This window comes from Dipodomys merriami, unplaced genomic scaffold (genome assembly GCF_024711535.1).
Source record: "Dipodomys merriami isolate MVZ:Mamm:240054 unplaced genomic scaffold, mDipMer1.0.p SCAF_1, whole genome shotgun sequence".
Taxonomy (NCBI): Eukaryota; Metazoa; Chordata; class Mammalia; order Rodentia; family Heteromyidae; genus Dipodomys; species Dipodomys merriami.
In genome coordinates this window covers 140639144-140783322 of record NW_027202270.1, presented here as the reverse complement: position 1 = coordinate 140783322, position 144179 = coordinate 140639144, and the positions used below count along the sequence as shown (strand labels likewise).

The window sequence follows — 144179 nt, the reverse complement described above, 5'->3', positions numbered from 1 at the left end:
CTTTACTACAGCCTAGAGGCATCGGATCAATGACTGAAATGGAAAAGGAAGTTTAGCATTCCTGCCTTGGTACTACGTACAGGTCCCCTTCCTGGCCGCAGCCTTTGAGATGCACTCTACTCAGTACTGCTTATTGACATGTTGATATTTTGAGAAAGTCCTTCAGCTCTATCAGAAAGCCAGAATATTTATGCAAATTGATGGTGCCCACCATAACTCAGTAGTTTCTGAGCAGAATTGGCACCCATTAGCCCACCACAGATAAACACCAGGATGCTTCTGAATAAGAAAAAAAAACATCTTTTGAAACAGTGCCTGTGACCAATGCACCATAACCATCCCCCAGAAAAAAAATCAATAAAAACTTGCTGCTCTCTTCTGTAAAGCGAACAGCAACCTGATCTCACCCTTGGTGACTGTTGGATGTCTGCAGCTCTAGCTGAAGTCAGCCAGCTGAAATTCTAATAAGAGATTCCTTGACTATCTTGTTCATAGGTTGGGTTTGCTTCTGCTGTTTGTCTGCCCCACCAGATAATATCTGCTGGGACTCTTGAGGGTTCCATGTGTGGAGAGGAAGTGATCTGAGCTGTGAATACACTTGGATTTTAGACCAGCAGAAAGGTCTTGGCTGGTTGGTCAGAAGTTAGAAAGGAGCAGTAAAGAAAGATGAGAATCATGAAATCCCAGAGCAAAGGCATGTGGAATATACAGATGTGTGTGTGTCTTATATTAATACTGTCAGAAAGTGCTTTCTTGAGGAGACCTGTTCCATTCTGGCAAGAATAAAAGTTCTTTGTGGGCTTGCTGTGGTTTGAATGTGATTTGTCCCCCAAAGTGTATGTGCTAGAAGCTGGGTCCCTAGTACGGCAGTACTGACATAATGGGGCCTTTAGGAGATGTGTCCCAGTGAAGGATACCCTTGAGAATTAATTAATGCTCACAAGAGCAGGGACTTCCTCTGAGTCTCCCTGGCTTCCTGAATAACCATGTGATCTCTTCTACATGTCCACCTACCATTTTAATGCCATCTACCAAAGCCAAGCAGACATTGATATCATACTCTAGAATCTCCAGAATTATGAGCTTTGCATCTTTCTTTATAGAGTATCTGGCATCCAGTGGTTTGGTATAGCTATGCAAAACAGACTAAACCAGGTCGCTTTCCTCATGAGGGCTGATACAGACATTTTCCTATTGAAAGTCAGTTAATAAGCCAGGCACCAGTGGCTCATGCCTATTATCCTAGCTACTTAGGGGGCTGAGATCTGAGGATCATGGTTCAAATCCAATCCAAGAAGAAAAGTCCTCATGAGACTCTTTTCTCAACCATTCAAGAAAACCAGAAGTGGAGCTGTGGCTCAAAGTGATAGAGCACTAGACTTGAGCAAAAGAGCTCAGGGACAGTGCTCAGGTCCTAAGTTTAATAGATCAATCAACAAAGGGTGACATTGTCCAAAAATAATTGTACTCATTACGTTACTTATGAAATGGTAACCCCTCCATACAACACCTTAATAATAACAATAATATTTATATTTTTAAAAAATTCAAAAGCTACTTGGCAAAACTTATCCAGGATAAAAACAGTCGACCAATAACAAAGAAAGAAGAAACAACACTGAGGGTAATTAACCTTGATTCCCAGAAAGAGCCAGGGATGTCTAGGTACTTAGCCAAGAGGAGGGCAGACTCTTGTCTGCCTCACCTTCCTAGGGCAGACCTTACAGGTACATACAGTAAGAGCATGGAGTATTCCCAGACCTAGTGGATTCCTAGGGCCATCTATTTTTATTAACTGTAATGCTGTGAATGAATAATTACCACAACCATGGCTGGGAAAAAGTGTAGTCAGTCAAAAGCTAAATCCCTCAGAGATGAACATCTGGGTCGCCCACCAGGCGAGCAACCTATACCAACTGAAGGCAGCTCCAGGGAGGAAAATCAAAAAGCGATCATCACAGCAGAGGGAACTCCTGGATGGCAATTGTGACCCATGAAATGATTGCAAGAGCAGAGAGCATGGCTGGTTCTACTTCTCCTTCATGTGAAGTTTCTGCAGACATTGTAGCTGGCTAGCACTTTGAAGGCTTCTCTCTGGATAGAGAGAGAGAGATCTGGGGTTGCTGAGAAAAGGAAAGGGAAGAAGATGTGACTGAGCCAAGAAGTAGATGCTAATGGCCGTCACAGGAACTGGTTCCAGACCAGCTTCATAACCAACTTGATGCAGGGACAACCTGGCAGTGCCTTGTCTTGAGCCACAACATTTTTCCCTCTCCTTTCTGGCTACGGTGCTGGAATGTCCAGCAAAATCTAGTCAGCGTGTGTGCCTGCTCATCCCACAAGTGCAAGAAAATTAATCACCCTGTGGCTAACCTCGACCAAATAATGAAGGGGAAGTGAAATAGAAATGAGTCCTGCTTTGTCCCAAGAAACCAGTCCTGAAATGCACTTCCCAGGTTTCCTCAGAAATACCTTGGGGATTGAGCTGAAGTTGCCAGCGGTCAAATCTTCATTATACCTTTCTATTGGCTGTGCTGGAGGCAGCCCATGCGGATGCATGAGAATGGGGTGAACACTTCTCTCCCCAGCTCCCTATTCAGTCACACTGAAGTCAGCCATGCTTGGAGAATGTATACCATGGCGAATGGTAAGCATCACAAATCAGTTATTGTTTGCTCCAGAGAACTAGCTGACAAACTACCAGCATACCAGAGCTCCCTCTCCTTCCTTTCTCATTCCATTTCTCCCCCCAAAATGGGATTTGAGCTCAGAGCATTGAAGTTGCTTGGCTCACTTGTCTGACATTCTACCACTTGAGCCACAGCGCATAGACTTTTCTGCCCAGGCTGGTTTTGAACTGGAATCCTTTGTATCTACTTCAAGGCATGAGCCACTGGCTCCTGGCTCCCTCTTGCTTAGAGCTGCTTTCTTCAATTCTATTACTAAATATAAACTACCATTACTCGTTCGTTTGAGTCTCTGCTTCCATGACAGTCCAGGCTAACCCAAATATCTACCTCCTAGTGTTTATTATTAGGTTTTAATAATGTAATCATTGTACTTTGACTGTGGCCAAGACTAAACAGTATAAAACTTTTTTAAAAAAACAAAATTCATTTACCTTATGTTGTTTTAATTTTCTTGCTGTCTTTTGAGGACTATGAGATGGAGACACTTGGAATTTCATCTGTCAGCCATCCTGAAGTAGGAAATATGGGGTTGGGATACAGGCAATGGAGACCTCCCCCAATCATGGTGCCTAGACAGGAAGACTTAGAGAGAAACGACCTCGTGGTATGTCACTCTTGAGAGGCAGCTGGGTGTGCAGCCCCTCTGGGCTGTGGTCTGTCTTCCTTGCTCCTCTGTCAGGCATGTGAGGAAGCCTGGGATCCAGCCCCAGCAAGGAGTAGAAGGAGTAGCACAAAGAACCTGAGATGATTCTTAGGTCTTGGTGGAGAGCTGATTTAAGTCGGAGCATGGGGCTAGCTTGGAAACCCCTTCTGCCTTTTCTATCTAGTGGGTTTATGCCTCAGAAAGAAATGACTAGGGTGTGGGGATGGGGAGGGACAGGACTTGGCAATCCTTAAATATCATGCAACATATTACATTGTGTTTGCTTACTCTTCTCAAAATACAGACACTGCAGATAACAAACACAACATCAGGCAAGAAAAGATGTCCCTGGACTTCCCTCTAAAAGGGAGGTACACCAAGAGAGTTTGAAGCCGGGTGGCAGTGGCTCATGCTGCAATCCTAGCTATTTAGGAGACTGAGATCTGACGATTGTTATCAGCCCGGGCAGAAAAGTCCCCATTAGTTAAACGATTTGTTTTTTTTACAGATGGACCCATTGCAACAATGAGATGTACAAGTCATTATGTCGAAAAACGAACTTTACAACTTTGGTGGGGGGTGGGGAGAAGGATCGGGTGGGGGGGAGGGGAGCAGTATGGGAAGGGATGGGAAGGGGAAATAAAGAGGAGGCAACAATGCTTGATAAGAAATGTACTCATTATCTTGCCCATGTAATTGTAACTCCTCTGTATGGTATTCTCACAATTAAATTTTTTTTTAAAAAGTCCCCATGAGCTTCTTATCTCCAATTAATCACTCAAAAACTGGAAGTGGAGCTGTGACTCAAAGTGGTAGAGTACTAAACTTGAGCAAAAGAGCTCAGGGATAGAGCCCAGGCCCTGAGCACAAGCTCTACAACTGACACGAGAGAGAGACAGAGAGAGAGAGAGAGAGAGAGAGAGAGAGAGAGAGAGAGAGAGAGAGAGAGAGAGAGAGAGAGAGAGAGAGAGTTTGAAGCACTCTGGCTTCATTAATACTATATAGTTCACATCTTTATTGCCTAGGTATATATCAAAATATTATTTATCTGTCACCTATTTTACTTGTGTTCAGTGGTCTCTTGTCATAATTATAGAAAGGCCTCCTGGATGAGGAGATAGGATGTCTTGTATACATACACATTGGATGGACAGTCAAGTAGTAACAACAGTGCCTGTATGTGTCTAAAAGTGTTAAAGCTGCCCTGTCCACAGTGGTAGCCACTAGATACTTTGGATACTTGTGGTTGTTTCAGTTTCGGTTTGTGTTTCGTGAAAGGGTCTCACTACAAAGCCAAGTTTGGCTTTGTATTTGTTATGGGGTCCAGGCTATCCGCACAGTGATCCTCCTTCCTCAGCTTTCTGAGTGCTAGGATTGATGGCATGTGCCACCACACCTGGCTTGCTTTAAATTAGAAAAGAAAGTCTGATATTCAGTTCCACAGTCAGCCAAACCATGTTTCAAGTGCTTAATAACCACAGGTGACTGGCTATGGCTACCCTATTGGACTACTTTTAACAGGAACTTCTTTTGAACAGTTCTTTGAAAGAGCTGTGCCATTTGTATCCCAGGCCTGACTTGGTATGGATCAACCACAGCTGAATGAGAAGGATTTTCCTGTGTTCTTTATACCTGGAAGGCTGCTGCCCAACTTCTGAGCCCCCTGCCTCCTCCTAGACAGACAGACAGACAGACAGATAGACAGACAGACAGACAGACAGACAGACAGACACACACACACACACACACACACACACACACACACACCTGCACTGAAGCCAAGTACAGCACTAGCCCTTGGAAGCACCAGCGACACCTTGTGGCAGAAGAAGCAACAACAATTTTAAAGAGTCCCATCTCTTGACACCTGAGCCCCATAGTTCTTGAGGACTGCAGTAGTCACTCCCTAAGCAACATGGAATTTTGCCACTTTTCATAAGGGTCATGTAATTTCTCATAAAATCAGACCACCTTTTATGAGGTAGATGCTATTACTATCCCCATTTCAGAGATGAAGAAAGTGAGGCTCAGGAAGACTAGTCTGAGCTCATTATTGGTGAGGCTAGGGAATGGGCTGCTCTTGTCTTAGTAAATAGGATTCCAAAGCCATAAAGCTGGGCTATTAAAAGGAATATGAGCTGAGAGCTGATGGCTCACGCCTGTAACCCTAGCTACTCAGGATGCTGAGATCTGAGGATTACAGTTGGAAGTCCACCCAGGCAGAAAAGTCTGTGAGACTCTTATCTCCAATAAACCTGCAAAAAAAGCAACAAGTAAAAGCATGACTTCAATAGTAGGATGCCAGCTGTAAGCAAGCAAACCAAACAGGTACAAGACCCTGAGTTCAAGCCCCAGTACTAGCACAAAATAATTTTTTTCAAAAGGAATATGACCACATCTTAAGTCAAAATAGTAAGAAATATGCTAGGATTTTCTAGCACATGAAAGCCTTATTTGTTCATTTTCTTTCTCCATTCCTTCACCTGTTGGGGGAAGGGGACTACCTTCCTACCTTGCCATCAAACTTTGATCGCCACCACTCCCCCCATCAGTAAATAAGACTTTCCTCTTCACAGATTCCTAACTCAAAGGAACACATACAAAGGCTGCATTTCAGCAAGATGGGGCGCTATAGAGAATTAATCCCATTAGAAGTAATAAATTTGCAACCAACTTAGAGCCTATGTATGAGAGGCAAAGAAAGTCAACTCTGAATGCATTGGTGGCCATTTGCGATCCTTTTTATAAATGCTTAGGAACAAAATTATAGTATTACCTGCCAAGACTTTTCAAGGTCTCCAATTGCCAATATTTTTTCCTTTTGCAACACGGGTGCTGACTTCTGCAGCTTGTCAAATGTGCTTGCTTGAGCTTCCCCCACCTATCAATCATTCCAGGTCCTTAATTAGGACTCTCCAAGGAGCCTGTGACACCCCAGAGAGTGATGCTTCCACGCGGCTCCTCACCCTCATTCCCAGATCAAAACCCATGGAAGCAGACATGGTCATACTTCTTGGGGAGATATTTCAATGACAGGGTTTTACAGTGTGAGTAGGGTGAGACGCATGTGCTTTGGGAGTGCTGAGTCGTCAGAAGTCAGAGCAGTTGAACTTGCTGTGTCTGACAAAATGGCTTCCAAGAGCCCCCACGCAACCAACAACGCTAAACGTTGTTGAAAGGTTTGGATGGCTTAAAAAGTTATAGGTAATGCCTCCTGAAAGTACATACTCATCAGAAGCAGAGCTGGACAGTGCCTGAGGGCTCCCAGGCCCCAGCTGTGTCCACAGCTGCTCAGCTTCCCGACTTCCCTGATGAAGCAGCATTCCTGTGATGGGCAGGGATTGTTCTTCATTTCCTCTGACTCAGAAGAGCCGGTGAGAGCCAAGGAGAGCAATGCAAGCAGCAGTGGGAAGTGAAGGCAGAGGAGAGAGCCAGCTTGTGAGAGATCACAGTTTGTAGTGGGAAGCAGGTGGTGTGGTAAGTCTCAGAGACAGACGCAAAGGTCCTACTGGGTCACTAACCCACCTTCACCGGCTATCTTATTTGAATGATACCTTTGTTTTCTGGAGGTCCTGCTGGCTACTGGAAAAGTCAAAGCATTGTATGGTTCACAGAATGGTATGTTCCTCACCCTGAACCAGTCAAATAAAACCAGTTGCTAACTAAACGAGTTAACCCTTTGTCCTCATTCGCAGGAAGTAAGTGGATGTCCACTCCTCAGGCCCCTGCTGCTGGGCTGTCAGTGACTCTGTGTGGCTGTGACTCTGCCCCAAACACCGGATCTTCCAGGTGCTCAGGCTCTGCTCCCCCAAGCAGGTAGGGAGGGACAGCTAGACTTCTGTCTAAGCATGGCCATGGTTTTCTCTGCAACTACCTCTGAACCGCCAGCTCACAGATATTCCTACTCCACACAGACTTCTCCACAATCTTAGCTGGCCCAGTGTCATATTAGGGTCCTCAAAATGTTGAGGGAACATACTATTTCTGCTTTTGAGAGTGAGGAGGCACTATTAATAAGTACCTGGAGTCAAAAGGCATAAACTGGGACTGTCTTGGGCAAACCAGACATAATATTCGTTTTCTCAATAAAAGCTCAGCACTCTGAGCGTTAAGATTTATAAACCTCTCTGGGATTGATGGGAACCATTTGGAGGTGTGGGCATGCCAGTAAGGTAGGGTGGCATTTCACAAGAGATAATTTTCAAAGCACCAGTAACTACTTTGTGAATCCCTGATCATTTGTAAAGATATGGAAAGACCTGGACAAAAAATATATTAACTGAAGTAAGTCAGGCCCAGGGAGACAAAAGTTGCATGTATTCCCCGATACGTGGAAATTAGAGTTAGCTTATAAACTTATCAGTAAACACATTGTGTGATATGCAAGTGTATACAAATGTTTTAACTGAAATACAGTAGGTTCAAGGGAGAACTGAATGAGCGTACTTCCTTATAAAGGCAGCATCAAAGTTGAGCAAAATGAACACTAGAAAGGGTGGAATGGGGGTCAAAAGGGAGAGGGTTAGACAGATGAAGAGGATAAAGGAGAAGAATGCAGTCAAGAATGCAATGTATATCCTACAGAATTAAGGAAAGTAAGGGAAGGGGTAGGTAGGAGCAGGATGAATGAGAGTATTGAAAGGGGTGACATTGATCAAGGTGCACTGTGTTCATAAACTACTTTGCTAAATGGGAATGCCTTGGTACTTAAAGATAATTTTTTAAAACTAGAATAAAAAAGGAAAGAAAAACAACCCCTTGAAACATCTTCAATTTGTCTCCAGCCCCCAGTATACCAGCAAGATCTACAGCAGAACTGACAGGTCTTGGCTGGAGCCAATCATCTGCTCTCTAAAATAAGGCTGGCCTACAAAACTGGAATAGAGGTCTTACACATTTTTCTTAATGTGGAAATTGAATAATTGACAGTGTTACTTCCCAAGCTTAACAAAGTAAAAACTTGAAATGGAATCTCTGCCATGGTTTAACCATATAAAAAGACCATGTCTGGAGCTGAGGGCATGACTTAAGTAGTAGAGCATCTGCCTAGCATTTGTGAGCCCTTAGTTCAATCCCCAGTACCACCGAAAAAGAAAAAAAAAAATGTCTGATCATCTTAGCAAAGGCAAAAAAGGAACAAGAAAAAGAGTGAAATATTCATGTTCTAGTAGTAAAGTGTTAAAAATACATTTCTGCATTTCTTCTTTTCTTATTACAGAAGCTATAACATTAAGACTTGCTCAACTGAACAAAGCACAATTTAGAAACACTAGGCACTTGAAATGAATTCCATCTGTCTGATGGATGGGGGGGACAGCCGGTTCTCAGAGTGCCTCCCAGGCCAGGGCTCAGCCACAAAAATGACATCTTTCCTGTCCTAGAAAGAGTCTGTGAAAGTAGAATTGCGTCTCAAGCTGCCACATGTAGAGTTGTAATTAATCACAGCCCATCATCCCTAAGGTGTGACCAGATGCAGACCCCAGGCCAGTCCTGCTCCCTAGAGCTGTCCTTCATGACCATCATGCCAGACAAAAGGCTTCAGCTCACCCGGGGCCTTTTCTCCCAGGAAGGGTGGCACAAATTTGCTTCTTCTTACTTCAGGTGATTCCTTTAATCCATCACAACCTCTTCTGGCTAAATCATATCAATCATGACCAATATATTTCTTTGGTTTGTGGATCTCTTTTGTTGTGGTCCTAGGGCTTGAACTCAAGGCCTGAGCACTGTCCCTGAGCTTTGTGCTCAAGGTTAACAAGATTCTACCACGTGAGCCACAGGACTACTTCTGGCTTTCTTTGATGGTTAATTGCAGATAAGAGTCGCAAAGACTTTCTTGCTGGGCTGTCTTCAAACCTTGATCCTCAGGTCTCAGCCTCCCAAATAACTAAGATTACAGGTGTGAGCCAAGTGCCAAATTCATAAGTATAATTCTTGATTCCGCTACATTTTAAGTCAAATTGTAGTCATTCTCTGAACTCTGGTCTTGACTCTATTCGGAGCAAATAAAAGAAGTTGAAGGTCACCCCAAGAAGAGGCTTTATACACTCCATAAATATCTATGGATTTAATACTTTTTTTGAAATTGGTATTTTTGCTAAATGTAGATAATACCTGGGTGTGGTGACTGATTCCTGCAATTCTAGCACCTGGAGACAGTAGGTTCTCAAGTTCAAGGCCATCCTAGGCTACCTAGTGAGACTTTGTTTCAAAGGTAGATAAATAGATCAATCAATCGATAGATAGATAGCTGGGTAAATAAATAGATAGATAGGTAGACAGATAGATAGATAGATAGATAGATAGATAGATAGATAGATAGATAGATAGATAGATAGATAGATAGATAGATAGATAGATAGATAGATAGGTAGGTAGGTAGGTAGGTAGGTAGATTAGATAGATAGATAGATAGATAGATAGATAGATAGATAGATAGATAGATAGATAGATAGATAGATAGATAGATAGATAGATAGATAGATAGATAGATAGATAGATAGATAGATAGATAGGTAGGTAGATAGATAGGTAGATAGATAGATAGGTAGATAGATAGGTAGATAGATAGGTAGATAGATAGGTAGGTAGATAGATAGATAGATAGATAGATAGATAGATAGATAGATAGATAGATAGATAGATAGATAGATAGATAGATAGATAGATAGATAGATAGATAGATAGATAGATAGATTAGATAGATAGATAGATAGATAGATTCAATGCCAGCTAGCATGCCTAAGTGCCTACTCTGTACTGGGCCTACATTAACAAATTCCGTACATGGCCATATTTAATCTCCTCACATCCCTATCATCCCACTCCACCTACTCCAGCTCCTACACAATTGCCAACTGCTGAGTCCTGGGAGGGAGAGGAACAATCATTACTCACACTTTGAAGGATACAGAAAGGAAAGCTTAGAAGAAGAAACATGTCCAGGGTAGCATTAAGTAACAAGGCAGGACTGGAATCCAGGCCTTTAGACTCCAGAGCCTACTCATTTAATCTGTGTTTATACTGCTTTGGTGCCATAAGTGTGGCTGATATATAAGCTAAAGATTTGTTATTTAATTGCTGGATTCCCTCAATTTCAAAGGAACCAAGAGATCATTTTATACATATAATTACTCCAAAGAAGGACCTATTATCTCTGGGTCCCTGTACCAAGTTCAGGTCCAAGAAACCATGACTTCAATGATTGGCCAGGTCAGGTGAGAGGCCCGCCCTGGGGACTGTGTGGCTGAGTAGACGTCTTCCCCTCGGAAGCTCCAAGCCATTGATATCTGAAGCTATGGCTTTGATCAGTCCTAGACTCCCAGTGAGCATATCCATTTGCCATTCCCTAAGGAAGGAAAGTGATTGACTATTTTCATCTCTGTAGAAACAGCTCACTTCAGAGCACTGGAATCCATAAATAAATCTGGTTGTCTCCATCAGACAGGCTAAGTGTCCCTCTGTCATAACATACTGCATACTAACCCCACTAAGCACAAGAGTGGAGAAGAGAGACAGACACCACCACCTCCTCTGAGTCAGAGTATTACTCACCAGCCGTGACTAGGAGTCGGCAAGCACCACCAGACAGACATCTAATTGGATTATTGTGCCAAAAAAAAAAAAATTGACTTCTTGGCCAACAAGGTAGAACACGCTCTGCCTGTAGGCATCCTACATTGCCACAAAAGAACTGAGCCCTTCCCACAGCCCACATGGTCACTTTTTTATTTTGGTAGATTGTGTGGCTTGAACTCTGGGCCTGGGTACTGCCCCTCAGCTCTTCACCTCAAGGTGAGCGCTCTACCTTTTGAGCCACAACACCACTTCTGGTTTTCTGGTGATTTATTGGAGAGAAGAGTCTTCTGGATTTTCCTGCCCAGGCTGGTTTTGAACCATGATCCTCAGATCTCAACCTTCTGAGTAGTTAGGATTACAGGCATGAGCCTCCACCGCCTGGCCCACATGGTCACCTTTAATGTAATAATAACAGTGAACCACAAGGAACATGAACCCTGGACCAGATGCTACAGGAATGCGCTGTCCCACCTTCATCTCATTTAATACAACAGTTCTAGGAAGCATATGTCTTTACTAGGAGCATTCCCATTATTCGGATGATGACGCGATGGCTTATTGAAGCTTGGCTGGTAATGCTGTTTGATCTCTTTTCAGTGCTGTTTTATATCCCTAAAGGCTGTCCTCAGAAACTGCATCAATAGGGTCATCACCATCACCTTTACCTTCCTACACCTCTGAAAATATTCCCTTTTGTGACACTCTCTTCAGTTAAGTTATTGAATGTGTATTCTCTTTCCCATTGGGCTGCTGGCTGTGTTGGACTTGAACTCGAGACCCCTGAGTGACCGCCCCTCCCCCCCCCCAGACCATGACCAATGCAAACAGCAAAAGAGTCATTTATTTGCAAGCTCGAGCCTGGACTCACAATGGTCACTGACACAGCGGGTCAGAGGTGTGAGCCCCCACCACATGTTCAGCAGGGCTCTTATAGGGTTTCCAGCAAATCGGAGGGGGTTTAAGGTTCGAGGGCTTCTACGTAATTGGTCAGCATTTCACGGACAAGTTTCAGGTCACCCTGACCCTGCAGCTGCTTCCACCAGCTGACCATCCCGTCCATTTTCCAGTAACTGGGGTTGTATTTCTCAACCCTTATCTAACTGGGGCTGCTAGGGGTATAATTGCAGTTTCGATTGCAGGCTTTCTGAGAACCTTCCAAGAACTGATTTTTCCAATAACTGTTTTGTCCCTTAAGTTTAACCTGAGGTCAGTTTTACAGGAGAGGATGGCTTGCTTTTAGAATGGAATTAGCTTAGTCCTTCAGCTGAGGCAGAAACTAAAATGTTGGTTCAAGTCATTACAGGTAAATATGGTAAAACTGGGATTAGGGGTCTTGGCAGTCCAACTGAAGAACCCATATTAAAACACTACATTGGTTAAGCCACCAATTATTGGAGTGGGAGGAGTCTAGCTCCTGATTTCAAGCAGTTTCCTCTCTCAGCTGCACTCTAGGCAAATTCAGTCTTGGGCATCGTGTTCTCTCTCTGCAGCCAAGGTCATTCCCCACCTCACAAGAAGAATCGGGGCTACTGAGAGGGCGACTGGTTCAGAAGCCTAAGAGTGTGGCAAGTGGGGGAGGGTCTCTCTAGCCTGGGCCACATCTACTCTCTCATCTATCATCCAGTAGTTGGTTGAACACCATTCTCCTCACCATGGGTTCTGCCAAGATCATTGCACACCACCTGGCCCTGCTCCTCTGTGGCCTTCCACCATTCTCCTCCACCTATGGAAGTCCCCAAGGTAGGAGTCACATTGCCTCCCTAGCTCGGACTGTTGTTCAGTCCAAAAGAACGCAATGCTTCAATCCCCATCCCACATCCCAGCTAGAATTCTGGGTCACATTAACCTATGTTTGATGGTACAGTTTCTCACTAAAGTGGAACCTGAGATGGGGCCCAAGCTGGTATGATTCCATTTTGAGTTTTGCCTTTGTTTTAGGGATTTTAGACTTGATGGACCTAGTGCCCAGAATGGAAAAAAAATGCATCTGCCCCCCCTTCCCCTGAACAACCTAACCCACCCTTGATTGTTGAGTTAAAGACTGACCCATATAACAGATAGGTTGTGATCTGGCTCAAACTGGCAACACCAAGTGCTTACGGTAAACCCTGCCTTTTGCCCACCAAAAGGTAGACCTTGCCTTACCCACTAAATTTTCATGCCATTCTAAACCAAGGTGATAGGCTGGTTTAAACAGCCATGACAGACAAACTGTAACCTCATTGGCCACCTGTGTGTGGTCTGGTATGACTGTACAATCCTTTGTGTGTGTTACGATCCCATTGGTCACCTGTGCGTGGCCAGGCTCAACCTCATGGATTTTACCAAAGAATGGGGGCTGCTAGGGGTCGCAGAATCAGCTCCTGACCTGTGCTGTGGCCCTGACCAGTCAGTGTAGGAACCTTCTCAATAAAGTTGCTTCTCTATTAACAACTTTGTTGAGGTGGGCTCTGTCACTCCCGATGACTAGTTGGGCTTGCCTGCCTGAGTAGGGGTCTTCCTACTACACTCACTGGTACCTGCATGCTTAGTAGACCATGTAGAAGAAGAGCTGAGTTTTTCACTGTTCTGTCATTCACAAACAACATCAACTGGACATTAAACATCCCTATGAACTCTGGGTTCTCAGATACCATGGGTTCATTACTGGTTCCTTCTTCACACACAGGCCTCAACTTGCATGGATTTAGCCTCTGGCTACTTTTTCCTCTTTACAAAAATTAAAAGAGGCAATATTGTCTCCTTGCTGTCCTGAAGAAAATTTTAGTTTTGTTATTACCTTGGTTTCTATACCTTTGGCCACACAAAGCAGGTTTTTTATTTAAATGCATTTTCTTTAAGAAAAATTCTGGGAGCAGAATCCGTAGTCACTATGTTACTCATCAGAGTACTCAGTCTGTTCCATAATGCATTTGGAAATCATTCCCCTGTGTTGCGCAGACTCGAAGTCTAGAGAAAGATGTATATGATTTGACTGAGAGCAGAGATGATGAACTGGATAGCATCCCCAAGGTACAGACACCATGGAGCCTGACAGAAAGCAAAGAGCCCAAAGACTCAGCCAGAAGACTTGGTGTGAGGGGGAGAAAAGGGAAGGGCTATCTTCCTCCAAGTGGCTGTGGAATTCAGGCGAATGATGGCATCTTTCTGAGCTTTCATTTCTGCACCTACAAAATCAGTGGTTCTCAAAATAAGACTCCCACACCAGAAGCACCAACATAATGAAGTAAGGAGGTCAGGTCTGGCCAGCGCCATATTGACCACATGGTGGATGGTAGGGTCTGGCATCTTGTCTTCATGGTGGGGGGAAGGATCCCTGACTCCATCACCTGCCTCTCAGGTAATAGGCATGCCTGGACCCCTGGAGGCAGGGGCAGGCATTTGGCTGATAGGTTACTGAATCTGTCAGTCTAGTGCCTGGGACTGGGAATTTCCTGAGGATCTGCCCCCTGTGCCGACCTATTTAGGCCCGAACCAGCCTAGCACCAGGACTTCATGCTACGTGTGTCTCTGTTATTGTGTCCTGTGTCCTGTCTCCCATGGAGTCCCAATTCAGCTCTCCATTGGAGCTGAATTGGCTTGTTGGTATTGTTTTTGTTATTTCTTTCCTCTTTAGCATGTTTCCTAGCTGTGTTATGTGTATTTGCGTGCTATGGACCTTTGTAAAAACTGGCGGCCTGCAGCCTGTTAACTGTATAATAAAGACTCCAATATTCTATATCTTCAAATGTGGCTTCTGGGATGATTTACCTTACAACAATAACCCAGGAACTTGTTAGAAATGCAGACTCTCAGGTTTTTTGTTTTTTTTGTTGTTTTTTTTTTGTCGGTCGTGGGGCTTGAACTCTGGGCCTGGGCGCTGTCCCTCAGCTCTTACAGCTCAAGGCGAGCGCTCTACCACTTGAGCTACAGCGCCACTTCCAGTTTTCTGGTGGTTTATTGGAGATAGGAGTCTCATGGTCTTTCCTGCCCGGGCTGGCTTTGAACCGCGATCCTCAGATCTCAGCCTCCCGAGTAGCTAGGATTACAGGCGTGAGCCACCAGCGCCCGGCAGACTCTCAGGTTTTGCTCAGCTCTCCTGAATAAGAAATCCTGAGAGTGACACCTGCTCTCTGTTTTCAGAGTGTAGGGCTAGTTCAGATACATGCTCCAGTTTGAGAATTATTGTCTTTAATCAACTTTGTACCATCTGCCCATCCACTGAGAGCAGATGCAAAAACATTTTCTAGGGCATGGATACCTAGCTCTAGATGCTTTTAGTGTTTTTAAAAAAAATACTAATGTATGGCATCTAATCCCAACCAAGAACCTATCAGGAAGGAATTTGGACACATTAGTAATACAAGCTCCTCGGTGAGTGCATTAACCAGCCACATATGGAGTCAGAATGCTAAACTGCAGGCAGCCATACAAATGTGAATTACTGTCATTGTGATGCTGTTTTCCTCAACAGCCTGTAGTGAAGCAGTTAGTGGCCTTTCCTTCTCATCAGGAAAGGAAATGAGGGAAGAAGGGGCAAGTCATCTTTTAAAAGCAAAGGGATACTTTGAAACTGATTGATGGCCACTGCTAACTAAGCATGTTGCTTTCAGGATGCAGTAGCAGCACAGGAGACATTTTCTATATGCAAATTCTAATGGAACTTAAGAGATTTAAGCATATATTTACTTCACTATCTAGTGTGCCCTTGATTAATAAATCTGGACTCAAAGAAGCAGCACTGGGGGTGGGGGAGGGAAGTTATAGTAAAATAAACAAAATATCCTTATGAATCACACAAAGGTGAGTTCCTACGTGCCCGTATTAGAACCACATTGAAAGTTTCTCAGCCTGGGCTGATGGTGTGGTTCAAGTGTTAGAAAGAGCCCTTGTCCAGCAAGCATGAAGCCCTGAGATCAAACCCCAGTACCACCCAAAAGAAAAAGATGTTCCTCAGTGTCCAACTCTCAGTGAAGGCAAGCAAGATATATGTTATAGTTTGAATATGAAATGTCCCTAACAGGCTTATGTGCTAAAAGCCTGGTGCCCAGCTGGTAGTGCTATTTGGGAAGATGGTGGGAACTTTAGGATGGGCCTTGCTGGAGGAAGTGGGTCTTTGAAGGACATACCTTGCCCCGCCCTTTCCTGTCTCTCTCAGCTTCCTGTCTGCCACAAGGTGAATAACTCCCTCTAGCATATGCTCACCACTGCCATGCTGTCTGCACAAGCATATGAGGCCAACAATACATGGAAACCATCTGAAACCATGAGCCCAAATCTTTGCTCTTTTAAGTCATTCACCCTAGGCATCTTGCCACAACAACAACAACAACAAAAAAGTAACTAATATATGAGAACTATCTCAAACTTTCCATTGCCTTGCTTTCTTCTCTCTTCCCATTTCTGTCTTTTCTGTCTCTTCCACTAAGTAGCAAGGGATGACATCTCTCTGATCTCTCATTTTTTCATGTCCTAATCTGTGGTTCTCAAAGTATAGTCTCCAGTAGCATCAACAGCACCCAGAGTATATGCTAGAAATGCAGATTCTCAGGGCCAGCCAGACCGATAACTCAGAGATCTGTGGAAAGAGCTCAGCAATCTGTGTGAGTAGTCCTCTGGGTGGTTTTAACTCACACTAAGTTCAGGAAGTACTGTTCTCAAATATCATTATGAAGTTTTCTCTCACCCACTTCCTCATAGGTCATCCTTTCATGGCCAGTCTCCTCCCCTGGCACCCAAAGCTCTTTTTGACTCCCCTTTCCTGGACTATGGAAAGCTTTTAAAAGACTTTTATTCCTGTTATTTTCTGCTTTCATGCTTTTCCCAATGCTATTTTCATGTATTTCAGGTGATTTAAATGCATAAAGCCGGTGTCTTCTAATGTTCTTTACCCTATCATAATATAAATGCATACTGTACATACATTGTATATTTAATATATTCATTATACTACTTACCCTCCATTGTCATTTTACTTATTTGTATTTTTGTTGCCCCCCTCAAAACCTACTTACTGTATCCAGCATGGCCAGGACATTCCAACAGCATTTTCTGTAATAACGAAAATGTTCTCTATCCACTTTGTCCAATATGGTATCTACAGGCCATATGTGGTGCCTATTTGGGCACTTGAAATGAGGCTAGTATGACTAAGAAACTAAATTTTAATTCATTTAAATTTAAATAGCCATGTGTGGCTACTTCCTACTGTACCGAGACACCCCACTATCACTTAAAAAAATGTATTGAATAAATGAATGAATCACTTATCAAAAATACTAAGAATATGAGTGAAAGCTTGGAGTGATGGTACATGCCTATAACGTTAGCTCTAGACAAGGGATCACAAGTTCAAAGTCAGTCTGGGTACATAGTGGGATCCTCTCAAAGGAAAGAAAGAAAGAAGGAAGGAAGGAAAGAAAGAGAAAGAAAGAAAGAAAGAAAGAGAGAGAGAGAGAGAGAAGGAAGGAAGGGAGGGAGGGAAGGAGGGAGGGAAGGGAAAGAGGGAAGAAGAGGGAGGGAGGGAGGGAAGGAGGAAGGAAGGAAGGAAGGAAAGAAGGAAGGGAGGGAGGGAGGGAGTGAGGGAGGGAGGAAGGAAACTAGAAATGAAAGGGAGGGAGGAAGAAAGAAAGAAAAGGAATGAAGGAAGGAAGGAAGGAAGGAAGGAAAGGAGGGAAGGAGGGAGGGAAGGAAAAAATGAAAAGAGAAACAAAATTTGACATTGTTTGACAAATAAGACTTTTATTTACCCCCTCCCACACACATACACATATATAACTACTAGCCTAATAAAAATATAGATTTTTTTTACTCTGGATAGGAACTTCTCCTTTTCATGAAATTATCTTAAGTTACTACTTGAAATTTTCAAATGGGCAATGGGAAGGAAAAGGTAGAAACAGGGCATGTTGAATTGGCATTGAGGGTAACATTGCGTTATTCCTTTTATACAAGGATGGGTATAGAGGGACCAATGAACACTCTGTGGTCTCTCCCTACTTCTAGTGTTCTTACAGCCCTGGAAAAGCTGTCAAGAACTCTGGACCTGCTGGGAATTGGGGGTGGGGGAGAGCAGGAGGGGGAGGAATTTGTTTATTTCCTCTTTGGCAGAGCAAATATGGTGAAGTGGATAGGAAGAATACAACAAACTGCTTGGATTACAAGTTATCTTCAACACTGGCTTAAATTCTCAGAACTTCAACTTTTTCATCTACAAAATAAGACTCCAGTGTTGAGCTCACCTGGCTAAAATATGCAGTGTTTGGCAGATGGAATGTGTTAGCTCCCTTCTGTGGGTTTAATGTTAACAAATCCCAGGAGAACTCTATCTGCTGCAGAGTTTCTCGGTCTAAAGCATGCCCATTTCTTGGCTGAGGTATAACTAAGTAGTAGTGTTTGCCTAGCATGTGTAAAGCCTTGAGTTTGATGCCAGCAGTATAAAAAGAATAAAAATATCCCACCCCTTGTGCCTTTTGGACACAAGTGGATCTTCATTTAACCTTAGTTGAACCATGCTTTGCCTTTCTAGTCTTCAAGACTCTTACATGTGTAATGATTTCACACAATAGTTATTAGTTTGGTGCATCTTTGAAACACTGTAAAACCTTTTCTCAGATATGCCAGAATTTATTCAACTGCTCAAATTTTCTTTTTTTTTTTAACATAAAAGATAGGCTAAAAATGAGATCCAAAGATCCTTCCAGTTCTAAAATTGCTATATCCTGTAGTTAAAGAGTTCCTAACAAGGAAGCATGTGACCTAAATGTGTCATTTTCATTATTAGAAATACCATAGTACTAAATTAGGCTCTGATATCCCAAAATATTCTCACAGTTTAATAGCACATCCGTTTCTTGCCTTGATTTGTACCCTCAATCTCAACTTGCCCTCAATCTCTCTCTCTCTCTCTCTCTCTCTCTCTCTCTCTCTCTCTCTCTCTCTGAATTCTTCTCCAGACAGAACTCCCAAAGAAGGCTTAAACATAGTAGATACTGAAAAATGTGGTCCCAGTGATAGTTTAGAATTGAAGCAAGAACAGGGCAGGAGGGAGAGTACTGTCAAGAATACATTATTGGGTTGGCCACTGTTACAAGTGGCTTGCTCCCACTGGATTGCTAAGAGAGTCTTATAAATTGCTTCTCAAAACCATCTGCCTAGTAGAAAAAAAAAGGGAAAAACTAGTGATCCACCAACTCTCAGCCTCAGTGGTCAAGAGTGGCTTCACAGATGTCAGCTCTCCCATACCTCTCAGTTGTGCATGCTTGAGCATTGTGAGTACTGATCTGCCTCACAAATAGGACATCTAACCCTGCCTCATCACAGAAGGGAGAAAGCACAGTACAAGGCTAGAGTCTGCCAGGCTGCATGAATGCAAACTCGTTGGGCACTCAGAGAGATTTGGTGACCACAGAATTGGCAGGAGCAAGAGCATTTGAAGGGGTGCGTGGAAGATACAATGCATTTCTTTTTCTTTCTATTATTTTTTACAATTCTTTTCTTGAACCTCCTTCATTCAGTCTGCAATCCTCCTTAAATTCAGTCTATCTCAGAATCCCTTTCAAGATGATAGTCATCCATCATATCTGCAGACTTAGTTCAAGTCCCAATTACTGCTATTGGAGCTGACCCCAAGGCCACAATAATGTATTTCATCTTCCTCTTTGACCTCTCACTTTAGACATCTCTCACCCTTGACCAGTATCTTGACTAGTGTAGGTTCTTTGCTCGGAACATGACCTAGAAATCAGAATTCCATCGCTATCTGTCAGTGAGAGCCTCTTAAAGCACTTCATTAAAGCATTTTCCAATTCACAACATTTCTTTGGGTAATAATCGACTCAACTCCATCATTTTCTTCATTTTCTTTCTTTTTTTTCTTTTTTCTGTTTTTTTTTTTTTGCCAGTCCTTGAGCCCCTAGTAAATAGTGCATCCCTGTGCTCAACTCTTTATATACACCAGAAGATGTTGTTATTCACATTTCTTACTCTCTCACACACACACCACACATGTTGAGAAGCCTACACACAAAAACTATTTCCAATAGAACAGTAGTTTTTCCTCATAGTTGTTTTTCTTTTTTTTTCCCCTCCCAGTTTTTCCACTGCCTAGTTAGAAATGTGTCTGATTAGCATGTACTTTGTCTTACTTTAGGTAAATGGAGACAGAATCCAAAACAACAACAGCCCCCCCCCCCAAATATCACCATCTATTACGTATTAAGCCAAGAAACAAGTCTTTTGTGTCCCATGCTTTAGAGCCTGGGCATTGTCTCTGAGCTTCTTTTGCTCAAAGCTAGCACTCTGCCACTTCAGCCACAGTGCCACTTCCAGCTTTTTCTGTTTATGTGGTACTGAGGAATCATACCCAAGACTTCATGCATGCTAGGCAAGCACTCTCCCACTAAGCCACATTCTCAGCCCTTCTTTTTTTTTCTAGGTCTCCAACACAATTTAAACATACCAGCCAATTCAATTCTAACAGTCATCACTGCCATACTGTTGAAGGCTCATAGATACCGTACAACCAACACTCTACCACTGCCTCCACTTTATCCCAGTCCTACAAGATAAGAGTCTGAGTAATCACCAGGCTACTCAAGAGGCTGGGATCTGAGGATCAAGGTACAAAGCCAGCCCAGGAAAGAAAATCCATGAGACTTTTTATCTCCAAGTAACCACCAAAAAGCCAGAAGTGGAGCTGTGGCTCAAGTGGTAGAGCACTAGCTTTGATCAAAAACTTTAAAAGCTTAGAAACAGAGCCCAGACCTTGAATTCAAGCCTCAAAACTCTGTGTGTGTGTGTGTGTGTGTGTGTCACACACACACACACACACACACAAATCTGAGTCATCAAGACACTGCTAGTCAGGTATTCCAACTCTACTCCCAAACACATAATCCTTATTATCTTGCCCCAAATTCCAATCTCAATTATTGAAAGAAGCATGTGGCCCAAGACAAAAATCTTACTGCATATAGCAGTGAAATGGGGAGGGAGAGAATTTCAGAACAAGAACAAATGTTCAAGGTCATCTTGCAGCAAACAAGCTGTGCTTGATCCTGTGATATTTTGAGGTTCCTTCATGAAATGCATCTGAGAGGCAGTGCAACAAATACAAGGAGCATTTTTATCCATCAGCTTTCCTCTCCATTGGTGAAGGACCACCAGATTAGCTCTTTTGCAGGGCTAGGCTGTACATGTGTAGTGCCAAAGGAAATATCATAGTGATCCATAGCATGGCAAATTGGTGGAAGCCTGCACAGTACTGATTGCTGATCCTATGGCTATGATGAAAAACAGTATGGAGTGGTGAAAGATGTCTTTACGGTCCCTCTAGGAAACCCTTAGTTTCCATTTGCCCGGATTCATCTTAGTAAATAGTGCATCTCTCTGCTCAACTGTTTCTCTTTATATACCAGAAGTAGATGTTGTTATTCAGGACTCTCTCTCTTTCTCTCTCTCTCTCTCTCTCTCTCTCTCTCTCTCTCTCTCTCTCTCTCTCTCTCTGCCCCCCCACACATGTACACACACATTGAGAAGCACACACAAAAACAATTCCCAATAGAACAGTGGGCTTTTCCCCTCCTAATTGTTTTTCTTCATTCTCCCCTCCCCTTGCCCAGTTTTTCCACTGCCTGCTTAGCAATGTGTCTGAATAGCATGCCTTTGTCTTGTTTTAGGTAAGTGGAAATGGAATCCAAAAACAAAAACAAAAAAAATCACCAACTACTAAGTCTCAAGCCAAGGAACAAATTTTTTGTATCTCACATTTTATTTTACTTAACTGGGTGAAATACTACATTCCACAAGTGCTATCTGGATAATAATTCTCCCCTGGATAGAAAATTTACTTTAAGCAATTCCAAGTGCCACCAACAATATATGAAAATGTTGTGAATCTAGAAAATCAATGGCATATGACCACAGGACATACTCAACTTTTAAAATGTGGCCAGCAAAGTAGGACAGACTCTCCTATAACATAAATATCACATCACCATCTATTGTTTTTGATTTTAGATCACTGAGATATGAATTAATGACTAAGCAACTGCTAACTACTATTCCAATGAGTAACAAAAGCCACCAATGAATGGAATTCTTAATTGCTGGATTGTCTCTTGCATGCTATCTATTAAAGCGGGGTGTTTATGTGGCCATAGGTATTCCCTTCATAACTTCAGGATATCACCCAATATGCAGTATTCTTCCATGTGGCTCCTCTCTTTGGAGCACTTAGATAGATTACCTGCCCAATGTGCAGTATAGCAATAATGAATTTTTTTAATGAATAAAACCATGGTTAAAAAACAGTGCTATATAGTTATATTATGAAAAAATAACCAATCATTTAGTACAGGTCCTGTTTCATGTTTCTAAGGATAACTATTGGTTACAATTGAAATTCCTGTTATTAGTATTGTCATTGATGAATAGTGACTGGGTTTTGGCATTTAAAGAAATGAAGCTTGTACATATAAAGCACTATATTGTGGCTCAGTTACACAGGTTACAGCAAAAGCTTAATGAACATTTGTGATTTATTATTGCTAAATAAAAATTAATTTCAGCTGGGCACAATTCAAACGAAAGATCCTCATTGGCAATTTAAAAAATATATCCTGATGTTTTTGTCATTGGTTTTCTTGCTTCAATGCTGCTTTTTTGTTTGATTAATTAGAGATGGAATCTCCCAGACTTTTCTGCCCCACCTGGCTTTGAACCAAGATCTTCCAGATTTCAGCCTACTGAGTAGCTAGGATTACAGATGTGAGCCACCAATACCTAGCTCTCTAACAGTTTTATTTGAAGCTTTTCTGTAGCTGCTTTTGATTTCTAGACCTTCAACGTGCACAGAAACATGAGGTTGGCCGAGAAGATTCAATCAAGCAGTTTGCTAAACACTCCGTCTCATTTTAGTTTAATAACATTTCATGAAGAATTTGCTTTCACACCCAAAGACAATGTTTTTAGAATAAAGTTTAATGAGCTCTTTTATGTGATTTATCTAATTTCATCTCCTCCTATGCAAGATATTTGGAGGAATGCAAGCTACTGGAGATGCTCACACAGGTCTTACTCAAAAAGCGACAGTGTTTCATTAAATATTCCACACTAAGAAAACAAGTTGTTTAAGGATTCAGGTGGACCTGTTGCAACAATGAGAAGTACAAATTGTCATGTCAAAAATGAGCTTTACAATGTCGGTGGGGGGAGGGGAGGGGGGAAAGGATTGGGGGGGGAGGGGGAAGGCTGGGAAGGATGTGAAGGGTAAACAAAGGAGGAGGCTGCAATGCTTGGTAAGAAATGTATGCAATATCCTGCCCATGTAATTGTAACCCCTCTGTACAGTATGTTCACAAATAAAATAAAATTAAAAAAAAAAAAAAGAAAACATGGGGGAGGGGAGAGGTGCTGCTGAAAAGACCTAGACTTAAATAATAAAGCATTACCTAGTAACATATAAATCCTATTATATCAACTAGAATAAGATCCTTCAGAGCTAAGAGAGAAGTTAGATGAAAAAAATCTAGTGGAGAAAACATAAAAATAGAGCAAAGAAAGCAACAGAGATAACAGTGAACTTTTTTGTTTGCTTAACTTTAGGCATCTGAAAACATGAGCATCCTAAGATAATAATTGAGGCAAAAATAACAATCACATTCAAGAAAATGAAATTGAAAAAACATTTAATCAATTCAGGTCACTCCAGTAAGTATCCTTATTTTTTTTCAATATTTCCCACAATGCTACATATTATCTGCCCTTATGCTCATTTGGTCTCACTGTCTAATTATAACAGTTTACAATCTTTGCTTTGAGGGCAAAGGCAAAAATAAGAATATATTCACTAATCCCTCGGGGCACATGAATATGACATTTTCCATGGTGGTGTATTTGTGGAGCTTTCTCCTTTTAACTAATTTCATCAACATCATTTGGAATAATCTTAAGGGAAGTGGACAGTCATGGAACATCCAATGCCAAATAAACCTTGTTAATGATGAAACACTGTGTTCATTCAAATGCAAGTGCAGAATTTCCAGAATCTCTTTTCTCTCTTTATTCCTTTGTGTTTTCAAAAAAGAAAAATCCTGGGAAATTGCAGCTGTGAAGGGGAGGTAACCAGAGAACATATCAACTATAATCCCAACTTTATATAAAATTAAAAGTGTGCTTATACAACATATCCTAAATACATAGTGAATAACAGACAAGTAAGTGGTTGTCTCTGAGCAGAGGACAGAAGTGTCACTGATTTCTTCCTGTGCTCTTCAATCTCCTCAAGTCAGCATCATTGCCACTGACCCCCTCCAGGATCCAGGCTTGCGTTGATATGGTAACCATGGAAAATTTCCTTCATTTTTATATGCTGAAGAAGATAAGCTACTTGATGCCTGCCCATGACAGCTGTTTAAAGGCCCCAGAAACTACCCAGCACTGGGGTCTGCGGCTTGCATGGCTCATGAGACTCTCTAGGCCACACTTCCAAAGGCTGACATTCTCATCATAGGGCTGGCCCTGAGAGACAGGCTTCTTGGATTTGTTGTCAAGAGACACAAGACACAGAGCTTTGTGTCTCATGTCAAAGAGTAAGAAACTCATATTGGTGTTTACAAATCAAGAGTGTGACTCAGATCTTAATCACTCAGACCTAGAGCGCCACAAAAGGAATGGCAGGTATTTGGAAGAGTTTTCCATGTAAGTTTGATTAAATTTGGTGTTATTTCTTGGACACTACCTTTTGAAAGTCACAGAGTATCACACACATCTTTTGTGGAAAGCTGCCTCTACTTCCATGGTAGATTTGTAGATTATTTTTCTCGGGCGTGGGTACACTAGGGTCATATGCTCAGGGACATGGGATTCTCCAAGGGCAGAACCTCAAAGGGCGCAACCTCCATCAGCTTTAACCATTGTCTTTTCCTTCCTTGACACAATTCCCATATCCTACTGTTTACCACTCACTCCTCAATGCTTCCAGAATCTACACACCCTCCGCACCACTACCTCCTCTTCCTGCCCCACATCATCTTCACCTGGGTCAGAAACAAAGTTTCCCCTTCATTGCTTTGCCAACTTGATTTTGACTGGTATCCCTAACTTCAGATTTCAACCTTCCCAAGTCGGTCTTCCCATGGTTGACCACAACACTTCTCAGCACAATACTCTCCCACGGTTTCTAAGCACTCTAAAAATAGTCTCAACTCCTGCCACGACCTTGAAGACCCTTTCGGGTCAGCCTCGTATTTCACACCTCACATTTCCCCTACCACCTCACCCTTCACTGCCCCTGGCTTCACTACTTGATCTCTACCTTCCCGTGTTCCCCCTGGCTAGAATACAAATCCCACTGCCCCTTTAACCTAACTTACCCATATTATCCTCTACCAGCAACCTGGCCTCAGGTTTGCTGTTACCTGCTCTGGATCTTAAAAGAGCTGGATAGGCCTTTTCTGGATTCTGTAGCAAACTTGGAATCAAATCACCCATTTACCTTCTCTGACCTACAGTTCGTGAGTTCTTCCTGGTAATGCATTTGATACACTCGCTTCCCCAATACTTCCTTCACACAATGCCCAACACATAAAGGCATTCAATGAATACTGATTTGGGTTACCAAAGAGAGACTCACTAGTCATCCTCATTTCTGTTGACACAGACTTTCAGGATCATTTTTCAGAGTAGAGATGGAACTCCGGCCCTCATGCAAGCTAGCTAGGCAAGGGCCTCTCTGCCTGTAACACACCCAGCCCCAGATCTGTGGGATCTAACTGATTACCATTACAAAACTACTTTGGCTTTCTTCGCAGTTCATTTCTTAGGTAAAGGAAGAATAAAGGGAAATGATCAGTGGAGGATTTCATTTTAATTCCCTTTTGGGAGATTGTACTTATACTTTCCTAAGAGTGTCTCTTAGTCTATCAGGTTATGACAAAGTTCAAAATTATACTAATGCTCTAGCGACGCTGCAAGACATAAAGTTGGAGAAATGTTTCAAATGCTATTAGTTCCTTCCTTTAAGATACAGCTACTTTTAAAGAAAATGCTGAGATACACAGGACATTGGTTACAAAAACCCTTGGTTTCCTGACCTGATACTAGATTTATTGAGATCAAAGCAGATAACCTCTACAGCTTTAAGGTAATAAAAAATAACCCAAGTGGGTATCATTTTGTCTTCCATTTGCTAACATTCTCTTTCTGTAACTTTGAACTTCATGAAGAAAGGGTCTTTTTTTTTCCTTCGGTAGATAATTCCTCCCAGTTCATGGTTCCACTCTGATCTCACAAAATGTTTCTCCTCTCCGCGACATTAGTCTTGAACTTCAGATTTGGAGTCTACAATATTAGCTTAAGAACTTACATTCTCCATTACAGATAGTTTATATTCTTCTGTGGTATACTCGTATTACAGTTATTACCTGTCTTACTGCTACTTTGGAGGGGGTAAGTAGGATGTTTTCTCTACCCATTAAAAGATTTCAGAGTTCGCCCAATATTCTTCTGTGCTTATAAACTGGAACAACAGAGGAGATGAGTTGGAATTTTTTTGTACTTCTATTTCCTAGAGGAAATCTCTCTCTTCCTTTTTGTCTCTCCCTCCCTTTCTTTTCTTTCCTTCCTTTTTCCCCTTTCTTTTCTCTTTATCCAAATGCACTTAGTAGAAATTTAATGAGTTAGATAAACTTATTACTCAAAATAAGGTATTTCTAATGCATTTGTTTAATAGTGGCTTATGAGTAAATGTAATCGGGGCTTATAAAGTAAATATTGTAGGGATTTTCTGAAGGCAGAAATTAAACAACAAGATGTTCCCAACCATGTCGATTGCCAAGGTTTATAATTAGCAAAGTAACATAATTAGATGTCTCTCATTAGTCTGTCCTCAGCTTATCAATCTAATAACTATACCAAAAAGGAGGCATGTGTCTTTCAAGAATGCTCATTGTGCAAATATGTGATTTTTATTAAGTCAATACTATTGTTTTGTTTTCAATTTATTTCCTATTCCTGGAAGATTACATTCAGTCCTTTGAAAGACTTCAAACTAAGGAAGGTATTTAACTTGTAACTAAGGAAAATATTTAACCAAACCCAAGCTCACTTAAATTAACCAAGTATCTTTTATCTCTTCATCCATTTTGTACTTCAATTCCTTCTCAACCATATTCATTTCCCACCCAGTATGGGAGGGGAAAAAAAAGACATGTAGCTTTATGGTCTCTTCTTCCCCTGCTAACAATCTTCATCTTTGTATTCTTCTCCTTGCTCATCTTCAGCATTTTCTATGCATCCATCCTTTCAAGACTCTGGCTATCAATAGCAATTGTAACACTTTATGCCAAAAAAGTATTTGTATGATTTTATACATTGGCCTTGTGTTATGGTCTTCCTTCCATCTTCTTCCACTCCTGTTCCTTGCCTTGTTATTATACCTTCACATAGCCTAAAAAGGAGAGATTTCTTTCTTCTGTTATGATCCTGCCTCTTCAGATTTCTCTGTGGTCATAACAAAGCCTGTCTTGCCAAGAGGTCATTCAGCTGGAAGCCCATGCTAAATAATATATCTTGTTTCTAAGAGCTAGTTTCTTGGCAGCTGGTAGGAACACTGATTATTCACATCCACAGAAATCACAATGCCTGTGGATGACTTGATTCTTCTCTCCCTAAGTTATGGATGTGATTCCAAAGAAGGTGTTTCATTTGGACTTCCACAAGAAGAAGATACCAGAAGGAACCAAGAGGGAAGTTCTGAGCCTTAAAGTGCTTTATAGTTTCTATGTTGTCTTCATCCCTGGAACATTTTTTTGCATTTGTACTAGTACTGAGTACTCATGCCCTCACATTCTCTAGTGGGTTTCGTTGTTTTTTTGTTGTTGTTTCTTTTTTTTTTTTTTTTTGCTCTAGGCTGGTCTACCACTTGAGTCACACCTCCACTTCTGGCTTTTGCTGGTTCATTAGAATAAAAAGTCTTATAGACTTTCCTTCCCTGACTGGCTTCCAATCATGATCCTCAATCCTCAGATCTGAGTCTTCTGAATAACTGGGATTATAAGTATGAGCCACCAGTTGCCCAACCTTTATCCTTATAACACTGTAACTTTTTTAGTTATTAATTTACTTTATTGTTATTATAGAGGTGATATAGAGAGTGATTACACTGACATGAGTCAGATAATGAGTATATTTCCTTTCTTCTGTTAACACTCTAACTTTTAAATTTCAGCCCTAAAAAAATAATTAGACAAGGGCTGGAAGTATAGCTTAAGAGTAGAGAACCCATCTAGCATTATGAAGCCCCTAATTAAATCTCCAGCTCCACAAAACGATAATGAAATGAAGAACCAACTCTGAGTAACTGAGTTACAGCCCCCTCTTAGGTTCTGAAACTCTGCTTTACATTTCTTTCTTGCCACATTTTTAAGACGTACAGGTACTTTAAGAAAATGTTTCTGAAAAACTACATTTGAGGGAGTTTATGAGCTACAGCCAGGGCTGAGGCATTGCTAAGGGAATATGTTACCCTGGGATACTAATTAACTCCAAATATTGCATACAAATTAAGCCAGTAGCTGCTAAAAGAAGCAGCTCACAAAGGAGAGGGAGGGAGGAAATAAAATGACTTAAAAGAAAACTATTGTCTTCTGATTATAGGAAAAGGCATCATGGATATGGAAGGAACATTTTTCTCGCCATCCCAACCTTCTATTCTTTTTCTGGGAGCTTCTACCTTTTCTCTTTCCTTTAATCCTCTTGTCTCCATTATGGCATGAGATTTTTGTGGCTAGTGGGACTAGCAAAAGGGTCTCTTCCCACAGGGTCCTTCATCTTGTCTATTTTTCTTTTTTTCTTCTTTTTGGTGCCAGGCCTGGGTCTTGATCTCAGGACCTGGTTGCTGTCCCTGAACTTCAAAACTGGTGTTCTACCACTTCAGCCATAGCTCTACTTCTGGGCTTGCTTTGAACCTTGATCCTCAGATCTTAACCTCCTGAGTAACTAGGATTATAGTCATAAGTGGCCAGTGCCTGGGTTTTGTCTCTTTTTCTTGTGTTAAGAACATACATGGAATCTACTGTTGCAATAAAATTTTAAGTGCCCAGTACTACAGTATTGTTAACTCTGGGTATTACATTCTACAAAAGTTATCTAGAATCTATTCATTTTGCATAATTGAAACTTTATACCTTCCCTCTTCCTCCCTCCTCCCCTACCCCTGCAATCACCATTCTACCTCTGTTTCTGGAATTGGACTACAGTTGGAATCATGCAGTGTTTGCCTTTCTGTGAACAGTTTGTTTTTCTCTGCATAATGTTCTCTTAAGTTCTTCCACATCATCCCAGTGACAGGATTTTTTCTCTCTTTCAAAGGCTGAATAATAATCTTTATTTTCTTTATCCACATGGTTATGTGGGTTTATACTGAAATCTACTAGGATCTAAGTAAGCTCTTTTCCTTTAAACAGCCAGGTGTGCCAAAATGGGATGCAGAGACATGTCTACTTAAGCCTAAATTTATACACATGTTATCTTCAGAGCCCCCTTAAAAAATGAAAGCCCATGTCTGTTGTACTGTGATTTGAACATCAGCCTATTGGATTGACCTAACTGAGCTACAGACTAAGCTAAGCATTACCAGCCACCAATATCATCCATGTGACGCTCAATTACATGAGCCCAATGCATATGTTCAACAAATAGCTTGCCAAGATATACACCTCGTACTAACTTGCTCCTAACCTGAGGATCACATAGTGCCAAGGCTGTTCTTAGATAAGGAAGAACATCCCTTATGCAATACCAGGATAGCTGTATTCACAAAATGCCAAATCACTAATGAGAATATGGGTCTGAGTTCTATTTTTAAAGTGTAGCCTTGAGCTTATTTACCAGTTTTCATTTTTCTTTTTTTCCTTTGTCTATCTACAACTTTTTATTTCTCTTTTTCCATTTTACACATTTTCTTACTCTCTCAGTAAGAAATATTTTTTTTAAATACCTGTTGGAAACATTCTTGTGAGCCAACTATCATTAAAGAATGAATCTGGGAGTTTCTCTCTACTAGTTTCCTAGAGGTGGTACTTTTCACACAGAAGGAATGAAGTTGTATAAGAGAATTTGTGCAAGAAAAACATGATGCTTCACTTAACCAAGAAAGAAATTAATACTAAATGTTCCTTGACCTCTAATTCTTAAGAACCTTGGTTTTAGAGAAGGAACTGAAATGTCACTGCTTCATCTAAAACATGTGGGAAAGGCACTGAATTGAAGGCAGGGCATGTGGTTTTGTGTCCAATACAATTCTCAGGCTGATTCCCCATGGGTACAACTTCTCAGCTTAAGACCCACCTTCAGTCAAACGGGAAAAGAGAAACCTATATGCTCTACCTTACCTTGTAGTTAGGAAGAATAACACAGCTTGCCTTTTTCATAGTAGAACAGGCTGTAATGAATCTGAACAAGTTCTCCATAGTAACGGTATTATTACTAATTTTTATCCGTCCATGGAGATGAACCAAGTCTCTATCCCAGAACACAACAGGTTCCATATGCCCAGAATCAAATAGACTACACAGAAGCTCTACTGAGTATAGTGCAGGGGATTATACTCCACAAGAAATGAGAAAGCATCTAATTCAATCTACCCTCCCCATGGTAGACTGCCCAGAAATAAGCTGATTTCCCACAAGCCCCTCTGTATACAGGGAACTGGCCACTGGGCCTGCTTCTACCACTGAATGTCTGTTTTGCTAGTAAAGCCCAAAAATAACCAATGGTGGCCCCATCATTCCATGGTCACAATCACAGACATGGAAAAGTAGTCCCCTGAATTATTCATGTTTGTGGCTATGCCAGCACAGAACCAAATGGCACAGATAAATTATCTGGGAGTTCATCCATCCCCCCTCCTTCTAGATTGTTCCATATGTTTTGGCAAGGTCATATGGTACACAGAAAGAATATCTTTTAACAACAAACATGTAAGACACTGTTGATAGACCTCTTGGACTTCAAATCACGCTACTTAAGAAAGCAAGCATACATGAAGATTGAGAGTTAATTTAATGTGTTATTTCTGGTGCATTTTTTTTTTCCTTGCCAGCAACGTGAATTTAATAGAGGGTGAAACTAATAAAACTAGGAAGCTAAAGTATTTAATGCAAGATATATATACAAATCTGCTTATAATCCTTCTGTGTTGAGAGAGCTCAACAAAGTAAGTTTCCATGCTAAGTTGATGGTAGTTTGGATGCAAATATAGAATGAACCATAGCTCACAAGCCATAATCCCAAGAAGATAGCATGTGATCACAAGTAGTTATTCTTTGTTAAGATTTCTACTTCAAAGACAAGCATGCCTCAAAGGCAATGGCCAGTAGACCTAATACATATAAGGCAAACCAAGGAAAGGACAATGGAAAAATACAAAGTATTTACTCTACCTAGCCCAGCTACTCCTACTGAACATAGATGTTCTGTTTATAAATTGTAGCCCACGGTGATGGGAAATTCACTACAGAATAACCAAACACTGTGTGTTCACAGTTAGCTTGCAGCATGCCTTTTCTGCTCAGTATAAGAAGAAAAAAAAACTCTACTATCCAGCACATAGTAGGACTGACAGCCTGATAGCATCGACGGAGCAAGAAATTGTTCTTTTTTTTTTCTTCTGCCCCCTCAAATCAAAATAAACTAAGAATGTCATTGACTATCCGAATGACACCGAAGTCCAATTCAAAATTCATCTTCAGAGCTGTCGGCTAAGAGCATAACTCGGTCTTGCATGCTGTTGAATTCTCTCTGCTAGAGAAAGAAAAACAGAAGAGCATTAAACTGTGTCTGCTGCAGAACAAAGTGAAGAAAGCAGGCCCATATTTTAAGAGACAGTAACAAATGAAGCCAAGGCAGAGCAGCTGCAGTAGCTCATCCAAACCACTGGGCACGTCAGCACTCTTCATGCACCATTAAACCCCATGTGCTTTATTAAGCAAATTAGGTAAGCCAAGAATGTTCTGCGACTGATTAGGTTTTGCTCTTCTTGGTTCCATACCTTTCTTTTATGCCTTTTGAAGCCGTTTCTCCTTCGGCGATTCATAACCTTAATGCTGTACAGCGCTCCCAGGATGAACAAGGCTCCAGCTATGCCCACTCCTACGGGCACCAGCATCCCTGACATGTAGCCAGCCTGAAGAAAAGAAGAGACATGAATCAGGACATACAACAGACCACCGGCCCGGGTTCCTCCTTTCTGCTGGAGGGCAGCTTGTCTGCAGACGCTTGCAATCGTCCTGTCTGATTTGATAGAAAACAAAATGGAACCTAGAACACAGTTGCTTTATGAGGAAAAGACAACAGAAAAAGAGATATGACAAATACTTAGGAGTAAAGGTCAAAATATATCAGCTAGAACTACTAGCAGCCCCTCTAGCTACTTGCTTACACATATTTGTCAACATCAGTTTTTAGTGACAGAAATATAATTTGTATTAAAGATGGATGAAGCGAGCTTCTGAGAATGCCAAGACTATTAAGGTGCTATAAATTGAAAATAGCCTGAGTCAAACTTGAAGAGGGTCGAAGTGTTCTCTGGAATACTGTGTTCCTTCGAGAGTAAAAAGAGAGCCATTATTTCCTCCCCCTCTCTCTTTCCCCCCACCTTCCCAGCTCTCTGTCGGTCTCTGTTTCTTGCCTGCATTACGCTAAGCTGGCTCCCTGTCTCTTTGTCTCTGTCTCTCTCTCTGTTTCTCTCTAAAGCTGATTCTCTGTCTCTGTCTCTCTGTGTCTCTGTGTCTGTCTCTGTCTCTGTCTCTCTCTTTCTGTTTCTCTCCTGCATTACAGTAAGCTGGAAGCATAGAGGAAAGGGCCTGCAAAGGAAAGAGGACTCATGTTAGATGCTGGAGCAAAGGCTTTGAAAACATGGGTACAAGGGAGAGTATGCACATAAAGTGGATGAGTTGATTTCCATGAATAAGATAATCTGCCCAGAGAACAAGACCAAAGTTGGAGGTTGCAGTGGAACTGTGCATGGACCCCATCTGAAAGAAAATCAGTGGCAGAAAAGAGCATAAGATCATTGGCAACAACATCAGAATCTCCAGAAGAGCCTGGAGATATCAAACTTGTCTTCATTTCCTCAAAGGTTACTGTGGATATCTCAGTGCTAAGAAAGCAGCAGGATCTCCATATAACCCTGGGCTGAGTAATTAAATCAAGACCCACACAAAGCTGAGAGCAAGGCCATTGTACTAAAGGTGATCCCTGCACCTTGACCAGTAAGACTCCTATGAGCTATAGGGGTATGTGCTAACCTAGACCTGTTTCACAGAACACAGACAAGTGCTTGCGTCTCTAATAGCCTATCCAGATAAAATACATAGCAATGAAAAATGTATAAAAACTGAAATAAGTAGCAAGGCATTGCTAGGCATGAAGACCATAAGTCTGGCCATTTATGTGACCATGTCTTTTTTTCATTTATCTTTTGTCCTTTCTTTTTTTTATTATCTTTAGGTAATTGTTATTTGATTGTTTCTTAAAATTCTAATGTAACACACACTATTCCCTAGTATCTTTCAGAATGATCCAAAGACAAAAGAGACACAGAATAAAAATTTCCAAAATACGCTGAAGTTTGCAGGTTCTGATGCTTTCCCAACATTTTCCCAACATGTCCAGAATTGAATCAAAAGAACAGATGAGACATTACAAAAATACAGCACCCTCTGCCTGTGCTCTCCAGTTCTGCCTCCCAGACTCTTTTCTTTTTGTCAGTCAGGGGCCTGAACTCTGGGCCTGGGCCCTGCCCCTCAGCTATTCAACTCAAGGCTAGCACTCTACCACTTGAGCCACAGCGCCACTTCTGGGTTTTTCTGCTTATGTGGTACTGAGAATCAAATCCAGAGCCTCATGCATGCAAGGCGAGCACTCAACCACGGAACCACTTTTCCAGCCCTGCTCCCAGACTCTTAAAGCAAAAGCTGGAAAAATTTTAGAATAATAGCATTTTCATCAGCATTCTATTTCCCCACCCCACCCCCAAAAAAAGCTCAGTCATTTTTCAACAAATTAATACACTTTGTAGAAGCCTCAGCTTTTTCTAAACTTCTTCCACATCTGCTTATGGTTTCTAAAAACTCCATAGTTTTCCATGTAGGGAAACATTTGATAACAGGAAATCATGGTGCTCTCACCAGGAATGTGGGATTCTTTAAAATCATCATTTCCAATGTATATAAACATGTGTGAATGTATGTGCAAACCATGATGAATGACCACTTTTAAGCCATCTATTAGGCTTTTGAGAGGTGTATATTCAGAAGATCAACTTTTAGAAGATCAACTTGATCAGTCCCTAGGTGGGTCTTGTCTAGCTATACAACTTCATTCCACACCAACAACATGAATCTCCAAAATATGTGACTCTTTTCAGGACACACACACACACACACACACACACACACACACACACACACACACACACACACACACACACACACACACACACACACACACACACACACACACACACACACACACACACACACACACACACACACACACACACACACACACACACCTTTTTCAGTCCTTCCCCACATTGTGTGGTAGCATCTGCCTTGATTTCAAAGCACAAATAAACTGAACACTTGCTTGGCCTTTTCATACACAGCTAGTACTCTACTTCTTAAGCCACACCTCCAGTCCAAAGCTAGTCTTTACTCTACAATTTAAACTTCCATATAACTTCAATGTGGAAACCCAGTTTTGATGCAGAAACATATTAATAAATAGTCCAGAAAAGATTTGCCTATAAAGCATTACCAACTTAGACATTTAACCAGGAATGTTAAAGTTACTAACGGTGATTGCCCTTCAATAGTCATTTTTTCCTTTCTCTATACAACTAGGAAGCTTCCAGTTTATGAATGGAGACATCATATAGATTATTTCTCCTTCCTTACCTTTTAGGAAGGTAAGGAAGTGATAAGTTTCCCCAAGAAGATAATATGTTCGTGACACATGAAAATTTGGGGCATGCTCTTTAAATGGGTACTTTCTTTTTCTTTCTCCCTCTTTAAGAATGACAAAATGCCTTAATCACCATTTAAGAAGGAAGGATTGGAGGTGCTGATCCAAGTGGTAGAGTGCCTACATAGCAAGCATGAGGCACTGAGTTCAAACTCTACTACTGCCAGAGAGACAGAGACGGAAACAGAGGCAAAGGCAGAGACACAGAGAGACAGAGAAAAAAGAACATTGCTAGCCTCTTTTTCTCTCCTCATTTACAGTTATAATCTGAACATACCTGAGGTGGAACTGCCATCCACAACCATAAGATGACCTTGGAAAGGTCACAAATAGTGGACTGAACACCAAATAGAAGCAACTTGAGCCCCTGTCACTACCTCACTCCTCATTAGCCCTTGACTTTTCAACTCTAGATTAATAAATGAAAAACAAACCTCCCTCTTTGGTTAGCTATTGTCATCGAAAGTATCTGTCACTAATAGTTAATCTTAATCTTACTATAGAAAAGATAAACAACAACAAAAGGAATAATTCCGAACTTTTTCTAGAGTCCATGTAGCTGAGACTCAGTATTAGAGCATTTAATGAAACTAAACTGAGATATCCCAAATATGTAGTGTAGTTTTTACTTCCAAGGGATTCTGTAACTATCACCAATAGAGATAATAGTTAACATGGTCAAATAGTTTCCAAAGATGATGACTTATAGATATATATATATATTATATAATTATATATAATACATTATATATAATTATATATAATATATAATATATAATTTTATATATATACATATATATAATTACCTGAAGATACACACACACATATATATAATATAATTATCTAGAGATGCACACACACATACACATATATACTGTAATAAAATTTGCAATATCAAATTCCAAAGCAAGCTACATGCCACCACCTATTATTTAGTTCTTTTTCTCATCCTTTCTCATGACCCAGGATACTTTCCATAGTAAGATGACATTCAGATTTCTACATTAGCATGCCAAAGTTAGTTTAATTTTCATTATATTATCATTATTTCACCATATTATATTTTCTCCTGAACTATAAAAAACCATCATCAACATAAATATATATATTCAGTTCTATGCTTTTGAGCTTTGCTTCGCTCTCAGTGTTTCTCAGTCCATCAAATTATCATGGTACATTTGCAAAACAAATCCATCACATGTACCACAATGGCCTCCGCTGACCTGAACAACTTGAAAGCTCCAATACCACTTTAAACATACATGAACATAGTTTCAGCCTGAAACACTATCTATATGCTATTTCCTGAAAAGCAGAAAAATAAGAGTATTGATATACTTATATAATTTTAATTATAATCCAGTGTTTTCTTTTATACTTTAACATTAAACTAATAAAATACATAGTAATAATTCAAAATGGGTAAACTAACTTTGAATAATAAAGAATATACAGAAAGCTATAAACAAAAAAATATATAGTAGGGGCTGGGAAGGTGGCTCAGTGGTAGAGCACTTGCCTTGCACGCATGAGGCCCTGGGTTCCATTCCTCAGCACCACACAAGCAAAAAGAAAAAAGCCGGAAGTGGCGCTGTGGCTCAAGTGGTAGAACACTAGCGTTGAGCTGAAGAGCTGAGGGACAGCGCCCAGGCCCAGAGTTCAGGCCCCATGACCGGACCCCCCCAAAAAAGGAAAAGATTTCCATTTAACTTAAAGCTCCAGTTAACTCTGAGCCGGGCTATGATAATGGACTCTGACATCACTACCTCAGGAATTCATATTTTTATGAGTAATTCCAGCCTAAAATTGCAACTAACCAAAAGTGAAAACTTAGGATTGAAAGTCAAAAGAAAAAGAAAATATAAACCTGGAAGGGAATTAATATTATCAATCATTATGTAGCCAGAATTAATACAACCATAAGAAAATATTTTTCCACAGTTGGCCATTCAAGTCACCTCATTAATATTATTTAGAAGCAGAACAACAATAAGCTACATATGCAGAATAATTTTTATCTCACACTGGAACAAGTGATACCAGAAAGAGCTGGATAACATTACTGAAATTTCCTAGAATTCCAAGATATTGTCTAATGGAGCATGTCAAACAAAGAAAAATTCTAAGTTTTGTAAGAATAAATAATGCTCCAATGAATAAGGTGTCTCGTATGTTCTACATGAGAATGGAAAGGGAAGATCTTTCTTGTTAGGCCCTGTATCTTTGGACAGATCACCAGGATCAGAATAATAAACTAAGCCCCACCCCTACTTGACATACATTTTGTTTCACAAAACTACATGCCCTTCAAGATAAACCCAAAGAAAAAGACTTTTCTTACCTTGTCCTTTAGTTTTTCCATCCAGCTTCTCACTAAGGAAAATAAGAGAATAAAATTTAAGTAGCCATCTTTTCATTCTATTTCATAGTATTAAGTTCATTTGGCATATTAAATTTTTTTTCTTTTTTTCTTTTTTTTTTTTGGATCCGGTCATGAGACCTGAACTCTGGGCCTGGGCGCTGTCCCTCAGCTCTTCAGCTCAAGACTAGCACTCTACCACTTGAGCCACAGTGTCACTTCTGGCTTTTTTCTTTTTGCTTATGTGGTGCTGAGGAATCGAACCCAGGGCCTCAGGCATGCAAAGCAAGCGCTCTACTACTGAGCCACCTTCCCAGCCCATATTGAATTTTTTTTCTGTATACAGTGAATGCATCAACAGTATTAACATCATGATAGGAAGGGTCTGTTTTATTTCTGTTTGTCTAGAAATTTAACAAAGGGCACAAACATCCCTCTCACTGCCACTAGATCAACAGAGAATACTTTTGTTTATCAAATGGCTTTTCTATTATTCTTGAATGCTTTTGAGAGAGGTCTGGCAAAAGATGCAGAAATCATCTGTAAAGTATCACACTGGTTTTCTCAGATTTTTTTCTTTAGCCCTATTCCTTGTCTTTCATTCTTTTTAAGCTCAGTGAGAATGATGGTCTTGGACCACGGTCAGAGAGTAGAGACTAAGTCAGAGAAAGCACTGGGAAACCCAGGGCACCCCAGCATTGCTCCAAAGAGAAGCATTCACAACCATCTTTGAAGATGAAAGAATGGGAGCAAAGACAAGACTTTCCTGCCTTTGTGAAATTCTGACATAGAATTTTGTTTTGTTTTGTTTTTTGTTTTTTTGCCGGTCGTGGGGCTTGAACTCTGGGCCTGGGCACTGTCCCTCAGCTCTTCAGCTCAAGGCAAGCACTCTACCACTGAGCCACCTTCCCAGCCCCTGACATAGAATTTTTATAGCATAATTGCTATAAATAATAAATAATCAAGTATTGTTTATGAAAACCAATAGGGAAGACTACATCCATCTTGTAATTCTATCCAGATCAGGTTTACAGTGATTTGGAACTATGGATACAAACAGTAGGAGGAAGTATGAGTCAAAAATGGAAGCATGTGGGCTGGGAAGGTGGCTCAGTGGTAGAGCGCTTGCCTTGCATGCATGAGGCCCTGGGTTCGATTCCTCAGCACCACATAAGCAAAAAGAAAAAAGCCGGAAGTGGCTCAAGTGGTAGAGCGCTAGCCTTGAGCTGAAGAGCTGAGGGACAGCACCCAAGCCCAGAGTTCAGGCCCCAAGACCGGACCCAAAAAAAAAAAAAATGGAAGCATGTGTTAGAATAGCCATCTAAAGAGCGGTAGTGAGCATATTACCCTTCACTGCCTTTAAGATGACACTGCTGCTTCAACACTGAAGAAAAATTCATGTTGTAAAATGCCAAAATAAAAGAGAAGTAAACAGAAAAACCTATCCTCCTTTTACTTTTATTATTAAACAAATAACTAAAAAAAATTTAGTAGCATTAAGGGGCTTTCATTTTGAATATCTACGTAAGTATACATTATACCTTGGTCAGAGAATCAAAGAAGATTATGTTTATGGGGGAAAAATAGGGAAAACGATTCATCTTAAGACTTTGCTTGCCATTGCCATATTCTATAGGGGAAACTGAGTATCTACAGGTCTACTATTCCTCCAAAATCACGCAATGAATCAGTGGTGGGCCCACCTACAGAACACTAGTTCTTGCCTCACTGCTGAGATTCCTGGATTTGCTTCTTCTGACCTTCACAAAACCCTGGTCTTTTCCTGATTTGCCATCTGTCTTTGCTTGAGCTCCAGTTGTGACAGCAGGAGATATGAGGCAAGAACAAAGCTGAATGGTCCTGACAAGTTCTTTGCATGAGATAATGAAGCAAAGAACCTGGGAGGTAGATGAGACAACGATACCTCCACCATACCTCCACCGTGGGGAAAACAGTGATAATATAAGGGATCACAGGGAAGTATGACTCCTAGGTTGTCAAATCAGGCTTGAATTCAGTGATTGTTCACTGGATAACCATGAGCAAGTGTCTTAGCTGCTCTGAGTCTCAGTATTGTTAATTTCTCTTTATTTATGACAGTAGTTTTACAGTCTACATTTATCCCAGACATATACATAAATTCCCTTCCACAAAAGTGGGAAAGTATGGTAGCCAGAGATTTGCTACTTTTCTGAGTTAGTAATTAAGACTTCTTGATCAACACACACACACACACACACACACACACACACACACACACACACACACACACACACACACACACACACACACACACACACACACCACACACGCGCGCGTGTGGGCTTGAACTAATTAGGACGTGGGTGCTTGCTGTCCCTGAGTTTTTTGTTCAAAACTAGGATTCTACCATTTGAGCCACGGTTCCACTTCTGGCCTTTGGTGGTTAATTGAAGATATGAGTCTCACAAACTTTCCAGTCTGGGCTGGTTTTGAACTACAACCTTCAGATCTCAGCCTCTTCAGTAGCTAGGATTATAGGCACGAACCACTGGTACCTGGCCTCCAAGGTAGATATTATTATACCCAGTTTATAGATTAAGTTTACAACGAAACCAGCCCATAGCTGAGCCAGAACTGGAATGGTAGCACTGACAGCTCTAGAGCCTATTCAAGGTTTCACTTCTAGAGAGAATGAATATGAGCCAGGGCAACCATATCAGAGTGCACTCAAGGCTTTGTGGGTTTTCTGGCCATAGAAATCTACCCAGAATAAGAGATGTGTATTAGCTCACCTGCTACTCTTCCTCCTGTTTTACTTCTCTTCCCTGGCCCCCCCTTTCTTTGGCAAATGTCTTCTTCCATTTGCTTCAGTGTGTATGACTGAACTCTAGCTCTCATTCTGCCTCTGTATGTCATGTAGTAATTCTTTCCTCCTTTGTTCTCTTTCTCTCAGATTTTGAGTGTGCACACACATGCATACACATGAGCCTGTGAGTCTATTGCTCTCTATATGTATCTTCCTCTTCTCTCTCTATGGTCTTTCTGTGTCTACATGAATGGGATTGGGGTAAAGAGATAGGTAGATGGGTGGGTTCCTGGCTCTCCCAGTTATATATATTATATTTCTTTGTTTCACGCTAGCCCATGAGTTTTCCAGCTTGGTTTCATGGGTCAGGATTGCCACACCCAGGATGCTGCATTGGGCAGCTGAGTAGCAGGCATTCTGAGTTGAAACTGAAGAACAGTGTGAAGGTCAGATACACATTCATCCTATTAAAAAGACACACCAGGTGCTGGGGGCTCACACCTGTAATCCTAGCTACTCAGGAGGCTGAGATCTCAGGACCATGGTTTAAAGCCAGTCTGGGCAGGAAAGCCCATGAGACTCTTATCTCCAAAAAAGTACCCACCCACCCCCACCCCCCGAAAAAGCTGGAAGTGGAGCTCTGGCTCAAATGGTAGAGCATTAGCCTTTAACAAAGAAGAAACTCAGGAACAGCACCTAGGCCCTGAATTCAAACCCCAAGACTGATTAAAAAAAAAAAAAAAGATATGTGAAAATGGAACTAGGTAATTTGAGGAGATGGATGATGAATGGAGTTAGGATCCATGTGGGGGAATATTAGAGGGGAGTGACAATGATCAAGATGCGCTGTACTCATAAATTGACATGTTGAATTGAAAAACTACTGTTCAACTACTTACACATACTAAAAGTTCTTTTTAAAAGACAATAGAAAGACAGAAGCAGATGCTTAGGAAGACTATAATGAAGTTTACTCCAAATATGTGGAATGGAAAGTCAATAGACTCTTGGTAAATGGTTCCAGAAAGACTGCTGCTGAGGAGAACCTGTATGCACAGGTTCAGGAGGCTCCGTGTTCAGTGCCCTTCTGAGAATGCATGATCCATTGTTCCCTTAACACCACCCAACTGCTGCTAACGCCACGTTTCAACAAATCTTAGATTTTCACTTGTTTACTTAAAGTAAGAACAACCACTTTTACCTTTTACTTTATAGGTGTGATTTGCTTTTGGAAAGGCAGATTTTTATAGGACAGGAAGCATTTAGAATATCATGAAATTAATTAAACAAAAGTGACAACAATGTGGAACTGAGAGTTTCTCTGCATCGAGTGAGCTGCATGATTTTGTTCATAAATTTTCTTTTGATTGTTATTTATTTTTAGCATGCTTTATCCTAACAACATGAAACAAGAAGTCGCTGTAACAAATACCACAACTTTAATAGCTTAAAAAACAAAAATGGGTCGGGTGCCAGTGGCTCACACCTGTAATCCTAACCACTCAGGAGGCTGAGATCCGAAGATCGCAGTTCAAAGCCAGCCTGGGAAAGTCTGTGAAACTCATATCTCCGATAACCTACCAGAAAACCGGAAATGGTGCTATGGCTCAAGTGGTAGAGCACTGGTTTTGAGCTGAAGAGCTGAGGGAGAGTGCCCAGGCCCATGGTTCAAGCCCCATGACCGACCAAACAGACAAAACAAAGCAAAATGAAAAAATGTATTATCCTATATTTCTGAAGGAAATAAGTTCAAAAGAAATTTCATGGGCTAAAGCCAAGGTGTCAGTAAAGTTAGTTTTTTCTGGCATAAAATGTGGGTCCTTGCCTTTTCCAGCTTCTAGAATGTATGTACTTTCCACTTGGAGCTCTTTCCCGAAGGTGGGTAGTTTATTAGAGGTGAGTCTCTTTTTCTCTCTGTCTGTCTGTCTCTGTCTGTCTCTGTCTCTTTCTCTGTCTCTGTCTATGTTTCTCTGTCTCTGTCTCTCTGTCTGTCTCTGTCTCTGTCTGTCTCTGTCTCTGACTTTCTCTCTCTCTCTCTCTCTCTCTCTCTCTGTCTCTCTCTCTCTCTCTCTCTCTCTCTCTCTCTCTCTCTCTCTCTCTCTCTCTCTCTCTCTTTCATAAGGACCACTGTGCAATAGTCGTCTATTCTGTAGGTCCTTAATTCAGTCATATCTGCTAGATCTCCTTTGCCCGCTAAGATATCATGAGCTTTAGAAATTAGGAACATTCAATTGGAGGACTATTATTCTGTCTTCCACATATGAAGTTTTTCCTCATCTCTGAAGTGTGTTCTACACAGCTCCTCAAGCATTCTCAGCAGCAAGGAGTCCCCAGTGCAATCCATGCATTACTATCCCCTTTCTTGGTGTTGCATCTGCCCAACCTCACTTCCTTACCTCCTCACCACACTTCCTGGAATCACTTCCCAAGTAAACTCCTTACCAACAAATCCTGTCTCAGGAACTGCTTTTAGGGAGAACCTAAACTAGGGCAGTAGTCTAATATAGGCAAGCTGGCCCTTTGCCATAGTAATTTTACTCATTTTTGTGCCTTAAAATAAACTATTGAGTGAACAGGAGAAAAGACATAAGGAAGGCAGCCATGCTAATCAAGTCTAAAATAGTAGCCATCTCCATTTATCTAAATTAATTCTAACTGAATAATTTCATGCTACCTGGATTTATAAAACAGACACTTTCTATGTAGTATTTTATAAAGTATATTTATTATATAGTTGGTTCACTGAACTTACACTCAGTTTTGAAAGACTTACACAGTCTCTTTAATCAAATATTCAATATCACTTACACCTTTCAATAATGTGGGAACTTGCATTTAGCTTAGTCAAATATATGTTCTGCCTAAATAAAAAATGAAGTATTAGAACATAGTCTGCTGTTCAAAACATTTGCAACAATGTCAATAAAGAATACCAGCTTCTCCTTGTTACTTAACCATAGAAAGTGCCCTTTCTAACCCAAGAAATAAACAAAGCTTTTTTCTAACTTACATAACATACTTAAGAATAATAAAAACCTGCCAGTTTTTAAGTATTGTAGGCATGTTTTTAAAGAACATCGAGTTTTTCTAGCTATGACTTATTCTCTAATGATGCTAAATTTACCTGCTTTTAAAAAAATCACACAGAAACTCTAACTGTAATCACTTGCTCTTCACATAATTACAGCACAGCAAGATTCTGATGAATAGAATGACCTACTTCTTTACATAGGCTAAGTGAGCAGTAATCAGGCACCCAAGAAGCAATTAATTCTGAAGGCTCTGAACTGATATTTACAGAAAATGGTGCAAAGAACCCAGATACCCTAAATCTACTGTCAAGTAATGGTAAGAATGCATTTACAGTGAGCTTAGGAATTGCTACCAGGAAGATTCAAAGGTCTTAAAATTGGCTCCATAACCTCTCACTGTTAGTAACACTACAGATGCCAAAGATATACTATATTGACACAATCTTGTGAACTGGTGGTATGAATTTCAACCGTATGGAAGTAAATAATGCACAAATGAAGGAGGAAAGCGTCTCTCATTGTGTCCTCCTTTCTCTCTTTCAAAAAGAAAGTAGAATATACGAAATTGCTTCCCACCGTTCATTAGAAGAGAAAACAATTTGTCACAGTCCCACTCGACACCAGATAGGAAGATGCATAAGGACTGCTTCTCCTCTAAGCCATCCTGAAAGTTCTACCAAATATTGAGATCTGGAATCACTTTGCCATTTAACAGCATCAAGACCACACTGAAGTTCTAACATTCTCATCCTCATGAAGTGTCTCCTCTCTTGTGTACTGTCTGGTCTTCTATCCTTTAGTGAAAAAGAAAATACTTTATTCTTTTAGATTTGTTATTTTTATAGATAGTTACTATTTTATTATTTACTATTTTAATAGATACATAATTATACATAATTATAGGCACCATTTATTAAGTTGATACATTTATATAGTACTGATCAAATCAAGGTAATTATTTCCCTCTCTTGAAACATTTATCACTTCTTTGTGTTTTCTTTGTAAAGTGCATAATAAAGTCATAAAAATTATTTTAGCATGTACATATTATATTTTAATACATAAAGCTGTAGCCTTCCTGTGCTGGAGAACATTAAAACTTATTTCTCCAATATAACTGTATTTTAATATCTGTTATGCAACCACCCTTTATCTCTTATCCTCCTACCCTTCTCAGTCCCTGGTAATTACCATTCTATTCTCTCCTTCTAGGAGACCTTCTGCAGATTCCATATGTCAGTGAGGCCATGGGGTACTTGTCTTTATGTGCTCAGTTAACATCACTAAACATTGTGACCTCCAGTTCTATCTATGTTGTCTAAAGGACAGGGTTTCTTCTCTTATGGCTGAGTAAACATTCTGTTGCACAAGTGGAACACCTGTTCTCCACACATTCTCCCATCAGTAGACTGCTCAGCTGATTCCATATCGTGACTAGAGTGAACAGTGCTGTAATAGATATCAGAGTTAAGGTTTTTCTTTACTATGTTTCATTTCCTGTTGGATATATATATATATATATATATATATATATATATACGTATATACATGTGTATATATATGTATATACAGTAAACAGAATAGCTGTATCTTTTATTTTTAAAAGACTGTTGGCTGTTTTCTGAAGTTCATTATCATCAAACCCCTATGCAAAGTCAAGTTTATAAGAAAACAGAACAACTGACCTAAACTCTGCCATCCCAAGATACAGGTGAGGCTTTAATCATCATAAAGTCCACCAGCCATATGCACTGTCCCTCTCACCTTCAACTTTACTTTAGATCACTTTAGGTTCAAGACAGGGCCCTCAAACATCCTTTTTCTTTATATGAACTTTGGAACTTCCACTGACTAAAATATCGCCACTTGGTCATAAGGCTGAGTAAAGAAAGCTTTGCCTAGTGACCTCGTTTTCCCGTATCCCTTTTCTAGAGTTTCTACTTACTCACATAAAGTCCCAACATCCCTTGTGCTTTGCCACAGCCAACAGAAGACATCAAATAGAACACTAGATGGGTGCTATAAATTAATTTTCTCAATAGATGTTGTTTTTTCCACAGGGATCTTATGTGCTCTAAATTGCAGAAGAGTCACTACAGATGATCAGTTTCCCGTGTGCTTAAGCTACACACACCAAGAGTTTCACCAGTCTGGAATAGTGTCACATGTTCATTTTTGAGATGGTGAGCTTGGGGCTTCGATTCTTGCATCATGAAGGCAAGGCAAGCCTGGACTAAAGTGTCTCTTCCCCCCTCTCCCTACAAGGAAGAAAGGTACTGCTTTCCTATTTCTCTGGTCTAGAGGAGGGCCTACTTTTCCAGACCTTCCTTCATTGACAGCTTTTCCAGAAGGCCTTCTTTGCTCAAAAGTTGCATGTTTTCTACTACAAGAAGAAGTAGTGTAAACACTAGAACTTATTGGCATAGGCAGGAACTTACTGAGTGGAATTCTAGGAGCCCGGGAACTCTGCATATAAAACAGACAATTAACAAATGTGATTACATCAAGCTAAAAAGCTTTTGCACAGCTATGGGTATAGTTACTAAGCTAAAAAGACATCCTACAGAATGAAAGAAGATCTTTGGCAGCTATATATCGGACAAAGTCCTAACAGCCAGAATATATACATGTGGCTCAACACGAAACCCCAATTAATGTATAGGTAAAGGAACTAAATAGATACTTATCAGAAGAAAAAGTAAAAATAGCCAATAACACATGAGTTAACACTCAACATTGCTGGCCATGAAGGAAGTGCAAATAAAAGTAACAATGAGAGTCCATCTCATTCCAGTTCCAAAGACCATTATCAAAAATATAAACAACAAATGCTTCAGGAAGTGGGGGGAAAGGGATCCTATTATTTTGTTGGTGGGATTGTAAACTAGTGCAATCACTACAAAAGGAAGGATAGAGATTCCTCAAAAAGTAAATTAAGATTAGAATTACCCCAGGATCTAGTGATCCCACTCTTGGACATTTATATTAAAGCTTACTAGTCAGGATACAATAAGGACACCTGCATATCCATGTTCATTGTTGCACCATTCACCATAGCCAAGTTATGAAAACAACCCAGATGCCCTACAACCGATTTATTCTTTCTCTATTATTTTTTTACTCCTTCATATATCAGAATTTCTTCCTTCCATAAGGCTGAATAATGCTCTACTGTATGTATTGCCATATTTGTCTATCCATTCATTCATTGATGGCTACTTCTATGCTTTATCTATTGTAAATAATGCTGCTATAAAAATGTGGGCATTCATGATCTTTCTCTGATTCTTTGGGAAATATATCAAGAAACGGAACTGGTTTATTATTTGATATGTTTCAAGTCAGAAGAATTATTCAACAAAGTAACCAACATTTATTTTGTATCTAAAGGATAACAATTACTAAGCTAAAAACCTTATATATTTATGAATTAAAATGAACTCTGCAGTTACATTTAAAAGAAGATAAACTAAATTATATTGTTCTTAGCAGATATAATTAAATCCCAAAGCTCTGAGCATCAAATAGACTAGAAATAAAATCTAATGGTCTCTAGGCTCATTCCTATACACTTATATGAGTTGTAAAACTATGAAGTAGCCATCAACCAAAATAAATTTGTTTTACAGAGAAACAAACAAACCCTGAATACAACTTTCTTTGTTTTTTGTTTTGTTTGTTTGTTTGTTTTGTTTTTGTCATGGGGTTTGAACTCTGGGCTTGGGCGCTGTCCCTGAGCTCTTCAGCTCAAGGCTAGTACTCTACCTCTTGAGCCACAGCACCACTTCCAGTTTTCTAGTGCCTTATTAGAGATAAGAGTCTCACGGAATTTCCTGCCTGGGCTGGCTTTGAACCACAATCCTCAGATCTCAGCCTCCTGAGTAGGTAGGATTACAGGCATGAGCCACCGACCCCCAGCTTGAATACAACTTTCTTATGATGAAGCAGTTGAAGACATTTCATTTAATTGGCAATATGACCACCTACATTATTAATGGTAAGTTTATTTTGTTTCTTTATGTAGACATCTAAGGACCATTAATGCTGCAGCAAGTTAACGAATGTACACTAAGAGAACCTACCAAATAACAAACACCTTCTCCATCTAACATTTAGAGAAATAATTTTCCAAGATTTGTGTGAGGTTTCATGCTTGCTCAGAGGCCATTTGCAGCAAACTTCAGCAAGAACCAAAGCCACTAGGAGCATCTCTACTCAAAGAAAGATGATTCCAAGATTTTAATGCAAATTATGATAAACTAATACACTGAAAATCAATAGCCAATTATTCACATAGGGAAAAATGAACTCCCAACAGAAATCAGACAGAAGACCTTCAATGCCTAACCATCTCTTTAAAAGCCAACTGATCACATCACTTCTTGCTTAAAACTCTTTCAAAGATTCTTGCTGCCCGTAAGGAAATCTCTAAGCTTCTTCACTTGGCTTACAAGGCCCTGGTGTGATATTAGTTCTTAGGAAGAACAAAGTGTGCTCACTTCCAAACCTTAACACTTAATTCTGTCTCCTATCATTACTTCCAATTTCCCAACTCACTCTCACAACTTATCTCACCCAACTCCTCTGTCTGCCACTACACCTATGCAGTGTCCACATTTCCCCAAGGAATTTCTCCAGGCAATGAGTGAGCATAGAGGGATTCCTGTAAACAGAGGATTCCTCTTGCAGGAAACTTCAGCTCAAGAATTCACCATCAGCTGGGTGCTGGTGGCTCACACCTGTAATCCTACATACTCAGGAGGCTGAGATCTGAGGATCATGGTTTGAAGCTGAAGAACGCAAAAAAATAATCATATATATATATATATATATATATTATATATATATATAATGACAGCACCTAACAGCCATTTTTGCTTCTGTATGAATTGCTTTGTACTGGATGATTGTATGGTTTTTGTATGATTTTAACTGTGACTGGTTTTAGTTACTTAGTAGTGGAATGTCAGCCTGGGAGCCTAGAGTTGCTTAGTAAAAGACTTCAAAGGGTTTACAGCCCTGACCAAGGGGGCAAAGTCCTCAGAATTATCCCCACAGCTGCAACGCCGCTCCTGGAGGCCAAGGCAGTAAGGCCCTAGGGAAGAAATATAATGTTTTAAGAAACCTAAGCAACTCCATTTTTGTTTAACACTCCATCTCAGTTCTGCGACTTGACTCATGATCCACTTTAGCCCCAATGCTAGGAATTTATGACAGAAAGCCATGCACAATTCTTGGAGCCATAGATGGCATTTGCTTAAGGCAGGTGTTAGCCCCCAAGTGGTGTTGCCCCCCCACCCACCTAGGACTAAGAGTTGTTAACCAACCCATTCTTCAGAGCCCGGGGCAAGACATGCCATGCATTCTGTTGGTCCGGGTGTGACTCGTAACCTTTTTCTGTCAAGCTATGGACCAAGGACATTTTTTCTGTAAAGATCGACCAATCATTATTTGCCCAGTTTCGCTTGCTTAAAATGTAAATGTTAACCAATCATGTAATTTCTTATGTAAAAGTTCCTTAAGTTGTTGGTTCAATACTATAAAAACGGCCCTGATTCTATGCTCAGGGCCTCTTAGCGTCACCGGTTACCATGTGCGCGGACCAAGCTCGAGCTTGCAATAAACCGGCTCTTTGTTGCTTACATTGATCGTGGTCTCTGGTGGTCTTCTGGGGGTCCCCGAATTTCGGTATAACAAAGCAAGCAATTCCAGAAAAGGATATTAAATAGATTTTTTTTTGTCAGTTGTGGGGCTTGAACTCCAGGCCCCCACTGCCTTATACAAAAATACAGGCACAACTGCCTAGAAACTGTTTCATACCATGCTGGCTAATTCATTTCGGCCCAAGGACAATTATTTCAAAATTTGCTTCATTTCTTTCTTTTTTGGGGGGGGGGGGCGGTCGTGGGGTTTGAACTCTGGGCCTGGGCGCTGTCCCTCAGCTCTTCAGCTCAAGGCTAGTGCTCTACCACTTGAGCCACAGCGCCACTTCCGGCTTTTTTCTTATGTGGTGCTGAGGAATCAAACCCAGGGCCTCGAGCATGCAAGGCAAGTGCTCTACCACTGAGCCAACTTCCCAGCCCAATTTGCTTCATTTTTATCTTTAAAATTTCTCCCTTGCCTTAGCCTCTCTAAATATGCCCATGGTTTAATGTAATGAGCATGCCCATTGCAATGCTCTGCTATTCCTGTTGCAATGCTCTTCTCAAATACCGTAACTCTGAAGAATCTCAGCTGTTTTTAATTTCAGTTTACTGCCAGTCCTCTTCCCTCTGACCTCTGTTTTCACATTAGTCAGACATGCAGTGCAGTCTGGGAGTCTTCCTGGCCTACTCCTGTCTTTGTCTCTCTTCCAGGTGTTTTGTACACAGAATTGCTTGCACAAGAGCTTCTGAACCACTTTCATTCTACTTCTCAGAGAACTGGACCTAGTGCAATTAATTTTAATTAATGAAAAGAGATGGTGAACAAATGTAGCAGTGGTGCTCACCAGATACTATGTTGAAACTGAGCTATACAATTTGTGGGTAGGGACAGGAGGGAAAAAGTAGAAGAGAATGAGGAAGGGCTGGTAATGTCCAAAAAGAAATGTACTCTTGATTTACATAACTGTAACCCCTTTGTACAAAACCTTTATAATAACAATAAAAATATTTAACTCAAAAAAAAACACATTACCTGAGTTTATTCAACCCTGATCATTCTAAAGCTAGGTAGTTTGTACTGCATTTACAATCTTCCCAAATTTACTACTTGATTTCAGGAAAGGGCTTTATAGAGAATTTTCTATTCCTTTATCCTTTACTTTTTTTTCTCTCTTTTAGTTTCTTTTTTATGATAAGTTTCTCACTGTGCTGCTCAGATCAATCTTAAAGTTGTTAACTCAAGCAAATCCTTCCACCTTTATCTCCTGAGTTGCTAGAACTACAGATGTGAACCATCTTATCTGGTTTCACAAAAAAAGGTTTTTTTTTAAAAGAAAAATCTTTCCCATTAACTTCTTGTCCTCTAATGAAAGGTCCAGAGGGGGTTAAGGCCATGATGAAGCTCCCTGAACAGATAAAAATGGCCTATTGTAGAGAGCTGCGAGAGGCCGCACCTGAAAGATGGTGCCAGCTTCCGCCCTCCACCTTCCCGATGGCGAGTGCTCTCCGTGGTAAACAACTCCTGATATGGCTAAGGCAAAGAATCTGGCTTGCTTCCGCGCACCTGAACCTATTGGTGGTTCCCACGTGGCGTATCAGGGTTGGCTACCCAGCGGGTACTTAAGGCTGTGGGGAATTCTCCCCGGGGTTGGGGTCAGAAGATTACTAAAAGGTCCAGAATAAACTGCAGAGAGAAGAGTCCGGTGTCCTGTCTCCTTGCTGGTCGAGGCGGTAGCGACACGTGGCGGCCCGTACGGGGACTCAGCCATAACCCCAACGAGGACTCAGAACTCTCTGCGGTCAGGGTGGTGCACCGGTAAGTCCCCAGGTAAAAGGGGAATCCGCGACAAAAGCGGGGGTAAGTCCCCAGGTAAAAGGGGAATCCGCCACAAGAGCGGGGAGTAAGTTCCCAGGTAAAAGGGGAATCCGCCACAAGAGCAGGGGGATTTTTGCTCTTCTCGGTAGATAAAGAGAGAGTGAGAACCCGGGGCTAGTCAGTAGAGTAGCCAAAAGTGAAAGTAAAAGTTTGTTTACCAGCTTTAAATGTTTAAAACATGGGCGCTTCTTCTTCGCACCCAATTTTTTTGGCTCTCAATGAGCTACTGCACTCAAAAGAGTTAAAAATAAAAAAGAGTACTTTAGAGAGATTTTTGAATGAATGTGACATCGTTGCCCGGTGGTTCGCTGTCTCCAGAAGCCTCACGGTGGCCTCTTGGGAGAAACTAGGGAGGGACCTAGATTTTGCTTCTGAACAAGGAACGCTTAAGAGCGGAGTGAGACCAATATGGAAACTGATAAGAGGCTGTCTCGAGGACCAGCGTTGCAGTGAGGTGGTAGAGAATGGTCAGGCCGCCTTAGAAATGCTGCAGGAAGAAAGATCGGAAAGGGCAGACAGCGAAAAGGAGGAGAGCAGGGGGGGGTTATACCCCGATTTTGCCGAACTAGAGACCTCTGAGTCTACAGACTCAGAGGAACTACAATCACTCATAGAACAAATAGAAAAAACAAAGATAAGAAAGAGGAGGAAAGGGAAGGAGAGAGAGGACCCAGATAAAGACGAATGCACGCCCTCCATGCACCGCCCCACACCTTCGGCCCCTCTGCTCTATGCAGAGGACCCCGGAAGTGGCAGCCCCGGCTGTTCTTTCAGCCCAGGCGTGTGGAAAGCGGTCAGAACCGAGTTACATCTAGCCTGTCCAATATTTCAGGATCCACAGGGACAGCGGTATCATGAACCCTTAGATTTTAAGGTGATAAAATCTTTAGCTGAATCTGTGCGGACATACGGAATCACGGCCTCCTTTACTGTAGCCCAGGTGGAGGCCCTAAACAGACACTGCATGACACCCGGTGATTGGAGTGGGCTCGCACGAGCTTGTTTGAGCCCAGGTCAGTATTTAGATTGGAAGGCCTTTTTGATTGAATTTGCTAGTGAAGAGGCTGCAGCCAATCAGGCTGCGGGGAACCCAGCTTGGGACAGAGATATGCTGCTTGGACAGGGGAGATTCGCCAATCAGCAGATAGGCTACCCGGTTCAAGTTTATGAACAAATCAATAAAATTGGCATAAAGGCATGGAAGGCCTTACCAAATAAAGGCGAGGTGAGTGGCAATCTCACCAAAATCCTGCAGGGCTCTACGGAGCCGTTTTCGGACTTTGTGGCTCGTATGGTCGAGGCCGCTGGCAGAATTTTTGGTGACCCAGACGCAGCCATGCCATTAATTAAACAGCTTGTTTACGAGCAGTGCACTAAGGAATGCAGAGCCGCCATAACCCCATATAAGAATAGGGGACTAGAAGCATGGATGAAAGTTTGCAGAGAGCTGGGCGGACCACTAACTAATGCTGGATTAGCTGCTGCTGTGGTGCAATTAACCCAGGAGAAGGGGGCTGGGAAGGTGGCTCAGTGGTAGAGCGCTTGCCTTGCATGCCTGAGGCCCTGGGTTCGATTCCTCAGCACCACATAAGCAAAATGAAAAAAGCCGGACGTGACACTGTGACTCAAGTGGTAGAGTGCTGGCCTTGAGCTGAAGAGCTGAGGGACAGCGCCCAGACCCAGAGTTCAGGCCCAGGAAAAAACCTATTCAAAAAACGCTGCAAATTTGTCTAAACAGTTGTTTAGTTATCTTTTAGGTAATTGAACTGGGGAGTTCGACAGCCTGATGGAACAGGTCAGGGTTGCCATCGTCATGGTGAACTCGACCCGAGTGGATGCCAGATTGGCGGAGGGGTTATCTTCATGGATCTCCGCTGCTATGATTCATCTCAAGGAGGGGGCGGGTTTGGGAGCCCTGATAGGCCTCCTGGTGTTAGCCTCCTTGGTATGTCTGTGGTGCATTTGCCAAATTAGAGGTTCTCAGCGTCGCAGTGCAGCCATGATTATCCAAGCCTTTACAGTCATTGGAGCAGGTCAGTCCCCCCAAGCGTGGCTTGCCACCCTAAAACAATGAACACAGATTGCAAAGCCAAAGTACTGCAGTCGAGAGGCATGAGTTTTGCCCTCGAGGAGAGCATGTTTGATTGCACACGGGTTCGATTCGCCTTTTCCCGTCCTTGTGAAAAACGAATCAATGGACAGGCTGAGTCATCCCTAGAGAAGGCGCCCTCTGGGAGAAGGCTTGTATGCAGTCCTTGCAATTGCACAACAGGGATCAGACCTCTGTTCTCATCTGTGTTCTTTAAACAAAAAAGGGGGAACTGTAGAGAGCTGCGAGAGGCCGCACCTGAAAGATGGTGCCAGCTTCCGCCCTCCACCTTCCCGATGGCGAGTGCTCTCCGTGGTAAACAACTCCTGATATGGCTAAGGCAAAGAATCTGGCTTGCTTCCGCGCACCTGAACCTATTGGTGGTTCCCACGTGGCGTATCAGGGTTGGCTACCCAGCGGGTACTTAAGGCTGTGGGGAATTCTCCCCGGGGTTGGGGTCAGAAGATTACTAAAAGGTCCAGAATAAACTGCAGAGAGAAGAGTCCGGTGTCGCGTCTTCCTTGCTGGTCGAGGCGGTAGCCACAGCCTATTAATTATCTTGAGGGGGGAAAAAAGAGCCAGCACAAAAACTGTTTAAACAATATGATCTGAAGAATCCACACAGTTAACCCATCAGAATATCCTACTGCCCATTCTTGAGAGCACCTCAAACTCAATGCCATGGACCACAATTATGCCAGAAAGCACAGAAACTAATCTAGTGGGTAGTAAGAATAGTTTAGCATCACAAAGATGGTGCTGAGAGAATGGAAACTGGGGCAAGTAAAATTTCAGGGGAAGAGGGATGAAAGTTATTCCTAGCACAGAGTAGTTCCCTTCCCTCCTCTCTACTCTTGCCACACAGATGTCAGGTGTGATGGTCAAAACAGAGAGTGACAACAACCAAAGGATATAAATAAGCGAAAAAGAATCAAGAAAGAACTAAATTGGGCATAGTGGTTCAAGCCTGTAATCCTTGCAACTTGGGATGTGGAGATGATAGGGAGGGTGGGGTAGGGTTGATTTCAGACTGAGGCCAACTGAAATGAAAAAGTTCATGACACTCCATCTCTACCAATGGCTGGGTACACAGCTGTCATTCCAGCAATTTCAGGAAAGCACAAATGGGCTGACCCAGGCATAAAGTAAGATCAGTCCATAAAAATAAACAACACAAAATGAATGTGTAGAGTACCTGCCTAGCAAATGTGAGGTTCTGAACTAAAATCCCAATAGCAAAGAAGAGAGAAAGACAGAGAGAGACAGAGAGAGAGAAGGAGAGAATGGGGAGGAAAGGGAAGGGAATGAGAAAGGGAAGGAAGAAAGGTGGGGATGAGAAAAGGGGAGGGGAGGGAAAAGGGATGGAAAGGGGATAAAAGGAGGGGGGAGGGAAAAAGGGATAGGAAGGGGAGGGAAGGGAAGGGAAGATATAAACCAACTGAGTCAGGCAGAGTAGAATATGCTCTTGATCCCAGCACTTGAAAGGTTAAGGTAGGAGGATCATGAATTCAAGGCTAGCTTGAGCTATATAGCAAAACTTTATCAGGGAAGGAAAGGAAAGGTGAGGAGAGGGATGGAGAGGGCAGAAGAGAAAAGGGTAGGAATGAGAGGTCAGGGAAGAAATCTGGTATATTGTGAGCTAAATCAGTTGCTACAGGCTACCATAGAGCTTTCCCATGACATATAACATGATTTCTAATATTTAAATATCCTCTTCACTTTAAATCAGGCTTTGGAAAACAATTCATTCAGAAATGTAAACCACCTTGTCTCCAAGTGAAAACAAGACATATGGTCCTATGGGTTGAACCATGTTTCCTTGAGAGCTATATTAGTGAGCTAACCACCATTACTTCAGAATGTGACTGAATTAGGATGGTTGCAGATATCGTTAAAGTGAGGTCATTCTGGCACAGAATAAGCTCTTAATCCAATATGACTGATGTCCATTAAGAAGGACATAAAGAGGAGAATGTCACATGAAAACAGACACATGCAGTGAAAACAACCATGTAACAATGAAGGCAGAGACGGTTTAAACAATCAAGTTGGGGACCAGAAGGACTAGCAGCAACAGCCAGAAGCTTGGAGGAAGCATGGAATAGACTCTCCTAAAGGACTTGAGACTGAACCAATCCAGCTGACACCTCAATTTTGTCTTCCAGTCACCAGAACTGTGACAGAATAATTTTTTCCTATTTCAAGCCACCTAGGACTGGGATATAGTTCAATGGTAGAGCACTTGTCTAGCAGGACTAAGGTTCTAAGTTTGATCCCCAATACCAAAAATCAATCAACAAATCAATCAGTAAAGTTTTAGACACCTAACTTGTGATACTTTATTGTGGAAGCTCAAGAAAAAGGATAAAATAAGCACAGGACTCCTTTCCATGGAACTCCCTCTGTGTCCAGAATTCTTGCCTCTGCTAACAGGAGGATAATGGATTGTGAATTACATGGCAATATGTCAAGATTTACAGGACTTGACTCCATGCTGGAGACAGACTGACACTTTTAGAAATCAGATTCCTGGTAATAGCAATCAACCTGTTGATGCTCTCTAATGACCTGAAGTCACTATTTTGTTCCTCTGGAACAATCTATATGCTGAGATGGTCTAGCTCCAAACACGTTGCAGAACAAGATGGCATGTGCAGCTCAGCAAAAATTCAAATTCAGGGGCTGGGAAGGTGGCTCAGTGGTAGAGTGTTTGAGTGTTTGTCTTGCATGCATGAGGCCCTGGGTTTGATTCCTCAGCACCACATAAGCAGAAAAAGCTGGAGGTGATGCTCTGGCTCAAGTGGTAGAGCACTAGCCTTGAGCTGAAGAGCTGAGGGACAGCACCCCGGCCCAGAGTTCAGGTATCATGACTGGCCAAAAAAAAAAAAATCAAACTCACAGGCCCTACCTGACAGTTCCAGGATACAACCTATGGTGTTTTGTTTTATTTTGTTTTGTTTTTTACAAATTCTTCTGGAGAATCCTTTATTATGACATACTTAGCACAATTCATAAACTAGGGTTTGGGATTCCCAGCATCATCTCTTTTTTCTTAAGTCTGAGAAAAACAGACGGATTTTTTTTTGCCAGTTCTAGAACTTGACCTCAGGGCCTGGATGCTGTTCCTGCTCATCTACTCAAGGCTAGTGCTATGCTATTTGAGCCACAGCTCCACTTCTGACTTTTTGAGGTTAACTGGAGATAGTCTCATGGACTTTCCTGCCCTGGCTGGCTTTGAACAGTTGATCCTTAGCCCTCAGCCTCCTGAGTAGCTAGCCATGAGCCACTGGAACCTGACTGACAGATCCTTTCTAGAAGACAAAAATTCTCATTGGCTTCTAGTGCTAATTGGTTCATTATAATATTATTTAAATAAATATAACCCTAAGCGTCAATAAAAACAAAACAAAACCACTAATCCTGATGTTTTTCCATATGATAACAAAACCCAAACAAATTCACAAATTAAATAGCATCCAAATAAAATCCAAATTTGTTTCAGTGCTCCACTCACTATGTGGCTGCTATCCTGTCCACACAGAGTCGGCATCTGGCAAGGAAAAAGGCTGCTCTGGGACTGAAAGAAACTTCCTTCCCCTCCACTTCTCCCTCCAAGATTCAAGGCCAGGCCTCAAAGTCATCTTGGCCTTTCTGCTTAAGAGTCTGAAGAATAGCATAATGCAAAGCAGGCTTTCTCCTCACAGGGCTTCAGCTACAAGAAGTCATCCAGAAAATCCAAACCAAGTGTATCCTGATGTGTGTACATTTTCATCCAAATGTCAGCACAAGATTTAAAACTTCTCATGGTAAACTTATGTGATACCTCCTATACTTTGAGAAACAATGATCTAATCCACCTGCTATATTTCTGGTAGAGTTAAAATTCAGGGATCTTGGATATTAATTTTATTTTGGTCAGTCATGGGCTTGAATCTCTGGGCCTGAGAGCTGTCTCTCAGGTCTTCAGCTCAAGGTAGCGCTCTACCACTTGAGCCACAGCACCACTTCCGGTTTTCTGGTGGGTTATTGGAGATAAGAGTCTCATGGACTTTTCTGCATGGACTGGCTCTGAACTGTGACCCTCAGATCTCAACCTCCTGAGTGGCTAGGATTACAGGCATGAGCCACCAGTACCCAGCTTGGATATTAATGTTTTACTGCAGACAGTCCTGTGTAGCAAGCACAAGGTTCTAACCCCTTTACATGGGTGAACTTAATTACTCAGGTCAACCATGGACAGTAGGTATGGCAGTCACTCCAACTTGCAGACAAGACTAATGAGACAAGAAAAGGTAAGCAATTTGTGGAAGATCTCTCAGTCTGTAAGAGAAAGATAAGGGACTGGAACCCAGAGCCTGTGCTCGTTACCCTTAACTACTTTCCAGAAGAGTTAGTTACACTGCAAGATTAATGGCACAGTCTCAAATCTCTCTGTTCCCAACAAGTAGGAATCCGAGGCCAAGGATTCAGGGTAGCACAAATTGCAGTAATGAGTACATGGGTGAAGAGTGGAAGATGCCACTGCATATAAATAGAAAAAAAAAAGTTAGGAATCCATTGTGTCCCCTGAAGGGTTAAAGTAACTCCATTTTTGAGGCAGTGACCATTTGTTGCTTGTTTATCTCAGCTAGCAGAGCAACACGTGGTGGTAATCCAAACACCTGGTTGTTTGCCTTTATAAGCCCTGCAAATCTGTAGCTCAGGGCTCTTCTTCTAGGCTTCGCTGTGTCAGAGTCTAATAAAACCTTGCTTTTGCATTTCGGAACGTCTGACTCTTGGTGGTCTTGGCGGGGTCCTGCGACTTGGGCACAACATATTAGTGGGGGCTCGTTCCCCCAAAGGCCCCTGAGACCTCAGACTCCGAAGGTAAAGCGCTGTCAATTCATCTTTGTTAATTTGTCTTGTCCTATTGTTCGTCTGTCTGTTTTACTTTTGTTTTCCTTTGTGAGGATAGCCGCTCCGATTTGCATTGTGTAAAGGGTTGTCTAAGCGGACACGCTTGCATGACAACACTGGAGGTACTGGGAGACGTCCCAGATCCTCTTGTGAGGGGGGGGTCCTTGGAACCCCGCCATGAGAATTGTGGGGTGTGAGTCAGTTCAGTGTTGGGCTGGAACTGACCAAGAGACCTCTGAACCGAGGCCCAACTCGCCCACTGTGGGTCTGATCCTTCTGCTTCCCCCGTTACAGAAGTCAGCAGACCAATTCGAGAGATCTCCACTTCGTAAGCTTTTTTTTTTTTTTTTAACTGTCAGGCCTGCGTGTGTTTTGTTGGTACTGTTTATTGTTTTTTGGACTGTACAACTCACGGGACTGGAAACCATGGGCAACACTCCATCTAGCCCCCTAGACTTACAAAAAGAAACTAAGAAAGGGAGATAACTTGGAAGAAATGTTTCCTCCCCCAAACTCCCCTTCCCAGGTTCCTTCTGCAGAGCCTGAGAATGATCAAGAGGAGGAGGGAGCTATAGAACCAGCAGCCAAACCCTCAGCACCTGCCCTTAAAGTTTCTGAGGGGCCAGTCACTCAACAACGCCGACAACGCCGTGGAATCAACCCCCCTTCTAATGCAGCTGTTTTTCCCTTACACGCCATAGGTCCTGTAGATGCAGATGGTCAACAGCAACTCCAATATTGGCCATTTTCTACCAGTGATCTATACAATTGGTGCACCCAAAATGCCCCCTTTTCTGAGAAACCCCAGGATTTAATTCGTTTGCTTGACCTATACTCTTTACTCATCAGCCCACTTGGGATGATTGTAGTCAGCTTTTACAGGTCCTTTTTACCACTGAAGAGAGAGACTGTATCCGATAGGCGGCCCGGAAACATATCCCTGGCCCCACAGGAGCGCCCATCATGGATCCTGCCCTGATCGCTGCCTATTTTCCTGAGATCCAGCCAACATGGGACTACAATACAGTTGAAGGTAGGGAGCTCGCCAGGCTCTGTTGGCAGGTCTCAAGGCAGCGGCTCACCGACCTACTAATATGGCCAAAGTTTATGATGTTAGACAGGGAGGAAGTGAAAGTCCAGCAGCATATCTTGAGTGGCTCATGGAAGCTTTTAGTCAATATACCCTGTATGATCTTGAGACCCAGGAGTCGGCTCAGATGATTATGTTTGCCTATATAAATCAAGCTGCACCAGACATAAAGCGAAAGTTGCAGGCTCTAGACAGACTTGGTGAAAAGTCTATTAGGATCTAGTAGCCGTGGCGGAAAAGGTTTACAATAAGAGAGAGACAGAGGAGCAAAGACAGGAAAGGAAGGACAGAGAACGTGAAATTGAGCATTAAAAGAGAGACCGGGCCAAGGCTCCACATGCTCTAGAGGGGGTGCTAAAAAACCACCCAAATGGTGGAAGAGCAATGCCCGCATGGTCCATTACCAGACCTTGTTACTTAACCCCCCTTGGATCAGTTTTTGTGTACCTCTAAATCCAGCTACTCTGCTGCCGGATCTGATCTGGAAGCGCCCCTGCATGACTGTGAGCAGATCCTGGCCCGAGTATATAGTCTCAGGCCAGACTTGTTGGACTTGCCACTATGGCATACCAAGCATACCTGGTTTACAGATGGCAGCAGTTTCATTTGAGATGGAAAAAGGTACGCGGGCGCAGCAGTCACCACCGACACTGAGATAGTGTGGGCAGAAGCACTCCCCCAGGGAATGTCTGCACAAAGAGCAGAACTAGTGACACTAACAAAAGCCCTACAAATGGGAAAAGGGAAGAGACTAAACATATACACAGACAGCCGGTATGCTTTTGCCCTTGTGCATGTCCATGGAGCCATTTACCAAGAGAGGGGGCTGCTGACAGCTGAAGGAAAGACTAATTTTAAGCCTCATCCGGGCCTTATGGGAACCAGTAAATATTATGCACTGTCCTGGCCATCAACCCCAGGGCAGAGAAGAATTGTAAAGCCTGTCAGCTCACTAATGCCAATCAATCAGTTACAAAAGGAGCTCACCTCCGTGGAGATAGGCCAGGTGTGTATTGGGAAGTAGACTTCACAGAAATTAAAACTGGAAAATTTGGATATAAATATTTGCTAGTTTTTGTAGACACCTTTTCAGGATGGGTTGAAGCCTACCCAACAAAGCATGAGACCGAAAATGTTGTAGCTAAGAAGATCCTGGAAGAAATCCTACCCAGGTATGGCTTCCCATTCACCATCGGGTCGTACAATGGACCAGCCTTCGTCTCAAAAGTAAGTCAGGGAATAGCAGCAGCACTGGGGATGGATTGGAAATTGCACTGTGTTTATAGACCCCAGAGTTCAGGGCAGGCAGAAAGAATGAATTGGACTCTAAAAGAGACCTTAACTAAATTGGCCTTGGAGACTGGCGCAGACTGGGTATCGTTCCTTCCTTTTGCCCTGTTTAGAGTAAGAAATTCACCCCATCAGCTTGGCTTTACACCCCCCACCCATTATCCCTAGCCTCCAGACTGAATTGCTTGATGATGCTGAATTTCTGTGTAAGCTTGACTATTTACAGCTGGTGCATAGTATGTGGCCTCAACTAAAAGCATTATATAACTCTGCTTCTGTCTCTACCCCCCATCCACTTAAACCAGGGGACTGGGTGCTTGTTCGAAGGCATAACCTGAGACCTCTGGAACCACGGTGGAAGGGACCTTACATGGTTCTACACCCACTGTCCTTAAGGTGGACAGCATTGCCGCTTGGATCCACTGCTCCCACACCGGACCTGCTGACCCCTTTGCTCTGAACGACCGTGGGAAAACATGGGAAGTCTCCAAGCATCCTACCCAACCACTCCGAGTATGCCTCAAGAAGAGAAAAATGGACTGATTGTTATTGGTATTGTTGCAATTATCATTTGCAGAACTCCTGGGAGCTGCTCGGTACAACAAGGGGAACTTTGTGCTGCCCTAGGAAAAGAGCATTGTTTTTACGTTGACCATTCAGGAATAGCAAAAGACAACATAGCTAAGGTCAGAGAGGGACTAGTCAAGATCAAGAGCTGTTGGAGTTTAGTTTTGGGCCGGAGCCACAAGATTGTGTCTCAGGACCATAAGTCAAGGGGGGGAATGAAGGGTTAAAGTAACTCCATTTTTGAGGCAGTGACCATTTGTTGCTTATCTCAGCTAGTAGAGCAACACGTGGTGGTAATCCAAACACCTGGTTGTTTGCCTTTATAAGCCCTGCAAATCTTTAATTCGGGGCTCTCCTCCTAGGCTCCGCTGTGTCAGAGTATAGGATGAGGCCCGAGCTACAGCCCATCTAAATAAAACCTTGCTTTTGCATTTCGGAACATCTGACTCTCAGTGGTCTTCTTGGTGGGGTCCTGCGACTTGGGCACAACATCCCCCAAGTGGGGGAAAAAAAAGTCAAATAAACCACCAGAAAAGGTCAGCAAAGTGAAAGGGTCTAAGCAAATGTCAGACGAGAAAGCATGGAAACCAGAAAAAAATTCGAAGCACAGTGAGGCAGGCCTTACAAATAGCCTCGACGCAGAAAAGGAAAATTCTTGCAGCCATGAGTGTGAAGAGGAAGAAGATGCTCAAATATACCAATCTTTCACCATTAGAATGCTGCAAGTTAATCCGTGTTGCCCAGGAGGGCCATATTCACCAGAGAGACAAAGAATCTCTGGTGAGCTAAATTCACAAAATCTCAGCACAAAAAAAGACTGTAGGCTGCCTTCTCAGACACAACTGCATCTTGTCATCTGCTAGGTATACAAGTCAACTTTCTCTGCTAACTTATACCTACTTCTTCGAGTCTAAAAATATAAAGCTATAGCTGGTTGATATAGATTCAATCACAGATAAAGCAAGATTAATAGTTGTGTTACTTTGATGAACAGTATTTTTTAAAAAGCTTATTTGAACATAATTAGCTGGAGGCTGTCTAAAAAGAAATGGGTTTTGTGCTGTGATGGTAACAGATGGCCCTGTAATACTGACCAACGTGGCTTTCTTCTGCCCTTCAAATTATTCAACATTCACCTTAGCAGTCAGCAGTTTATGCATGTCTGCTTCTGGAGAGAAGCTGGCACATTTTTTAATAGAAGGGCAAATTTTTGAAGGGAATAACAACCCTCCAAAAAATAGCACAAGAAAAATGTTGGAAATGAGAAGAATGGAAAGAAAAAAAAATAATCATTGTAAGTGACCAGCATCAAGAGAAAAGAGACAGTTCAATTGCAGCTTAAAAATTCTTTGTGCCATAATTAAATCTTTGATTTTATAGATAAGGAAATCAACCCATCAAACTTTTTTTGTAAATCAAAATCAAATAAAACAAAATAGCCTTACTGATGAAAGGAAAAGGAACTTAAAATCAAAGAAACACTATCACAGAGACTAGATGATCTTTCCCTGCTACAAAATGTACTTATTTCTGAACTATAAAAAAAAGTCACAATAGACATTGAATTTCACATTGTTTTAGAGAAAGCTTTCCTCCTCATCTGTGTCAAGTTAACACAGATAGATAGATAGATAGATAGATAGATAGATAGATAGATAGATAGATAGATAGATAGATAGATGATGGTTTTCACACCAAAAGCAGAATACATTTTAGGTTACAAAGTAGAGTGAAGAAGTATACCAGAAGGAGCAAATGTTTTGTTTGAAGTTAGTCTATATAAATTCTCTATGGTGATTCAATTCAACCACTGATTAAGCTTCTTTGGTGAGCAAGCACTTGATGGAAAATGGATACAGAGATGATCAAAAGCTATTCTCTGGCCAGGGATTAAGGTATGTGTTTATAATCCCAGCTACTCAGGCAGTGGAGGCAGGTAGTTTGTGAGTTTGAGGCCAGCTCAGGCAAAGATAGCACTATCTCAAAACCAAGACAAAAATAAAATGACTGGGTGGGCTAGGGAGATCACTAAAGTGGTAGGGTGGAAAGAAAGGAAGAAGGAAAGAAGGAAGCAAGGAAGCAAGGAGAGAAGGAGGGAGGGAGGGAGGAAAAGGAAGGAAGGAAGGAAGAAAGGAAGGAAGCAAGGGAGGGAGGGAGGGAGGGAAGGAGAGAGGGGCAGAGAGAGAGAGAGAGCACCGGGTACCAGTGGCTCCTACCAGTGGCTCCTACCTGTAATCCTAACTATTTATGGCTCAAACCTGTAATCCTAGCTACTCAAAAGGCTGAGATCTGAGGATTAAGGTTCAAAGCCAACTCAGGCAGAAATGTCTCTGTGAAACGTATGTCCAATTAAGCACTCAAAAAACAGAAGTAGAGCTGTGGCTCAAAGTGGTAGAGCACTAGCTTTGAGCAAAAGAGCTCAGGGACAGTGCCCAGGCCCTGAGTTCAAGCCCCACAACCAACAAAAGAGGGAAGGAGAAGGAGGGAAGGGGAGGGGAGGAGAGGAGCGAAGGGAGTGAGAAAAACAGAGAAGGAAGGGAGGGAGGGAGGGAGAGAGGAAGGGAAGCAAACAAGCCTGCCTCTGTTAAAGGAAGCCCTGGTGAGAATTAGCATGTGACAAATAGTTAAGCATCCATAATGACAAAGGTGGCTGTCACATGAACACACAAGAATGAAGACATTAAAGAAACTCAAGCAGAGAACTTAACATTACTCCTCCTATGTTGAACGTTAATAAAGTCCTAGGGACATGACAGTGCCACACAGTAAATGTTCCCTTCTGAGATTTCAGACACCTGCACCGCAGCTCATGTTTCTTTTTATCAAGTCTCAACTGGTGTATCCTGATCCTGAATGCTAGTTTCTTCCCTTTATGATTCAGCACTCCTGTGGCTTGCAGCACAAACGGACTACCCAGGAGCATTTTTTGATCAAGGCTTTTTCTCCATCTAGGTTCTCACATAGAGATAACAATGGAGTCGAACCTGGAGTTCCCAGGAGTTTGTCTCCAGTGCACATCTCACCTCCACAGCAGGACATTCATCTTCAACTGCTGGCTTCAAGTGGGGCACTTTCCAGTGGGCTTTCACCTCTATGCTTTGATCTTCTGGCTAGCAAGATGGCTACTAATGCCACATCCCACAGAAGCATATTGGTGAGTACTAATAAAAAAGGGGATGACAGACCCTTCTCCAAGGTCTTTACAAGCTGTCAATCTTTTGACTTCTTTATTCACACTCAGCTCAACTCAAGCCAGCCCAAGAAGGACCCTATTTCCCAGATCCCTGTCTTTAAACTACTTAAACTCGTCATCCCTTTTCTTTCTCTCTCTCCATGTTGGAGGTGGTCATGGTCAGTAGCAAACAAATTACTCATGTGAGGGAGGGAGTGCATCTTTCTATGGGAGCCATAATCAAGGAAATGATAAGGCCCAGTTCAGACACAGACACCTAGAATTGCACCCACACATAAGCCAAACACAAACCCTCCCAGACATGAATCCTAAGCTCCAGTGAGACCAGGAATTGTAACTTCTGCACTCACACCCTATTCCTCTTTTCTTGGGTCTTCCATCACATCTTTTCACGTTATTGTATTAGCTGACATTCACTGGATGGCTACTACTGAATTTAAGCTCCAGGCCAACCATTTTACATTCATCTCATGCCGTTCTCAAAACAACTCTCCTGTGATCCCCACTTGTCAATATAGGAATGTGAGGAAGTCTTAGATTCATGGGGCATATTCTACAAATTCCTGACTTGAAGTGTCTCCTGGCTTCAAAGCATTTTTTATCCTGTTTGGGTGCGGGGGAGGTTGCCTCTTGTTATATTTCCTCAGTTGACCACACCCTCCACCTCAAAACATGACTTCTGTGAAAACTAAGCTTCCCCTTACCCATTTTGATTCACACTACTTCACCAAGCTCCTCAGGATCCAGTTTCAGATCACTGATCTATTCCTCTTCCTCTAAGTTTGTATACCAGGATTAGGGGCTGTCAATCTAGTCCATGGCCTCATTACCACTCATGCTGCTGACCACAAAATTTATAGCTGAATTTTAAGTTCTAGTGGGCCAAAAAAAAAGCTTGTGAGAGTTAGAATGTTGAGAAACTAAGAGTTGATGCTTTTACTACCTCTCAAAAACCCTCTACAGACTTTATCCATTATTTCCATGATAAAAGTGTGGTACTAAGAGGCAGAAAAGAAAAAGAACTTACACGGTAAGTGGCAGGGGCAGAAATCAAACCTTGATTTGTTGAGCCCAGCCTCATGGTCAGGTAACACCTGAGTCATGACAAAGACAGTCTGTGATGTGGAGGACAGAGACAGGCACATTTCAGATGAATAATCAGCTAAACCATCATTTCAGTTTTGTATAGAAATTGTGGCACATAAATTCTATGGTATCACTAAGACTTATTCCACTACTCTAGGTTGTTGAAAAGATGCTTCTTTTCTTCTCATTCTCCTTTTCCTTTTTGAGATAGAGTTTCACTCCATAGCCCAGACTAGTATTGAACTCCTAAGTTTTCTGACTCAGCCTCCCAAGGGAGGCTTGGATCACCATGCCTGGCATGGTTTTGAAACCATCTGAAATATTTAGTGAAGATCTAGCTACCTGCAGTTATACCTCGGTTTCCTGACTACATAACATCTAAAGACATTCTCCTTCCTAAAGCAATTATGTGAAAATAGCACTTTGCAGTAAAATTACTAGGACTAGTAATATTCCATAGTATTTGTATCTGATAGTTGGAGCACAAAATGCTGAACTGAAAATTTAGATACGAAATATGATTTTCAATGGGACACAATTGAAGTCTTGTTAGTTTCATTTGGGTTTGATCCAAAACAGCCAAAATGTCCATTATCTCCCACCTATCCTGAGTCACACAGTCACCCTTTCCTGTAGACAGACATGAAAAGCTTCAACCATACTGCCGCCGCAAACAGTGGGAAAAGTGATGGAAACTTCCCTGATCTTACTATAAATGACTGCAGTGTCTGCCTGGAGTCCTGAGGACTGTTCAAGCTACATCCTAATGCGTATACCTACAGTCTGCACTGCAGATTGGAAAATAAAGAACCAAGAAAAAAAATCCAATTTGATCCTCTAGAAAACCACATTTCCTCTCAAATATTAATTCTGATAGAAAAAGCAACAAGATATGCCGCAGGCCAGACAGACAAATATGCTCTATCTACCACTTAACAAAACAAACATTGATTTAGAAGCCTTCAATTGTTCACTTAACACATAGTTCTTATGCTTAGGAAATAAAAGTCTGCTAGATTAGTAAAAGAAAGTGAGATGAATAAACAGGGCTTGTTTCTGGATTTCCAGATCTTAAAAGGATCAATTATGCCAATAATTTTTTCATAAAGCAACCTAGTTATCTCATATTTTAATCAGCATATAGAAGAACACATCTGAAGGGTCATATTAATGAGAACTAGCCTCTACATCCTGACTCAAAGCTTGGTCCATGGATCAGTAGCATCAGGGCATCATCTGGGAGCTTGTTAAATGTAAAAAAAATCTCAGTTACCACCCAACACCTACTGAATCAGAATCTGCATTTTAATCAGATGCCCAGATGATTCAAATGCTCAAAAAAGAGAGAGAAGCACTGTTTTACATTATTTGGTACTTAGTCACTGTCCACCAGTAACAAGCTTGATGAATGCCAGCTTCAAAACAGGAACTCAGATTTTTTATAGACTAAATGCTTAATACATTGTTTTTAAAGTGAGTCTCTGAGGGATTTGTTTTAGGATTTAATGTACAAAATATGATTCAAACCCTCAGCAAGGTACGTGGCCCTGCATTTTAATATCCTGTAAGTATCCAGACCCTTAGCTGAAATGATAAAAGGATCTTAAAATATACATCTATTCATAGAAGTGAGAATATTTACTTTTAAATTTTAATATGTATTAAGTTGACCTTGTAGGAAGCCACTGGAGGAGATGGAAACTTTTACCCAGGATTTAACTCGATGATATAAAAACTTATAGAGAGAATGCCACCGGAGGATAGGAAGATGGAAGCCTCCCAACTTAAGAGCTGCTGAGTCACAGAACCATAAAATGTGAGCACAGAAAAGACCTGAGAAGTTATTCTCTCGGCTCTGCTTTGTTCCCAAAGAAAGCCATTCTGCAGGGGTTCATATCTAAAGTACTTTTCTTCCAATGAACTCCAAGTGATTCATATTTATCAAGCAACCCATCCATCAACTATTTAGTCTTCTACCAAGTACTGAGATGTTCTTACTTCGTTACAAAGCCCACCACTGAATAGAATGAAATAGCAGCTCACAGCGAATAGAGTTATCATTAGTGACGGCCTGTAAGATGCACAGCAAAGGGACCCTTTAAGAGGAGAAAGAGACTTTGAACTGAGGTGGTCAGGGAGGGCTGCAGGCTCCTGGGATGAATCGTGGAAATCAGTAATCCCACATATTCCTTCATACTAAGGAAATCGAGGTTCAAGGGACTACATGCTTTGGCCAACTTCATGATGCAAGTCTCCGGCTCAGAAACTAGGCTCCTTTTGCAGGAGGAATACAGTTCCTCATCTGTGTTGGCTTCCAGGGGATGGAGCTCTAAGGGAAGGTCTGCCATTTGTCAACTAAAGCCCCTTCGCCCCTCTTACAGCCACCCGACCATGTCTAGTCATGTGATGCCTGGCTGCACTAGTATGTTTGTCACATGCAGTTAGATGTGGCCCTGTAATGAAGGTATTGCCACTGAAATTCAGAGGAAAGGATGTGTGACTTTAGGGCCACACCTTAAGAGAGAGAATGTGCCTCCTTCACACTCTCTACCTTCCACAAACTATATCCTCAGATATCAACAATGCCCTAGTGAATGGCAGACAATACTACAGGAAGAAACCTGGACCACGGAATGACCAATGGAGCAGGGCCATCTACCAACCTGAAATGCTTAACTCAGACCATTACATAAGAAGGAAGGAGGGCTGGGAAGGTGGCTCAGTGCAAGGCATGCCAGAGGCCCTGGGTTCAATTCCTCAGCACCACATAAGCAAAAAAGAAAAAAGCCGGAAGTGACACTGTGGCTCAAGTGGTAGAGCGCTAGCCTTGAGCTGAAGAGCTGAGGGACAGTGCCCAGGCCCAGAGTTCAGGTCCCATGACCGGACCCAAAAAAAAAAAGAAGGATGGAAACTCTCTTCAAGGGTCTCAAACCAATGTCCATGACTAATACAAGCAAAGTGAGGTTAAATAAAATTCTGTGAAACAATAATAAAAAAGTTCTTGCCTTCCTGCTTTAATAAAAAGTGTTACTCTGCATTAATTTTTTGATCCACCTCAGCGCCTCATACATATGAGTTGAAATAGATACAGGTTTTTTGCTGGCTATACTCATGCTAGAAATTTAGTAAAAAAAAAAAAAAACAACAAAACTTACATAGATTATTTAATCTCCATAACTCTATGAACTATTTAATTTATAGATGAGGGGGAAAATGAGGTTTAGAGGGATGAATTTATTAAGTCATATAACTGGTTAGTGTTGAGAATTCAAACCGAAGTCTGATGACTCTATTACTTTTTGCAAAATGCATTCCAAAAGGGAGGGAGGGAGGGAGGGAGGGAGGGTGTGTGTGTGTGTGTGTGTGTGTGTGTGTGTGTGTGTGTGTGTGTGTGTGTGTGTGTGTGTGTGTGTGTGTGTGTGTGTGTGTGTGTGTGTGTGTGTGTGTGTGTGTGTGTGTGTGTGTGTGTGTGTGTGTGTGTGTGTAAGAATGGATACGAATCAAGTGAATGAAGTAAGTACTGCAGCTAGAGGTAGTGACAAGAATACGAGGCCAAGCTGGGCACTGGTGGCTCATGCCTATAATCCTAGCTACTCAGGAGGCTGAGATTTGAGGATCATGTTTCAAAGCCAGCCTGGCCTAGAAAGTCCGTGAGACTCTTAATTTCCAATTAACAACCAGAAAACTGAAAGTGGCTCTGTGGCTCAAAGTAGTAGAGCACTAATCTTGAGTGAAAAGGCTCAGGAATAGTGTCCAGGACCTAAGTTCAAGCACCATGACAGAAGGAAAGAGAGAAAGAGAGAAAGAGAGAGAGGGGTGAAGGGGGGAGAAAGGAAGGGAGGGAGGGAGGAGAGAGAAAGAAAAAAGAAAGAAAGAAAGAAAGGAAGGAAGGAAGAGAGAGAGAACGAAAGAAAGAAAGAAAAAGAAAGAAAAGGAGAGAGAGAAGAGAGGAAGAAAGAGAGAGAGAAAGAAAAGAAAGAAAGAGAAAGAAAGAAAGAAAGAAAGAAAAGGAAGGAAGGAAGGAAGAAAGAGAAAGAAGAGAGATGGAAAGGGAAAGGAAAGGAAAGGAAAGGAAAGGAAAGGAAAGGAAAGGAAAGGAAAGGAAAGGAAAGGAAAGGAAAGGAAAACAGAAGAAAAGAAAAGAATACAAAGCCAAGAGACAAAAGACCTAGGATTCTCACAGGTTCTAACTCTGGGAGAGCTAGTTAGCTTCTTAGAGCTTAAGTGTCCTTTGGTGTAAAATGTGTTACCCACACTAGACGATCTTAAATGGCACAGCTCTAATAGTCTGCAGTGAAGGGACAAAGACCCAGCTGGCTCTCACTCACTGCCACTGCTACAGCCACTAGAACTACCCTTCGTCTCTCAGTCAACCAGAGGAAAGATCTTGTTCATGGCTCTGCACTGAAGGAACAACATAGCACAAAAATTCAAAAATGTCATAGGTTAATTACCTTTTTCCTGCTCAAATCTGGTTCTTTCTTTTCTTCAGCAAGGTAGAATGAAAAGTGGAAAAGTCAGCTCCTTTCCTCTACTGCTTTTTTTTTTTCCATTGCAGCCTAGCTAATAAAGCAGTAAAATTAAAGCTTAAACATATGAACGTGAAATCGTAACGACAGGAATGAAAGAAGATATTTGGGAAGATGGTTAGGAACAGGACCTAAGAACTCGTGAAGGAGTGCTGGAGTAATTGCAGGGATGTCTAAATAGCAGGGATGTCTCCACAGTGATGTGGAGAACAAAGAGAAAACAGCAGATGGTTTGAAGTTGAACACATAACCCATCTTAAAGACAACGGAAAGGGCCTGGGACAATGTGTATGATTGTCAGAAAAAGGCTGTGTTAGCATAGGTCAAGAGCATCTTCAAGAGCAGGAGGAGGCTGTATAAAGTACTTAAAGGGCTTTGTTGGGTGTTTCATATTTCCCAGGATACAAAAATCTGAGAGGATATGCTCTGTGGACCTGCTAAATACTGACTGCTAGGCCCCTTTTCAAACACTTTATCCAAGAGTTGACAGCAATATCACTGTAGAACTAGGGAACAATTCCAGAAAAGCACTCCTCACAGCGCGGGCTCTAATTTTAAAGTGAATGTTTATGACCAGTTTTTTACATTAGGGATGCATTCCCATGGTGAAGAGAATGTAGATTCAAAATGTCTCTTCTGCTACTGCCTGTGGATAGGGCTGTAAATGGTCTACCGGAAATGGTTCAACTAGCATTTAATACTAATCATCTCAAAAGCACCCTGTGAATACTAATTCACACCACATCACTCACCAAAAAAATATGCCACTGAAAACCTTGGAAGCCATAACTCTCTTTGTGTAGGGTCTTCATGGGTCATTAATGACCAGCTAGAGTCTATAGACTCTGACTAGAGCCAGTGATTATTAATGCATAGAAAAATTTTATAATCTGGTTCATCTTTCCAAAAGTAGCATCCTTCAATGTGTGCAGAATATAAAAACCTCGACATTGCATTATCTATGAGCTCCCTGATATTTCTGAACAGCCTGGCAAACTCTCTTGAGACTCTTGCTCCACATTTCAAGCAATTGAAAACCAACGTAACAGGTTCTGTCGGAAGGATGTGTGTGCACAGCTGTAAGCCATGTTGTCAATACAAAAAACAAAGTGAAATTCAGACAAACCAAAACATAAAGCCACTCTAGAACCTGCAAGGAAAAAGCTTTTCATGCCTTCCTATTAAGTTTATCCAAACAATATTGGGTTGGTTTTTTCATCTCATTCATACGATCACAATTTAATCTTTACTTTCAGTTTTCCTGAGCTATACTGTACTCACTCTTTCATTTGTCTGCTTACATGGGAAGAACAGTAATTCATCTCTGGTCTCCTGAGCAGGGGAGAGCAGCATTAATGAGTCAGCTTTGCTGTTGTTTCTTCATAACTCTGTCACAGGTGGGGAATAGCTTGCTCTTGGAGTTATAACCTTACTGCATTAATCTCTTTCTTTATTATAATTCCATGAAAGTGGTAGGGGGAAAATGAGGTTCTCACTTTACTAGATACATCAACTACTATCAGCAAATACTGGATCAGTCTGGTAAGGGTATAAACACTTTGAAAACAGGGGGTCCAAATGTGACTAAGTGGTATAGCACTTGTCTAAAATGTGCAAGATCTGGGTTCAACACCCAGCACTGGAGTGAATGAGTGGCTGACTGAGGTAATTAATTAAGTCTGATCCAGACATGTAATCCCAACATTCAAGAGGCTAAGGCAAGCCGGGTGCCGGTGGCTCATGCCTGTAATCCTAGCTACTCAGGAGGCTGAGATCTAAGGATCAAGGTTCAAAGCCAGCCCAGGCAGGAAAGTCCATGAGACTCTTATCTCCAATAAACCACTAGAAAACCGGAAGTAGCACTGTGGCTCAAGCGATAGAGCACTCACCTTGAGCTGAAGAGCACAGGGACAGCACCTGAGCCCAGAGTTCATGCCCCACAACCAACAAAAAAAAAAAAAGAGAGACTGAGGTAGAAAAATTCCAAGTTCAATCTGGGCTATATAGTAAGAGTCTAGTCTATCTTTTAAAATTTGAAAAAGGGGCTGAGAAGGTGGCTTAGTGGCAGAGTGTTTGTCTAGCATGAATGAAGCCCTGTATTCAATTTCTCAGGACCAACACAGAAAAAAACAGAAATGACACTGTGACTCGAGTGGTAGAGTGCTAGCCTTGAGCAAAAGAAGTGAGGGACAGTGCCCAGGCCCTGAGTTCAAGCCCCAGGACTGCCAAATAGAGAGAGAGAGAGAGAGAGAGAGAGAGAGAGAGAGAGAGAGAGAGAGAGAGAGAGAGAGAGAGAGAGAGAGAGAGAGAGAGAGAGAGAATTAAAAAATAGAGACCTTGAAAAAATAGAGCTCTTTCATAACTTATGGTTCTACAAAACTCATTGGATCACTAGATACTGCTTTATTTGTGTTAGATCCAGACATTGCCAATAAGGAATAGCTATGTACCTGTAACATTGATCTTGTATAGTGTATCCCTACAGAATTGTTACATTTTACATCTCTGTTAAGAGATGTAAAAACAAGTGCTCTTCTAAGTCAGAGTATTATTTAACAAATGTCTCTTTCTGAGAAAGGCCACTGCTATCCAGAAACAACCACAACCTTAGTCCTTTCCTAAGAGCAGTGGTATCAGATTGCCCCTGTTTTATAAAATAATTTTTAAGTCTAGGTCCTATAATTTACTTATTCAGAATCACTCACTTAACCAGGACAAACCTGAGAACTGAGCCCAGATCTGTTATGACTCTACACTTTGGCTCTATCAATGGCTACAATGCCTTCCTAGGAAATGCTTAACAAAATGAGCAGCCAGAGAGGCAGGGGCATCATCAGATGGCAGAGGAATGCAAGAACAGACTCCACTACTATAGTCAGGTGATAAAAGAATGATGATGGACAACTGGAGGAGGTGAGGTTATAATGGAAGTCACTCCACACTAAGAAGCTCTTTGTGAAGAAGCTATGTGTCAGGAAAACGATGCATTGTACATATTAATTAACAGGTGAACTGAAATCTTATGTACCTAACTAATTAATAAATCACAAAAAGAATACACTGTATGTCAAGCACCAAACTAAGCACATGAGCTTTGTTAACTTTTCATTTGTAGAGCAGTCTCTAAAGATAGGCTCACTTTATTGCTTAAACACAAACTAAGAGGAAGAAAGGTTACATCGCTTGTCTAATTCATACAGCTAGCAGGGAGGAGGGACTGAACCTGAACCCTGGCAATCAGGACCCAAATCTACAACCTCAGCACTTCCTGAAGGTCACCAGAGACCTCAGTAAGAGCAGTTTTTTTGTAGTAATAAAGTATTAGGCCCTAGACTTAAAAATCATTTTATAAAACAGCTAGGCTATGAAGGGACGATAGAGCAGGAGCTCAAGGGGGAAGTGTTTGTACCTTCAGAGTGCCATGACAAAGTATCAAAAACCGGGAAAAAGTTGAAAAAAATGGAAAGTTATTCTTGCAATTCAAAATCCACATGGAAAACCAAGGTATTGGCAGGGCTATACTCCCTCCAGGGTCTCCAGTAGAGGATCTTTCCCTGTTTCTTCTAAGCTCTGAAAAACACAGACAAACCTCAGATTATAACAACAAAACTATGTCCAAATATCCCTCTTCTTCTGGGGACACCATCAGTCACACTGGACTAAGACGCAGTCTAGTGGCCTCATCTTAGCTGATTAAATCAGCAAACATCCAACTTCCAAATAAGATCATTATCAAAATTAATGAGGACTTCCAACATATCTCTCTGCATTAGAGGGACAGAGTTCAACCATGGGTTGAACCCATAGCCATGAGATGTGGGGCTTGAATTTTTAAAGACAAAGGTGGGAAAGATGATTTACATGCTCTCTTAAAATAACATTTTATTAAGGATCAGTTGGCAGGTCATGGTTCTCTCCAAATAAGCAGAAAATTTGATTATCCACATCCCAAGAAAGGTTTGCCAAGCCAGGCACATCATTTTTAGTATTCTGCTTTGATTTAATGAGTTGGAAAGGAACACAGCCCTTCAGCTTTTGCCAAGAACACTCTGGTAGTGTCATCTATCTCCCCTTCCCTAGCTCCTGTCTGCCCTGATCAATCGGTGACCATGTCAGGCTGCATACACATACACATACAATCACATACAGAGGCACACAGTTGTGCAAACATTTAAACTTATCAACAGAAACTTTCCACCTGGCCAACATTTTTTAATCAATATTTTGGGGATTTTTAAAAATTACTAAATAATCTCTTTGCTTATACTACATGGAAGTAGTAGTACAAGAAAGTAATTTAGAAATAGGCAGTATGGCCAAAGGAAGCAACCCTAGAAGATAATGGTGGCTGTAGGTAATCGCACTCTTTTTACTGAGCATTAAAATATGAATGATAGAGGGCTTCAACAGCCAAAATAGTGGCATTAAAATTTTTGCCTTAAAAAGTTTCAGCAGATGATCTACTATCATATGCCACTTACAACACCTACATGTTCATTAACTTTTCCCAAAATGTTTGTTAAAGTATCAGCCACTCCTTCCTGACTAGTTTAGCATAGTATCCTAAGCATGGGAAGTAGCCAATCTCAACAGAAACACATACAAATTTGGTATATATACACAATGGAATTTTACTCATCCATTGAAAGTGTAATATACAATTTGTAACATGAAAGACCTGGAAAATATTACCTTAAGTGAAGTAAGTAAGGTCTAGAAAGACAAAGGTTGCATGTTTTCCCTCATATGTAGAGGCTAGCATTAGCTTACAAACTAATAAGTAAATTTGTTAGGTAGTATGCAAGTGTACACAAATGTACTAATTGAAATATAGTAGATTCGAGGGAGAATTCCAATAGTGTAATTCCTTAGAAAGACAAAGTCAAAGCTCAACAAAATGAATACCAAGAAACGTGTACTTCAAAGGGGTCAGGAAGTAAAGTCATGAGGAGAGGCATATACAAAGAGGAGAAATGGGAGAATTCAGTCAAGAATTCAATGTATATCCTACAAAATTAAGAAGAGTAAAAGAAGGGGTGAGTTGGGAGAGATGGGTAAGAATGTTGAAAGGAGTGACATTAACCTGACTGAGATACATTATATTCACAAACTGCTTTGTTAAATGCTTTGTTAAACTACTTTAAAAAAAAAATGAGGGGCTGGTAAGTTGTCTCAGTGGTAGAGTACTTGCCTTGCATGCATGAGGCCCTGGGTTCGATTCCTCAGTACCACATAAGCAGAAAAAAGCCAGAAGTGGCACTGTGGCGCAAGTAGTAGGGCACTACCCTTGAGCTGAAGAGCTGAAGGACAGCGCCCAAGCCCAGAGTGCAGGCCTCATGACTGACCAAAAAAGAAAAAAAAAAGAATGAGCCAACTGTACTTGTTAAAGTATTTCTAGTGCACTGAGACTGATTCTTACTATCTTTATCCTTTAAGTTTTCAACCAATGCATTTGCTACAGGGTATAAAGCAGGAAATAATTCCCAGCTGAAGGAGAAAACAGCAGCATTATAAAAGACCAACCACATGAGTAAAACACTCATACAACTTCTTCATTCAAATGGATGTTCTTTTATTTCAATAAACAAGTCAGTGACTACCATAAACTCCAATAATATTGATATTATTCAGAACTTTTTGAAAAACTCCTTTCCTCTAGGAACCCTCTGAGTGTGTAGAACATTCCTTTTGAGTTGAGTGTCATTATTTTTTTTTTGGAAGAATTCAGGAGTAATTCAGAGAAAAACAGGCAAATAAGATTGTTAAGCAAGGTAATGTTAACTGGAATTATTTTTTAATGCTTTGCAAAATGTGTTGCTAGCCTGCGTACAATGCACTCAGTATGCATCAAATAGGGTCATGGTATGGTTTCAGAACTTCTTCAGAGTGCAACTGGCTGACACCAGACTTTAGGAAATGATTCCTAGCAGACAATGCCATTGGTTTAGAAAATCTACCATCTTGCAGTGCCTCGCTGTATGATGGCAAGCTTCCTGAGCCTCTGGGAGACATCTCAAGTTGTATGGGAACTCAATCATGAGAAAGAGAGAAGCCATACTTTGGGAGACCGAATTGGGAGTCTTTATTGGAAAGTTGGTGGTTGCAGGTGGACTCCTATCACATAGACCTGTGGCCCCTCAGATACAATTAACACTGTTAGAAAACTGAGCCATAACAGTAGAAAAGCAAAGAAAGAGCAGAAAAACAATATCAACAAATGAGATCACCCCAATGGAGAGCTGAAATGAGATGCCATGGTGATAGGAAGAGAGCCAAGAGCAGGAGACACTGGACACAAGGCATGGTATAACAGTGCCTAAGCTGGTCTGGGCCTAAATAGCATCAGCATCAAGGGCAAGGTCAAAGGAAACTCCAAGGCCTTTGGAGTTCAAGGCACAGGACTGATAGGTTCTTTAACCTATCAATCCAAGTCCCCGCCCCTGCCTCTAGGAATTCAGGCACGCCCATTACCTAGGGGTGGAACTTCCCTGCCTCTACCATGAAGACAAGATGGCACCAGTTAAACCCAATTCCCTATCATCCACCACATGACCAAGATGGTGCCGGTTAGATCTGGTGTCCTTATTTCAAAGTCATATGTGCTGACTAGGCAGAATGGGTATCACTAATTACTGTCTTCTTCAGAATCCATCTTTTATTCCCAGTTTCCCTTGAAAGATCCAAATGATGACTCTCTCTCTCTGTGGTCTCTGTGAATGGCTATAATACACAGCACTCTCTCTCCTGAGCATCTCTTCACACCCCTGCCATTCAGCCAAAGCCTGTTTACTTTCCTAATGGACTGGTTTTCTACAGTTTCTTTTATTTTTAATTCATTCATGATAAATGTACATGTTTATAGATTGTAATGTAATGTTTCAATACATGAATAATGTGTAATGATCGGACTGGAGGATTAATACATCTACTTCAAACATGTATCATTTCTTTATAGGTAACAATTTACCCCACCTCCTTACATCATGCCCTTCAATAGTCTCTTCCTCTTGTGTGTGCACAGGACCAATAACCTGCTTTTAATCCACAGAATACTGAAAAGATAATGGGATGTCACTTCTGAGAAGATCATGTCTGTCTTGCTAGCAGACTGTATCTCCTGTTGCTTTGATGAAGCAAGCTATGTCATAAACTCCTACAGTGAGGACCACATGACAAGGAACTGAGAGCAGCCTCCAGCACAGCACACACAGAACTGAACTGCACCAACAACCATGTGAGCTTGGAGGCAAGTCTTCTCCAGACAAGCCCTGGGATGAGACTCTGATGCTACCTCAAAGCTGAGACCCTGAAAAAGGTTCTAGCTAAAACTAGATATTATTTCATCTCCAAGAGCTTTTCTCACCATTTTAATAGTTTCATGTCCATTCATGTCACATAAGTTAAGCACTAATTGTTAGAAACCCAGAGCAATTCTATAAGTGACAACTCTGTGTGTGTGTGTGTGTGCATGTGTGCATGTGTTTTAGTGGTCAGGCCTGAAAGTGGTAGCCCTGCTATATGAACATGGCTATAACACATCCTAGCCATGACAATACCATTGAGAAAGTCAATAAATAGTCCTAAATAGTTACCTTTGAGAGTAAACTAAGAATTCACGATAGGCAAGTTAATAGAGATGGAGAGCAAATCAAATGGTTTCCATGGCTGATGTAGAGGAAAATAAGATAGGAATGCTTTATGGACAAAGAGTTGCATTTTGAGGTGAGAGGATGTTTTGTAACTAGATAGAGCTGACAGTGGTAAAATATCATGAATGTATTAAATGTCACTGGATTGTAAACTTGAAAATGGCTAATTTTATGTCATGTAAATTCTAACTCACTAAAAAAAATGTAGTATTTTTAAAAAAAAAAAAAGCTTTGAGGAATTCAGAGCAAAAAAACTGGCAGTACCAAGAACTTAAACTCAGATCCTCACCCTTCCTCAGTGGCACTTTACCACTTAAGCCATGCCTCCCAGCTCTGCTTTTCATTCTGGTTATTTTGGAGATGTCTTGAGGATTTTTCTGCCTGGGCTGGCTTCAAACCATGGTCCTCTAGAGCTCAGCCTCCTGAGTAACTAAGATTACAGGGATAAGCCAACAGTACTTGGCTTGAAAACCTTATTCATTGAACAAACCTTTGATGGGTGTCTGTTATCTGGAGATCTTCTAAAGAGACAATTTTGGAGAAGCAAAACTTCTGCCCCTGTAGCACTTCCAGTCTACTAGGGAAGAAAGAAACATGCTCAACTAAGAAATGCCAGACTTAGTGGCTAGGGTCATGGGAATGCATCATGAATGGGGAGGCCCAGGGGAGTGGTGGTAAAAAGGAAGGGTAGAGGGAGGACAGCCCCATAACAGAAGCAGCACTGGCTGAGAGGCAGCCCAAGGGAAATAGCAGCAAAACATCTGCACTGTTCTCTGGCCTCTGAATGACTTTATGATTAGCTCCAATAAGGGCTCTTTCTGGTAGTAGACAGAGCCAGAGGCCCTGCTTTTCTGGGCATAATGCCAAGAAGAAAAAGAAAAAAAATACATATATATATATATTTTTTTTTACTTTGAATGTATATGCTTCATAGCTAGAATAAACAAAAATGAAGGAAACTGACTAATACTAATCCTGCATTACTTCTTTCAGCCAACCAGGCAGGTGGTTTTAGGAGGTGACAAATCACTGTTGGCACAAATTAGTCACCTTATGAAAATATGTAAAAAGAAATCCAAAGGGAAGCTGAAATTTCTAAGGAAGAGTCTGAAAGAATGTGTGAAAGGGAGTAGCACATTTTCCACTGGCAAGAACTGAATTCTGATGGACAGTACACTATCACAACATCATTGAGGTGGTTTCAGTGGCTGTTCTTTGCAGGATGATAATGGATGTGACAGGGATGTTAAGAAACTGAGAGGAAATAAAAACAAGAGGCAAGCAGATCCTGGAAAAGGGTCTGTAAAAGCTTTTCAGATCTTTTATTATTCACATCCCTGAAAATGATTGCCTTCAAATTGACTATAAAAGTCAACTTTCTAGCCAGGCCCTGGTGGCTCACGCCTGTAATCCTAACTACTCAGGAGGCTGAGATCTGAGGATCCAAGAAACATCTGTAAGATGGGGGGGGGGCGAGGAGGAAGGGGGGCTTGAACTCAGGGTCTGGGCACTGTCCCTGAGCTTTTCTGCTCAAGGACAGTACTCCATCACTTGAGCCACATCTCTCCACTTCCAGCCTTTTCTGGTGCTTAATTGGTAGACTTTACTTGCCTGGGCTGGCTTCAAACCTCAATCCTCAGATCTCAGCCTTCTAAGTAACTAGGATTATATGTGTAAATTTGTGAGATTCTTATCTCCAATTAACCTCAAGAAGCCAGAAGTAGAACTGTGGCTCAGGTGATAGAGTACTAGTCTTGAGCAAAAAAAAAAAAAAAAAAAAAAAAAGCTTAAGGACACTGCCCAAACTCTGAGTTCAAGCCCCAGAGCTGGCACACAAAGAAAAAAATTTGTCACCTTTCCATATTTGGAAATGATGGGATTGATTTTTAATGAATACACATCCTGACCAAAAGCTTTAACAGCTGATGTCTCTGCACTCAAAGAAGCATTAATGTTCTCATTAGAAAACTAACATATTGACTGCTGCTCACTGATTAGAGTAACTGCCTATACTGGAGGCATGTTGTTGTATTGAAAGATGTTCTTTGCTTCTCAGAACATCTTATCACCAGGTCTGCCATTATTAGATTAGATTGGATAGCATCATTTTTTTATTACTCAGTTGAAACCAAGACATTTTGCTAGCCTTTTCAGTGCCTCTCTGACAACCAATTCATCTGGGAATGAGGCTAATGATTTACACAGAAGTGAATTTCAGAGAACTAAGAGAAGAGACAGTGACAAGTTACATGGAGTTGATTACCCTTGTTTCTCAGCCAGAAGGAAAGAATGTTACAAGGAAAACATTCCAACTTGTAGATTTGCAGTGATATGGCCAAAATGAGGTTATCAATTACAATATCTTAAAGAGAATTTTTAAAGATTTAATCCAGAGATTCCCCAGGCCTGAGTTCAGGATCTACCTAAAGACTTACCTAGAATATAAGCAAGCCAACTGAACCCAACTCCTTCTTTCCACAACTGCTTTCATTTCCATTGTGTGGCATCCATCCATCCATTTATTTTACAGCTACCCCAGCCATCTACAGAACCCCTAAAAGGCACCAAATGCTAGGATAGGCCATAGGGAATACAAAGGTGAAGAAGGCATGAATGCCCTGCCCTCAGCTAGCTCACAGTCTAATAAGGAAGACAGGCATTAACAAATATAGTACCATGAACAAAGAGCTATTGTAATATAATTAAGGAGATAATTGACTCACAAGAATACTCCTAAATTCAAAGACATTCACAATGATATGGAAGAATGAGTAAGCATTCCACAGACAGCCAAAGGTGAAGTGGAAAAGAGAATTCCAGGCAGAGAGACCTGGATAGGCAAGAATTCCTTAAAAAACGTGAAGGAGCATTCACGTTCAGGTGACGCAGAGTTCAGAGTGGATAGGACTGGAAGCACACAGACAGTGAAAGAAATAGTAGAAGTTAAGATTTATAAGGAGACAGAGTAGAAGCCAAAAATGCGCCCAGCTTCAAAGCCACGCAAAGGAAATGAATCTTGACTCATACATACAAATGAGGTGATCAATGCAAGGTCAGGGCCATGCTGTCTTATTTGAACTTTGTCCCTCTGGGTCTGCATCACGACCTTTCTGTACTATGTATATTGGTGCAGTAGATTTTGCTGCTATTCAATGGACATAAGCAGGTTTGTGCTTCAGAAGAGCATCGCTGCAGACTATAGAACACGGACTGAAAGTGAAAAAGGATTGCCAAGAAGGAACTCAGTAAAGAAGCTCCTGTCATAGCCTACGAAAGACAAGCTGTGAGCCTGGGGCAGAAAAAGAGCAAAGAAGGGCAAGTTCAACAGTCACTGAGGAGACATGATTAAGACTTTGCTCCTGACTGTATAGAAACACAGTGAAATTGAAAAGAATTCAACATGATACCCAGATTTCCTATACAATGAGTGTCCTCAAATGGCTAAGTCATCCTATCAGCTCAAAGCAGAAGTTGATAGGATCTAGATCACAGGTGGCAGGTAGGGCCTGGACAGGCTATTGATCATCTTGGCCTGTGAATCAAAAAGGAAGGTAGGTCATTACTGCACTATTCACCATCGCCAAGGTATGAAAACAGCCTAGATTGCTCTTCGATAACAATCAAAAGTGGTATATGTACACATCCATCAGAAAGAACATTATACCATCTGTAAGGAAATGGAAAGACTTTAAAAAATCCTGTTAAGTGAAGTAAGTCAGGCCCAAAGAGAAAAAAGATGCCTGTTTTTCTCTCATCTGTGGAAGCTAGAACTAACTTACAGGAATGTATGCAGGTATACACAAAAGCATTAATGGATGTATGATATTTGTCAGGGAGAATTCAAATGGTATAACTCCTTAAAAAAACTAACTTGAAGTCCAACAAAATGAATGACAGGAAACTAGGGGTTGTCAAAGGAAGGAGGGTAGACGAATGAATGAAGAAGGGGGAGAAAACAGTCATAATATTCCATGCCTATCCTAAGAATTTAAGAAAATTGAGGGGAGGGATTGAGCTAGGACGAAGTGGAGAATGATGACAGAGATTACACTGATCAGGATGCATTGTATTCCTAAACTGATTTGTGGAATGCCAACTCCTTTGTACAGGTACTTAAAAGATAATAAAAATATAATAAAAAAAACCTTAAGAATTTTCTGGGGGTGGGGAAAGAAGGTTAATAAATATATACTGCAAGTGCGCACAGAGAGACACCAGTCCAGGACCCCCTCATATAAAAGAAAAACACTCATGGCTCCAAGTAATTAATTTATTAATTACCACAGTTAATAGCAAAACCAGAGCAGTAAGAAGTTCCACCAGTGCCCTCTGCACACACACTAGATTACAATGCTTTTCCCAAGTTAGAACACTACCAAGCATTCCTACTGTTCTACATATAGAAATGGAATGGGAAGCCAGGCATGGTGACCAACACTTGTAAACCTAGCACTTGAGAGAGGGAAGATGGGAAGATTTCAAGTTCAAGGCCACTCTGGGTTACACTGTGAAAATCTGTCTCAAAAACAGCAAAAACAAACAAAAAGAAATAGAAGAGTAGACACATAAATTAAGAGAAAGTGTGTACAGTTAAGTTTTTCATTGTTTTAAATATCTGGTTTTTGCCAATTTACTTTGTAACCTGGTATATATAAACATTTATTTTCATTATCCCAGGAAAATGGGTTGGAAATATGATGCAAACCTTGAAGCCATGCATTTCAATGTAATAATAAGGAAATTTTTTTAAGAATTAAAGATGTATACAGATGCCAGAATTAAGTTAAACACAAAATAATAATAATAGTAACAGTAACAATAATAAGTCCGTATGGCCAATATCAGGGCCTGAACTCAGGGCCTCCTGCTCTTGGTTTTTGTGTGCTGGTCCAGGGACTTGCACTCAGGGAAAGAGCACTATACCTGAGCTTTTTTGCTGAAGACTAGCATTCTATCACTTGAGTTACAACTCCACTTCTGGCTTTTTGGTAGCCAAGTGGAGATAAGCATCTCACAGACTTTCTTGCCCAGATCTCAGTCTCCGGATTAACTAAGATTTAGGCATAAACCACTGGGTTTCAGCAGGCCTCCTAATCTTTCTTGTCTTTTTTGCTCATGGCTAGTACTTTACAAATTGAGTCACAACTCCAGGGTAGCATTTTTGCTTGTGATTTTGAAGATGGGAGTCTCTAAGACCTTTCTTTCCCAGAATAACTTCAAACTATGATCCTCTACATCTCAACCTCCTGAACAGCAAGATTATAGGCTTGAGGCACTGGTTCCCAGCATAAGGAAATTACTTTTGCAATGTCTTAATTTAAAAAGAGACCAGCCGGGGGCTGGGAAAGTGGCTCCATGTTAGAGTGCTTGCCTTGGATGCATGAGGCCCTGGGTTCCATTCCTCAGCACCACATAAGCAGAGAAAACCAGAAGTAGTGCTGTGGCTCAAGTGGTAGTGTTAGCCTTGCACTGAAGAACTGAGGGACAGTGCCCAGGCTCAGAGTTCAGGCCCCACAATTGAGAAAAAGAGAGAGAAAGAGAGACAGACAGACAGAGACAGAGAGACAGAGAAAGACAAGCCAGGCGCCAGTGGCTCACGCCTGTAATCCTAGCTACGAAGGAGGCTAGGATCCGAGGATCGCAGTTCAAAGCCATCCCAGGCAGGAAAGTCTATGAGACTCTTATCTCCAATTAACCACCAGAAGACTAGAAGTGGTGCTGTGGCTCAAGTGGTAGAGGTCTTGCCTTGAGCTGAAGAGCTCAAGGACAGGGTCCAGGCCCAGAGTTCAAGACCACAACTGCCCAAGAATAAAAAATAAGGGTTGGGAAGGTGGCTCAGTGGTAGAGTGCTTGCCTTGCATGCATGAGGCCCTGGGTTTGATTCCTCAGCACCACATAAACAGAGAAAACCTGAAGTGGCACTGTGGCTCAAGTGGTAGAACACTAGCCTTGAGCTGAAGAGCTGAGGTACAGTGCCTAGGCCCAGAGTTCAGGCCCCACAACTGACAATAATAATAATAATAATAATAATAAATAAAAAGACCAAAAAACAGTTGTTACTGATTCACTAGAACACACTTCCACTGCCTTTGCAATATAAAAATTTTAATGTTCTTAAAAGGAGACATTCAGATTTACTAACTTGGTTTCACTTTCCCAAAAATCAATACTCGGGACTCCTCATAAATTGAATTGAGGATTTCAAAATGTAATTAATGGATCACAGGAGACACAGAAAATACTGAACAGAATTACTTCATGTTTCTTAATCAACACTTACTTCTTTATTTTCTGCTTAAAATGTTCAAGATCTAATGTAGTGCCAGTTCCTTCCTTTCAGTTAGGTCACCTAACAGTTGCCAAATTGGTTCCCAGTTGTGTTTTAGGCTGACTTCCTCTTCCTGATGGATCTGAAGCTTTTCTTGATCTAAATAGCCCAGTGTGCAATGAATATAAAAGCAAGGGAAAGATAGATTGCTTTCACATTCAATTTTATCTTTTTTATATCACATGCTAAAAATAACCGAGAGTACTTGTCAAAGTATCTCACATACAAAAGACAGACAGTGTGCGGGTCTCATCTCAAGAGGAAGTTCATTCATGACATTCACTGAGTTCATGAGTAATTTTTTAGACATACTTTAACATCTATAAATTAGGAGCAGAGCACTTTTTATGTGATTCAAATAATGATGTAATCATTCCTTATGTAATTCAAATGATAACAATCACTTGAATCAATTCCCACAATAAGAACCTTCAATGGAGTGAAGGAATCCTGACACTGGCTTTCCTATTTGCCTTAACCCTTGACCTGGAACTTTCTCATTCACCATCTTATTTGAATGATCATTCTTGACTGCTCAGTTTAGTCAAGATCCTCTTGCCAGCTTCTACTTCCTTTGTACTTGTCTCTCTGTACTGGAATCATTGATTTGGGGGTATTCTTTTTTTTTTTCTAATGTACTTCATTGTTGTTTTAAAGGTGATGTACACAGGGTTACAATTACATACACCAGGCAATAAATACATTTCCTTTCACATAATATCATCCGTGCCCGCATTCTCTCCCATTCCCTCCCTCCCATCTCCACCCACCACAAGTTGCATAGTTCACTTTCATCAATGGCCAGTGTGCTCCACTGCTGCACTTTCTCATCCGTTTTCCTTTGATTCTGTGCCCTTCCTAACCCTTCCACAGATGTACACGTGAACATGCCATAAATAAAGAATACAGAGTCATCAGAAAAGAAAAAACAAATTAAGAAGAAAGTCCTTTGTTTCCATATCTTTGGAGTTCCTTTCAGTATGTGTATTATTTTATATACATGTGAAGAGGCACTTGGGTATTGCACCTTTGTGATTCTCTCCTAAGAGTATCCTTTCTTAGTCTCACTATACGTAAGTATCTAGAATTCTGTGTAATTTGTCATATCCCAGTACGTTTTAGATCAAACTTCACCATATCAAGGAGAACATGTGCCATTTGTCTCTCTGATCTTGGCTTACCTCACTCAACATGATTTTTTTCTAGTTCCATCCATTTCCATGCAGATGTCATTATTTATTCTTTCTAGTGGCTATGTAAAATTCCATTGTATATAGATACCACACTTTTTTAATCTAATTGCCTGTTTTCCTGCCAAAAGCCACATTTTCTCTACCATGTCATTGTAAGTCCAAAGCTTGGCCAGTATCTCACACATTAAATATCTAGTAAGCATTTACTGAATGAATGAATGGATGGATGGAATGGAATGGAATGGAAAGGTTTGCAGAATCAAAAGAGATTTGGCCACCATTAGACATGGTATTTTTAAAACTAAATAGTATGAGCCGGAAGGATCTATGTCTAGAGTGAGGAAGAAATCTAGAATACCTAAGTAATTTTTCTATAATTATTCTGGTATTTTTTTTATTTTTTAACTATCTTTAAACAATTGTACACAGGAGAAGCCATATAACAAAGCAGTTTGATTACAATGCATGCTCAACATTCTACCACCTTTCCCCTCTTCATGCATCCACCCCTCTCACATAAGATAGACCTAGAGAAATAAGAGTTCCATTGTTTCCTTCATTTGTGGTAGATAGAATGTTAACTAAAAATCTAGAGGTAAGTACGCTGGGTGGTATGCAAGTGATTACAAATGAATTAACTGAAGTATAATAGACTATATGGAGAGTTCAAGTAGTATAATCTTTTAGAAAGACTAGGTCAAAGCCAAGTAATATTTTCTGTGTGTGCCAGTTGTAGGGCTTGAACTCAGGGCCTGGGCATTGTCCTTGAGCTCTTTTGCTCAAGGCTAGTGCTCTACCACTTTGACCCACAGCACCACTTCCAGTTTTCTGGTGGTTAATTGGAGATAAGAGTCCCACGGGGACTTTTCTGCCAGGGCTAGCTTTGAACCATAATCCTCAGATCTCAGCCTCCTTAGTAGCTAGGATTACAAGCTTGAGCCACCAGCACCCAACCAAATCCAAGTAATTTTAAGTTACTAATGTTGCTTTCTTTTGATTTTTAGCCAGTCATCTAACCTGGGGTTTTAATTGACTACAGCGACACCTACTGCTCAGTTTGTGAATGTTCCATCTTTTTGCTTGCTGGTTGCAGATGGTGCCAGAGAGAACCTAGGGCCTTCTCATATCATTCTGCCATTACACTTGGTAACTCTTACAGTGACATCCACTTTATAGAGAGAAAAAACTTAGTGTTCATTCCATTAACACATCCCACAGAAACTCAGGGGCAGAACCTTAATAGCAATCCTTTGGCTACAGCACCCCTCCTTGGAGCCTGACGGTAAGAAAATATGAATGACTAGTAACCTAGCCTGCCCTGATTAGAGGAAGGTCACTGCTAAGGCAATCCTTTCTTATCTGAACGACACTTGATGTCTATATTTGGCCTCGTGAAATTCCAACCTCCTTAGGAATTTGCCCCATAAAAAATGTGGCAACTCTAAATGAAGCTAATGGTGAGAAGAAAATAAATTTATAGAAAAAGAAACCTAGAATAATATAAGGAAACCATCCTTATGCCATAATGATGAAAAAAATAATACCATACTGCTTAGTACCCCTGTTCACTGAAGGAGTCAGTGAACTGAGAACAGTTGGGGAGAGGAAGAGCAGCTTAGTTTATTGGTAGAGTGCCTGCCTAGCATGTATAAAGCTCTTGGTTCTGTCCCCAGCACTAAGAAAGAAAAACAAAGAAAGAAAATCCTCATCACTAAAACTAATTTGTTGGTCACGTACAAAAAGTATAAAAGAAGATCGGGCATATAGCTTAGTAGTACTGCACTTACTAAAATGTTCAAACCCCTGGATTAAATTCCTAGCACCACGAAACAGACAGACAGACAGACACACACACACACACACACACACACACACACACACACACACACACACACACACACACACACACACACACACACACACACACAAAGTATATAATGGAGGCAGCACTGACAGTAATTATAGCAAAAATATTTCAACCTGCTGTCCTTTTTGTGTCATAGGTACTCACTCTGATGTGTGTACATTCATGTTCAAACCTTGAATTCTAAAGCACCCTAGCAAATAATACATAGATACTTCCTATGCACTCTTTGTTTAATAAAGAAAATTGATGTATTTGCTTCACTAGAAAAGAGAATTCTCTCTAAAGCTACAATTTACTTTCAGACTTTTTGTTCAACTTACATTTATAAGAATTAGTCTACCGGGGAGCAGAGGGGAGGATGGGAAGGGATGGGAAGGGGAAACAAAGGAGGAGGCTACACGCATTATCCTGTCCATGTAATTGTAACCCCTCTGTACAGTATGTTCACAAATAAAATTAAATTAAATTTAAAAAAATTTGCAAAGGGTAAGTAAGATATTATAGATAAAAAGTTCATTCTCTGAATACTTGACATCTGGTATGTGAATAGCCTGTGTGTATGGAATGCAGTACGTAGAATCAAGGCAGTGTTCCATATAAGATGTTTTCAACATATCAGTGCTTTCAGCTTTGGATATTTTTATTATTATGCATTACATACCTAACTGGGAATTTCAAATACAAAACATTTGAAAGATGATTTTATTCTCTTTGATTACTTGGCATCACAAATGAGAATAGCAGCTACTACTCTAAGTGTAAAAACATTTTGTATTCTAAGTGAAAAAAAATGTAATTTGTAGGGGGGGAGGGAGGTGGAGAGGGAAGAGATGGTAGGGGAAAACAAAGGAGGAGGTAACAATGCTCGATAGGAAATGTACTCATTACCATACTCATGTAACTGTGACCCCTCTGTACAGTATCTTTACAATAAAAATATATACAAAAAAAAAGGAGGAGGCTACAATGCTTGATAAGAAATGTACTCATTATCTTGCCCATGTAATTGTAACCCCTCTGTACAGTATCTTCACAATAAAAAATAAAATAAAATTAAATTAAAAAAAAAAAGAATTAGTCCACGGCTGAAGCTGTAGCTGAAGTACTTACTTAGGCCCTGACTTCAATCTCTAGTAGCACAAAAACAATTTATTTTTGGGCCCAGTCGTGGGGCCTGAACTCTGGGTCTGGGCGCTGTCCCTCAGCTCTTCAGCTCAAGGCTAGCACTCTACCAATTGAGCCACAACGCCACTTCCGGCTTTTTTCTTTTTGCTTATGTGGTGCTGAGAAATCGAACCCAGGGCCTCATGCATGCAAGGCAAGCACTCTACCACTGAGCCACCTTCCCAGCCCCACAAAAACAATTTTTTTAACAGAAGACAGAATAGGATGTGACTATTATCAGTTCAGTGGGAATTTCTATTTCAGTTGACTGTAAGGAAAGTACATTAGAAATTTGGGAAACAACCTGGAAGCCCCAGAACTCATGAGACACGCTTGCTGGCCACACTTGAGGCACATTATGAACAACTCTGAACCGTGCCCTCCTCAGCAGGGAAATGAGAACACTGATTACTTCCTGTTTCTCTCAGTGTTAGAATTATTAGAGACAAGAAATTAATGTGGTACTATTCACAATAACCAAGTCATGGAACTGCATAGTGTATACACAATGAAGTATCATTCATGCAGTCAGAAGAGCAAAATCAAGTCGTTCACAGGAAAACAAAACAGAACTGGAGAGCATCATGTTAAGTAAAACTAGTTAGATTCAAAAACAGTATCACATGTTTTGTCTCTCATGTGAAATCAAAAAGGAGGAGGAGGAGCAGGAGGAGGAGGAGCAGCAGGAGGAGGAAGAAGAGGATATTGAAGTAGAGAAAATATTAGAAACTAGGAAGAGGATGGGGGAGAGGGTAAGGTTAGTATCAGTAATGGGAGGGGGAGTCATAAGACCAATGTACCCTGTATATATGTATGAAAATAGCATAATGAAGCCCACTTTGTAAAACTAACATATACCATCAAAAAATAAAAATAAAAATCTAATATCCAATTTTAAGAATGCAGTGTTCGGGGCTGGGAAGGTGGCTCAGTGGTAGAGCGCTTGCCTTGCATGCATGAGGCCCTGGGTTCGATTCCTCAGCACCACATAAGAAAAAAGAAAAAAGCCAGAAGTGGTACTGTGGCTCAATTGGTAGAGTGCTAGCCTTGAGCTGAAGAGCTGAGGGACAGCACCCAGGCTCAGAGTTCAGGCCCCACGACCGGACCCAAAAAAAAAAAAAAGAATGCAGTGCTCCAAGAGGACCATGAATTTAAGGAAGTGTCTCAAATCTCAAAGTTAAATCATTGAGAAAGTTTATTATAATTGCATTTCTCTTGATAAACCAAAAAAGGATACCATTTACAAGGCTCAATACCAAAAAGTAGCCACAGGAAAAATTAGCAAGACCTCATCGCATCAAAGAAAGCTGGTATGGTAGTACATATCTGTGATCCCAGCTGTTTGGATGTAGAAAGTCGAAGTCCAAGGCTGGCCTGGAAAAAATGTGAGATCTTATCTAAAAATTAACTGAAGCATAAATAAAATAAAGGCCTAAGCATGTGTCTCAAGTAGTACAACATCTGCCTATCAAGTGCAAGGCTCTAAGTTCAAACCCAATTCCATGTTCCCCTATGCAAAATAAAATAAAATAAAAATGTAGGGAACTTGGAATTCACCTGAATTTGAACTTCTCCTTCAGATGAAGTAAACATGGGGATAAGCCACATCTCCCTAACCGCCAGGTCATGATCATTCCAGGCACTGCCCCAGGCCCCTGGTATGCATGGCCTTCCACGCATATTCCTAGCATGGGTCATCCCTGTTCTAGAAATATTATCATGTGCCTGGTTCTACATACCTCAAACTGCTCAGAGAAAACCTAGACAACAAAACTTCTAGGGAAGAGCAATGGATGACAGATTGTTCCACCTGGAGGAGAGAAAGGTTTGCAGAGCTCCACAGTAGCATAGTGGCAGCCGTTCTTTTGTTCCACTAAGGGCCAAAAAAAAAAGAGAGGGAAGTAGAGCTGTGCTGGTAAATGCTTAGTCACTGGCTCTTCTGAGCAAAGGCATAGAGCAGTATGGAGTATGTCTGTTACCGGCTTCACAGATGTACACACAGTAACGGTTGTGACCTCCTCACACAGATGCCCTGAAGAGCACAACTGCTAGGCTGGAATGAGCTGCTCTTCTGCAGCAGCCAGGCTGGATGCATAGCCCACAGACACTCCCTCTTGATGCAAATGTGGATCCTGACTGGCCTACACCAGAGGTCGGCAAATGCTTTCTGGGAAGGGTAAGGCAGTAAAAACCAAGTTTGTAGACCCTAAGGTCTAGATTACAACTCCACAACTCCAATGGTACAGAGTGGAAACAGCTAAACACAGTGGGCAACCAACCGGCCTGCCTGTATTCTAGGAAACTTCAACAGGCATCAGGCCAGCTTTGCCCCCAGGAGCTGGACCTTACTAACCTCTCGCCTGAGCCAATGGGAGCAACGGAGTTTCATTTTTCTTGCTAGTGACTGGTTTACCTATGGGCATCTGACATCACCACAGCCAAGGCCAGATAAGGTGAGATCTATGAGCAGATTCTGGGAAAGCCTTATTCCTTTCAAAGGCTTATAAGGGAAGGAGAATCCCTCTCTTCTGCTGGACATCACCCCATCTAGATATCCCTGACAATCCTTTCATCAGAGCACTGCAGGCCTAAGAATTATCTGTTTCCATCTGGTCATTGCATCTAATTACTTTTGAACTATTTTACAACTCTTTAAATTGATAACATAAATAACTTTCTAGACAAATTTAAAACCCAGTGGAGGGCTGGCTGAGTGCTAAGTGGTTCACACTCATAATCCTAGTTATTCAGGAAGCTGAGATCTAAGGACTGAGCTTTGAAGCATCCTGAGCAGAAACGTCCTTGAGACTCTTATCTCCAATAAACTACCAAAAAAGCCAGAAGTGGTGCTGTGGCTCAAGTGGTAGAGCACTAGCCTTGAGCAAAAGAAGCTCAGGGACAGTGCCCAGGCCCTGAGCCCAAGCCCCAGGATCAGCACCAATAAATAAATAAAAATCCATGTCGGAATACCCTTTGTATCCATCCATAAATTCATTTCTTCAGTTGTTTTTTTTTCTGTCGGTCATGGGGCTTGAACTCTGGGCCTGTGTGCTGTCCCTCAGCTCTTCAGCTCAAAGCTAGTGCTCTACCACTTGAGCCACAGCACCACTTCCAGCTTTTTCTGCTTATGTGGTGTTGAGGAATCAAACCTAGGGCCTCACACATGCAAAGCAAGCACTCTACCACTGAGCCACCTTCCCAGCCCATTTCTATAGTTCTTGACTTCACCTAAATTCATGGTTCTTTGATGTCTCCTTTGAGCTAGCTGTTGTTCCTGGTCCCTTCATTAATTGATGACTTAGGTAAAATTTTGTGAAATGTGTTCATTTTATAGCAGTCATGATTAGATTGTCTTTTAACAAGTATGAACTACTGATGGTCTTTCAAAAAAAATCACTAAATCAAGATCTTAGGGAATGAGTATTTTGAGGTAGGGGTGTGATTTAAGTGGCAGAGCACTTGTTTAGCAAGACCCTGAATTCAAGCCCAAAATTAAAAAGAAAGAATATTTTGCTATAGTGAGAGAGAATGGGAAAGAGTGAGGGCTCTTTGGCTATTGGGGCAGTCCTGGGCTCAAATGAAGACGACAAAGGGCAAAATGATGACCAGGAAGACAAAGAGGCTGCAAGATTCCACCAGAACAACTTCCTGCATCACAATTCTTCTCACGGTTCTCACTCATCTCCTTTTAATTAGTAGACTGAGTTGTGTCTACACTGCTCTGTGCTTCCTGTGGCTCAGCCCTGAGCAGCCAGCATGCACGAGCCCCATTACCCATCTGCTTCCCACAGGGCAGGACTCAGAATCCCAAGGCCTTGGTCCTGCAGGATGTGCAATTCTTTATGAAGCTGTAATAAACAAGCCCAGGTGGCAGTTTCCTTGATGCTTAGGGCTGATGCCACATCAATCCTTCTGCAGCTGGAGGTGGCTGATACTGCTCTGAGTATTTTCCCTGAAGGTCTTACCAAATCCATCCTGTTCCAAACAGTTGCCACTCTTTGAAGAGGAGCAGCTTGAAATTCAAATCCCATTATTAAAAAAAAAAAAAAAAAAAAAAAAAAACATTTCCACCCCACAGGAAAACCTGAAGATGCAAGGCATAAATCAAAATCTCCTTAGTTGTAAGCAGGACTTCATTTTAAGTTTCTTCCCTGGGTCTTGGTAATCTATATGTCTGTAAATTACTTTAAAGAAACTCAACATGAACTGAACTGGGACCTTCGGTTAACCACAGATGTATATTTTTATTCCAGGTTCTATGAAAGGATCTTTCTGTGAAACAGAAAAACAGAAAGGTTCTGACTTTTCAAATGCTGAAATGAAATGAACACGTTTAAAATGAAATGAACATGTTTAACCTTGCTGGATCATTGAGTTTTGCTTTAAAAGCTTTAGCATTCCTTTTTCTGATGTTAAGTGGAGATGAGGGACAATTACTTAATTGCTCTGTGTTCTGAGTTGCCAAAGTGAAATGTATTCCTTCTCTGATCCAGATTAACTAAATGTGGAACACTTCAAATATTCCAGGCTCTTGAGACAGTGAACACACAGCATTTCATTAAGTCAATCACCTGCATTAGCACCATGAACCTCAAGTCCAGACATAAGGACTTGTACCTACTTTCTCCATTTTGTTTAAATACAACTGGAAGCTTTTTAACATCATCTCTGTCTGTTTTCCTTGGCACTTTTTTTCAGATACAGCAATTTACGTTTAGCCTCTTTCCTTCCTGAAATTGTCCTGGTTTTCCTAATATTTCTTCTTGTTTAATTGCCAGAAGAGCCTGCTAGATGTGTTCACATTTTAATAATTCCCCAAATGATCCTACAAGTACATTCTGATTACAAATAAATTAGCTCACAGTATTCTGCTCAGATGTAACGTGCCATGTTAATGTTTTTCTTAACTGTAGCTGATGAACAGATTATTTTCTGGCTTAATTCCAAGACTCCTTTTGTAGCTCTCCAAAGGAAATGAGACAACTAAATTCCCATAGAAGAAATGCATTCCTAGTGAAAGAAATGTGGGTTATTTTTCCTAATTCTCTGAGTCAGTATATTTAATAATAAAAATATAAATAAAAACGTCAAGCTCTAGGAAGGACTCTGTTAACTGGTACAGATCACTAAAAGGAAAAAAAAATCAAGATAAATACTTTGGAGCTGAGATATTTGGGTTTAAGTTTTCAGAAAGATTTTTCTAATCAACAAGTCCAAATTTATTCATAAGGAATCTCTGCTTTTAAAAAAAGCCAACATCTAGGACCTCTATAGCACATCAAAGACACAAATGGAGAAATTTTCTCAAAACAGGTTAAAAATTAAATGATAAGCATAGTAGCTTACTCCTGTAATCCTAGCTAACTGAAAATCAAAGATCTGGAGGATCATGGGTCAAGGTCAGCCTGGGCAAAAAGTTAGAAATACCCATCCCCACCAATTAAAAAGCTTGATGCGGTGGCACAGGTCTGCTCTTCCAGCTATGTGGGATGCATAAATAGGAGGATCACCGTCCAGATCTGCCACAGCACACACACAAGACCTTATTCTAAAAATAGCTAAAAGCAAAAGGGCTGGAGGCTTTTCTCAGTGATAAAATGTCTGCCTAGCAAGTGCAAGACCCTGAGTGCAAACACCCCTACTACCAGGAAAAATAATAATACTAAAGTACCATATAATTCTCATTTTGCTGTCAATTGAAATACAAAAAGACAATTTTATTCTCTGGTTGGGGGAAGAAGCAATGAGCCAGAGACACAGAAGATGACTCACTCCCACCTAGGTACTGAGAGTGCCAGTTTCCTTCTTTGGTAGGTACTACCAAAAAATCTTATCTCACTGGGCTGGTGCTCACACCTATTATCCAAGCTACTTAGAAGGCTGAGATCAGAAGATCACAGTTTGAAGCCAGCCCAGGAAGGAAAGTCCATGAGCTTCTTATCTCTAATTAATCACAGTAAAAGCCAGAAGTGGTGCTGTGGCTCAAGTGGTAGAGGCCAGCCTTGAGCAAAAGGAGCCCAGGGGCAGCACCCAGCTCCTAAGTTTAAGTCCCAGGACTGGCACACACACACACACAAAATCTTGTCTCTATAAAGTCATTTATTTAATTTTTTGGAATGTTTAACTGGTGGATCATTCCATAGAATGAAATCATCCTATCATCATCTCACGCAGAAGCTAAGATAATGAAGGCATCTGGTAACTCCTTTCCAAAATCTAGTCATTTCTATAGTGTAGAAAAGCTCAAATCTCATAGTTCATGCAAAAAAATCATAAAATGTTAGGTCATGTTCTAGAAAAACATAGATTCAAAATGCTTTCCAAGGTTTATGAAGGTGGGCTTTAATTAGTAAATGCTTTGTTATAATAGCTTTGCTCCAAGTACTGTAGAATGAACCAGAGAAAGTTAAAATCAGGTGAGGGTTGACTGCTGCATGATACCTGGTGTCAGCTGGATGCATCAGAGAGACTCCTCAATATCTGATCCATTACTACTTTTCCACAAGTCCAACTAATGTCACCTAACACCACCTACCAGTCTCCATGTTGCTCTCCAGGGTAGATGCAATTAAGCATCCCCATCTTTCCTCCCAACTGGGCTGGGAAATTTCAAGCTGGGACTGACTACCAACTAGAAGACAACCTCCCCTTTTCAGCGATAAATAGTGCTCAGGGCAGGGTGCTCAAATGCTATGAGGTTCCAGAAAGGACGACGAGCGAATGAGATCATGCAATGAACTAGAATTAAACACAGTGGACAATTAACTAATGGAGGAGTTTTGGAAAAGAGACTCTGTGTAAGTGAGCATTCCTAGGAAAGGCTTCATCAGCATGAACAGATAGAAGGGGAAAAAGATCATTCTATAAGGAAACATAACTCAATTAAAAATAACAATAACTGCAGGGCTTTTAATGTGTGATGCTTGTTCTGGTGACAGTAACTCTGGCTTGATTTAGGTAGAGGTCCAGACTGGGAGAAACAAGGCAGAAAGAATATAAAGATCTTCGCACATATCCAAAATAGAGAAAAGAGCTAACTACACTAAGAAATTTTCTGATCCTAGAACTGCTGGATTTTAGAAATCTATTTTATTGATTTCTTGCTTTAACATTTGAGATTTAGAGTTGGCTTTGTTTTCATTTTCTCAAAAGAAAACTTAAGGCAGAAGAAGAAATATATAGACATGGGCAGAGTGAATGGTTTCTACATTAATAATCTGAATTCTGCCCTTGACTCACTCTTAGAATGAGTGGATCACAAGAAAACTCAGTTCTGTCTGCCTGAAATTCTTGGTGAGATGTCCTAAAAATAGTTGTCAACAATCATTACATGTCAAGTTTCCAAAGACAAGTTTAGTACAACCACAAAATTATGCATGACATCAATTCTTTCCTCTCTCCAAACACTTTAATATGTCTTATGTTAAAGGAAAACAAAAAGTTAATCAAATTAATATCCAGTACTGATCATCAGATGTCTCAAGAACAAAAAAGTTCTGTGTAGGCTAGCACCTGATTTCCTTTGAGCCTGGTCAATTCTCTTTGAGTTCTGTTTCTCTTGAATCTGTGTTTGCAGTACCCATCTGCACACACAGTAAGAATGGACAGCTGGAAGACAGTCTATTCATTTTGTGTATTTACCCTATTTATAGCCTGCCCCATGCCAAAGAGGAGACTTGGGACTTCTAACAAAAATAGCTACAACACAATAGGAGGAAAATAAACAAATGGAAAACTCGTCAATAAGTACATTTAAAATCGACTAAAACCCTGAGTTTGTTGAATCTTGGGCCACAAGAGTATAGATTTTTCTCCCCTAGAAATTCACAGCTACTACCTATCCACAAGTGACCCATAGCTCAAATGGAAAGATCTAGAAAGAAATAATATCTTGGATTAGCATGTTCCTCTACAGTCCTAGTTTCCCTCATGTGTCCATCTTGAGGCAGGAGGAGACAGCAGCCATTAGTTCTGCTTTAGACTCTGACACCAGGATGTCTTGCTTTACATGAAAAAAAAAAGTCTGTGCCCAAGTCTTCCACTTCCCTTGTCTAGTAAAAATATGTCTGTTCTTTCCACAGAAAGAAATGAATGATGTTAAACACTAATTCATGAACCTATGAGGGTACCATTTCAGGACAGGAAGGACTGCCAGCATCAGGGTGGTGACTGCCTCCATCCCAGGTACAGGTGTCTGGGTTAAATCACATTTATGGGTCTATAATGTGATCACAGCCTTCCTGATAAAAATCAAAGGTAGAATGTTAACTAGGTCTTCTTTCGATCTGACTTATAAATAGCTGGAGTTTTCAACATCCCTAGCATAAAGGAAATGCAACATCAAAACAATTCTGAGATTCTATCTCACCCCAGTTAGATTGGCCAATATTGTGAATTCAAACAATAAATGTTGGCCAGGATGTAGGGAAAAAGGAACCTTACTGCATGGCTGGTAGGAATATAAACTAACACAACCACTCTGGGCAGCAGTCTGGAGGCTCCTCAAAAAGCTAAACATAGATCTTCCCTACAACCCAGCCATACCACTCACAAGCATCTACCCAGAACATCACAAGCCAGCATACTGTAAAGACACTTGCACATCCATGTTCATTGCTGCACTATTCACAATAGCCACATTGTGGAAACAGCCCAGATCCCCTACAATAGAGGAATAGATCCAAAAACTGAGGGACTTATATACCATGGTGTTTTACACAGCCATTAGAAAGAATACTATTATGTCATTCACAGGGAAATGAATGGACCTAGAACAAATCATGTTACCTGAGGTAAGCCAAGCTCAGAGAGACAAATGGAACATATTTTCTAGCTAGATCTAAAATACACCAGGACATGATAAGTTATACAGGACTCTAGACATTCACACACAGTAAGACCAAGGGAGGCACTCAGGGGAGAAACACAAGACACAATGCCTCTGTGCCTCAGAACATTTAAAATAATATTTATCTAAATGAATTCCAGGCAATGGAAGCAAGGGTTGTTTGTTTCTTCTGCTGTTGTTGGTAGAGATGGCATTACCTATTTTTACTTTTTGGATTTTTTTTTGTTTCTTGTATTTTTGTCCTGTTTGTTCATTTATCTGCCTTTGGGGGGGGGGCAAATGGTGGCACAGAAATGGGGGGAAAAAAGAACAAATGAAGCAGTAGTACTCACTAGACACTATGTAGAAAATGAACTATATAACTTGTGGGTAAGAATGGGAGAAGGAAACTGAAACGGATGACATTATCCAAGAAGAAATGTACTCGTTACCTAGCTTATGAAATGGTAATATACCTCTGCATCACCTTAATAATAATAATAATAACACTAATAACAATAATAAATTTTAAACTGGGCATTGGTGGCTTACATCTGTAATCCTAGCTACTCAAGAGGCTGAGATCTGAGGATTGCAGTTCAAAGCCAGCCCAGGCAGAAAAGTCTACAAGACTCTTATCTCCAATAAAGTACTCGGAAAAAGCCAGAAGTGATACTGTGTCTCAAGTGGCAGAGTACTATCCTTGAACAAAAGAAGCTCAGAGACAGGGCCTAGACCCAGAGTTCAAACCCCAGGACTGGAAAAAAAAGTTAAAGCTGGAGGTATTTTTCAGACATACTAATCTAATAAATACATAAATGACCATTAAGAGCAATGGAAGAGAGCCGGGCACTGGTGGCTCACGCCTGTAATCCTAGCTACTCAGGAGGCTGAGATCTGAGGATCGCAGTTCAAAGCCAGCCCGGGCAGGAGAGACCGTGAGACTCCTATCTCCAATAAACCACCAGAAAACCAGAAGTGGCACTGTAGCTCAAGCGGTAGAGCGCTCGCCTTGAGCTGAAGAGCTGAGGGACAGCGCCCAGGCCCAGAGTTCAAGCCCCACGACCGACCAAAAAAAAAAAAAAAAGAGCAATGGAAGAATTTACTTTGGAGAGTCCATTCATGATATACAGAATCACTTCCAAATTCTCCCACATGGACCAGAAACAATAAAATGTAGATCTGTTACGTATTCAAAAAAGGTTTTATTTAAAAAAAAAAAAAAAAAAAAAAACCTCTCTCCCCATCTTCCTACATAGACAGAACCTGCCTCCCCTTCCGCTCCTGATCCCACCCTATTGATAATCAGTAGATTCAGTCCAGGATAGTTTATACTATAGAGGTAGGATCCAGCTCTCCGTGTTTTGCTTTTTGTTTTTTTTTTTTGTTTTTTGATGATGTTGTTGTTGGGGCCACAGTGTCACTTGCAGCTTTTTCTGTGTATGTGGTACTGAGTAATCAAACCCAAGGCTTCATGCATGCTAGACGAGCACTCTACCACTAAGCCACATCCCAAGCCTTAGTGTTGTTTTGTTTTTAATAGCTACGTACAGCCAAGATTGAGTGCCACTGGCCTGGGAACTTGACTGAAAAGCTGCCAGTTCTCCTTGCACTATTACAATGGACTTAGGTTTCTTTCCTCCCTACTCCATACTGATTTTTGCTAATATTAGTCCTGGCCCTTCCTGAACAACATTTCTTCTCTGTCTCTCTGTCTCTTTCTGTGTCCCTCTCTGTGTCTCTCTCTGTCTCTCTCTCGCTCTGTCTCTCTCTCTCTCTCTGTCTCTCCTCTCTCTGTCTCTGTCTCTGTCTCTCTCTCTCTCTCTCTCTGTCTTGTCAGTCCTGGGGCTTGAACTTTGGGCCTAGGTGCTGTCCCTCAGCTCTTCAGCTCAAGGTGAGTGCCATTTCTGGTTTTCTGGTAGTTAACAGGAGATAAGAGTCTCATGGACTTTTCTTCCCCAGTCTGGCTTTGAACCAAGATCTTCAGATCTCAGCCTCCTGAACAGCTAGGATTATAGGCATGAGCCACTAGCACTCAGCTTCCCTCCCCCCCCACTTCCCCTTGGCTGGACCTGGGGCTTGAACTCAGAGCCTGAATGCCGTCATTGGGCCTCTCTGTGCTCAAGGCTAGTACTTTGCCACTTGTGTCACAGTGCCATTTCCAGCTTTTTCTGAGTAGTTTATTGGAGATAAAAGTCTCACCGACTGTCATTCCTAGTCTGGCTTAAAACCATGATCCTCAGATCTCAGCCTCCTGAGTAACTAGGATTATAATTGTGAGCCACTGGTGCCCAGTTTCTTCTCTCCTCTCTTTCTTTCTTTCTTTCCTTCTTTGCTGTTCTTTTATTGTGCTGGTCCTGGGGCTTAACCTCAAAGCCTGGCCCCTGTCTCTGAGTTTCTTTGGTTCAAGCGCTCTTCCACTTGAACCATGGCTCCACTTCTGGCTGGGGGGGGGGGGGGTGTTAACTGGAGATGAGTCTCATGAACTTTCCTGTGTGGGCTGGCTTAGAATCTCCATCTTCAGATTGACTCAGCCTCCTAAGTGGCTAAGATTACAGGTGTAAGGCAGCAGCACCCAGCCCTGAGCAACCTTTCAATCCATAGCTTACCATGTAAGCATCAAAATACACTGACCTTTGTTGCAATGAGGAGTTGTAGGAAATCTCACACTTCCCACCATCTTTTGGAAAACACGTTTTCCTCGCTGCCACAGCACATGTTGTACTATATTTAAGTGTTGAGTCTCAGCTACACGCTAAGTCTTAAATGAATAGGAAGGAAGATGTAAAGAAAGGGCATGCTGGTATGTTTGAAGGCTGAGTCGGGCTTCCTCACATTCCAGTACCCTGCTTCCTCCCTAGGCCACCAATCACACTTTGCTTACCGGTCATTCCACTTTCCTACCAACTCAATATACATTTGTCATTTGTTCCTCTTTTATCTTGCTCTCTTGTCCATAAACATTCCTAGACCACTAATTGAATGGTTATCATATTTTTTAAAGACGTCTGTAGAAAAAACATATTCTACCCCCATTTCAAAGTGACACACAGGCTTCTGGCAAGAGTGAAGGCAGCTATAATAATTCTTTTGGAAACCTTATCCTGCAAGAACATCAGTCAAACACTTAAGTAGCCTAAAAATGGTCTCTGTCTGAGGAAGAAGCAAAAATAAATAATGCCACCTTCAACCTCCCATCCAAAACTTACAAAGTCAAAACGTATTTAAAATAAAGAACACAGTTTAGAAAGATTTAACAGGACTTTTAGAGGATAAAAGAGACATGGATAAGTCTTTACTACAGAAGAAGAAAACAGAAAAAGCACAGGAATTATCTTATCAATCATCACACCTCCTCTGACTCTGACTCTCTCCCACCTCTCTCTTAAAACAACCTTTGTGAATATATTTTGTCCAGCAAGGTAATCCAAACTAACCTCCTCATCTCCATCTCAAGATCTTCAGTCACATCAGTGAAGTCCCTTTTGCCACATAACATTCATCAGGTTATAGACATTAGGAAGTGGACATCTGTGGGGAGCCATTCTTCTATTGACTATAAAAAATCTATCTCAAATAAGGGTTTGAGCTGAGAATATTCATTACTACTGAATTAAATAATACTATCTCAGAAATGGTTACAAATTTTGAGTCATGACAAGATATTCCTATCTTTTAGTGGGTTACTGAAATTCTAGACTCAGATACTACTCAAATACAACCCTCTTCCAGTGGGGAAAAGACCAGCTTGAAAGAATTGTTTCTTGTTTGAGTTTCCAGAAAAGTCACAGTGCTAAATACAGGTTGATTAAAATAATTTATAAGGAAAAGAAGTAAGCCAGGCACCAGTGGCTCACACCTGCGATCCTAGCTCCTCAGGAGGCTGAGATCTGAGGATCATGGTTCAAAGCCAGTCTGGGAAGAAAAGTCCCCATGAGAACCTTATCTCCAAATAACCACTCAAAAACTGGAAGTGACCCTGTGGCTCAAAGTGGTAGAGCTCTAGCCTTGAGCAAAAGACTTCAGAGACAGGGCCCAGGTCCTAAACTCAAACCCCACAACCAACAACAAAAAAAAAGGAAAAGAAGTAGCAGTAAAAACTAAGAGACACGGGGCTGGGAAGGTGGCTCAGTGGTAGAGCTCTTGCCTTGCATGCATGAGGCCCTGGGTTCAATTCCTCAGCACCACATAAGCAGGAAAAAAAAAAGCCAGAAGTGGCGCTGTGGCTCAAGTGGTAGAGCACTAGCCTTGAGCTGAAGAGCTGAGGGACAGCGCCCAGGCCCAGAGTTCAAGCCCCACGACCGGACCCAAAAAAAAAAAAAAAAAAAAAAACTAAGAGACACTGGGAAATAGTGAAGTATTATAGTAAAAAATATCTGATATGAAAACTCAGAACCTGAGGAAATAATTTTTAGAGGTGATAAAAAAATCACTACATTACTATCATTAATTCGCAGACTTAAGCTATGCATGAAGGCTGGAACCAGAAAGCAGAGGTAAGGACAACAGAGCTATCTGACCTGATCTGTATCCTAACACACCTTAAAACTGAACTGCTACTAGCCAAAAAATGGGAAAAACTTAAACGTCCAACCGGTCATTAGACAAGCAAAATGTGCTGTATCCACACACCCCGATACTACCCAGTCTAACACAAAACAAATTGCTGAACAAATATGCAATAGGATAGTTGATTGATTTTAGCATTGTGCTAAAGTGAAAGAAGGTGGATGCAAAAAAAATCATATATCATATGGTTTCATTCATTTTCTAGAAAATGCAAACTAATGTACAGTGCCCAAAGCAGATGAGTGATTGCTTCAGGCAAAGAGTTGAGGAAGGACTGCAAGGGTATGAAGGACAGCTGTCACTCACAATTACATGCTGAATTCCTGTGTCACAGCAAAGTCCCAGACCAGCATTCAAATTTTTTATGAAATATAACCAAAAAACTGGAAGAGGATTCTTGCATCTAATGTCTGTCACAATTAACCACCAGAAAACTGGAAGTGGTGCTGTGGCTCAAGGGGTAAACTCACAACACACACACACACACACACACACACACACACACACACACACACACACACACACACACACACACACACACACACACACACACACACACACACACACACACACACACACACACACACACACACACACACACACTCTCTCTCTCTCTCTCTCTCTCTCTCTCTCTCTCTAAGGGAATTTTCAAGAAGGAACTTCTCTGAAGATCAGGATCACTTCACCTTACTTCACCTCAGGTCAAGAGAGTGGGAATGGGTCTTTCATTTATTAGCTTAATAGTGTCCACAGGAAAGGGAAAGCCTGTATCCTTGGTCTCTCATAAGAGGCAGGGGCCAAGCACAAGCAGAGAAAGCCTAAGGCTGTCTGGACACTCAAAAGGTGAACAGAGCTAGTGTTTACAATAAGCAGAAAAAATGGTGGGCTTGCTGGAAAGCTCAGCTAATAACAGGGCAGGAACTTTCTCTAGGAAACAAATTCTGAAAGGACAGAAGATGACAAATCACATTCGTTTCCTGACTCAGGTCCATGGTACTGCTTATTCAGCATCCTGGTTATATACATCTCCTATTTGGAAGTTTTCCTAAAGCTGTCTTTCTTCCAGCTGGGAAGGAAAACTGGAATTCCTTCCAAACTTCAGATAGTCATGTTCATCATGAGTCTCCTATTTAAGAGCATAATACAAACTTATTTTTTTCTTTTCTTTTTTTTTTTTTTGGTCGGTCATGGGGCCTGAACTCTGGGCCTGGACTCTGTCCCTGAACTTTTCAGCTCAGGGCCACAGTGCCACTTCGGGCCTTTTCTGCTTATGTGGTTCTGAGGAATCGAACCCAGGACCTCATTCATGCAAGGCAAGCACACTGCCACTGAGCCACCTTCCCAACCCAATACAAACTTCTTGAACAAACAGCTGATTTTTTCCCCCAAATGAACACCCATAAAAATAGAAAGATCATTTTGCCCATGATAAATGTCAAAGAAAGGAAGCTCTCACCATACTAAAATAGGAAGAGGACAGGGAGGACGGAAAGAAAAATACTCATGGGTCTTACCCAGGCCTTGATTCTGTTGTTCCCATTCAATGGCGTCTGGCACCTGGTAGGTGGCTGCCTCCAGTGCGTCTATGTTTTCCTGCTCTAGGCCAGGATCCTGGGATGTGATGCCAGGGGGAGTGAACCCTGGCAATTCGGTGTCCCCATCAAAGCTGTCATCTAAGGAGTCTGCATCTTTATCTTCCTCATCTTCTTCCTCATCTTCCTCTTCATCTTCATCTTCTTCGTCTTCTTCATCCTCATCTTCTTCTCCCTCTGGACAAAAAAAGTCAATTGGAAACATAAAAACATGCTGTAAGTGTAGACTCCAACAAATGAATCTTTTTTTAAAATGTAACACATATAAAAATATATGTATATATATATTTATATATGTATTTGTGTTTGACCTTTTAAAGCCAATTTTATAGCCAATGTGGATGATGTGAAATTTTTTTAAATCATGTATCATGTTTACTGGGAGTTCACATGCAGATACTCAGAATTGTTATTATGGTAACTTATTTTTTACAAGATTAAAAAACAGCCCTGTTTCTGTTTCCTAGTGGTCATGAAAATTTATCTGTTTAGAGACTACACTGAAATATCAGCAGAACTTTAAAAGGAGCTGTTCCCACCCCCTGGGCTCACTTTCTACTCCTCCACCTCTGTGAGCAGAACTCAACACAATATTACGTGAGAGATGCCCACATCCATTCGTGAGTCCTGTCTTCCCTGTGGAGGAAAAATAACCAAGAAACTGGAAGCAATCACATCCCCATTCTCAATCCACCTCTAATGGGAGCTGGAAAGTAGGCAGTCTTAAAGTAACAATGTGGAGAAGATCACCAACACTCTCAGAAGAGTCAGCTTGCACAACTGTTCCTTCTCAGTGATTCTGGTGGAGTAGAAGTTAGAAAAATAAGGTTCCTAATGTTTTTGTTTAGAAATTTTGCTTAGAAAAAAACAAAATTTAATTTTTGTGGTATTTGAACACCAAATAAGCCTGTGGCCAGTAAGTTAATACACACACACACACACACACACACACACACACACAAACACAAGCATATATAAAGATGGCACAGAAAAAGAAAAACTGAACCTCTAAAAAGAAATCATTATTCTTAGTTTAGCATGATGAACATGGATATCCTTTATATCGACATCCAGTGACAATGCTGAAAGACCTGAAGTTGCATTTTGTCCCTTTAAATCCTGGAAGGGAAGATAAGAGGATTTAGCTGAGCTTTTCCTTGCAGCCATGTCACCTGGAATGCAAAGTGCATCCTCAGGACTGACACATCTTCTTCTCAGGTTGAGTTTGACACTGGCTGACCCATACTATCAGATTGTAACAGGGCCACACACAAGATTCAAAAGGACAGGAAGGACAGTTTCTGAGTCACCCTCTGACCTAAGAGGCAGAATCCTCCCACCTATCTGTGCTATGTCCACTCCCAAATGTGTGGCACAAGTTTCATGCATACCCTTCTCACTCTTGTGGAACCAGCACCCTCTTACACGCTCAGGGGTCCCACTGAGTTCAGGATGCACAACCAAGATTGTACATCAATCAAGGTTCCTTGCCATGGGGCTAGTGTATTCTTCCATAGCATCCTTACCAAGATCAAGATCCTGTCAAGAATTCTGATACCCAATAGATGTCATCCACAACTGTAACTGAGGTGTTAGAACAGAAAGACAGCTCAGTATTCAATGGAGAATAGGACATGACCTAATTGATATTGCTATGCTCAAAGTGAATTGAAAGTTAAAAATGAAAACTGTAAACCATTCATCAGCAATGTCAGGTAATGGTACCCCATAGCTAAGAGATGCTTAGTGATATCAAGTGGCAATTCGAATAGAGAAATGTCCTATTACAAGTGGCAAGGAGGGGAAAATGTGTCTAGACAGCATCCTCACTAAGCCAATTTCATGTGTCTGGCCTCTCCGTCAGAATCTCTTAACAGCTGCTTCATAACCCACAACAATCTTTTGCACTTACATAGAACTTTTCTTCTGGAGAACTCAAAAGCTTTGCAGGCACTGCCCTCCAAATACGTATCATTACCTAAACAAGGGCCAAGTTTATAAATCCTATTTTATTTACAGGCTACTTTAGCTAGTCAAAATGCTAACCTTAGGTATTCAGATAATACAATAGCCAAGCTTTTAAGGAGTTTGTTCACACCTAGAATTTTTGCTTCTCTAGGTCTAAGTTTGTTTTCTTTATTGCAAACATTTCTGCCTTAGGTTACCAAATCTTAAGAGTTTTCATTTTGCCCCAGATTACGTTGTTACGAAGTCCATTTCATAGTCATTTCATAGACAGTCCTCACCAAGTTTTTCAAACTGTCTTTTTATTACAGCTTAGACATTTTTAGTTCTCCAGAAAACAGCCAAGTCACTAGCATTTCCAGGCTTGTAGCTAAGGCATCGCCAGAGAAGAAACCTGTGGGCTGAGACTCTGTCATGCTAACACTGGGAGTCAGAAGAAACAGAAATAGCATTGGGGACCCGCATCACCCTGCCTTTTTGGAAAAGCAGTGATTAATCTGAATCCTTATCTTTTGAATCTGAATCCTCATCTTTTGCGTATTTGCCGATTCGTGTTAAGTCAAATCTTTCTTTTCGGTGGCCTTTTTTTTCTCCCCTTTTTACAGTTTAACACCAAATGAATACATGTGGAAAGTGAAAGGATGTATGGAAAAAATTGTGCAGCTTCCTAGGGCTGGCCTGAGCCAGTTCCTCCCTGAGGGGTGTGGCTCTGTCTCAGGCCAGGCATCTTTCTAAAAGGGAAATGTTCACTGGTGCTTGGGAACCTCTCTGCTGACAGGATTTTTTTTTTAATATGGCAGCTAGACATAAGCCACTGATGCCCAGGTTTATAGGGAAACTTTCTAAGAGTAAATAACAGCTGAGAAATACGAAGTATACGAATGTATAATTTTATAGGATTCCACTTAGTTATAGTCAGTTTGTCTGAATTAAGGAGAAAAAGGAGATTAAAATGAGAAGAAAAATGTAGAATCAATCAACCAGGTTGGGGTTTTTTGTTGTTGTTGTTGTTAACTATCCAATTATGTGCAAAACAGAAAAGCTAGGAAATATCCTGAGGCTATGAAGTGATTTTCCAGTAGATGGCTCTCCAGGACCAGAAACTGTTGAGCAAGCTAAAGCTTTGGAAGTAACCACCATAAAATTCCCAGTGTGGTTCCCAGTGCAAAGCTGACTTAGAACTTACAGAATTTCTAAAAATTAAACTGGCCCTGACCATGTGATGTATTACACCTTATTGTGTAACATCCCATAAAGCTTATTAACATCAGTGTTAATACCATATTTATACTTATTAAACTTCATAATATAATAAACACCATCACTGTTCTTGAGACCTAGATGGTAACCAATATTGCTACATGTATCTGCATTTTCTTCTTATTTTAACCTCCTTTTTCTCCTTAATTTAGACAAACTTACTATAAATAAGCTGAATCATTTAAATTATACATCTGTTACATTTTGTATTTCTCAGCTGCTACTTACTCTTAGAAAGTTCCCCTACAGACCTGGGAATCAGCGGCTCAGGCCTCACTGCTCAAGAGGCTGGGATGTAAGATTATGGTTCAAAAGCCAGCCAGGGAAGGAAAAGTCTATGTTTTATTCTGACTGCTTCTGGTCTCATCTGTGTATTAACATATATTTCAGCCAAGTTGTAGTCATTCTGCTACATTAGATCCCTTCCGAATCGTCTGTCCAATTATCATGCTTTCCAAAAGCCTCTGTATTATCTACATTTGAGGTGCATCCAGCAAATTGAGTAAGAGCTTTAATTTGCTTTTCAAATTCCATTCTCAAATTCTCCAATATCAAGAACTCCCAAATGCTTCTGTAACCTGGGACACATTTTAAAACTAAAAATCCCAAGTGACAGTGTTTACTAAGCATTGACATCTTTAAGCACTTCTGTTAATTTCTTCAGTTCTCTCTCTTTTTTTTAATGCATCAGCATGTTTTAGATTCCCATATGGACCCATTTTATCCTCTTGAAAACCTTTTTTCTTACTGTTATTGTAAAGGTGATGTACAGAGGGGTTACAGTGACATTAGGCAGGTAATAAGTACATTTCTTTTTGAACAATGTCATCTTTTCCTTTGTTTTCTCCCTGTTTTTCCTCCCGACCCCCTTTTGAAAACTTTTACTCCATTTCAAACTTCCCTTTAATTGTATAAGAGTAAATACAATGACTGTAAGTGCCCTCCAATCTAGCCTTAACAATACTTAAAGCTACATTAATGAGAAAATGAAAAGGCTTGAGGCAAGATAACCAGCCACTTCAAACACCAGCTGCAAAACATTTTAGACTCAATCCATGTTTCAAATAGATGTTTAAAGATATTCTTATTTCATTTTGTACTTCTTAACATTTGAGGACTTTGCTCTTGATAATGGTATCTCCTTTATCTGGTTAGCCAGCTAAAGAGACAAGTGAATTACATTCACATTCACCATGGCCTAATCCCTTTTCAGACCTAACCCCACATAAATGGCCTGTTCTCCATTACCTTCTATAAATTCTGCCCCAAATTAAATTGAGTTTCCCTGATAAAGCCCTATAGCAAGTGTAAGTTCTATAGTCTAACTCCTTTTCATTAAACAACTGCTTTTGAATTAGATAACAGCTTTCCTCTGAGAACTAAGACTAAAGTGATACTATTTATTTCTCAAGGCTGATATTCAGAAAACACAGAAGCTATATTAATAGTGTATCTATAAATTCTGAGCCATCTGGAATAAAACTTTTTTCAATACTTTAGTAATCCTAGAGGATTATTAGCAATAATGAAATATACATAACTTGTATATAAAAATCCACATACAGTCAACTGATAGATTAGTTAGGTTGATTATTCACTTTGCAAAAATATGTATAAAGTCAGGCGCCTATAATCCTAGCTACTCAGAGACTAAGATCTGAAGATTATGGTTCAAAGGCAACCCAGGTAGGAAAGTCCATGAGACTCTTCAACTAACCACCAAAAAGCCATTAGTGGATTTGTGGCTCAAGCAGGATAGTATCAGTCTTGAGCAAAAACAGTTCAGGGCAATGACCAGCCATTGAGTTCAAGCCCTAGAACCAGCTTTTTTTTTTAATCTGTTATGGGGCTTGAACGCTGGGCCTGGGCACTATCCCTTAGCTCTTCAGCTCAAGGCTAGTGCACTACCACTTAAGCCACAGCGCCACTTCCAGTTTTCCAGTAGTTAATTGGAGATAAGAGTCTCATGGACTTTCCTGCCCAGGCTGGCTTTGAACCATGATCCTTAGATTTCAAGCTTCTGAGTAGCTAGAATTACAGGTGTGAATCATGGCACACCGCTAGCATTTTTTTTTTTCGGGTCCGGTCATGGGGCCCGAACTCTGGGCCTGGGCACTGTCCCTCAGCTTTTCAGCTCAAGGCTAGTGCTCTACCACTTGAGCCACTGCGCCACTTCCGGCTTTTTTTTCTTTTTGCTTATGTGGTGCTGGGGAATCGAACCCAGGGCCTCATGCGTGCAAGGGAAGTGCTCTACCACTGAGCCACCTTCCCAGCCCATCTGTGAGACTCTTATCTCCAATAAACCACTCAGAAAACCTGAAGTGGCACTGTGGCTCAAGGGGTAGTGCACTAGCCTTAAGCTGAAGGAACAATGCCTAGGCCCAGAGTTCAAGCCCAACAACCAACCAAAGGGGGGAAAAAAAAAAAAAAACTTGACTCAATACATGTTAACTGAAAAAAATTATGCTATCTTCCTCTTTGATAGTTTTATAGAGCTTGAATATAAGTATTACTTTGTTTATATATAAACATATATATACAAACATTGTGTAGGTGTCTGTGCATGTTTCAAGTGAGTATTTGAATTTTCTAATGAAAATGCATTTACATGCTTTCTTCAAATCAGGTGAGAGCATGGGGGGAAGTGAACTCCCATAACACTGTTGGAGGGTCTCCCTGACCCCATATTTCTTCTGCTTCTCTCCCTCACACTCTAGCTTCCCAAAGTGGTTTTAAATAATTAAATTAATTACAGGCTTATGCCTGTAATTAACTCTAGCTACGTAGGAGGTCCGTGGAGGACCATGGTTTGAAGCCCAGCAGAAAACTCCAAGAGACTCTACCTCCAGCAAATAGCCAGACTAGAGATGTGTCTCAAGTGGTAGAAGACTAATGGTAAGCAAACAATCCTAAAGTACAAGGCCCTGAACATAATCCCTGATTCCAGCACACACGCAAAAATCAATCATTAGCTTATTGAGTTCCTTTTTCCTAATTGGTGCAGATACTGGCATGGATTCTAATAAGAATGAAATACTCTACAATTCTATGATGGGACCCAAGAATTGGAGGCAAATTGTTAGGGAGTTTCGAAGGAAAATGTGATTGGGAACCACTGCTCCATTTACATAAAAAGAGATCAACTTCAGGCCTGAATCAGCACTAGATTCCAATAATAACATCAATAAGCAAGACAAAGCAAGAAGGAGACATTTCATCTAAACAAGAAGATGGTAGTAAAAGCAGGCACTTAATCATGATCTTGCCCAACACCTAGTACTGATAGGCCATGGTATACATGACTAGACCAAAAGATCAGACCCTGCTTTTAAAGAGTGTATAGAATTCAGTCAAGAGATCACAAACTAAGAGTCAATGACTGGAAAGACAGATTCATTTTGGGGGTGTATGTACAGTAAAAAAATAAAATAAAATGGAGCCAGGCACCAGTGGCTCACGCTTGTAATTCTAGCTTCAGGAGGCTGAGATCTGAGGATCTCGGTTCAAAGCCAGCCCAGGCAGGAAAGTCCTTGAGATTCTTATCTCCAGTAAACCACTCAGAAACTGGAAATGGCTCAGTAGCTCAAGTGGTAGAGTACTTTCCTTGAGCTGAAGAGCTGAGAGACAGCTCAGGCCCAGAGTTCAAGCCCCATGACCGACAAAATAAAAATAAAATAAAATAAAACAAACTGGGACAGGTAAACATCTGAATTGATTCCCAATTGATTCTGATTTTTAAATCAGAATGTTTTATATAAACATGAGTCAATTCAGCTAGTCTTAGAAAGATTTGAGATCTGATATCACTGGTTCAGATTCTCCTTCTGGCAAAATAGTGAACAATTTATATAGCTCAGGAGTGTATGCTCTCTCTCCCCTGTAACACACTCACCACGCCCTACTGTCTCCTACCCCTTTTTTTGCTTACTTATATCATCTACCTGACACCTAGCCTATGGCTGCATGGAGAGGATGTATTTCTTCATAACAATTAATACATAGTAGTATATAAGAAATGGTATATAACTTCATCAAATGGTATGTACATCATCAATCATAAAACTAAGTCACATTATGTGTTGACTGTGTGTCCAAAAGTACTACTAAAAGCGTTACCTGCAAGCTCTTAATCCTCACAACAAGCCTGAAGTAGACACATCAGTGTCCCTGTTTCTAAGGTGGAAAAATAGAGCCCTAAAGATATTAAATACTAGCCAGGTATAGGTGGCTCACACTTATAATCCTAGCTACTCAGGAGGCTAATATCTGAGGATCATAGATTGAAGCCAGCCGAGGCAGAAAAGTCCATGAGACTCTTAACTCTAATTAACCACCAGAAAATCAGAAGTGGAGCCATGGCTCCAAGTGGTAGAGCACTAGCCTTGAGCAAAAAAGCCCAGGCCCTGAGTTCAAGCTCCATGATTGACTACAACAACAACAACAAAAAATGGTATTAAATACTTTGGTTGGGATTTAGGGTGTTTCCATAATGGAATCAGGACAAACTCAAGCATATCCACTTGAGAAAAGAAGTAGAATTCTTTTCCAACAGACTCTATAAATCATCATTTCAGATTGGTTTGTCTGAGAGACGTCACAGCGGAGGAGAACTTTGAGCAGAACCGTTTGTCTCTCCTTCCTGTCCTCTTAATTTTATTGTCCTTTGTTTGTGAAGCAATATAGTGCTGAATATTGCTGTAGAATGATCTTGTTAACACAGGTTGTATTGCCTATGTTGGACTGCCTTGAAATAAATTGAGCTTTTAAGGGGGGTAGAGTGTGGGATGCATGTGGCATTAATCATGATGGTCTTCTGACTGTCATTTACCTAGAGATTGAATGTGTTTCCTTCAACATGGAAAGAGGGCAGATGATATCTATGTGGGAGATGGGGTTCACTACTTGCTCTTGGGCCCTGGGTGAAATTTACATCCTGGTCTTGGTTGGCTTTTCTCTGTGGAATCAGGGATGAAGAAGAGAACATAAGAAAGTTACCTTCTATATAGGAAACAAGCCAAGAGCTAAGGTGACAGAATGCCTGGCAAGGTGCCTAAACAATTGATCCAGTACTTCACATATCAAATAAAAAGAAATGTTAAGACCAAGCACAGAATGGATCAGAGCCTGGGAATTTGTTAAGGACAAAGATAAATTCATACCTGATGAGCCTAATTCATTTTACATTTTTTTTCTTACTTTCTTGGCTTGCGTTGTTGTCCATTAAGTTTGAGGAGCAAGCACCTTTACAACTTCAACTAATATCCATTGTGAAAAGATGAGAGATTTCATCAAGTCCTGAGTCAGAGTTTTAATGGGAAACTGAAACCCTCAGAATGTAGATGAAGCAGACACCTTAAGAAAATCCAGAGAATAGTGGCAGGCTTCTGGCTCACCTGGAGAGCCTCCCTGTTATGCTAAAAACTTGGGAATGTGGCTCAGTGGTAGAGTGTTTGCCTAGCATACATAAAGCCCTGGGTTCAATTCCTCAGTACCACATAAACAGAAAAAGCCAGAAATAGTGCTGTGGCTACAGTGGTAGAGTGCTAGCCTTGAGCACAGAGAGGCTCAGGGACACTCACAGGCCCTGAGTTCAAGAAAAGGTACTAGCAAACATGGGCAGCGTATATGTGAATCTTTCAGACAAATTTAATGTTGCCAAGTGTGATAATGTTTGAATGCTTTTAGGATCATTTAGGCAGATGCATTATATTTTTCTTCTAATCTTTTCCTTTGGGGCAATGTATAGTTTAAATGTTAAGAGGATGTCTGATGCCCAAACAACTTCATAGTTATAAAGACAGCCACATGTAGTGCAATTGATACTATCATATTTTAGTTTACACATTTTTAAGTTTGTAATTATTTGTGCTCCAGTGCAATAAAAACTCTTGTTTATACCACTAAAATTTTTATAGATATACATTATATAATGCACTTATAAGGTATATAGTACATATGTGCATATTTTAATGTTTATAGTTTTTATAGTTTATATAGTGTATTATTATATTTTGTATATATCTTATTTTATATATTATATGTGATTTTATATATATCATATACATATCCTTATATTCAAAAGTCATGTTTTGAAAATACCTTAATTTTCTCTAAACATCTAAAAATACCTTTGGAATATCCACAATCCTCTATATAGTCCAAAGGTATATATTTGCTTGAACACAAAGAAATCTCTGCTTGGACCAGCCCCATGAGGACTCTCAGACATGGAGTCTGAACCCAGATTAATCATTCGGAACAAATCTCTTTGCCTGAGACTGGAACAGCCCTCTTGAGAGAGCCACAGTACAGTCTCCTATAAATAGGAGATCTGTTGGCCTGAGGCTTAGCACCTGGCTGCCTCTTGTGCAGTAGAAAACAGTCACTCCTGTTATTAAAAGCTAATCTTAAAGAAAATTCAGGTAGTCAATAAGTTAGGAAATTTTGCTTGACTACATATCTATAAGATAATTTCTCACTACTGGGATCTATGTGGCATCCATTAAAATTTGCAATTTTTCCACATTTGGGGATTCATTACCAATTATTTTCTCTATAACTACTGATAGAATAGTGAATATACATACATATGGAAATCTATACACATACAGACATAACACACATACACACACACATATATATATACAAAACCATATACATCGATTCTCTAAACCAGAGCTAAGTTCTCTACCCAGACAGAGTCATTTTGCTTTGCATTTTTGTTATTTGTATACTCATCTGCCTCTTCTGCTAAAATGTTCCAAGAAATCAAGATTTATCTCCAATTCTTCTTAGTATTATGTAAAACACCAAACACTAACCACATGAATACTTAAATGAATAAATAAAACCACAAAATATCTACCGTGCTAAATCCTTCCATCCTCACAAGCCATCATGTATAATTTTATGAGTCCCTACGGGGAATATACAAAACAGTAATGGGCTGGGCAAAAACAGATGGACTCTACAACAACTCTACAACAATGTTTTCTTAATTGTGATCATATTAATGAATGAATCCCCTATGATAAGAAAAGATACCAGATTCCCTTATTTGCAATATCTAGTATATGTATGAGTCAAGCGGAAAAGGGCAGATAATGTGATGTTAGGAAAATGAATCCTTAGATATGTATTTTAATGTTTTTTCCTTTCATGCATTTGTTTCTAACGCATTTATAAGATTATCTCTTTGTAGCTTTGTATGTCCCTCCCCCACAGTATAACCCCTGCTTTCACTATATTTGATGTCAGTATAACTTGTAGAGGAGATGGGGAAAAACAAGTCTAAGGATACAGGTGGACCTGTTGCAACAATGAGAAGTACAAGTTGTCATGTCGAAAACAAGCTTTACAATGTTGGTGCGGGGGGGGGGGGGGGGGGGGAATCCGGGAGGATTGGGTGGGGGGGGAGGCTGGGAAGGGATATGAAGGGTAAACAAAGGAGGAGGCTGCAATGCTTGCTAAGAAATGTATGCATTAACCTGCCCATGTAATTGTAACCCCTCTGTACAGTGTGTTCAAAAAAAAATTAAAATTAAAATTAAAAAAAAAGAAAAGATACCAGAAACATCCCAGTGAATGTCAGCCGTCTTTCTTTAATAGCAGAATTTGTAAGCTAGCTTTATGAAAATATACCACAATATTGATTTTAAATATTTTTAAAATCTCACTGGCTATGTGAACATTCCTAGCAACATATAATGGTCATTCTGAGTGCTAAGTAATTGACTCTACTGCCTAGGGAATATACAGATACTTAAGAGTTGTCATCACTGACAAAGAATACAAAATGATTTCAGGGAAAGACAACAAAATAACTTACTGTAAGAGTCAATCAATAACTGAAATCACCAGCAATTCTGTGTTGCAAAACCTGTCATACAAAACACTTAAAAATGATGTATAGAAAATTATCATCCTTCTCTATCAAATTTGGTAATAAGTATTAGGCACTGAGGGTAGGAAGTTTGATTAATAAAGTTACCTATTTTTTAAACTTAACCCCCACTGTATGTGGGAGACAAAAAAATCATCTAGGAAGGGGGTCAGAACTGATTTCAACATTAAAATCAAAGAGCATATTCCTTCAAATACTCTTTTCTACTTCTTCCCTGCTGTTCTACCATTTAAGCAGCTCTGTCAAAGAGGTAAAAGTCAGATTTCAAAGCATTTCTAAGAACAAAAGCCAAAGCTTGGGTTCATTCTTAACCTTATTAAAGTTAACATTCTTTTTTTTTTCTTTTTTATTGGTCATGGGGCTTGAACTCTGGGCCTGGCGCTGTCCCTCAGCTCTTCAGCTCAAGGCTAGTGCGCTACCACTTGAGCCACAGTGGCACTTCTGGCTTTTTCTGCTTATGTGGTACTGAGGAATTGAACCCAGGGTCTCATGTATGCAAGGCAAGCACTGAGCCACCTTCCCAGCCCTAAAGTTAACATTCTTAACCTGACTGTGTCATAACGTTGATCACACAACAGTTGCTTCTTCTATATTATATACCACAGCAGCCACCAAAATAAATCATAAGAACTTGGTTTTATAAATGTGGCCTCAAGATAGGATTTTTTTTTGGGGGGGGGGGGGGAGGGCCCAGTCGTGTGGCCTGAACTCTGGGCCTGGGTACTGTCCCTCAGCTCTTCAGCTCAAGGCTAGCACTCTACCACTTGAGCCACAGCGCTACTTCTAGCTTTTTCTGTTTATGTGGTACTGAGGAATCGAACCCAGGGCCGCAAGCATGCAAGGCAAGTGCTCCACCACTGAGCCACCTTCCCAGCCCCAAGATAGGATTTTTGAATGTTTTCATTAACCAACTCTGAGTTGGTAAGAACTGAAAATTTACTCTGAAAAGGACTGAGAATATGAGTCCTTACTGGGAGAACAAAAAAAAATTGTTTTGTGAATTGTAGTGTAGGTTAAGAGCAGTTTTTTCCTTCATAAAGATAAGAGCCCTCTAGGATCATCAGTGGTGCATTAAAGCAAAAAAGATCAGGGACAGTGTGCAGACCCTGAATTCAAGTCCCAGTACCAGCACTAAAAAAAAAAAAAAAAGTTGAGCCACACACACTGGTGGCTCACGCCTGTAATCCTAGCAATTCAGGAGGCTGCGATCTGAAGATGGTGGTTCAAAGCCAGCCCAGGCAGGAAAGTCTGTGAGACTCTTAGCTCCAATTAACCACCAGGAAATCAGAAGTGGAGCTGTGGATCAAGGTAGTAGAGCACTAACCTTCAACAAAAAAGCTGGGGGAGGGCTGGGAAGGTGGCTCAGTGGTAGAGTGCTTGCCTTGCAGGCATGAGGCCTTGGATTTAATTACTGAGCACCACATAACCAGAAAAAGCCAAAAGTGGCACTGTGGCTCAAGTGTTTGAGCGCTGGCCTTTAGCTGAAGAGCTGAGGGGCAGCATCCAGGCCCAGAGTTCAGGCTCATGACTGAAAAAAAAAAAATGCTCAGGGACAGTGCCCAAGCTCTGAGTTCAAGCCCCATGACCAAAGGGGGAAAAAAGGTGATTTAAAGATAGAATGAATGTAGGCAGTTATAAATAAATAAATGCATGCATAAAATTTGTCACTGTCCTATTTTGAATAAAAAGCCAAAACATTTTTAACATCTTCGTATTTCAAGGATGCTAACTACAATTCTAGTGGAGTTTTGAATAAGTATAATGTATTTTTAATCATCCCAAAAACATTTACTCTGAAAAAAAATGTATGCACAGAAGTAAAATGTTCCAGGCAAGGTGAATGATAAAGATTTATCTCTTTAAAAATCAAACAGCACTTTGGCTGACAAGGTAAAAGACACTGAAAAATGTACAAAACCACATGCACTTAAGAGACAGGCTTTCTTCAATGACTAAGAAATGTAAAATACATCACAACTTCTCCCCATCCACCATTTACCATCACTCAGGTGAATGTTCCAGAGACCAAGCATGTCTGCCTTCCAACCAACTGGCAAATTCTTCGGAAGCAGAACCCTTGTTGTATATTGAATTGTGTCCCCAAAAGATGTATTCAAGTCCTAACCAGCAACACCAATGAACAAGAAAGAGGGTCTTGTTAGATATAGTCAAATTAAAAGTCACTAATTTGCATGGGGCCAAATCCAATGACTGATGATCCTTATTAAGAAGGACACCAGCTGGAAGCCAGCCCCCTGGGGCAGGAGTCAGTGAGACTCTTACCTCCAATTAACTACCAAAGAGCCAGAAGTGGAGCTGTGGGGCTGTAGAGCTATGGCTCAAGTGATATAGTGCTTGCCTTGAGAAAAGGAAAAGGAAAAGGAAAAAAGGAGGGAAACTTGGGCATGGTGACACAAAGCACAGAGAGAAGGTAGCTATGTGAAGAGATGAGGGCAATGCTACCACAAGCCAAGAGATGGCAGGGGCTACCAGAAGCTGGAAAGGCAAAGGGGTTCCTATCTTAGAGGCTGGACAAGGATAGCCCCACCTGTACTTTAACTTTGGCATCTAGGCTCCAGATGTGCACAAAAATAAGTTTCTGGTTTTTTTTGTTTTGTATTGTTTTATTCAATCGTAGGAGGTGAACTCAGGGCCTGGGTGCTGTCCCTGAGCTTTTGTTCTCAAGGCTAGCACCCTACCACTTTGAATTACAGCATCACATTCAGTTTTCTAGTAGTTAATTGGAGTTAAGATTCTCACGGACTTTCCTGCCTAGGTTGCCTTTGAATCATGATCCTCAGATCTCTGCCTCCTGAGTATGAGCCACCAGCACCCAACAAGTTTCTATTATTTTAAGCTACCCAGCTGTGGTACTTTGTTATGGCTTGAGAAACTAATGACACTCTAAGTCATCTTGTTGACTAAAGGGAAAGGAGGAAAATGTTGTTGGTTTGGGATGTTATTTATCTCTTAGAGGATAAATTGGACAATGGATTCAGAAAGTTCCTTAAAATGCTCTGCCCTTGGTGTCTAGTATCTAATAAAAGCATGTCTCTTTCCAAATCCCACTGAGAAATATATCTCATTCTTTAGAGGAATACTCCTGATTCCTAGGGGGGAGGAAAGATCTTAAAATAACATATAAAGACAATAATAACATCATTAAATAAACATATCTCTTTGTTTCAAGACAGAATCTTGCTCTGCAGCTCCAGTTGGGCTCAAACACAATCCTCCAAGTGCTGGAATCACAGGCATGCACCATGTCCAACTTTACCACTGCATATATTCAGGTGGAGAATTGTATGTCATTTGCCACATACAACAGAGATTACTATTTGAAAGGCAGCCAAAGATAATTTGACATAACTAATACATGTTCTAGAGAAGAACAATGCTCTTCCTGTGGCTGAAATCCTATGTTAAAATTAAAATGCTTTGCCTCAAGCTACACTTATATTCCTGGCAAGGTAGAAAAATAGATATTAAAAATAGAGGCCCTGAACATATCAAGGAATTTAGTAGTTTCACCTGTTTAAATTAACATGGTCTGTTCAGCTTTTTAAGCTTTAGTTATACCAGCATAAGATTGTGATATTATTAACATTTACTATTTAAACCTAATTAGTGTATCTTCGGAGCTAGGAGAAATGATGTGCTCATTCAAAATCTTAAGCCCAACAATGTAGCAAAAAGGATATATCTTAAGCAAAAAATGTCTTTCAGAAACCTTGACAAGGATCATAATTTAGATTAAAAAAGCTGACAAAATATATACTCAAAAAGAAGCTGAAATGGAATTATGTAGAAGAAAAGAACTCGCACACCAGGAACTCTTAGGCACATCAGAAAATTCTAACATATTTTAATACAACTTCCATCACTGACTAAATTTAGAAAGTCACTGCAGTTTCACCAGTATAGATTACTCACAAATCTAATTTTTTCCTTGATTTAAAAGTGCTGCCAAGCCAAGCTGTCATCTCTACCTCAGGTTAATTTCAGAAAACCTGCTCTTTCCAGATGGCATCAAGGAGAACAGGCAGAGACGGAACTCAGATTCACGTAGCATCTGTCTTCATGCAGAGCACAGAGGTGTTAGCCTTGAGGCCTGCTTTGGTCCATTTCTTGAATTAGCATTCTGCTATGGAATTCTCTAGGCTTTTTACATGTCATGTTTTTCCACATACAGATTACCAGTGCCACCCTGCAGGCTTCCAATAGTCCCCTACAAACTATCTGAACCTCCTTTCTTGTAGTTGAGAAGATACAGCATAAAATAACAGCACACCTTGTCTCCTGAAAGCATCAAACATCAAAATTACTAATGGGGTGCCCAAAAGCTTACCTGTCCAGGTGAGTGTGTTGGCACCTCAGAGATCTTGACATTTTGTACCTCCATGAGGTACTGTTCATCTATCAAAACATTCTCTATAGTAATTACATGATTGTAATAGATAGATAGATAGATAGATAAAGATAGCTGTGCCCCAAAACCCCTTTTCACGAGCAATCCCAGAGTCTTGAAAAGTGCAATATGGCATGAAATTCTCAGCTTTAATAATCAAAAAGCTGCCTATCTCCAAATAGTGGAGCATATTAACCCAGAGATGTTACCAAGAGAGAATAACCCAGTATGAATAAACAGAGCTGTGTTATTAAAATCAATACCCATTAAAACTTCCAGGCAAAAAAAAAAAAAAGGAACCTGGTAAGAAAAATTCAACTTCTACATTTAAACCTAGTATTCTCAACCCAACTTGAATATTGAAATTATCTAGGGCACTCTTTTTTTAGTGTTGATGCCAAAAATCTCACCCCCTACCAACTTAATCTAAATCACTGGGATTCATTAAAAGCTCTCCAAATAATTGTAATGTTCAATTGGAATTGAAGATTGTCCATAGACAGTAAGGTCAACAAACTTGTTCTACATAAAGAACCGTATTATAAATGTGGATCTGGGCCACTTAGTCTTTATCAAAGCTTTACAATTCTACTTGCTTTGGCACAAAATTAGCTACAGGCAATATACAAATGAACAAGTATGGCTCTGTTCCAATAAAGCTTCTTCATGAATTTTGAAATTTAAATTTTATACAACTTTTACATGTGACAACATACATTTGTTTTTTTTTTTTTCAATGATTTAAAAATGTAAAAACCAAGCTTAGAGCAAGTGTCAATGGCTTACACTTGTAATCCTAGCTACTCTGGAGGCTGAGATCTGAAGACCATGATTTAAAGCCAGCCCAAGCAGAAAAGTTTATGCAACTCTTAATTCTAATTAATCAACAAAAGCCAAAAGTAGAGCTATGGTTCAAGTGGTAAAGTGTCAGCCTGGAGCAGAAAAAGCCAAGCAGGAGTATGAAGCCCAAAGTTCAAATCTCAGTAGTAGAACAAGCATGCAAACACATGCATGCACATGCACTCACACACATATACATACACACAGACACACTCTCATACACACACAATTCCTAGCTTACAGGCCATATAAAAAGAGGTGGCTGGCTAGATTTGGTTAGCCACAATCTGACGTATGATTTGAACAGATCTACTTAATCATTCCTCAAAAGTATTTGCTCAGTGACACACTCAATCAGTTCCAGAAAAGACCCTCTTCCAAGAATGGATACCTTCTGATTCCAGCTGGTCCAGGCCATAGGAGGCAGCTGTATTAGCATGGCTAATAGATGGAACTGTTCTCTCCAATGGTAGCTCAGAAACAGGAAGCGTTGGGGAAATGCTGGGCACCTCTTCCATTATTCCAGTGAGTGTCACTGGAGAGCTCAAAACTGGTATAAACTCATTTGGCCCTGTGATGGTGTCCATTAGATCTGCCAAACACAAAAGATAAAACTTGGGCTACACATTATTCATTATGGAAAACATAAACATGTGCATTCTCATTTTAAGCAAAAAAAAAGGACTAACAAAATGAATACCTCATTTACACTAAGTTAACATTTAGCCTAGCTCTTCTTTTCCACATCTTAACAGCTTAGCTACCCACAGCTATCCATACTTTATTACCCAGGAGAATATATTACCTAAATCAGAACTTTATTTTTAAATGTTAAGCTCCCATTTATTTTATTGACAATATTACAGATGTTGCAAGAAAACTATTGTAGTCACATTAAGAAGTTAAAGGCAGGAAATTTTTAAATATATGCCAAATTCTACTTTGTAAGAACCATGTATGTTTCCCAAAATCATGGCAAAGTGCCAGTAGAGTATGGATATGTGTGGCGAACAGGCTCCTTTCATGGCTTCCAAATATAGCTCCAGGCATTCCCAAGTCTATAGATAGTAGTAGTAGTAGCTTGAAAACATAGCTGATCTAGGAAGGCCCTGATTTCAAACCCCTACCACCACGAAAGAAAAGAAAGCCTGGCTGATCATAAATCTTTTAAGGTGATTTTTCAAATGTAGATTTTTAGCTTTTCACACATTCCAACTTTCTAACTTGGGATCTCCCTGGTCTGAGAAATAATTTTTTAAAAGCTCCCAGAACATGGAACAGGGTCTGGTGAGAATATAAGTTGGGGCAACCATTTAGGAAAGCAGACATTGGCTCTTAAAGTCAAATAGTCATACACCTCTATGGCCAGCAACTCCGAACCTAGGTTATTCTGGGGAGGAAATCCTCCACACAGAAGTAGAGGTGTGGTTTAAGGGACAGAGTGCTATCCTTGAGCAAGAAAGCCAAGCGAGAGCGCAAAGCCCTGAGTACCAGAACCAAAAACAGAAAAGAAACATGCACAAAGTGTTAGTGGTAACAATAGTTACAGTAGCAAAACCTAGAAATGACCCAAATCCAATCACCAGGAGAGTAGACAGCCGGGTGAATAAATATGCTGCATTTTTATAGTGGAATGTTACACAGTAGCCAAAGGACAACAGACTATATGGTGGCAGAATATGAAGTAAAAGAAGTAAGTGTTCAAAAGCCTGTCTATAATACAACACAGCCTCACTTCGGTTCCTTACAGAATAGATCCACCCCCAACACACTGAGCCCCATTCCCTCCCTTACAGACCTTCTGCAGAAGAGGTGACTTCGTGAGACAAAGGGACAATTGTGGTGGAAGCTGTAGTAGCCAGCAGCTCCCATCCTCTGGACCACTGAGTGGCAAAAGCAGCATCAGGAGCAGGTGACAGGGACCCCTTGCCTTCCTCAATCTCACCACTGTCCCTGGTAACCTCGAGGATGGCCGTCTGCTCTTGTGACACCAATGGTAAGGTGGCTTCTGGGTCTTCCACAGCAGTCGTCATCTCTTCAGTGATGATGTCTTAAAGTGCATGGGGAAAAATTTTTTAATGGACCAAATCCCCATACTTAAAGTTACCACATGATGAATAAACGGGATAAGATTATAGCAGCTATGTCAAAGATTGGGAAAGCCCAAAGGAAAAATTCAGAAATCAAAGGCTCATAAAGAAATGTCACTGTTGGTGCTTTTAAAGGTTGTAGATCATAAGAGGCTGAAATATAAAAATTGTGATTTGAAGTCAGTACTGGCAGGAAAGTCTAAAAGACTCTTATCTCCAATAAACTACCAAAAAGCCAGAAGTGGAGTTGTGGCTCAAGCAGTACAACTAAAAGAGCTCAAGAACAGAGCCTAGATTGAGTTTAAGCCCCAGAATTTGCATGCACAAACACACACACACACACACACACACACACACACACACACACACACACACACACACACACACACACACACACACACACACACACACACACACACACACACACACACACACACACACACACACACACACACACACCCCAAAAAATGTTGTAGATCAAAATTGTCAGAATAAACTAGAACAAAATCCAAAGCAACTAGAAAAGTCAACAACTAAGCATGTTATACAGAACTAAACTGCCCTCAAAAATTTCAGACTAAGAGTCCAAGGTTAGGTTAAGCTACATATTGGGGGAGGGGGGGTTGGCAGTTGTGGGGCTTGAACTCAGGGACTAGGTGCCATCCCTGAGCCTCCTGTGCTCAAGGCTAGTACTCTACCACTTGAGCCACAGTGCCACTTCAGGTTTTTGAAAGGTTTATTGGAGATGAGTCTCAAAGGGACTTTTCTGTCCAGGCTGGCTTCTAACTGCAGTTCTCAGATTTTGGCCTTCTGAGTAGCTAGGATTAAGACTCTGTCTTAAAAAAAATCTTGTATGAGTATTCTTTTCACATTTGCACATCTGAAGGGAAAAGGAACTTGAATAATAATTATAATATCTAATATTTCCTAAGTGTTTGTTATGTGCCATATACTCAGTACTGACTGCACACTGTATTATACTATTTTGTGCCCCCCTCATCTGGACTAAGAGGATGTGGAAACTAATATCATTCCATGGAAAGTGCACAAATGAACTCCACGAATGCAAGCTACAAAGCGCATTTACTGGGTCTGAATTCTAATTCAGCCACTTACTTGCTCTGTAAACCCTGAACAAATTACTTGTTATCCCACAACTATAAAATGAGGACAGTGTTATCATCTAATTCATAGAGCTATTATAAAGACAAAATAACCTGTAAAATACTTGATACAGGGCTGGGAATGTGGCTTAGTAGTAGAGTGTTTGCCTAGTATGCATGAAGCCCTAGATTCAATTCCTCAGTACCACATAAACAGAAAAAAAAAAAAAAAAAAAAAAAAGAAGTGGCACTATGGCTCAAGTGGTAGAGTGCTAGCCTTAAGCAAAACGAGAAGCTCAGGGACAATGCCCAAAAACTGCCCTAGAACTGGCAAAGAAAAAAATTAAATTAAAATTAAAAGTATTCAATAAGTATCAGCTATTATTACTCCCAACTTACTTAACAACGTAGGTTCAAAAAGGCTAGGGTTCCTTTCTAAGGGACACAGCCAGCATGCTCACTATGCCCCAGGAAAAACAGTGACCACCAAAGGAGATTGCACTTGCTTTTAGATCTGAAAAGGGTCCAGCCTAAACAGGGAGTAAAACAGTGCTGTAGGGTAAACTGTTATTTATCATAGGGCCATTCAAATTTCCTCAGATACATTGTTAAGACTATTTTAAGGATGAAGATTTGGGGGGTTGGGGGAAGGATGGGATGGGAAGGGGAAACAAAGGAGGAGGCTACAATACTTGATAAGAAATGTACTCATTATCTTGCCCATGTAATTGTAACCACTCTATACAGTATTTTCACAATTAAAAAAAAAAAAATAAAGACAAACAGAAAAAAAAAGGATGAAGATTTGCCATCTTCTTAAGAGGGTCTCTTCTGGAGATTTCAGGAATTTCCTGACTTCTACAACTTTAATTTAAAGCAGACCTCATTACCTGTCATTCTTAAAATATTTATGCCAGATACATAGCATATTAGCAAGTGCAGTAATGTATACAACAAATATAATCTAGGAATAGCTGAGAAAAGTTTTCTCCACGTTTCACTTAATGACATTTTGCTATGTCTTATTACCACAAAATGGTTTTCCTGGAAAACAGTTTCTCTGCTTTAAAGTTTGGCTTTTGCTTAAAAATAAAAAAAATCTTTAACTTGGTACCATTGCATTTGGGACTCCTTTATTTTTTCTTTTGAATCGAACAGCTTTTTATATATATTTTTATAGGTCAATATATCTGATTGTAGAAAATAAGTTAGGGTAAGATTTACATGAACTTCATCAATGTTCTTTATTCATTATTTAAGTTTTTCCTTTTTCTTTTTTTAGCCAATAAGATTGTAAATGTCTTAAGAGCCAGGATTGTCTTTTTATACCTCCAGCACCTAGGACCATGTTCTGTTTGCCAACAGAAGATAATCATATGTTATTTTGTCTTTTTTTTTTTTTTTTGGTCAGTTGTAGGGCTTGAACTCTGGACCTGGGCGCTGTCCCTCAGCTCTTCAGCTCCAGGCTAGCACTCTACCACTTGAGCCATAGTGCCACTTCAGGTTTTCTGAGTGGTTGCTTAGAGATAAGAGTCTCATAGACTTTTCTTGCCTGGGCTGGCTTTGAACTGCGATCCTCAGATCTCTGCCTCCTAAGCAGTTAGGATTATAGGCATGAGCCACCAGTGCCCAGCTGTTTTGTCATTTTTAAGGAGCATATGTTCTCTATGTTGTCTTCATTATCAAAAGGTCTATGTTCATAGTTCTAGGACACAACAGGAAGTGTTTAAGTCCACAGTCCCTCAAGTAACAACTGATAGAAATAGTAACAGAATTCTAAAATCTCTAACATTTAGAATTTCACATTTCCACTCTCCCTACTTCTTACAGAGAAAAATGAATATAATACATATTAGAGATTACTTTTAAAACTTGCTCTTCAAATGAACTCTCTAAAAAACTAGCTGAATTAGAAGACTTGACTATAGTCCCAAGATATCATTGCCTGTCCTGAAAAAAAAGGTAATGTCTTCAAGTAGTCCCTACTCTCTAAAATGATTGACATTTGAGGTGTTTATTTTTTTAAAGATACTTATAATCACCAGAAAATGGACTTTCTATAATTACCATTGTCAGTAACCACAGTCTTTCACATTCATTTTAACTGTACAGGATTAAAAAAATTAAAGTGAAGGGAGTAACATGACTGTTCCTCTCTATGAGGAATACTGAGAAACCCTTTAAGTTGGACAAGGTAGTTAATCATATTATATGATTCCAGTCTGAATGATTCTCTGTCTTCATTTACCAATGCACTGACATGATATTTACTGAATACTAGATATTGTGGTAGTTATTGAGGTGACTATGACCAAGGAATATAGTCCATATCAGAATAAACTGATTACTATCAAACCCATCTGACTCTTTACTCTATGTCTGTAGAAGCTAGCACAAGGTTAGAACATAATAATTATGGATTTAGTTGTGCAATGCACAAACTACAATTATATTACTTAATTCTCTAGAAATATCTTCATGGTCACATGGACCCAAGTTATTTAATGTTATTTTAAAACAAATTGACAAAATATTTTCTTTTTTTTTTTTTCTTTCTTTCTTTTTTTTTTTTTTTTTTTTTTTTTTGCCACTGCGTGCGTTTATTACCGTTCATTAAGGGCGGGGCGGGTTTTTTGACAAAATATTTTCTAGAAGCTTCTATGAAAACTTATAGTAGGCCTTTCAGTGTTTAAAAATGAATTAAACATGAGCCAGGCACTGGTGGCTCATATGTGCAATACTACCTACTCAGGAAGCTGAGACTTGATGATCACAGTCCCAAGCCAGACTTGGGGGAAAAAAGTCTGTAAGACTCCAATTTTAATTAACCAGCAAAAACACTGGAGAGCACCAGTCTAAAGCAAAAAGGCCAATGACAGTGCAAGTGACAGTGACAGTATAAGGTCCTGAGTTCAAACTCCTCTATCATACACACACACACACACACACACACACACACAAACTCATTTTGTAAAACTCAATATTTCTTTTATCACTTATCAAATGATCTCTCATCATTTTGAAGTAAATCCCAACAGCACTTCATAAAACATCGCAAATTTGAAAATTTCCATTAATTGGACTACTTGGCTGAAGTAACATGACAGGCATGTTCTAAAACAATTTGAAATGTGTATATACACATTAGCAAAAGCTTTCCTTCCTGATGCCAGTATCTGACCCACTATAAAAGAAAAACATTACTCATCAGTGACAAACATAAGGCTTGTCAGCTTATAATATTTGCAGACATAAAGACCAAGTAAAAAACAAGTAGAAAATGTAGAATCAAGCCAGCAGATGATTTATCTTTCCTCATTATTTCTAGGTGATTTATTTCAGGCCAAATAAAGTCCTATGGTTAACATTTTGATATAAACATTTCTGTAAAAATACCAAAGATGTGATATGCTTTATAACAATGAATAAACAAGTATCCGACATTTTTAACTGTACTTGTAGGAGGGTTGGATATGTGTATGTGTGCTGGTCTTGGAGCTTGAACTCAAGGCCAGGGCACTATCCCTGAGCATTTTTTTTTTTTTTGGTCAGATGTAGGGCTTGAACTCTGGGCCTGAGCTGTGTCCCTAGCTCTCCAGCTTAAGGCTAGCGCTCTACCATTTGAGCCACAGTGCCACTTCCAGTTTTCTGGTAGTTTATTGGAGATAAGAGTCTCATGGCTTTTTCTGCCTGAGCTGGTTTGAACCTCAGTCCTCAGATCCCAGCCTCCTGAGTAGCTAGGATTACAGGCATGAGCCACCAGTGCCTGGCTTCCCTGAACTTTTTTTTTGGGGGGGGGAATCCTGTCGTGGGGCCTGAACGCTGTCCCTCAGCTCTTCAGCTCAAGGCTAGCGCTCTACCACTTGAGCCACAGCACCACTTCTGGCTTTTTTCTTTTTGCTTATGTGGTGCTGAGGAATTGAACCCAGGGCCTCATGCATGCAAGGCAAGCGCTCTACCACTGAGCCAACTTCCCAGCCCTTTCCCTGAGCTTTTATACTCAAAAGCTAGCACTCTACTTCTTGAGCCACAGCTGGACTTTCGGCTTTGTGATGGTTAATTGGAGATAAGAGTCTCATGGAGTTCCAACCCAGGCTAGCTTCAAACCATGATCTTTAGATCTCAGCCTCCTGAGTAGCTAGGATTACAAGTGTGAGCCAACAGTGTCTGGCACTAACTATACTTTTTAATCATACGCTAATTCTTTCACATTTTCTTGTATATTCATTTTGTATAAAAATTTTTGCAAATATTTTTGTATATCAGGATTTCTCGATCTCAATGCTATTGGTACATTGGCTTGAACAATTTTTTTGTCATGGGGGAGGGGCTGTCCGATATATTATGGGATGTTTCACAGCATGCTTGGCCTATTATCTAATAGATGTCAATAGCAACCCTCAGTTGTAACAACTGAAAATGTCTTCAAACATTGCTAAGTGTCTTACAGGAGGGAAAGGGGGGAGGCAACTTGTCCTCAGTTGAAGACCATTTGGTTTATATGCAGGAGTTATAGTTTGGCCTAATTTTTATATAAAATAAATCATTTATTTGAACACATTTTTTCTGAATTGCTATTAGAAAAAAAGAAAGACCGATTAAAAGCTGGGTAGCCACCTATAATTCTAGCTACTTGGGGGGCTAAGACTAGGAGAAGTATGGTTTGAAGCCAGCCCAAGGCAGAAAAGTTTGCAAGAGTCCCTCTTCTCAACTCATAGCCATGTACAGTGGCAAGTGCCTGTTATCCTAAAACCCACGGGAGGCTAAAATTGGGAGGCTTGTAGTACCAGGCCAACAAAAGCAGGTAAATATGCAAGACTCCCTCAAGAAAGGAAATCTATGACTATGTTCACTCAAGAGGGAGGCAGTGGCACACACCTATCAGCCCAAGTGGGACAGAAGCTTAAAACAGACAGGTAACAGCCAGGCACCAGTGGTTTACACCTGCAATCCTAGCTACTCTGAGGCTGAGATCTGAGAAACATGGTTCAAAGCCAACTGTGCAGGAAAGTCCAGGAGACTATTCTCTCCAATTAAACACCAAAAAGCCAGACGTGGAGAGCTCAAGTGGCAGAGCACTAGGTTTGAGCACAAAAGCTCAGGGGCAGTGTCTGGGCTCTTGAGTTCAACCTCCAAGACTGGCATAAGAAAAAACAAACAAACAAACAAAGACAGATCATGGTCCTGGCACACACAAGCAAGAAGCAAGACCTTCTTTCAAAGAATAACCTGCAAAAAGCAAGTGTGGAGGCATGGGTCAGTGGTAGAATGCCTGTCTAGCAAGTATGTATAAGGCCTTGAGTTCAAGCCCTTGTACTGCTAAAAACAAAGACTAACCTAAATGTTTCCAAATCAAGCAAAACTTGTTTTTATTTTACCTTTCAATGTATTTCCCAATGGTTGATATGCCTCAGACACATACTCAGAGATGGAAACAGTACTTGCTGAAAAAAGCACAGCACCATTTTCTTTGGTGGAGTCCGTGAAGCTTCCTGTGCTCTGGAACAGGCTCACCACAGAAACTTCGGTATCTTCCATCAGATTTGTGGGAGTGAAGGAACTTTGATCGGTGACAGCAGGTGATTGCTCAGCCCCCCGCGCTGTTGACAGAGCTGTCCCCACATGTGTTTCCCCTTCAGGCAGACCTGGCGCCTCCTGGGAAGGTTGTCCCCCCTCCATACTATCATGGCTCACTCCTTCCAGCTGTGACGGTTCTATTCTCATCTGAGTCCCTGTGTTTTCTCCAAGCTGTGGGGCCCGTATCTGATTTACATTCTCTACTTTGGTTTCATCCCACTCTTCACTTGGGACAGAAGCAGCTGAAACAGCTGTGCTGACACTCACTGTAGCTCCAGGAGCTCCCAGCAGCCTGTCAGTTTCTGGATCAACACTCAGGGTGCTCTCAGAAGTTGCCAGTAAGTTCTTGGTGGCAGTAGCCTGGGTATTATCAGCTGTCATCTGTGTGGCCTTCTCCCTATCAAGAAGGACACTAACAGGCTCAGTATCTACTGTGGACTGAGTGCTAGGAAAAGAAGTTGCCCTCTGGTCTGGGTCAGCTTCCAGAGTCTCCATCCTGGGATTGGTGGCTAGCATTTCTTTAGTGTTTATGTAGGGTGAAGTTGAATGTCCCCAGCTAACTCCTTCCTGACTTTTAGTTGCAAACACTGGATTGTCCATGTACTTCAGAAAGCCTTGTGTTGCTTCTGTGGTCCCTTCTGCAATGGCCTGTGTGCTGGCACTGCTAGTGGGTTCCTCCTTCTCTTCCATCTTCAGAGAAGCAGGTGTGGTGATGGCAGTGGTTAACATGGTCTTGGAACGTCTGCTTTCAGGAGGTATCCAGTCTGGCTGGCTGGAACCAAACACATGATCACGGGCAGGACTGAGAGGCTGGAGGCGACCAGCTCCTGTAGGACTGATTTCTGTATCACTGAGGAGGAACAATGGTGGCGCAGCTGATGCTGTCACTGGATTTGGGGAGGGCATCAGTTGGGGCGAATGCTTTGGAGGATTTTCTTGGTCATCTGTATTCATCTTCACAGTCTGTCCTTCTTCTGCATGAGTGTGTGCTCTCTCTCTCTTTCCCATTTTGGGAAAGGCCAGACATGGTGAGACCAAATTGAAGACTACAAGGCTACAGAAAGCCAGACAAATGTGCAAAACAACTGATCTACTCATAGTGGAAGAGAATGCTGCAGATAAATTGGCAGAGTTGACAATTCCCGTGATTAAGTCCTGCAGAAAAAAAAACAAAGCATAGTCAACTGTCATGTAAATATATTTTGTAAATAAGGTCCTTACATCGAACTATAAATAGCATAATCTCCTTGACTTTGTACACAGAGAAGGTAGGTAAGAAGATGGCTGCTCTATTTCTTTGTACCCTTGGGACATGAGTAACCCAGTTCATTTTTCTCAGCTGAATTCAGCTGAAGCTCCCTAGAAAAAGGCACACCATAGTTTATGAAGTTCATTATTTCTTAAATACCTACTCGAAATAAACTATCCTTGAAGTCACATTTGCAATATGCTGTCCAAGTTCCTCTGTTAATTAACCATGTGGCCAAATGACTGCAGACATGGTAACATGTCCAGAATATGAATAGATGTTACACATTCACTCAGAGAACTTTTTTATTTTTAATTTTAAAAAATGGGTACCCATACTGGGCCTTGAACTCAGGACTTCACTTGCCCTTTTTCTGTTTTAAGGCTAGTGCTTACCACTTGAGCCATGGCTCCATTTCTGCTGATTAGTTGAAGATGAGTCTTACAGATTTTCCTGTCTGTCTGAGCAAGCTTTGAATGGAAATCTACAGATCTTAGCCTCTTAAGTAGCTAAGAATATAAGCATGATCCATCAGTGCTCATAACTTTTTGTTTTGTTTTGTTTTGTTTTCTGTTTGCTTTTTGTACTGTCTTGTGGCCTGAACTCAGGGCCTGGATGTTGTCCCTGAGATATTTTGTTCAAGGTTAGTGTCCTACCAACTTGAGCCACAGCTCCACTTTCAGCTTTGTCATATTAAAGGCACATTCAATGAGCCAGATCCCAAGGAGACTAAATCTAATGGCATCTTGATCTTGGACATCACAGTCCCCAGAAATGTGAGAAATAAATTTGAGGGTTTTTGTTATATTTTTGTGCTTGGAATTGAATATAGGTTTCCAAGGCTGTCCACTGTGTCCAAACAAACAAAGACAAATGTGATAAAAATTTACTATCATCATGAAATACTGAGCATCAGTTACTTTCAATAGTGTGTACCACTGTTATCTGAAAAATAAGCTAAAAGCAAAAAGTATGGTGGAATGGCTCAAGTGGTAGAGTGCCTAGCAAAGTATGCGAGATCCTGAGTTCAAAATCCAGCACCACCAAGAAAAAGCAGTATATAAATTATTTTCAATTAAAATACATCTTAAATAACTTAGTATCTGCAACAACTACAAAACTCATAAGCAAAATGTCTGTGTTTCAAACGTTAAGAATTTAAAAAGGCACTAAATATAAATAAGTGCATTAAAAAAAAAAAGCAGCCAGGTATGATGGCTCATACTCATAATCCTAGCTACTCAGGAGGCTAAGATTTGAGAATCACAGTTCAAAGCCAGCCCAGACAGGGCTGAGACAATCTGTGAGATACGCATCTTCAATTAACCACCAGAAAACTGACAATGGTTCTGTGGCTCAAACAAACAAACAAACAAACAAAAGCAAAAAAGCTCAGAGAGAGCACTCAGGCCCTAAGTTCAAGCCCCAAGACTGACAAAAAATAAAATAAAATAAAAAATAAGAAACAAAGCATTTCAAAATAAGCAATCTTTACTGAATATCCATTATTGTTAAGGTTAAGATGCATTGTATTCTTTAAACTATACACATTCTCATTAAAATATTTCAGCTGCTCAACTTACTCACATTTTAAGAGCTTTAGTTCTTTTTATTTGTTTAGCTGAATAGGGCCCCTTCTTTTTCTATGATTGAAACTTTCTCAATTTTTGATCCCCAGTACTACAAAAAGAATTATTAGAGATACTACAGGTTTTCCAGAAAATTAAACCTAGGAATTAAAATTCTAAAATAGAAATCTTGCCTTTACAAAAGATATCTTTCTTCTTCCTTTCATGTCTAATCAATTAAACTCTCTAGGCTAAGCACTTGATGCACACTTGTGAAACAGAAATTCACATTTTCATGGAGACTTCTCCTAAGGATTTCAAAGCCTTCACATGTTATCCTATTTAGTCTTAAAGATCCTTTCAAGACAGAAAAAGAAAGAAAGAAAGAAAGAAAAGGTCAAGTTCTCAGGGCATATCTAGACAGCTGAAAACCAAGGCAAAGCTAGATTTTTTTTTTTTACATGAGAAAAAAAAAATCCATGGATTGAAGCTAAGGCCTCCTGCCAGCCAGCGGCCTCACCTGAGTACAATGTCTTGAAAGAGAAACTTCCCGCCCCCATCAGGCCTTATTGAAAGACAGTGAGCCAGGTCCACCCAGCTAAGGTACTCCTAAATTCCTGATGCACAGAAATGGCATGAAACTATAAAGATGTATTGTTGCTTTAAGCTCCTAAGTTTGGAGGTAATTTGTTACTCAGACATCTTGAGTCCACAGTGCTCTAGGGAAATACAGGAAGAGAATGATGTCATGAACTGTCTTGATGCTGCGTACAGGAAAGGAACAGCATTATCAAGAACCATAAAGTTAGCAGTAAAAAGAACATTAAAGCCAGAGGTGACTAGGAATTCATAACTACTCCCCACAAAATCCTAGCAGTAGTGAAGACACTGTTCCCCAATATGTAGAATGTGGGGGTGGGGGACTAAGACATTCTTGTTGAAATATTAAATTATTATATACAAATAGCAAATATCATTTTAAAAGGTGGAAAGCACAAGAAAGGTAATTGAGACTACCTGAAGATCATGTGTCAAGGCATGTGAACATTTTGGACATTGTTATACTTCAGATGTGCCAGAAAGCATTCCGTTTCCTAGCCAGGTAACAGATCATACAGTACAGTGTTTGGCCCAATGCCTCTACTCTCCTCTACTAAAACAAAAACATATGAGAGCTAAGAAGCAATACTACAGTCAATGAATTCCACCTTTGGATTTTTGTTATAGACAAGTTGAACTATGATTGTCTGTATATTTGAAGAGACAAAAAATAAAAAGCTATCAACCTCTCTGGTTCATTTGGATCTGTTCAACCTATTCCTGAAAAAAAAAAAAAAAACTTTTCCCACTCAATGAAAGTTCCTAAGCATACCAGAGGATAGAAAGAATGGTCTAGAGGGGCTGGGAAGGTGGCTCAGTGGTAGAGCGCTTGCCTTGCATGCATGAGGCCCTGGGTTCCATTCCTCAGCACCACATAAGCAGAAAAAAAAAACCAGAAGTGGCGCTGTGGCTCAAGTGGTAGAGCACTAGCCTTGAGCTGAAGAGCTGAGGGACAGCACCCAGGCCCAGAGTTCAGGCCCCACGACTGGACCCCCCCCCAAAAAAAAAAGATAGAAAGAATGGTCTAGAAGTTTGCTTTACATTAGCCCAGGCGTCTGGATTAAAAACCTGAAGAATCCCATCATGAGTAGTAACAGAGGACACAGGATGGTATCTGAAAACAGAGTTTCTGAATTTTGGCTTCCTTATTGTTAAAACCTGCTATGTGATGCTAGACAAATAGCTTTATTTGCTCCTTTGAGAAAATGAGGTGTTAACAAAATAATCATTAAAATCTCTTCTGCCCCCACCACTCTCTTCTCATGTCTTCTCGATCTGACACAAAATAAAAATTTCAATATTTTCACACTGTCATGATCTTTGCCATCACGTCCGGGAGGCATCCTCATGATCAAAGAGGTCCTGCACATTTTATGTTTGGCAGCCCATTTCACGTGGGCTGAGAGGAGGATTTTATGAACAAGTTAAATTATGGGAAATGGAACAAAGAGTAAAGATCGCCCTTCTGAAACACAATTTTCCTTCAAGGTCTTATTTTCTTTCTATGTTGTGAGTTTCAGAATTGTTGTGTGAAGGGAATTCTACCATTGCTCTAAAAGATTTCCCTTCTGTGATTAAGTGTCAGCCACCTGCTTACTAGATCCAATTACAGCAGAAAAGGTGGGGGTAAAACTCAAGCCTTTCCTACATCCGTGTATTGAGGCCATATGCTCCATCTCCTCACTATTCAAGGCAACGCCTGAACTTTAAAAGGAGAAAAGACATCCTGTAGGAATGGCAGCAGGAAACACATCTGCAACACAGATAAATTGGTAGATGACCTTCAAGTTCCAGGTCTTTCTTCATCTTTCAAAGACCCAGTACAGGTCTATAGTGTCACTTCATGAGTTGGGTGTCCCATAATGAGAACTACATGACATCAAAAAATAAAATAGAGGAAATGGAGCTCTGGCTCAGTGTGGTAGAGTGCTAGCCTTGAGCACAAAAGCTCAGGAACAGTGCCTAGGCCTTGAGTTCAAGGCTCAGGACTAGACAGAAAACAGGCAAGCAAACAAGAAAGAGAGGGGGGAGGGAGGGAGGGAGAGAGAGAGAGAGAGAGAGAGAGAGAGAGAGAGAGAGGCAAAGAAAGAAATTTGGAAGGAAGAAAGGAAGGAAGGAAGAAAGAAAGAAAGAAAGAAAAGGAAGAAAGAAAGAAAGAAAGAAAGAAAGAAAGAAAGAAAGAAAGAAAGAAAGAAAGAAAGAAAGGAAAAAGAAAGAAGGAAGGAGAGAGAGATAAGAAAAAGTGAGGGAAGGCGGGAAGGAAAGAAAGAACAAAGAGAGAGGGGGAGGGAGGGAGGAAGGAAGGAAGGAAGGGGAGAGGGAGTGAGGGAAAGAAAAAAGAAAAGAGAGAGAGAGAGAGAGAGAGAGAGACTTCTCTGAAGAGGAACTAAGAATGGCCAACAGACACATGAAGAAATGTTCAATTCTAGCCATAAAAGAAATGCAAATCAAGACAACATTGAGATTCCACCTCACCCCAGTTAGAATAGCTATAATCAAGAAATCTAATAACAACAGATGCTGGAAGGTTTGTGGCCAAAAGAGAACCCTACTACATTGTTGGTGGGAATGTAAACTTGTTCAACCACTTTGGAAAGCAGTATGGAGGTTCCTCAAAAGACTCCACACAGAGCTCCCCTATGACCCAGCAATCCCACTTTTAGACATTTACCCAAACGATCACAACCAAGGTCATACTAAAGTTATCAGTATAACTATGTTTATCACAGCATTTTTTCACCTTAGCTAAGATATGGAACCAACCCAGATGCCCCTCAGTAGATGAATGGATCAAGAATATGTGGTATATTTACACACACACACACACACACACACACACACACACACACACACACACACACACACGGTATATTTACACACACACACACACTGGAATTCTAGGCCTCCATCAGAGAATGATACCACCCCATTTGTTAAGAAATGGAAAGGCTTGCAGGGCGCCGGTGGCCCTGTAATCCTAGCTACTCAGGAAGCTGAGATCTGAGGATCACAGTTCAAAGCCAGCCCGGGCAGGAACATCCATGAGACTCTTATCTCCAATAAACCACTAGAAAACCAGAAGTGGCGCTGTGGCTCAAGCAGTAGAGCACTCGCCTTGAGCTGAAGAGCGCAGGGACAGCGGCCAAGCCCAGAGGTCATGCCCCATGACTGACAAAAAAAAAAAGAAAGAAAGAAATGGAAAGACTTAGAAAAAATTATATTAAGTGAGGTACGCCAGACTCAAAGAAACATAGGTCCCATTGGTTTCCCTTATCTGCAATAACTAGTATATGTCTAGGACAAGCAGAAGGGTTCAAAAGCTCTATATGTCCATATAACCTGATGCTAAGCGAAATGAACCCCAAGATAGGAATATAAGAGATTTTATCTTTCTTGCTGTTCTTTTTAATGTACTTATAATGCACTATGTGATTTTTTCGTCTCTTTGTATGTTCTTCCCCCATGGTACAACCTCTGTTATCACTGTATTTGATTCTGGTGCCCTGCATCTTGTATATACATTTTTCTAATTTGGGGAGGGGAAAGGAAATAACAAAATGCTGAAATAAGGATACAGGATGACACACTGTAACAAAACAACGGAGGGGGTAACAATGCTCAATAGGAAATGGACTCATACCTTGCTCATGTACTTGTAACCCCTCTGTACAGTATCTTTACAATAATATGTATATTTAAAATAGAAAGAAAGAGAGAGAGAAAAAAAAGAAAGAAAGACAAAGACAAAGGAATGACCATTGTCAAATCAATGACAATGTTCCTACATCTAAATCACCATCTGCCACCTACTTTGTAGCTCTGGTCTTTTTCCACTTTCTTCAACACTGAATCTCCTAGGTGGCCAAGTGCCCAGTACAGAGGAAATGCTTGGTAAATATTGGCTGAACAAACAAGGAATATCTACAGCCTGCTTTGTTGGGAGAGGCCTAAGGAGGGAAGATATCATTGCTTATTAGGATTCTGTGTCTTATAATAATTATAACAGTCATAAGAACATTTAACAAAATACTTGACTTTTCCTTAATACTGTGTCCAAAGACAAAGTATGTTTTTCTTATCTGTCTATGCCAATTAATTCAGATGAAGAAATTCTGGCCAAATTGCTGATAGAGGATATCATCTTCAAATAGCTTTAAAAGCATCCCTTTCTGAGCAAGTCAGTAGCACATCTGTCATTCACTATCAAGGTATCCTTAATGGCTTGGCAGTGCTCTGAACAATTTACTGCATTTCTACCACCAGTAGGCAGATAAGCTGTTCTGTCAAGCACTATCTTTGACAATCTTAAATAGACACAATCCAGAATCTGTTTCTTTGTCAGCCCAAGGCATACTCAAGTTTCAAAGACAAATGAAAGACAACCAAAACAATAACAAAAATACAACCTTCTTCTTTGATTTAATCAGATCTTTCTAAATACTTGGTCAACATTTTTCCAAATAAAAAGGAATAGTGCTACTTCAGTGTGTTACCAAAATGAAGTTACAAAAGGGAAACTCACAAGTTAAAACCCTCTAAATTGGAGTCCATGGAGTATAGATCAGGAAAGAACATGAGCATTTTCCTTGGAATACTCAAGATACAGCAAGACTGGAAAACATGCCTTAGACTTCCCTTTCTCAGAATAAAGACAAACACCCTAAATAGCTGGTGTGAGTGGGACAAGAAAGATTAGTTAAATCTGTTTTGTCTACTAGAAAGACAATGAGGATGACCCAGGAGTTTTTTCCACTTCTGTGTAGTGCACAGAATGCACCTTCTTTCTACTAGTCAAGGCAACACCAGGACTTGAAAAGTAGGAGGAAAGACAACCCGCAGGAATTCCAGAAGGAAACAAGTCTACAGTTCCGATAAATGGATAGAGGTTCCAGGTCTTTCCTCATAGTTCTAAGCCCAGCATCCTTTTGGATGCTACCAAACTCTGTCTCCTTCTTCCTCCAACATTGTAGTCATCCTAAACTTTTGTTCACATCCTAGAATCACAACTTCTGTGACTCTTTCACTCCTAATCAATTATAGAATTATCTCTTCTCTTTACTCAAATGACATTCTTGTAATTGCCTCTAATTGGTGAGCCTGTCATGAATGCAGAGTCTACTCTCAATCCATTATATACAACCCAAATGGTTTATTCTTTTCTTTTTTGGCCAGTCCTGGGGCTTGAACTCAGGGCCTGGACACTGTCCCTGAGCTTCTTTTGTTCACGTCTAGCACTCTACCACTTGAGCCTCAGTACCACTGTTTATGTGGTACTGAGGAATCAAACCCAGGGCTTCATGCATGCTAGGCAAGCACTCTACCACTAAACCACATTCCCAGCCCCCAAATGGGTTGACAATAAAAATGACACTAATCAGGGTTGAGGATTTAGCTCAGTGCAAGAGTACTCGCCTGGCAAGTGCAAGACCGAGTTCAATCCTCAGCCCTGCAGGGAAAAAAAGTGACACTAATCTATCAAAAGTGACTACCATTCTGGGGATGCTTTGTGCATCGTGCAGATTATCTTTCTAATCCTTACAACAACTTAACAAGGCAAGTGTTAATATCCCCCAAGGCTTTTTTTTTTTTTCTGTCGGTCCTGGGGCTCTGGACTTGAGCGCTGTCCCTCAGCTCTTCATCCTAAGGCTAGTGCTCTACCACTTGAGCCACAGAGCCACCTCAGTTTTTGTAAGTTTTGTAAGTGTTTTATTGGAGATAAGAGTTTCATGGACTTTCCTGCCCAGGCTGGCTTTGAACCTTGATCCTCAGATCTCAGCCTCCTGAGTAGTTAGGATTCCATGCGCGAGCCACCAGCACCCAGCTTTCTCCAAGGCTTTTTAGATGTGAAAATTATATTAGGTTTATGTGGGATAGTTAATATACATTAAATGGTAGCATCTGTTTTTGACCTTTCACATTCTGCATACTTTATGCTCCTTGCTTTTGCCACTAGTACTCTCTGCCTTCCCAAAATACAATGTGTAATGTCTCTAAACTTCCAGCTGCCAAACTGTATGTGTACAATACAAATCCTACCCCATCCCCAGCCAGTTACCCTGCCCTCTTCCATATCATATCCATTTCAGGCAACTAGGTCTTGTTCTCCCTATCAGTCCCTTCTTTCTACACCAGGATCCAAATCCTGGTCACTTTTGTGGCAAGCAAATGCTGCTACACACATACACATATACAAAAAAAAATGCTTAGTCTATTACTTTCCTACCTTTCACCCAGCTCCTCTAACAAATGATCATATCTGTAAGTCTTGTCACCTCAAATAATATTGTTTCTTCTGTACAAACACTGGCCTTCAAACTTCCTTTGTTTGCCATAAGATTACTAACTAATAATGGCAAGGAGATAAGATGAGGCATTCAATAAACATTTGCTGGCATGAAATGAATTTAAAGAATTGTTCAGTATCCCACAAAATTAAGAAAAGTGACCGGGCACTGGTGGCTCTCACCTGTAATCCTAGCTAATCAAGAGGCTGAGATCTGAGGATCAATTCATAGCCAGCCCAGGCAGGAAAGTCCGTGAGACTCTTATCTCCAATAAACTACCAGAAAACTGGAAGTGGCACTGTGGCTTAAGCAGTACAGAGCTCACCTTGAGCTGAAGAGCTGAGGGATAGCGCCTAACCCCTGAGTTCAAGTCCCACGACCAACAAAAAAAAAATTAAGAAAAGTGAGGGAAGGGGTGGGTGGGGAGGGTGTGTGAGAATGTTGAAAGGGGTTACATTGATCAAGATGCAGCACTGTATTCATAAGCTGCTTGGGTGAATGGCAACTCCTTTGTACAGATATGGAAGGGTAATAAAAATATTTTATTTTCTTTTTTTAATTTTTATTTATTTTTATTGTACAGAGGGGTTACAATTACATGGGCAAGATAATGAGTACATTTCTTATCAAGCATTGTAGCCTCCTCCTTTGTTTCCCCTTCCCATCCCTTCCCAGCCTCCTCCCCCCACCCAATTCTCCCCCCCCCCACCAAAGTTGTAAAGTTTGTTTTCGACATGACAACTTGTACTTCTCATTGTTGCAACGGGTCCACCTGTATCCCTATTTTTTCCTTCCCCTCCACAAATTATACCGACATCAAATACAGTGAAAGCAGGGGTTATACTGTGGGGGAGGGACAAACAAAGCAACAAAGAAATAATCTTATCAATGCATTAGAAACAAATGCATGAAAGAAAAAAAAAACATTTGAATACATATCTTAGGGTTCATTTTCCTAACATCACCTTATTTGACCTTTTCTGCTTGACTCATACATATACTTGATATTGCAAATAAGGGAAACCATGGGACCTATGTTTCTTTGGGCTTGGCTTACTTCACTTAATATAATTTTTTCCAAGTCTTTCCATTTCCTAACAAATGGGGCAATGTCATTCTTTCTGATGGAGGCATAGAATTCCATTGTGTATATATACCACATTTTCTTGATCCATTCATCTACTGAGGGGCATCTGGGTTGGTTCCATATCTTAGCTATAGTAAATAATGCTGCAATAAACATAGTTGTGCTAGTAGTTTTAGTGTGGTCTTGTTTGTAAACATTTGGGTAAATGTCCAAAAGTGAATTGCTGGGTCATAGGGGAGCTCTATGTGGAGTCTTTTGAGGAACCTCCATACTACTTTCCAAAGTGGTTGAACAAATTTACACTCCCACCAACAATAAAGTAAGGTTCCCTTCTGTCCACATCCCCTAATAAAAATATTTTTTATAAATAAATAAAGATAAATAATTGATTACGAGTAAGAAAAAGAAGCCAGGGGCTAGTAATTCATGCTTGTAATAATGCAGGAAGCTGAGATCTGTGGATCAGTTTGAAGCCAGCCCAGGCAGGAAAGTCTGTGAGACTCTTTTTTTGGGGGGAAGGGGGTGTCCAGTCGTGGGGCCTGAACTCTGAGCCTCGGAGCTGTCCCTCAGGTCTTCAGCTCAAGGCTAGTGCTCCACCACTTGAGCCACAGCATCACTTCCAGCTTTTTTGTTTTTGCTTACATGGTGCTGAGGAATCAAACCCAGGGCCTCAGGCATGCAAGGCAAGCGCTCTACCACTGAGCCACCTTCCCAGCCCTCTGTGAGACTCTTATCTCCAATTAACCACCAAAAAGCCAGGAGTAAAGCTGTGGCACAAGTGGTAGAGCACTAGCCTTGAGCAAAAAATCCTCAAGGACAGTGCCCATGCATTGATTTCAAGCCCCAGGACTGGCACTAAAAAACAAACTAACAAAAAGAATATTCAATCTATTTTGCATTATAAGATTGTAGATTTTCATAGCCTATCTTTGTCTAATTTTATGGTTTTTCCATCACCCAGCCAACTTGAAGTACTTATTCAGGATGACATTTTAATGACAGCAATAACTTATAGACTCTCATTTCCACTGTATTTTAGGTTTTCAGAACTTGTTTTACACACACACACACACACACACACACACACACACACACACACACACACACACACACACACACACACACACACACACACACGATAAGCAATCACAGGTAGCAAGTCCCAGAGCTTCAGGTCAACTTGCTTCCCAATTACCATCCCCTCTTTAAGGTCCAATTAATGATTCTTTGATTAATGAAGGGAAAAGGACACTCCTCCTCCTTGGTATCTTAAGAATCTTCCTACTTTGTGTTTTTCTTGATCTCAGTGATCCATTTATCATTGTCTTGTCTTTTTAAAAAAAATCCTTAAGGCTGTCATTGCCAATACTATTTCATTTGTCTAATGCTGAGCTCCTCAAGATTCTACCCAATTAACCCAGCTGTGGCACACAGCATTAAGGTACCACATTCCTAACTCACTATTGACAACTGTCACTGATCTTTTATATTGGCTCTAAGATCTGGGCCACAGCCATCCCTCACTGTAAATTAAAGAGCTGTAATGAAATACAATCATTCCAGCAGCTTGTTCCTTCACAGTGGAAGGAGGGTAAATGAGTAACCACAAAAACAAAGTATGGTCCCTTAGGAGGATAGCAGCCCCAGTGCTGACAGCAAAGAGGGTAAGTGGGCTGGGGTCAAGATGGTTACTCTGGAAACTATCCGCAAAGTGCTTTCTCCTCCCTGTAGGTCATAGCTAAGTTCCACATATTGAGCCCATCATCTGTAGACTGCAAGCTAATGATATAGACAAATAAGGATGTCCATACTTACTGCCCCTAGCATATTATTCTTTCCCTGTGGTAAGAGAAGCTGGACTGGAAGGTTTAAATATAGGATTCAAGTTCCAGTTCTACTTTGGGCAAATCACTGAAGTTCAGTTTCCTTGTGGCAAAACAGAGATAATGTTCCTCATGCTAAATAATAATAACAATAATGTTCATTCTGTCTTCTTTAAGGATGAAGAACAGCCGGGTGCTGGTGGCTCACGCCTGTAATCCTAGCTACTCAGGAGGCTGAGATCTGAGGATCGCGGTTCAAAGCCAGCCCGGGCAGGAGAAATCGTGAGACTCCTATCTCCAATAAACCACCAGAAAACTGGAAGTGGTGCTGTAGCTCAAGTGGTAGAGCGCTCGCCTTGAGCTGAAGAGCTGAGGGACAGTGCCCAGGCCCAGAGTTCAAGCCTCACGGCCGACAAAAAAAAAAAAAGGATGAAGAACAAAGACTGACGATGGACATGATGCACCACTGAAGACATAGTACTGGGGTTCTGACAAGCATGCCCCGAAACTACAGAAATGTGAGTCCTCTGAAGCATCTTTGTAACATCAGTCAGGAACTGAACATCCATTCTCCCTCCGTATTTCCATGGGGCTTCATTCTTCAGCATCCACATTGATGAAGGGACCTGAGAGTGTGTCTGTTGTCTACAGAATCCCATCCTCATCAATCTCGATCTGCAAGCTGTTGTTTATCCATCAGACAGCTCTTTTAAATAATCTAATCCAACACTTTATTTCTGTTCTTTGTGGTTTACAGACCTCATTTTCTTGGCAAGATCGCTAAGCACGAGTTCGCCACTTAAAAGGAAGGTGAAACTAGATTCATATACTTATAATCATTAATAAACACAATAAAAAATAAAATGGGCTATATGTCTTAGAGAATGAGTTTTCATTTTAGAGATTCCCTCTGACGAGCCCCTTCCCTATGTGAGAATAATAAGCAAGATCTCATTCACAAAAATACAATGCCATATCCAAATTCTCAACATCTACTAAATAAAGAGTGAAGTACCCAATTAGTTACAAGGTGACATTCACCTTTCTCATTTTGACTCTGTACTTGTATTTAACATCTGTGAGGCCAATTTATGATACTGCAAAGGTCTTAGAGGAACCCCCAGGAACACATGACAAGAAGACTCCCACGAAAACAAAGACCAGTCCATCTCTTTCTCCCTAATTGGCTCTGTTGCTGTAGCTACCTTAGACTTGGGGAGCCTTGGGAGTTTTGTGAATAAAAGCAATCAATACCCAGTCTGCTGCGTGAGTGCTTGCTCATTCTTATGACAACTATCACACGTTCCACTTGATTCATAAAATCAAATCAGACGACCCTGAGGAAACTCTACTCCAGGTAAAACAATCAGTGTTTCTGATTCTGTGATTCTGTGACAAGAAGCAGGGTTCTGAGTCTCTCAATAGATGCCGTGAGGGGGATGGGGGGGGTGGGTTCCGCTAGCAAGTGTGCAGAAGTCCGCTTGGCTGAAGGCGCCGCTGCGGAGCCCAGCCTCACCCTCCATAATCCAGGATACACACTAGAAGAACCGGGAGACATGCAAATTCCCACCCACGCGTTTCCCTTCACGCTCTGTGAATGGATTTGGAGAACCACTCCCCATTCGCTCCCAAGTTTCCCAAGAAAACTTCCCCAGAACGCAGGCAACCACTTCGAACCCATCCGCTCGGCTCTCCATCATCCGCCCAGGCGCCAGCCAAGCCAGGTCTCGGCAGATCCTGGCGCTGGGCATGGCAAAGGACCACCCCAGAACTCCGCAGAGTTCGTGTGTGGCCGCTCCCTCTCCAGCCGGCCTCTCCATGGTTCGAATCCACCCGGGTTGGGTCCTGTCCGTGAGCAGGACGCACCCGCGACATCTGGACCCCTCTGGGCCGCAGCTCCCCATCCATTCCCGAGTCTGAGGCAGCGCCTCGCCTCCTCCCACCCTCACCCGCAGGCCCTCCTCCTACTTCAGCGACCTTTCCTGGGCGCATCCCCCGTCCAGGCGCGTCCCGGAGGCTCCAGCCCAGCCCCGCGCGGCACAGCCAAACTGTTCGTTTTCCGCAAAGTCGCCAAGACCCCATTTCCACATCTCCGCGGCCACCGCAGCCCCCAGTCTTCCCGGGAGGGCTGCGCGCGGAGCGGCGCCGAGGGACAGCGCCATGGCTAGAAGGGAATAAACCCTAGTCCTCGGGAACTTCTCTCCCGCCGCGGCGGGATGGCCAGGGACGCGAGAGGAAGAAAGAAAGGGGTGGGAGGGGAATCAAGCAACCCACACAAAAGCAGCCAGTGTGGAAGCTCGGGCGGCACAAAGGCCCGCTGGCGGGTGCGGAGCCGGGAAGGCTGGGCTGGAGCGAGGCGTGCGGGGAGTCCTCCGAGGCCTGCACGCCGCGCCCCGCGCGCCCGCGGAGCTGCCCCGCCGCGTAGCCCGGCGCCCCCCGGGGCACGGCGTTCCGGCGGAGGGGGGGGGGGCCGCAGGGCGCGCGCCCGGCACGCCTCCGGCTCGCCCCGCTCCCCGCGCGACCCCGCACCTCTCCGGGCTCCCGTTCCATCCCCGCCCCGGTGCCACGTCTGCAGCCGCGGCCGCCCGGCCGGCGAGATCCGCGCCGCTCCTCTCACCTGTGCGCCTTCAGCCGAGCAGCGCGGGGAGGAGAGCGGCGGCGCCGGCGCTCGGCATCCCCGCCGCGGCCCCTGCAGCGGCGGCGGCGGCGGCGGCGGCGGCTCGGGCTCCCTAGGCTGCGCGGTCTGGGACGCCAGGGGGAGGGCGCTTCGCTTGGTTGCTTATTCATAAGGCCGCGGTTCCGGCTGGGGATTGGGCGGCGGGTAGGTGTGCCCGCCCCGGCTGGCTGGCTGGTCGCCCCACGCCCCCCCCCCCTCGCCCCACCCCGGGGCGCCCACTTCCCCGCCTCCGGCTCGACACGACCCCTGCGTCGGAGACCTTCCCCCCACCCCACACTCCCCGCCACCTCCGAGCACCCACCCACCGCTCACCCGCCTGCCCCTCTTCGCAGACCCGCGCGCTGCGCGGCTGCTTCTCCTTCGGAACCGCGGCGGCGTGTGCACAGGCGCCAGGACTCCTCTGATCTTGGGGTCGGGCAAGGGGCGCTCGTCCCAGGCTGCCCAGGAGTTTCTTGGGAAAACTATATGCGGGCCTGGCCAAGGCCCCAAGAAGACCTTTAAGTAACTACAAGTTGTGCCCCCCTTCCTGGCCACTCAGGGAAGTTGAAAATAAGCGTGCCTAATAAGTACGTTTGATTGGGTTCTGGATCCTGCAGGACACATGGCTAGCTACTGTGTCCTTTTCTCCCAATTCTGAACAATACTCCCCCGAAAAGTAAATGTGGCGGTCCCCCAGTTCGCAAAGGAGTAAGGGTTCAAACTTGTAATTGTTCAAGATCTTATGAGAAGTGTAGCCTCTGGGAATTTGTAACCTTGATTTTTTTTTTCTCCTGGTACCAGGGCTTGGACTCAAGGCCTCTCACTCATCACTTGGCATTTTCTGCTCGAGACTGGTGGTCTGCCACTTGAGCCACACCTCTACTTCCAGCCTTTTTGCTGGTTAATTGGAGACAAGCATCTCCCAGACTTTTTCTGCCAGGGTTGGCTTCAAACCATGATCCTCCAGTCTCAGCCTCCTGAGTAGCTAGGTTTACTGGTGTGAGCCACCAGCATCCAGCTGTGATCTCCATTCTTAAATCTCTCTTTTAGGAGGCAGAACAGCTCTCTTGTTATCTTTGGCTCACACACTGGCCACAATGCACACGTGTGGAGTGTAAACTTACTCACTTCAGCTCCCTTTAGAACCTATTAGCTTTTGTTTCTAGAATGGTAATTAACAGAGTTCCTGAATTGAACATAGTTGAATTGAATTGAAACCA

The 144179-nt window shown here is 41.2% G+C and overlaps 1 protein-coding gene across 3 annotated transcripts; it reads right to left on the bottom strand.

The window, feature by feature from the left end:
* Nucleotides 1-23590: 23590 nt before the first annotated feature.
* Nucleotides 23591-143027, bottom strand: Armh4 (armadillo like helical domain containing 4). Of its 3 annotated transcripts, none has more exons than XM_070032758.1 (8): nucleotides 142921-143027; nucleotides 127494-128847; nucleotides 120721-120972; nucleotides 119314-119514; nucleotides 102469-102723; nucleotides 37259-37290; nucleotides 31940-32074; nucleotides 23591-31692 (listed from the first exon to the last, which is right to left on the bottom strand). In XM_070032758.1, exons 2-8 carry the CDS (start codon nucleotides 128788-128790, stop codon nucleotides 31624-31626), a joined length of 2241 nt encoding a protein of 746 aa, XP_069888859.1. In that variant the 5' UTR covers nucleotides 128791-128847; nucleotides 142921-143027; the 3' UTR covers nucleotides 23591-31623. The 3 variants fall into 3 exon arrangements, with proteins under 3 accessions (XP_069888859.1, XP_069888842.1, XP_069888850.1); XM_070032741.1 differs by lacking the exon at nucleotides 142921-143027 and adding an exon at nucleotides 142281-142310; XM_070032749.1 differs by lacking the exon at nucleotides 142921-143027 and adding an exon at nucleotides 142281-142310 and having other exon boundaries at nucleotides 23591-31689.
* Between the last annotated feature and the right edge of the window lie 1152 nt (nucleotides 143028-144179).

Excerpts from the sequence above, each read along its gene's own strand:
- Armh4 (XM_070032741.1), bottom strand. Across the intron at positions 119,515-120,720 it reads AGTCACCTCTTCTGCAGAAG|ATCTAATGGACACCATCACA; the intron begins GTCTGTAAGGGA and ends TGTGTTTGGCAG. Across the intron at positions 102,724-119,313 it reads GGACCAGCTGGAATCAGAAG|AGGGAGAAGAAGATGAGGAT; the intron begins GTATCCATTCTT and ends TTTTTTGTCCAG.